Genomic DNA, 144,179 nt, shown 5'->3' with positions numbered 1-144,179 from the left:
CTCTCCACCCTGACACGCTGCTCTCTCCTCTCTCTCCACCCTGACACGCTGCTCTCTCCTCTCTCTCCACCCTGACATGCTGCTCTCTCCTCTCTCTCCACCCTGACACGCTGCTCTCTCCTCTCTCCCCACCCTGACACGCTGCTCTCTCCTCTCTCTCCACCCTGACATGCTGCTCTCTCCTCTCTCTCCACCCTGACATGCTGCTCTCTCCTCTCTCTCCACCCTGACACGCTGCTCTCTCCTCTCTCTCCACCCTGACACGCTGCTCTCTCCTCTCTCTCCACCCTGACACGCTGCTCTCTCCTCTCTCTCCACCCTGACACGCTGCTCTCTCCTCTCTCTCCACCCTGACACGCTGCTCTCTCCTCTCTCTCCACCCTGACACGCTGCTCTCTCCTCTCTCTCCACCCTGACACGCTGCTCTCTCCTCTCTCTCCACCCTGACACGCTGCTCTCTCTCCTCTCTCCCCACCCTGACACGCTGCTCTCTCCTCTCTCCCCACCCTGACACGCTGCTCTCTCCTCTCTCCCCACCCTGACACGCTGCTCTCTCCTCTCTCCCCACCCTGACACGCTGCTCTCTCTCTCCTCTCTCCCCACCCTGACACGCTGCTCTCTCTCCTCTCTCCCCACCCTGACACGCTGCTCTCTCTCCTCTCTCCACCCTGACACGCTGCTCTCTCTCCTCTCTCCCCACCCTGACACGCTGCTCTCTCTCCTCTCTCCCCACCCTGACACGCTGCTCTCTCTCCTCTCTCCCCACCCTGACACGCTGCTCTCTCTCCTCTCTCCCCACCCTGACACGCTGCTCTCTCTCCACCCTGACACGCTGCTCTCTCTCCACCCTGACACGCTGCTCTCTCTCCACCCTGACACGCTGCTCTCTCCTCACCCTAACACGCTGCTCTCTCTCCACCCTGACACGCTGCTCTCTCTCCACCCTGACACGCTGCTCTCTCTCCACCCTGACACGCTGCTCTCTCTCCTCCCTGACACGCTGCTCTCTCTCCTCTCTCCCCATGCTGACACGCTGCTCTCTCTCTCCCCACCCTGACACGCTGATCTCTCCTCTCTCCCCACCCTGACACGCTGCTCTCTCTCCCCACCCTGACACGCTGCTCTCTCTCTCCTCTCTCTCCCCACCCTGACACGCTGCTCTCTCCTCTCTCTCCACCCTGACACGCTGCTCTCTCTCCACCCTGACACGCTGCTCTCTCCACCCTGACACGCTGCTCTCTCCTCTCTCTCCACCCTGACACGCTGCTCTCTCCTCTCTCCCCACCCTGACACGCTGCTCTCTCCTCTCTCTCCACCCTGACACGCTGCTCTCTCTCCTCTCTCTCCACCCTGACACGCTGCTCTCTCTCCCCACCCTGACACGCTGCTCTCTCTCTCCTCTCTCTCCCCACCCTGACACGCTGCTCTCTCCTCTATCTCCACCCTGACACGCTGCTCTCTCTCCACCCTGACACGCTGCTCTCTACCCTCTCTCCACCCTGACACGCTGCTCTCTACCCTCTCTCCACCCTGACACGCTGCTCTCTCCTCTCTCTCCACCCTGACACGCTGCTCTCTCCTCTCTCCCCACCCTGACACGCTGCTCTCTCCTCTCTCTCCACCCTGACATGCTGCTCTCTCCTCTCTCTCCACCCTGACACGCTGCTCTCTCCTCTCTCTCCACCCTGACACGCTGCTCTCTCCTCTCTCTCCACCCTGACACGCTGCTCTCTCCTCTCTCTCCACCCTGACACGCTGCTCTCTCCTCTCTCCCCACCCTGACACGCTGCTCTCTCCTCTCTCCCCACCCTGACACGCTGCTCTCTCCTCTCTCCCCACCCTGACACGCTGCTCTCTCTCCTCTCTCCCCACCCTGACACGCTGCTCTCTCCTCTTTCCCCACCCTGACACGCTGCTCTCTCCTCTCTCTCCACCCTGACACGCTGCTCTCTCTCCTCTCTCCACCCTGACACGCTGCTCTCTCTCCTCTCTCCCCACCCTGACACGCTGCTCTCTCTCCTCTCTCCCCACCCTGACACGCTGCTCTCTCTCCTCTCTCCCCACCCTGACACGCTGCCCTCTCTCCTCTCTCTCCCCACCCTGACACGCTGCTCTCTCTCCTCTCTCCCCACCCTGACACGCTGCTCTCTCTCCTCTCTCCCCACCCTGACACGCTGCTCTCTCTCCTCTCTTCCCACCCTGACACGCTGCTCTCTCTCCACCCTGACACGCTGCTCTCTCTCCACCCTGACACGCTGCTCTCTCTCCACCCTGACACGCTGCTCTCTCTCCACCCTGACACGCTGCTCTCTCTCCACCCTGACACGCTGCTCTCTCTCCTCCCTGACACGCTGCTCTCTCTCCTCTCTCCCCATGCTGACACGCTGCTCTCTCTCTCCCCACCCTGACACGCTGATCTCTCCTCTCTCCCCACCCTGACACGCTGCTCTCTCTCCCCACCCTGACACGCTGCTCTCTCTCTCCTCTCTCTCCCCACCCTGACACGCTGCTCTCTCCTCTCTCTCCACCCTGACACGCTGCTCTCTCTCCACCCTGACACGCTGCTCTCTCTCCACCCTGACACGCTGCTCTCTCCACCCTGACACGCTGCTCTCTCCTCTCTCTCCACCCTGACACGCTGCTCTCTCCTCTCTCCCCACCCTGACACGCTGCTCTCTCCTCTCTCTCCACCCTGACACGCTGCTCTCTCTCCTCTCTCTCCACCCTGACACGCTGCTCTCTCTCCTCTCTCCCCACCCTGACAGGCTGCTCTCTCCTCTCTCCCCACCCTGACATGCTGCTCTCTCTCCTCTCTCCCCACCCTGACACACTGCTCTCTCCTCTTTCCCCACCCTGACACGCTGCTCTCTCTCCCCACCCTGACACGCTGCTCTCTCCTCTCTCTCCCCACCCTGACACGCTGCTCTCTCCTCTCTCTCCTCTCTCTCCACCCTGACACGCTGCTCTTTCTCCACCCTGACACGCTGATCTTTCTCCACCCTGACACGCTGCTCTCTCTCCACGCTGGCACGCTGCTCTCTCTCCACCCTGGCACGCTGCTCTCTCTCCTCTCTCTCCACCCTGACACGCTGCTCTTTCCTCTCTCCCCACCCTGACAAGCTGCTCTCTCCTCTCTCTCCACCCTTACACGCTGCTCTCTCCTCTCTCTCCACCCTGACACGCTGCTCTTTCTCCTCTCTCGCCACCCTGACACGCTGCTCTCTCTCCTCTCTCCCCACCCTGACACGCTGCTCTCTCCTCTCTCTCTCCACCCTGACACGCTGCTCTCTCTCCTCTCTCCCCACCCTGACATGCTGCTCTCTCCTCTCTCCCCACCCTGACACGCTGCTCTCTCTCCTCTCTCCCCACCCTGACACGCTGCTCTCTCCTCTTTCCCCACCCTGACACGCTGCTCTCTCTCCTCTCTCCACCCTGACACGCTGCTCTCTCCCCACCCTGACACGCTGCTCTCTCTCCTCTCTCCCCACCCTGACACGCTGCCCTCTCTCTCCCCACCGTGACACGCTGCTCTCTCTCCTCTCTCCCCACCCTGACACGCTGCTCTCTCTCCTCTCTCCCCACCCTGACACGCTGCTCTCTCTCCTCTCTCCCCACCCTGACACGCTGCCCTCTCTCCTCTCTCTCCCCACCCTGACACGCTGCTCTCACCTCTCTCTCCACCCTGACACGCTGCTCTCTCTCCTCTCTCCTCACCCTGACACGCTGCTCTCTCTCTCCTCACCCTGACACGCTGCTCTCTCTCTCCTCTCCCCACCCTGACACGCTGCTCTCTTCTCTCTCCCCACCCTGACACGCTTCTCTCTCTCCTCTCTCTCCCCACCCTGACACGCTGCTCTCTCCTCTCTTCCCACCCTGACACGCTGCTCTCTCTCCTCTCTCTCCCCACCCTGACACGCTGCTCTCTCTCCTCTCTCCCCACCCGGACACGATGATCTCTACTCTCTCCCCACCCTGACACGCTGCTCTCTACTCTCTCCCCAACCTGACACACTGCTCTCTCTCCTCTCCCCACCCTGGCACGCTACTCTCTCTCCACCCTGATACGCTGCTCTCACCTCTCTCTCCACCCTGACACGCTGCTCTCTCTCCTCACTCTGACACACTGCTCTCTCTCCTCTCTCCCCACCCTGACACGCTGCTCTCTTCTCTCTCCCCACCCTGACACGCTGCTCTCTTCTCTCTCCCCACCCTGACACGCTTCTCTCTCTCCTCTCTCCCCACCCTGACACGCTGCTCTCTTCTCTCTCCCCACCCTGACACGCTTCTCTCTCTCCTCTCTCCCCACCCTGACAGGCTGCTCTCTCCTCTCTCCCCACCCTGACACGCTGCTCTCTCCTCTCTCTCCCCACCCTGACACGCTGCTCTCTCCTCTCTCTCCCCACCCTGACACGCTGCTCTCTCCTCTCTCTCCACCCTGACACGCTGCTCTTTCTCCACCCTGACACGCTGCTCTTTCTCCACCCTGACACGCTGCTCTCTCTCCACCCTGGCACGCTGCTCTCTCTCCACCCTGGCACGCTGCTCTCTCTCCACCCTGGCACGCTGCTCTCTCTCCACCCTGGCACGCTGCTCTCTCTCCACCCTGGCACGCTGCTCTCTCTCCACCCTGGCACGCTGCTCTCTCTCCACCCTGACACGCTGCTCTCTCCTCTCTCCCCACCCTGACAAGCTGCTCTCTCCTCTCTCTCCACCCTTACACGCTGCTCTCTCCTCTCTCTCCACCCTTACACGCTGCTCTCTCCTCTCTCTCCACCCTGACATGCTGCTCTCTCCTCTCTCCCCACCCTGACACACTGCTCTCTCTCCTCTCTCCCCACCCTGACACACTGCTCTCTCCTCTTTCCCCACCCTGACACGCTGCTCTCTCTCCTCTCTCCACCCTGACACGCTGCTCTCTCTCCCCACCCTGACACGCTGCTCTCTCTCCCCACCCTGACACGCTGCTCTCTCTCTCCCCACCCTGACACGCTGCTCTCTCCTCTATCTCCACCCTGACACGCTGCTCTCTCTCCACCCTGACACGCTGCTCTCTACCCTCTCTCCACCCTGACACGCTGCTCTCTCCTCTCTCTCCACCCTGACACGCTGCTCTCTCTCCACCCTGACACGCTGCTCTCTCCTCTCTCTCCACCCTGACACGCTGCTCTCTCCTCTCTCTCCACCCTGACACGCTGCTCTCTCCTCTCTCTCCACCCTGACACGCTGCTCTCTCCTCTCTCCCCACCCTGACACGCTGCTTTCTCTCCTCTCTCCCCACCCTGACACGCTGCTCTCTTCTCTCTCCCCACCCTGACACGCTGCTCTCTCCTCTCTTCCCACCCTGACACGCTGCTCTCTCCCCACCCTGACACGCTGCTCTCTTCTCTCTCCCCACCCTGACACGCTTCACTCTCTCCTCTCTCTCCCCACCCTGACACGCTGCTCTCTCCTCTCTCCCCACCCTGACACGCTGCTCTCTCTCCTCTCTCTCCCCATCCTGCTCTCTCTCCTCACCCTGAAACGCTGCTCTCTCTCTCCACCCTGACACGCTGCTCTCTCTCCTCTCTCCCCCCACCCTGACACGCTGCTCTCTCCTCTCTCTCCACCCTGACACGCTGCTCTCTCCACCCTGACACGCTGCTCTCTCCTCTCTCCCCACCCTGGCACGCTGCTCTCTCTCCACCCTGGCACGCTGCTCTCTCTCCTCTCTCTCCACCCTGACACGCTGCTCTTTCCTTTCTCCCCACCCTGACAAGCTGCTCTCTCCTCTCTCTCCACCCTTACACGCTGCTCTCTCCTCTCTCTCCACCCTGACACGCTGCTTTCTCTCCTCTCTCTCCCCACCCTGACACGCTGCTCTCTCTCCTCTCTCCCCACCCTGACACGCTGCCCTCTCTCCTCTCTCTCCCCACCCTGACACGCTGCCCTCTCTCCTCTCTCTCCCCACCCTGACACGCTGCTCTCACCTCTCTCTCCACCCTGACACGCTGCTCTCTCTCCTCACCCTGACACGCTGCTCTCTCTCCCCACCCTGACACGCTTCTCTCTCTCCTCTCTCTCCCCACCCTGACACGCTGCTCTCTCCTCTCTCCCCACCCTGACACGCTGCTCTCCTCTCTCTCCCCATCCTGCTCTCTCTCCTCACCCTGAAACGCTGCTCTCTCTCCCCACCCTGACACGCTGCTCTCTCCACCCTGACACGCTGCTCTCTCCACCCTGACACGCTGCTCTCTCCACCCTGACACGCTGCTCTCTCCACCCTGACACGCTGCTCTCTCCTCTCTCTCCACCCTGACACGCTGCTCTCTCCTCTCTCTCCACCCTGACACGCTGCTCTCTCTCCTCTCTCGCCACCCTGACACGCTGCTCTCTCTCCTCTCTCCCCACCCTGACACGCTGCTCTCTCTCCTCTCTCCCCACCCTGACACGCTGCTCTCTCCTCTCTCTCCCCACCCTGACACGCTGCTCTCTCCTCTCTCTCCCCACCCTGACACGCTCCTCTCTCTCCCCACCCTGACACGCTGCTCTCTCCTCTCTCTCCCCACCCTGACACGCTGCTCTCTCCCCACCCTGACACGCTGCTCTCTCCTCTCTCTCCCCACCCTGACACGCTGCTCTCTCCTCTCTCTCCCCACCCTGACACGCTGCTCTCTCCTCTCTCTCCACCCTGACACGCTGCTCTCTACTCTCTCCCCACCCTGACACGCTGCTCTCTCTCCTCTCCCCACCCTGGCACGCTGCTCTCTCTCCACCCTGATACGCTGCTCTCACCTCTCTCTCCACCCTGACACGCTGCTCTCTCTCCTCACCCTGACACGCTGCTCTCTCTCCTCTCTCCCCACCCTGACACGCTGCTCTCTCCTCTCTTCCCACCCTGACACGCTGCTCTCTCCTCTCTTCCCACCCTGACACGCTGCTCTCTCCCCACCCTGACACGCTGCTCTCTTCTCTCTCCCCACCCTGACACGCTTCACTCTCTCCTCTCTCTCCCCACCCTGACACGCTGCTCTCTCCTCTCTCCCCACCCTGACACGCTGCTCTCTCTCCTCTCTCTCCCCATCCTGCTCTCTCTCCTCACCCTGAAACGCTGCTCTCTCTCTCCACCCTGACACGCTGCTCTCTCTCCTCTCTCCCCCCACCCTGACAGGCTGCGCTCTCCTCTCTCCCCACCCTGACACGCTGCTCTCTCCTCTCTCTCCCCACCCTGACACGCTGCTCTCTCCTCTCTCTCCCCACCCTGACACGCTGCTCTCTCCTCTCTCTCCACCCTGACACGCTGCTCTTTCTCCACCCTGGCACGCTGCTCTCTCTCCACCCTGGCACGCTGCTCTCTCTCCACCCTGGCACGCTGCTCTCTCTCCACCCTGGCACGCTGATCTCTCCTCTCTCTCCACCCTGACACGCTGCTCTTTCCTCTCTCCCCACCCTGACAAGCTGCTCTCTCCTCTCTCTCCACCCTTACACGCTGCTCTCTCCTCTCTCTCTACCCTGACACGCTGCTCTCTCTCCTCTCTCTCCACCCTGACACGCTGCTCTCTCTCCTCTCTCCCCACCCTGACATGCTGCTCTCTCCTCTCTCCCCACCCTGACACGCTGCTCTCTCTCCTCTCTCCCCACCCTGACACACTGCTCTCTCCTCTTTCCCCACCCTGACACGCTGCTCTCTCCTCTCTCTCCACCCTGACACGCTGCTCTCTCTCCTCTCTCCACCCTGACACGCTGCTCTCTCCCCACCCTGACACGCTGCTCTCTCTCCTCTCTCCCCACCCTGACACGCTGCCCTCTCTCTCCCCACCCTGACACGCTGCTCTCTCTCCTCTCTCCCCACCCTGACACGCTGCTCTCTCTCCTCTCTCCCCACCCTGACACGCTGCTCTCTCTCCTCTCTTCCCACCCTGACACGCTGCTCTCTCTCCACCCTGACACGCTGCTCTCTCCTCACCCTAACACGCTGCTCTCTCTCCACCCTGACACGCTGCTCTCTCTCCTCTCTCTCTCCCCACCCTGACACGCTGATCTCTCCTCTCTCCCCACCCTGACACGCTGCTCTCTCTCCACCCTGACACGCTGCTCTCTCCTCTCTCCCCACCCTGACACGCTGCTCTCTCTCCCCACCCTGACACGCTGCTCTCTCTCCCCACCCTGACACGCTGCTCTCTCTCCCCACCCTGACACGCTGCTCTCTCTCCCCACCCTGACACGCTGCTCTCTCTCTCCTCTCTCTCCCCACCCTGACACGCTGCTCTCTCCTCTATCTCCACCCTGACACGCTGCTCTCTCTCCACCCTGACACGCTGCTCTCTACCCTCTCTCCACCCTGACACGCTGCTCTCTCCTCTCTCTCCACCCTGACACGCTGCTCTCTCTCCACCCTGACACGCTGCTCTCTCCTCTCTCTCCACCCTGACACGCTGCTCTCTCCTCTCTCTCCACCCTGACACGCTGCTCTCTCCTCTCTCTCCACCCTGACACGCTGCTCTCTCCTCTCTCTCCACCCTGACACGCTGCTCTCTCCTCTCTCCCCACCCTGACACGCTGCTCTCTCTCCTCTCTCCCCACCCTGACACGCTGCTCTCTTCTCTCTCCCCACCCTGACACGCTGCTCTCTCCTCTCTTCCCACCCTGACACGCTGCTCTCTCCCCACCCTGACACGCTGCTCTCTTCTCTCTCCCCACCCTGACACGCTTCACTCTCTCCTCTCTCTCCCCACCCTGACACGCTGCTCTCTCCTCTCTCCCCACCCTGACACGCTGCTCTCTCTCCTCTCTCTCCCCATCCTGCTCTCTCTCCTCACCCTGAAACGCTGCTCTCTCTCTCCACCCTGACACGCTGCTCTCTCTCCTCTCTCCCCCCACCCTGACAGGCTGCTCTCTCCTCTCTCTCCACCCTGACACGCTGCTCTCTCCACCCTGACACGCTGCTCTCTCCTCTCTCCCCACCCTGGCACGCTGCTCTCTCTCCACCCTGGCACGCTGCTCTCTCTCCTCTCTCTCCACCCTGACACGCTGCTCTTTCCTTTCTCCCCACCCTGACAAGCTGCTCTCTCCTCTCTCTCCACCCTTACACGCTGCTCTCTCCTCTCTCTCCACCCTGACACGCTGCTCTCTCTCCTCTCTCTCCACCCTGACACGCTGCTCTCTCTCCTCTCTCCCCACCCTGACATGCTGCTCTCTCCTCTCTCCCCACCCTGACACGCTGCTCTCTCTCCTCTCTCCCCACCCTGACACACTGCTCTCTCCTCTTTCCCCACCCTGACACGCTGCTCTCTCTCCTCTCTCCACCCTGACACGCTGCTCTCTCCCCACCCTGACACGCTGCTCTCTCTCCTCTCTCCCCACCCTGACACGCTGCCCTCTCTCTCCCCACCCTGACACGCTGCTCTCTCTCCTCTCTCCCCACCCTGACACGCTGCTCTCTCTCCTCTCTCCCCACCCTGACACGCTGCCCTCTCTCCTCTCTCTCCCCACCCTGACACGCTGCCCTCTCTCCTCTCTCTCCCCACCCTGACACGCTGCTCTCACCTCTCTCCCCACCCTGACACGCTGCTCTCTCTCCTCTCTCCCCACCCTGACACGCTGCTCTCTCTCCTCTCTCCCCACCCTGACACGCTGCCCTCTCTCCTCTCTCTCCCCACCCTGACACGCTGCCCTCTCTCCTCTCTCTCCCCACCCTGACACGCTGCTCTCTCTCCTCTCTCCTCACCCTGACACGCTGCTCTCTCTCCCCACCCTGACACGCTTCTCTCTCTCCTCTCTCTCCCCACCCTGACACGCTGCTCTCTCCTCTCTCCCCACCCTGACACGCTGCTCTCCTCTCTCTCCCCACCCTGCTCTCTCTCCTCACCCTGAAACGCTGCTCTCTCTCCCCACCCTGACACGCTGCTCTCTCCACCCTAACACGCTGCTCTCTCCACCCTGACACGCTGCTCTCTTCTCTCTCCCCACCCTGACACGCTGCTCTCTCCTCTCTTCCCACCCTGACACGCTGCTCTCTCCCCACCCTTACACGCTGCTCTCTTCTCTCTCCCCACCCTGACACGCTTCACTCTCTCCTCTCTCTCCCCACCCTGACACGCTGCTCTCTCCTCTCTCCCCACCCTGACACGCTGCTCTCTCTCCTCTCTCTCCCCATCCTGCTCTCTCTCCTCACCCTGAAACGCTGCTCTCTCTCTCCACCCTGACACGCTGCTCTCTCTCCTCTCTCCCCCCACCCTGACAGGCTGCGCTCTCCTCTCTCCCCACCCTGACACGCTGCTCTCTCCTCTCTCTCCCCACCCTGACACGCTGCTCTCTCCTCTCTCTCCCCACCCTGACACGCTGCTCTCTCCTCTCTCTCCACCCTGACACGCTGCTCTCTCTCCACCCTGGCACGCTGCTCTCTCTCCAACCTGGCACGCTGCTCTCTCTCCACCCTGGCACGCTGCTCTCTCTCCTCTCTCTCCACCCTGACACGCTGCTCTTTCCTCTCTCCCCACCCTGACAAGCTGCTCTCTCCTCTCTCTCCACCCTTACACGCTGCTCTCTCCTCTCTCTCCACCCTGACACGCTGCTCTCTCTCCTCTCTCTCCACCCTGACACGCTGCTCTCTTTCCTCTCTCCCCACCCTGACATGCTGCTCTCTCCTCTCTCCCCACCCTGACACGCTGCTCTCTCTCCTCTCTCCCCACCCTGACACACTGCTCTCTCCTCTTTCCCCACCCTGACACGCTGCTCTCTCTCCTCTCTCCACCCTGACACGCTGCTCTCTCCCCACCCTGACACGCTGCTCTCTCTCCTCTCTCCCCACCCTGACACGCTGCCCTCTCTCTCCCCACCCTGACACGCTGCTCTCTCTCCTCTCTCCCCACCCTGACACGCTGCTCTCTCTCCCCACCCTGACACGCTGCCCTCTCTCCTCTCTCTCCCCACCCTGACACGCTGCCCTCTCTCCTCTCTCTCCCCACCCTGACACGCTGCCCTCTCTCCTCTCTCTCCCCACCCTGACACGCTGCCCTCTCTCCTCTCTCTCCCCACCCTGACACGCTGCTCTCACCTCTCTCTCCACCCTGACACGCTGCTCTCTCTCCTCTCTCCTCACCCTGACACGCTGCTCTCTCTCCCCACCCTGACACGCTTCTCTCTCTCCTCTCTCTCCCCACCCTGACACGCTGCTCTCTCCTCTCTCCCCACCCTGACACGCTGCTGTCCTCTCTCTCCCCACCCTGCTCTCTCTCCTCACCCTGAAACGCTGCTCTCTCTCCCCACCCTGACACGCTGCTCTCTCCACCCTAACACGCTGCTCTCTCCACCCTGACACGCTGCTCTCTTCTCTCTCCCCACCCTGACACGCTGCTCTCTCCTCTCTTCCCACCCTGACACGCTGCTCTCTCCCCACCCTGACACGCTGCTCTCTTCTCTCTCCCCACCCTGACACGCTTCACTCTCTCCTCTCTCTCCCCACCCTGACACGCTGCTCTCTCCTCTCTCCCCACCCTGACACGCTGCTCTCTCTCCTCTCTCTCCCCATCCTGCTCTCTCTCCTCACCCTGAAACGCTGCTCTCTCTCTCCACCCTGACACGCTGCTCTCTCTCCTCTCTCCCCCCACCCTGACAGGCTGCGCTCTCCTCTCTCCCCACCCTGACACGCTGCTCTCTCCTCTCTCTCCCCACCCTGACACGCTGCTCTCTCCTCTCTCTCCCCACCCTGACACGCTGCTCTCTCCTCTCTCTCCACCCTGACACGCTGCTCTTTCTCCACCCTGGCACGCTGCTCTCTCTCCACCCTGGCACGCTGCTCTCTCTCCACCCTGGCACGCTGCTCTCTCTCCTCTCTCTCCACCCTGACACGCTGCTCTTTCCTCTCTCCCCACCCTGACAAGCTGCTCTCTCCTCTCTCTCCACGCTTACACGCTGCTCTCTCCTCTCTCTCCACCCTGACACGCTGCTCTCTCTCCTCTCTCTCCACCCTGACACGCTGCTCTCTCTCCTCTCTCCCCACCCTGACATGCTGCTCTCTCCTCTCTCCCCACCCTGACACGCTGCTCTCTCTCCTCTCTCCCCACCCTGACACACTGCTCTCTCCTCTTTCCCCACCCTGACACGCTGCTCTCTCTTCTCTCTCCACCCTGACACGCTGCTCTCTCCCCACCCTGACACGCTGCTCTCTCTCCTCTCTCCCCACCCTGACACGCTGCCCTCTCTCTCCCCACCCTGACACGCTGCTCTCTCTCCTCTCTCCCCACCCTGACACGCTGCTCTCTCTCCTCTCTCCCCACCCTGACACGCTGCTCTCTCTCCTCTCTTCCCACCCTGACACGCTGCTCTCTCTCCACCCTGACACGCTGCTCTCTCCTCACCCTAACACGCTGCTCTCTCTCCACCCTGACACGCTGCTCTCTCTCCTCTCTCTCTCCCCACCCTGACACGCTGATCTCTCCTCTCTCCCCACCCTGACACGCTGCTCTCTCTCCACCCTGACACGCTGCTCTCTCCTCTCTCCCCACCCTGACACGCTGCTCTCTCTCCCCACCCTGACACGCTGCTCTCTCTCCCCACCCTGACACGCTGCTCTCTCTCCCCACCCTGACACGCTGCTCTCTCTCTCCTCTCTCTCCCCACCCTGACACGCTGCTCTCTCCTCTATCTCCACCCTGACACGCTGCTCTCTCTCCACCCTGACACGCTGCTCTCTACCCTCTCTCCACCCTGACACGCTGCTCTCTCCTCTCTCTCCACCCTGACACGCTGCTCTCTCTCCACCCTGACACGCTGCTCTCTCCTCTCTCTCCACCCTGACACGCTGCTCTCTCCTCTCTCTCCACCCTGACACGCTGCTCTCTCCTCTCTCTCCACCCTGACACGCTGCTCTCTCCTCTCTCTCCACCCTGACACGCTGCTCTCTCCTCTCTCCCCACCCTGACACGCTGCTCTCTCTCCTCTCTCCCCACCCTGACACGCTGCTCTCTTCTCTCTCCCCACCCTGACCCGCTGCTCTCTCCTCTCTTCCCACCCTGACACGCTGCTCTCTCCCCACCCTGACACGCTGCTCTCTTCTCTCTCCCCACCCTGACACGCTTCACTCTCTCCTCTCTCTCCCCACCCTGACACGCTGCTCTCTCCTCTCTCCCCACCCTGACACGCTGCTCTCTCTCCTCTCTCTCCCCATCCTGCTCTCTCTCCTCACCCTGAAACGCTGCTCTCTCTCTCCACCCTGACACGCTGCTCTCTCTCCTCTCTCCCCCCACCCTGACAGGCTGCTCTCTCCTCTCTCTCCACCCTGACACGCTGCTCTCTCCACCCTGACACGCTGCTCTCTCCTCTCTCCCCACCCTGGCACGCTGCTCTCTCTCCACCCTGGCACGCTGCTCTCTCTCCTCTCTCTCCACCCTGACACGCTGCTCTTTCCTTTCTCCCCACCCTGACAAGCTGCTCTCTCCTCTCTCTCCACCCTTACACGCTGCTCTCTCCTCTCTCTCCACCCTGACACGCTGCTCTCTCTCCTCTCTCTCCACCCTGACACGCTGCTCTCTCTCCTCTCTCCCCACCCTGACATGCTGCTCTCTCCTCTCTCCCCACCCTGACACGCTGCTCTCTCTCCTCTCTCCCCACCCTGACACACTGCTCTCTCCTCTTTCCCCACCCTGACACGCTGCTCTCTCTCCTCTCTCCACCCTGACACGCTGCTCTCTCCCCACCCTGACACGCTGCTCTCTCCCCACCCTGACACGCTGCTCTCTCTCCTCTCTCCCCACCCTGACACGCTGCCCTCTCTCTCCCCACCCTGACACGCTGCTCTCTCTCCTCTCTCCCCACCCTGACACGCTGCCCTCTCTCCTCTCTCTCCCCACCCTGACACGCTGCCCTCTCTCCTCTCTCTCCCCACCCTGACACGCTGCTCTCACCTCTCTCTCCACCCTGACACGCTGCTCTCTCTCCTCTCTCCTCACCCTGACACGCTGCTCTCTCTCCCCACCCTGACACGCTTCTCTCTCTCCTCTCTCTCCCCACCCTGACACGCTGCTCTCCTCTCTCTCCCCACCCTGCTCTCTCTCCTCACCCTGAAACGCTGCTCTCTCTCCCCACCCTGACACGCTGCTCTCTTCACCCTAACACGCTGCTCTCTCCACCCTGACACGCTGCTCTCTTCTCTCTCCCCACCCTGACACGCTGCTCTCTCCTCTCTTCCCACCCTGACACGCTGCTCTCTCCCCACCCTGACACGCTGCTCTCTTCTCTCTCCCCACCCTGACACGCTTCACTCTCTCCTCTCTCTCCCCACCCTGACACGCTGCTCTCTCCTCTCTCCCCACCCTGACACGCTGCTCTCTCTCCTCTCTCTCCCCATCCTGCTCTCTCTCCTCACCCTGAAACGCTGCTCTCTCTCTCCACCCTGACACGCTGCTCTCTCTCCTCTCTCCCCCCACCCTGACAGGCTGCGCTCTCCTCTCTCCCCACCCTGACACGCTGCTCTCTCCTCTCTCTCCCCACCCTGACACGCTGCTCTCTCCTCTCTCTCCCCACCCTGACACGCTGCTCTCTCCTCTCTCTCCACCCTGACACGCTGCTCTTTCTCCACCCTGGCACGCTGCTCTCTCTCCACCCTGGCACGCTGCTCTCTCTCCACCCTGGCACGCTGCTCTCTCTCCTCTCTCTCCACCCTGACACGCTGCTCTTTCCTCTCTCCCCACCCTGACAAGCTGCTCTCTCCTCTCTCTCCACCCTTACACGCTGCTCTCTCCTCTCTCTCCACCCTGACACGCTGCTCTCTCTCCTCTCTCTCCACCCTGACACGCTGCTCTCTCTCCTCTCTCCCCACCCTGACATGCTGCTCTCTCCTCTCTCCCCACCCTGACACGCTGCTCTCTCTCCTCTCTCCCCACCCTGACACACTGCTCTCTCCTCTTTCCCCACCCTGACACGCTGCTCTCTCTCCTCTCTCCACCCTGACACGCTGCTCTCTCCCCACCCTGACACGCTGCTCTCTCTCCTCTCTCCCCACCCTGACACGCTGCCCTCTCTCTCCCCACCCTGACACGCTGCTCTCTCTCCTCTCTCCCCACCCTGACACGCTGCTCTCTCTCCCCACCCTGACACGCTGCCCTCTCTCCTCTCTCTCCCCACCCTGACACGCTGCCCTCTCTCCTCTCTCTCCCCACCCTGACACGCTGCTCTCACCTCTCTCTCCACCTTGACACGCTGCTCTCTCTCCTCTCTCCTCACCCTGACACGCTGCTCTCTCTCCCCACCCTGACACGCTTCTCTCTCTCCTCTCTCTCCCCACCCTGACACGCTGCTCTCTCCTCTCTCCCCACCCTGACACGCTGCTCTCCTCTCTCTCCCCACCCTGCTCTCTCTCCTCACCCTGAAACGCTGCTCTCTCTCCCCACCCTGACACGCTGCTCTCTCCACCCTAACACGCTGCTCTCTCCACCCTGACACGCTGCTCTCTTCTCTCTCCCCACCCTGACACGCTGCTCTCTCCTCTCTTCCCACCCTGACACGCTGCTCTCTACCCACCCTGACACGCTGCTCTCTTCTCTCTCCCCACCCTGACACGCTTCACTCTCTCCTCTCTCTCCCCACCCTGACACGCTGCTCTCTCCTCTCTCCCCACCCTGACACGCTGCTCTCTCTCCTCTCTCTCCCCATCCTGCTCTCTCTCCTCACCCTGAAACGCCGCTCTCTCTCTCCACCCTGACACGCTGCTCTCTCTCCTCTCTCCCCCCACCCTGACAGGCTGCGCTCTCCTCTCTCCCCACCCTGACACGCTGCTCTCTCCTCTCTCTCCCCACTCTGACACGCTGCTCTCTCCTCTCTCTCCCCACCCTGACACGCTGCTCTCTCCTCTCTCTCCACCCTGGCACGCTGCTCTCTCTCCACCCTGGCACGCTGCTCTCTCTCCACCCTGGCACGCTGCTCTCTCTCCACCCTGGCACGCTGCTCTCTCTCCACCCTGGCACGCTGCTCTCTCTCCTCTCTCTCCACCCTGACACGCTGCTCTTTCCTCTCTCCCCACCCTGACAAGCTGCTCTCTCCTCTCTCTCCACCCTTACACGCTGCTCTCTCCTCTCTCTCCACCCTGACACGCTGCTCTCTCTCCCCACCCTGCTCTCTCTCCTCACCCTGAAACGCTGCTCTCTCTCCCCACCCTGACACGCTGCTCTCTCCACCCTAACACGCTGCTCTCTCTCCTCTCTCCCCACCCTGACACGCTGCCCTCTCTCTCCCCACCCTGACACGCTGCTCTCTCTCCTCTCTCCCCACCCTGACACGCTGCTCTCTCTCTTCTCTCCCCACCCTGACACGCTGCTCTCTCTCTTCTCTCCCCACCCTGACACGCTGCTCTCTCTCCTCTCTTCCCACCCTGACACGCTGCTCTCTCTCCACCCTGACACGCTGCTCTCTCTCCACCCTGACACGCTGCTCTCTCCTCACCCTAACACGCTGCTCTCTCTCCACCCTGACACACTGCTCTCTCTCCTCTCTCTCTCCCCACCCTGACACGCTGATCTCTCCTCTCTCCCCACCCTGACACGCTGCTCTCTCTCCACCCTGACACGCTGCTCTCTCCTCTCTCCCCACCCTGACACGCTGCTCTCTCTCCCCACCCTGACACGCTGCTCTCTCTCTCCTCTCTCTCCCCACCCTGACACGCTGCTCTCTCCTCTATCTCCACCCTGACACGCTGCTCTCTCTCCACCCTGACACGCTGCTCTCTACCCTCTCTCCACCCTGACACGCTGCTCTCTCCTCTCTCTCCACCCTGACACGCTGCTCTCTCTCCACCCTGACACGCTGCTCTCTCCTCTCTCTCCACCCTGACATGCTGCTCTCTCCTCTCTCTCCACCCTGACACGCTGCTCTCTCCTCTCTCTCCACCCTGACACGCTGCTCTCTCCTCTCTCTCCACCCTGACACGCTGCTCTCTCCTCTCTCTCCACCCTGACACGCTGCTCTCTCCTCTCTCCCCACCCTGACACGCTGCTCTCTCTCCTCTCTCCCCACCCTGACACGCTGCTCTCTCTCCTCTCTCCCCACCCTGACACGCTGCCCTCTCTCCTCTCTCTCCCCACCCTGACACGCTGCTCTCACCTCTCTCTCCACCCTGACACGCTGCTCTCTCTCCTCTCTCCTCACCCTGACACGCTGCTCTCTCTCCCCACCCTGACACGCTTCTCTCTCTCCTCTCTCTCCCCACCCTGACACGCTGCTCTCTCCTCTCTCCCCACCCTGACACGCTGCTCTCCTCTCTCTCCCCACCCTGCTCTCTCTCCTCACCCTGAAACGCTGCTCTCTCTCCCCACCCTGACACGCTGCTCTCTCCACCCTAACACGCTGCTCTCTCCACCCTGACACGCTGCTCTCTTCTCTCTCCCCACCCTGACACGCTGCTCTCTCCTCTCTTCCCACCCTGACACGCTGCTCTCTCCCCACCCTTACACGCTGCTCTCTTCTCTCTCCCCACCCTGACACGCTTCACTCTCTCCTCTCTCTCCCCACCCTGACACGCTGCTCTCTCCTCTCTCCCCACCCTGACACGCTGCTCTCTCTCCTCTCTCTCCCCATCCTGCTCTCTCTCCTCACCCTGAAACGCTGCTCTCTCTCTCCACCCTGACACGCTGCTCTCTCTCCTCTCTCCCCCCACCCTGACAGGCTGCGCTCTCCTCTCTCCCCACCCTGACACGCTGCTCTCTCCTCTCTCTCCCCACCCTGACACGCTGCTCTCTCCTCTCTCTCCCCACCCTGACACGCTGCTCTCTCCTCTCTCTCCACCCTGACACGCTGCTCTTTCTCCACCCTGGCACGCTGCTCTCTCTCCAACCTGGCACGCTGCTCTCTCTCCACCCTGGCACGCTGCTCTCTCTCCTCTCTCTCCACCCTGACACGCTGCTCTTTCCTCTCTCCCCACCCTGACAAGCTGCTCTCTCCTCTCTCTCCACCCTTACACGCTGCTCTCTCCTCTCTCTCCACCCTGACACGCTGCTCTCTCTCCTCTCTCTCCACCCTGACACGCTGCTCTCTTTCCTCTCTCCCCACCCTGACATGCTGCTCTCTCCTCTCTCCCCACCCTGACACGCTGCTCTCTCTCCTCTCTCCCCACCCTGACACACTGCTCTCTCCTCTTTCCCCACCCTGACACGCTGCTCTCTCTCCTCTCTCCACCCTGACACGCTGCTCTCTCCCCACCCTGACACGCTGCTCTCTCTCCTCTCTCCCCACCCTGACACGCTGCCCTCTCTCTCCCCACCCTGACACGCTGCTCTCTCTCCTCTCTCCCCACCCTGACACGCTGCTCTCTCTCCCCACCCTGACACGCTGCCCTCTCTCCTCTCTCTCCCCACCCTGACACGCTGCCCTCTCTCCTCTCTCTCCCCACCCTGACACGCTGCTCTCACCTCTCTCTCCACCCTGACACGCTGCTCTCTCTCCTCTCTCCTCACCCTGACACGCTGCTCTCTCTCCCCACCCTGACACGCTTCTCTCTCTCCTCTCTCTCCCCACCCTGACACGCTGCTCTCTCCTCTCTCCCCACCCTGACACGCTGCTCTCCTCTCTCTCCCCACCCTGCTCTCTCTCCTCACCCTGAAACGCTGCTCTCTCTCCCCACCCTGACACGCTGCTCTCTCCACCCTAACACGCTGCTCTCTCCACCCTGACACGCTGCTCTCTTCTCTCTCCCCACCCTGACACGCTGCTCTCTCCTCTCTTCCCACCCTGACACGCTGCTCTCTCCCCACCCTGACACGCTGCTCTCTTCTCTCTCCCCACCCTGACACGCTTCACTCTCTCCTCTCTCTCCCCACCCTGACACGCTGCTCTCTCCTCTCTCCCCACCCTGACACGCTGCTCTCTCTCCTCTCTCTCCCCATCCTGCTCTCTCTCCTCACCCTGAAACGCTGCTCTCTCTCTCCACCCTGACACGCTGCTCTCTCTCCTCTCTCCCCCCACCCTGACAGGCTGCGCTCTCCTCTCTCCCCACCCTGACACGCTGCTCTCTCCTCTCTCTCCCCACCCTGACACGCTGCTCTCTCCTCTCTCTCCCCACCCTGACACGCTGCTCTCTCCTCTCTCTCCACCCTGACACGCTGCTCTTTCTCCACCCTGGCACGCTGCTCTCTCTCCACCCTGGCACGCTGCTCTCTCTCCACCCTGGCACGCTGCTCTCTCTCCTCTCTCTCCACCCTGACACGCTGCTCTCTCTCCTCTCTCCCCACCCTGACACGCTGCTCTCTCTCCCCACCCTGACACGCTGCCCTCTCTCCTCTCTCTCCCCACCCTGACACGCTGCCCTCTCTCCTCTCTCTCCCCACCCTGACACGCTGCTCTCACCTCTCTCTCCACCCTGACACGCTGCTCTCTCTCCTCTCTCCTCACCCTGACACGCTGCTCTCTCTCCCCACCCTGACACGCTTCTCTCTCTCCTCTCTCTCCCCACCCTGACACGCTGCTCTCTCCTCTCTCCCCACCCTGACACGCTGCTCTCCTCTCTCTCCCCACCCTGCTCTCTCTCCTCACCCTGAAACGCTGCTCTCTCTCCCCACCCTGACACGCTGCTCTCTCCACCCTAACACGCTGCTCTCTCCACCCTGACACGCTGCTCTCTTCTCTCTCCCCACCCTGACACGCTGCTCTCTCCTCTCTTCCCACCCTGACACGCTGCTCTCTCCCCACCCTGACACGCTGCTCTCTTCTCTCTCCCCACCCTGACACGCTTCACTCTCTCCTCTCTCTCCCCACCCTGACACGCTGCTCTCTCCTCTCTCCCCACCCTGACACGCTGCTCTCTCTCCTCTCTCTCCCCATCCTGCTCTCTCTCCTCACCCTGAAACGCTGCTCTCTCTCTCCACCCTGACACGCTGCTCTCTCTCCTCTCTCCCCCCACCCTGACAGGCTGCGCTCTCCTCTCTCCCCACCCTGACACGCTGCTCTCTCCTCTCTCTCCCCACCCTGACACGCTGCTCTCTCCTCTCTCTCCCCACCCTGACACGCTGCTCTCTCCTCTCTCTCCACCCTGACACGCTGCTCTTTCTCCACCCTGGCACGCTGCTCTCTCTCCACCCTGGCACGCTGCTCTCTCTCCACCCTGGCACGCTGCTCTCTCTCCTCTCTCTCCACCCTGACACGCTGCTCTTTCCTCTCTCCCCACCCTGACAAGCTGCTCTCTCCTCTCTCTCCACGCTTACACGCTGCTCTCTCCTCTCTCTCCACCCTGACACGCTGCTCTCTCTCCTCTCTCTCCACCCTGACACGCTGCTCTCTCTCCTCTCTCCCCACCCTGACATGCTGCTCTCTCCTCTCTCCCCACCCTGACACGCTGCTCTCTCTCCTCTCTCCCCACCCTGACACACTGCTCTCTCCTCTTTCCCCACCCTGACACGCTGCTCTCTCTTCTCTCTCCACCCTGACACGCTGCTCTCTCCCCACCCTGACACGCTGCTCTCTCTCCTCTCTCCCCACCCTGACACGCTGCCCTCTCTCTCCCCACCCTGACACGCTGCTCTCTCTCCTCTCTCCCCACCCTGACACGCTGCTCTCTCTCCTCTCTCCCCACCCTGACACGCTGCTCTCTCTCCTCTCTTCCCACCCTGACACGCTGCTCTCTCTCCACCTTGACACGCTGCTCTCTCCTCACCCTAACACGCTGCTCTCTCTCCACCCTGACACGCTGCTCTCTCTCCTCTCTCTCTCCCCACCCTGACACGCTGATCTCTCCTCTCTCCCCACCCTGACACGCTGCTCTCTCTCCACCCTGACACGCTGCTCTCTCCTCTCTCCCCACCCTGACACGCTGCTCTCTCTCCCCACCCTGACACGCTGCTCTCTCTCCCCACCCTGACACGCTGCTCTCTCTCCCCACCCTGACACGCTGCTCTCTCTCTCCTCTCTCTCCCCACCCTGACACGCTGCTCTCTCCTCTATCTCCACCCTGACACGCTGCTCTCTCTCCACCCTGACACGCTGCTCTCTACCCTCTCTCCACCCTGACACGCTGCTCTCTCCTCTCTCTCCACCCTGACACGCTGCTCTCTCTCCACCCTGACACGCTGCTCTCTCCTCTCTCTCCACCCTGACACGCTGCTCTCTCCTCTCTCTCCACCCTGACACGCTGCTCTCTCCTCTCTCTCCACCCTGACACGCTGCTCTCTCCTCTCTCTCCACCCTGACACGCTGCTCTCTCCTCTCTCCCCACCCTGACACGCTGCTCTCTCTCCTCTCTCCCCACCCTGACACGCTGCTCTCTTCTCTCTCCCCACCCTGACACGCTGCTCTCTCCTCTCTTCCCACCCTGACACGCTGCTCTCTCCCCACCCTGACACGCTGCTCTCTTCTCTCTCCCCACCCTGACACGCTTCACTCTCTCCTCTCTCTCCCCACCCTGACACGCTGCTCTCTCCTCTCTCCCCACCCTGACACGCTGCTCTCTCTCCTCTCTCTCCCCATCCTGCTCTCTCTCCTCACCCTGAAACGCTGCTCTCTCTCTCCACCCTGACACGCTGCTCTCTCTCCTCTCTCCCCCCACCCTGACAGGCTGCTCTCTCCTCTCTCTCCACCCTGACACGCTGCTCTCTCCACCCTGACACGCTGCTCTCTCCTCTCTCCCCACCCTGGCACGCTGCTCTCTCTCCACCCTGGCACGCTGCTCTCTCTCCTCTCTCTCCACCCTGACACGCTGCTCTTTCCTTTCTCCCCACCCTGACAAGCTGCTCTCTCCTCTCTCTCCACCCTTACACGCTGCTCTCTCCTCTCTCTCCACCCTGACACGCTGCTCTCTCTCCTCTCTCTCCACCCTGACACGCTGCTCTCTCTCCTCTCTCCCCACCCTGACATGCTGCTCTCTCCTCTCTCCCCACCCTGACACGCTGCTCTCTCTCCTCTCTCCCCACCCTGACACACTGCTCTCTCCTCTTTCCCCACCCTGACACGCTGCTCTCTCTCCTCTCTCCACCCTGACACGCTGCTCTCTCCCCACCCTGACACGCTGCTCTCTCCCCACCCTGACACGCTGCTCTCTCTCCTCTCTCCCCACCCTGACACGCTGCCCTCTCTCTCCCCACCCTGACACGCTGCTCTCTCTCCTCTCTCCCCACCCTGACACGCTGCCCTCTCTCCTCTCTCTCCCCACCCTGACACGCTGCCCTCTCTCCTCTCTCTCCCCACCCTGACACGCTGCTCTCACCTCTCTCTCCACCCTGACACGCTGCTCTCTCTCCTCTCTCCTCACCCTGACACGCTGCTCTCTCTCCCCACCCTGACACGCTTCTCTCTCTCCTCTCTCTCCCCACCCTGACACGCTGCTCTCTCCTCTCTCCCCACCCTGACACGCTGCTCTCCTCTCTCTCCCCACCCTGCTCTCTCTCCTCACCCTGAAACGCTGCTCTCTCTCCCCACCCTGACACGCTGCTCTCTCCACCCTAACACGCTGCTCTCCCCACCCTGACACGCTGCTCTCTTCTCTCTCCCCACCCTGACACGCTGCTCTCTCCTCTCTTCCCACCCTGACACGCTGCTCTCTCCCCACCCTGACACGCTGCTCTCTTCTCTCTCCCCACCCTGACACGCTTCACTCTCTCCTCTCTCTCCCCACCCTGACACGCTGCTCTCTCCTCTCTCCCCACCCTGACACGCTGCTCTCTCTCCTCTCTCTCCCCATCCTGCTCTCTCTCCTCACCCTGAAACGCTGCTCTCTCTCTCCACCCTGACACGCTGCTCTCTCTCCTCTCTCCCCCCACCCTGACAGGCTGCGCTCTCCTCTCTCCCCACCCTGACACGCTGCTCTCTCCTCTCTCTCCCCACCCTGACACGCTGCTCTCTCCTCTCTCTCCCCACCCTGACACGCTGCTCTCTCCTCTCTCTCCACCCTGACACGCTGCTCTTTCTCCACCCTGGCACGCTGCTCTCTCTCCACCCTGGCACGCTGCTCTCTCTCCACCCTGGCACGCTGCTCTCTCTCCTCTCTCTCCACCCTGACACGCTGCTCTTTCCTCTCTCCCCACCCTGACAAGCTGCTCTCTCCTCTCTCTCCACCCTTACACGCTGCTCTCTCCTCTCTCTCCACCCTGACACGCTGCTCTCTCTCCTCTCTCTCCACCCTGACACGCTGCTCTCTCTCCTCTCTCCCCACCCTGACATGCTGCTCTCTCCTCTCTCCCCACCCTGACACGCTGCTCTCTCTCCTCTCTCCCCACCCTGACACACTGCTCTCTCCTCTTTCCCCACCCTGACACGCTGCTCTCTCTCCTCTCTCCACCCTGACACGCTGCTCTCTCCCCACCCTGACACGCTGCTCTCTCTCCTCTCTCCCCACCCTGACACGCTGCCCTCTCTCTCCCCACCCTGACACGCTGCTCTCTCTCCTCTCTCCCCACCCTGACACGCTGCTCTCTCTCCCCACCCTGACACGCTGCCCTCTCTCCTCTCTCTCCCCACCCTGACACGCTGCCCTCTCTCCTCTCTCTCCCCACCCTGACACGCTGCTCTCACCTCTCTCTCCACCCTGACACGCTGCTCTCTCTCCTCTCTCCTCACCCTGACACGCTGCTCTCTCTCCCCACCCTGACACGCTTCTCTCTCTCCTCTCTCTCCCCACCCTGACACGCTGCTCTCTCCTCTCTCCCCACCCTGACACGCTGCTCTCCTCTCTCTCCCCACCCTGCTCTCTCTCCTCACCCTGAAACGCTGCTCTCTCTCCCCACCCTGACACGCTGCTCTCTCCACCCTAACACGCTGCTCTCTCCACCCTGACACGCTGCTCTCTTCTCTCTCCCCACCCTGACACGCTGCTCTCTCCTCTCTTCCCACCCTGACACGCTGCTCTCTACCCACCCTGACACGCTGCTCTCTTCTCTCTCCCCACCCTGACACGCTTCACTCTCTCCTCTCTCTCCCCACCCTGACACGCTGCTCTCTCCTCTCTCCCCACCCTGACACGCTGCTCTCTCTCCTCTCTCTCCCCATCCTGCTCTCTCTCCTCACCCTGAAACGCCGCTCTCTCTCTCCACCCTGACACGCTGCTCTCTCTCCTCTCTCCCCCCACCCTGACAGGCTGCGCTCTCCTCTCTCCCCACCCTGACACGCTGCTCTCTCCTCTCTCTCCCCACCCTGACACGCTGCTCTCTCCTCTCTCTCCCCACCCTGACACGCTGCTCTCTCCTCTCTCTCCACCCTGACACGCTGCTCTTTCTCCACCCTGGCACGCTGCTCTCTCTCCACCCTGGCACGCTGCTCTCTCTCCACCCTGGCACGCTGCTCTCTCTCCACCCTGGCACGCTGCTCTCTCTCCTCTCTCTCCACCCTGACACGCTGCTCTTTCCTCTCTCCCCACCCTGACAAGCTGCTCTCTCCTCTCTCTCCACCCTTACACGTTGCTCTCTCCTCTCTCTCCACCCTGACACGCTGCTCTCTCTCCCCACCCTGCTCTCTCTCCTCACCCTGAAACGCTGCTCTCTCTCCCCACCCTGACACGCTGCTCTCTCCACCCTAACACGCTGCTCTCTCTCCTCTCTCCCCACCCTGACACGCTGCCCTCTCTCTCCCCACCCTGACACGCTGCTCTCTCTCCTCTCTCCCCACCCTGACACGCTGCTCTCTCTCTTCTCTCCCCACCCTGACACGCTGCTCTCTCTCTTCTCTCCCCACCCTGACACGCTGCTCTCTCTCCTCTCTTCCCACCCTGACACGCTGCTCTCTCTCCACCCTGACACGCTGCTCTCTCTCCACCCTGACACGCTGCTCTCTCCTCACCCTAACACGCTGCTCTCTCTCCACCCTGACACACTGCTCTCTCTCCTCTCTCTCTCCCCACCCTGACACGCTGATCTCTCCTCTCTCCCCACCCTGACACGCTGCTCTCTCTCCACCCTGACACGCTGCTCTCTCCTCTCTCCCCACCCTGACACGCTGCTCTCTCTCCCCACCCTGACACGCTGCTCTCTCTCTCCTCTCTCTCCCCACCCTGACACGCTGCTCTCTCCTCTATCTCCACCCTGACACGCTGCTCTCTCTCCACCCTGACACGCTGCTCTCTACCCTCTCTCCACCCTGACACGCTGCTCTCTCCTCTCTCTCCACCCTGACACGCTGCTCTCTCTCCACCCTGACACGCTGCTCTCTCCTCTCTCTCCACCCTGACATGCTGCTCTCTCCTCTCTCTCCACCCTGACACGCTGCTCTCTCCTCTCTCTCCACCCTGACACGCTGCTCTCTCCTCTCTCTCCACCCTGACACGCTGCTCTCTCCTCTCTCTCCACCCTGACACGCTGCTCTCTCCTCTCTCCCCACCCTGACACGCTGCTCTCTCTCCTCTCTCCCCACCCTGACACGCTGCTCTCTCCTCTCTTCCCACCCTGACACGCTGCTCTCTCCCCACCCTGACACGCTGCTCTCTCCCCACCCTGACACGCTGCTCTCTTCTCTCTCCCCACCCTGACACGCTGCTCTCTCCTCTCTCCCCACCCTGACACGCTGCTCTCTCTCCTCTCTCTCCCCATCCTGCTCTCTCTCCTCACCCTGAAACGCTGCTCTCTCTCTCCACCCTGACACGCTGCTCTCTCTCCTCTCTCCCCCCACCCTGACAGGCTGCTCTCTCCTCTCTCTCCCCACCCTGACACGCTGCTCTCTCCTCTCTCTCCACCCTGGCACGCTGCTCTCTCTCCACCCTGGCACGCTGCTCTCTCTCCACCCTGGCACGCTGCTCTCTCTCCACCCTGGCACGCTGCTCTCTCTCCTCTCTCTCCACCCTGACACGCTGCTCTTTCCTCTCTCCCCACCCTGACAAGCTGCTCTCTCCTCTCTCTCCACCCTTACACGCTGCTCTCTCCTCTCTCTCCACCCTGACACGCTGCTCTCTCTCCTCTCTCTCCACCCTGACACGCTGCTCTCTCTCCTCTCTCCCCACCCTGACATGCTGCTCTCTCCTCTCTCCCCACCCTGACACGCTGCTCTCTCTCCTCTCTCCCCACCCTGACACACTGCTCTCTCCTCTTTCCCCACCCTGACACGCTGCTCTCTCTCCTCTCTCCACCCTGACACGCTGCTCTCTCCCCACCCTGACACGCTGCTCTCTCTCCTCTCTCCCCACCCTGACACGCTGCCCTCTCTCTCCCCACCCTGACACACTGCCCTCTCTCCTCTCTCTCCCCACCCTGACACGCTGCTCTCACCTCTCTCTCCACCCTGACACGCTGCTCTCTCTCCTCTCTCCTCACCCTGACACGCTGCTCTCTCTCCCCACCCTGACACGCTTCTCTCTCTCCTCTCTCTCCCCACCCTGACACGCTGCTCTCTCCTCTCTCCCCACCCTGACACGCTGCTCTCTCCTCTCTCCCCACCCTGACACGCTGCTCTCCTCTCTCTCCCCACCCTGCTCTCTCTCCTCACCCTGAAACCCTGCTCTCTCTCCCCACCCTGACACGCTGCTCTCTCCACCCTGACACGCTGCTCTCTCCACCCTGACACGCTGCTCTCTCCACCCTGACACGCTGCTCTCTCCACCCTGACACGCTGCTCTCTCCACCCTGACACGCTTCTCTCTCCTCTCTCTCCACCCTGACACGCTGCTCTCTCCTCTCTCTCCACCCTGACACGCTGCTCTCTCCTCTCTCTCCACCCTGACACGCTGCTCTCTCTCCTCTCTCTCCACCCTGACACGCTGCTCTCTCTCCTCTCTCCCCACCCTGACACGCTGCTCTCTCTCCTCTCTCCCCACCCTGACACGCTGCTCTCTCCTCTCTCTCCCCACCCTGACACGCTGCTCTCTCCTCTCTCTCCCCACCCTGACACGCTGCTCTCTCCTCTCTCTCCCCACCCTGACACGCTGCTCTCTCCTCTCTCTCCCCACCCTGACACGCTGCTCTCTCCTCTCTCTCCCCACCCTGACACGCTGCTCTCTCCTCTCTCTCCCCACCCTGACACGCTGCTCTCTCCCCACCCTGACACGCTGCTCTCTCCTCTCTCTCCCCACCCTGACACGCTGCTCTCTCCTCTCTCTCCCCACCCTGACACGCTGCTCTCTCCTCTCTCTCCCCACCCTGACACGCTGCTCTCTCCTCTCTCTCCACCCTGACACGCTGCTCTCTACTCTCTCTCCACCCTGACACGCTGCTCTCTACTCTCTCTCCACCCTGACACGCTGCTCTCTACTCTCTCCCCACCCTGACACGCTGCTCTCTCTCCTCTCCCCACCCTGGCACGCTGCTCTCTCTCCACCCTGATACGCTGCTCTCACCTCTCTCCACCCTGACACGCTGCTCTCTCTCCTCACCCTGACACGCTGCTTTCTCTCCTCTCTCCCCACCCTGACACGCTGCTCTCTTCTCTCTCCCCACCCTGACACGCTGCTCTCTCCTCTCTTCCCACCCTGACACGCTGCTCTCTCCCCACCCTGACACGCTGCTCTCTTCTCTCTCCCCACCCTGACACGCTTCACTCTCTCCTCTCTCTCCCCACCCTGACACGCTGCTCTCTCCTCTCTCCCCACCCTGACACGCTGCTCTCTCTCCTCTCTCTCCCCATCCTGCTCTCTCTCCTCACCCTGAAACGCTGCTCTCTCTCTCCACCCTGACACGCTGCTCTCTCTCCTCTCTCCCCCCACCCTGACAGGCTGCTCTCTCCTCTCTCCCCACCCTGACACGCTGCTCTCTCCTCTCTCTCCCCACCCTGACACGCTGCTCTCTCCTCTCTCTCCCCACCCTGACACGCTGCTCTCTCCTCTCTCTCCACCCTGACACGCTGCTCTTTCTCCACCCTGGCACGCTGCTCTCTCTCCACCCTGGCACGCTGCTCTCTCTCCACCCTGGCACGCTGCTCTCTCTCCTCTCTCTCCACCCTGACACGCTGCTCTTTCCTCTCTCCCCACCCTGACAAGCTGCTCTCTCCTCTCTCTCCACCCTGACACGCTGCTCTCTCTCCTCTCTCTCCACCCTGACACGCTGCTCTCTCTCCTCTCTCTCCACCCTGACACGCTGCTCTCTCTCCTCTCTCCCCACCCTGACATGCTGCTCTCTCCTCTCTCCCCACCCTGACACGCTGCTCTCTCTCCTCTCTCCCCACCCTGACACACTGCTCTCTCCTCTTTCCCCACCCTGACACGCTGCTCTCTCCCCACCCTGACACGCTGCTCTCTCTCCTCTCTCCCCACCCTGACACGCTGCCCTCTCTCTCCCCACCCTGACACGCTGCTCTCTCTCCTCTCTCCCCACCCTGACACACTACTCTCTCTCCTCTCTCCCCACCCTGACACGCTGCTCTCTCCTCTCTCCCCACCCTGACACGCTGCTCTCTCTCCTCTCTTCCCACCCTGACACGCTGCTCTCTCTCCACCCTGACACGCTGCTCTCTCTCCACCCTGACACGCTGCTCTCTCCTCACCCTAACACGCTGCTCTCTCTCCACCCTGACACGCTGCTCTCTCTCCTCTCTCTCTCCCCACCCTGACACGCTGATCTCTCCTCTCTCCCCACCCTGACACGCTGCTCTCTCTCCACCCTGACACGCTGCTCTCTCCTCTCTCCCCACCCTGACACGCTGCTCTCTCTCCCCACCCTGACACGCTGCTCTCTCTCTCCCCACCCTGACACGCTGCTCTCTCTTCTCTCTCTCCCCCCCCCACCCTGACACGCTGCTCTCTCCTCTCTCTCCACCCTGACACGCTGCTCTCTCCTCTCTCTCTCCACCCTGACACCCTGCTCTCTCTCCTCTCTCCACCCTGACACGCTGCTCTCTCCTTTCTCTCCACCCTGACACGCTGCTCTCTCCTCTCTCTCCCCACCCTGACACTCTGCTCTCTCCTCTCTCTCTCCCCACCCTGACACGCTGCTCTCTCTCTTCTCTCCCCACCCTGACATGCTGCTTTCTCTCCTCTCTCCCCACCCTGACACGCTGCTTTCTCCTCTCTCCCCACCCTGACACGCTGCTCTCTCTCCTCTCTCCCCACCCTGACACGCTGCTCTCTCCTCTCTTCCCACCCTGACACGCTGCTCTCTCCCCACCCTGACACGCTGCTCTCTCCCCACCCTGACACGCTGCTCTCTTCTCTCTCCCCACCCTGACACGCTTCACTCTCTCCTCTCTCTCCCCACCCTGACATGCTGCTCTCTCCTCTCTCCCCACCCTGACACGCTGCTCTCTCTCCTCTCTCTCCCCATCCTGCTCTCTCTCCTCACCCTGAAACGCTGCTCTCTCTCTCCACCCTGACACGCTGCTCTCTCTCCTCTCTCCCCCCACCCTGACAGGCTGCTCTCTCCTCTCTCTCCCCACCCTGACACGCTGCTCTCTCCTCTCTCTCCACCCTGGCACGCTGCTCTCTCTCCACCCTGGCACGCTGCTCTCTCTCCACCCTGGCACGCTGCTCTCTCTCCACCCTGGCACGCTGCTCTCTCTCCACCCTGGCACGCTGCTCTCTCTCCTCTCTCTCCACCCTGACACGCTGCTCTTTCCTCTCTCCCCACCCTGACAAGCTGCTCTCTCCTCTCTCTCCACCCTTACACGCTGCTCTCTCCTCTCTCTCCACCCTGACACGCTGCTCTCTCTCCTCTCTCTCCACCCTGACACGCTGCTCTCTCTCCTCTCTCCCCACCCTGACATGCTGCTCTCTCCTCTCTCCCCACCCTGACACGCTGCTCTCTCTCCTCTCTCCCCACCCTGACACACTGCTCTCTCCTCTTTCCCCACCCTGACACGCTGCTCTCTCTCCTCTCTCCACCCTGACACGCTGCTCTCTCCCCACCCTGACACGCTGCTCTCTCTCCTCTCTCCCCACCCTGACACGCTGCCCTCTCTCTCCCCACCCTGACACACTGCCCTCTCTCCTCTCTCTCCCCACCCTGACACGCTGCTCTCACCTCTCTCTCCACCCTGACACGCTGCTCTCTCTCCTCTCTCCTCACCCTGACACGCTGCTCTCTCTCCCCACCCTGACACGCTTCTCTCTCTCCTCTCTCTCCCCACCCTGACACGCTGCTCTCTCCTCTCTCCCCACCCTGACACGCTGCTCTCTCCTCTCTCCCCACCCTGACACGCTGCTCTCCTCTCTCTCCCCACCCTGCTCTCTCTCCTCACCCTGAAACCCTGCTCTCTCTCCCCACCCTGACACGCTGCTCTCTCCACCCTGACACGCTGCTCTCTCCACCCTGACACGCTGCTCTCTCCACCCTGACACGCTGCTCTCTCCACCCTGACACGCTGCTCTCTCCACCCTGACACGCTTCTCTCTCCTCTCTCTCCACCCTGACACGCTGCTCTCTCCTCTCTCTCCACCCTGACACGCTGCTCTCTCCTCTCTCTCCACCCTGACACGCTGCTCTCTCTCCTCTCTCTCCACCCTGACACACTGCTCTCTCTCCTCTCTCCCCACCCTGACACGCTGCTCTCTCTCCTCTCTCCCCACCCTGACACGCTGCTCTCTCCTCTCTCTCCCCACCCTGACACGCTGCTCTCTCCTCTCTCTCCCCACCCTGACACGCTGCTCTCTCCTCTCTCTCCCCACCCTGACACGCTGCTCTCTCCTCTCTCTCCCCACCCTGACACGCTGCTCTCTCCTCTCTCTCCCCACCCTGACACGCTGCTCTCTCCTCTCTCTCCCCACCCTGACACGCTGCTCTCTCCCCACCCTGACACGCTGCTCTCTCCTCTCTCTCCCCACCCTGACACGCTGCTCTCTCCTCTCTCTCCCCACCCTGACACGCTGCTCTCTCCTCTCTCTCCCCACCCTGACACGCTGCTCTCTCCTCTCTCTCCCCACCCTGACACGCTGCTCTCTCCTCTCTCTCCACCCTGACACGCTGCTCTCTACTCTCTCTCCACCCTGACACGCTGCTCTCTACTCTCTCCCCACCCTGACACGCTGCTCTCTCTCCTCTCCCCACCCTGGCACGCTGCTCTCTCTCCACCCTGATACGCTGCTCTCACCTCTCTCCACCCTGACACGCTGCTCTCTCTCCTCACCCTGACACGCTGCTTTCTCTCCTCTCTCCCCACCCTGACACGCTGCTCTCTCCTCTCTCCCCACCCTGACACGCTGCTCTCTCCTCTCTTCCCACCCTGACACGCTGCTCTCTCCCCACCCTGACACGCTGCTCTCTTCTCTCTCCCCACCCTGACACGCTTCACTCTCTCCTCTCTCTCCCCACCCTGACACGCTGCTCTCTCCTCTCTCCCCACCCTGACACGCTGCTCTCTCTCCTCTCTCTCCCCATCCTGCTCTCTCTCCTCACCCTGAAACGCTGCTCTCTCTCTCCACCCTGACACGCTGCTCTCTCTCCTCTCTCCCCCCACCCTGACAGGCTGCTCTCTCCTCTCTCCCCACCCTGACACGCTGCTCTCTCCTCTCTCTCCCCACCCTGACACGCTGCTCTCTCCTCTCTCTCCCCACCCTGACACGCTGCTCTCTCCTCTCTCTCCACCCTGACACGCTGCTCTTTCTCCACCCTGGCACGCTGCTCTCTCTCCACCCTGGCACGCTGCTCTCTCTCCACCCTGGCACGCTGCTCTCTCTCCTCTCTCTCCACCCTGACACGCTGCTCTTTCCTCTCTCCCCACCCTGACAAGCTGCTCTCTCCTCTCTCTCCACCCTTACACGCTGCTCTCTCCTCTCTCTCCACCCTTACACGCTGCTCTCTCCTCTCTCTCCACCCTGACACGCTGCTCTCTCTCCTCTCTCTCCACCCTGACACGCTGCTCTCTCTCCTCTCTCTCCACCCTGACACGCTGCTCTCTCTCCTCTCTCCCCACCCTGACATGCTGCTCTCTCCTCTCTCCCCACCCTGACACGCTGCTCTCTCTCCTCTCTCCCCACCCTGACACACTGCTCTCTCCTCTTTCCCCACCCTGACACGCTGCTCTCTCCCCACCCTGACACGCTGCTCTCTCTCCTCTCTCCCCACCCTGACACGCTGCCCTCTCTCTCCCCACCCTGACACGCTGCTCTCTCTCCTCTCTCCCCACCCTGACACACTACTCTCTCTCCTCTCTCCCCACCCTGACACGCTGCTCTCTCCTCTCTCCCCACCCTGACACGCTGCTCTCTCTCCTCTCTTCCCACCCTGACACGCTGCTCTCTCTCCACCCTGACACGCTGCTCTCTCTCCACCCTGACACGCTGCTCTCTCCTCACCCTAACACGCTGCTCTCTCTCCACCCTGACACGCTGCTCTCTCTCCTCTCTCTCTCCCCACCCTGACACGCTGATCTCTCCTCTCTCCCCACCCTGACACGCTGCTCTCTCTCCACCCTGACACGCTGCTCTCTCCTCTCTCCCCACCCTGACACGCTGCTCTCTCTCCCCACCCTGACACGCTGCTCTCTCTCTCCCCACCCTGACACGCTGCTCTCTCTTCTCTCTCTCCCCCCCCACCCTGACACGCTGCTCTCTCCTCTCTCTCCACCCTGACACGCTGCTCTCTCCTCTCTCTCCACCCTGACACCCTGCTCTCTCTCCTCTCTCCACCCTGACACGCTGCTCTCTCCTTTCTCTCCACCCTGACACGCTGCTCTCTCCTCTCTCTCCCCACCCTGACACTCTGCTCTCTCCTCTCTCTCTCTCCCCACCCTGACACGCTGCTCTCTCTCTTCTCTCCCCACCCTGACATGCTGCTTTCTCTCCTCTCTCCCCACCCTGACACGCTGCTTTCTCCTCTCTCCCCACCCTGACACGCTGCTCTCTCTCTCCACCCTGATACGCTGCTCTCTCTCCTTTCTCTCCACCCTGACACGCTGCTCTCTCCTCTCTCTCCACCCTGACACACTGCTCTCTCTCCCCTCTCCACCCTGATACACTGCTCTCTCCTCTCCCCACCCTGACACACTGCTCTCTCCTCTCTCTCCCCACCCTGACACGCTGCTCTCTCCTCTCTCTCCCCACCCTGACACGCTGCTCTCTCTCCTCTCTCTTCCCACCCTGACACGCTGCTCTCTCTCCTCTCTCTCTCCACCCTGACACGCTGCTCTCTCTCCTTTCTCTCTCCTCCCCGACACGCTGCTCTCTCTCCTCTCTCCCCACCCCGACACGCTGCTCTCTCTCCACCCAACACGCTGCTCTCTCCTATCTCTCTACCCTGACATGCTGCTCTCTCTCCTCTCTCTCCACCCTGACACACTGCTCTCTCTCCCCACCCTGACACGCTGCTCTCTCTCCTCTCTCTCCACCCTGACACACTGCTCTCTCTCCACCCTGACACGCTGCTCTCTCTCCTCTCTCCCCACCCTGCTCTCTCTCCCCACCCTGACACGCTGCTCTCTCTCCTCTCTCCCCACCCTGACACGCTGCTCTCTCTCCTCTCTCTCCATCCTGACACGCAGCTCTCTCTCCTCTCTCCCCCCACCCTGACGCTGCTCTCTCCTCTCTCTCCACCCTGACACACTGCTCTCTCTCCACCCTGACACACTGCTCTCTCTCCTCTCTCCACCCTGACACGCTGCTCTCTCTCCTCTTTCTCCACCCTGACACGCTGCTCTCTCTCCACCCTGACACGCTGCTCTCTCTCCACCCTGACACGCTGCTCTCTCTCCTCTCTCTCCACCCTGACACGCTGCTCTCTCTCCTCTCTCTACCCACCCTGACACGCTGCACTCTCTCCTCTCTCTCCCCACCCTGAAACGCTGCTCTCTCTCCTCTCTCTCCACCCTGTCACGCTGCTCTCTCCTCTCCCTCTCCACCCTGACACGCTGCTCTCTCCTCTCTCCCCACCCTGATATGCTGCTCTCTCTCCTCTCTTCCCACCCTGACACGCTGCTCTCTCTCCACCCTGACACGCTGCTCTCTCCTCACCCTAACACGCTGCTCTCTCTCCACCCTGACACGCTGCTCTCTCTCTCCCCACCCTGACACGCTGATCTCTCCTCTCTCCCCACCCTGACACGCTGCTCTCTCTCCACCCTGACACGCTGCTCTCTCCTCTCTCCCCACCCTGACACGCTGCTCTCTCTCCCCACCCTGACACGCTGCTCTCTCCTCTCTCCCCACCCTGACACGCTGCTCTCTCTCCTCTCTCTCCCCATCCTGCTCTCTCTCCTCACCCTGAAACGCTGCTCTCTCTCCCCACCCTGACACGCTGCTCTCTCTCCTCTCTCTTCACCCTGACATGCTGCTCTCTCTCCCCACCCTGACACGCTGCTCTCTCCTCTCTCTCCCCACCCTGACACACTGCTCTCTCCTCTCTCCCCACCCTGACATGCTGCTCTCTCTCCTCTCTCTCCACCCTGACACGCTGCTCCTCAAGGGAATCTGAGTCCTCTTCCTCTGTTTCTCCACCCTCCTCTGGGGCTGAAACTAGAGGGGCTTCTGCTGGCTGTTTGGGGGTCTCTATGTTAGACAGCATGTATTTAATCGTGGGATAGTGAGGTACCTGGCGCTGCCCTAATATAATTACGGGTAATATATCATATATATGGGGTTAGTTCATATATATACATACATAAGGTGCAGTGTATAAACCAATAAATTATGCAAGTAATCAGTTAATCCAAAAACAATGTTATTAAAGTGACTTAGTGCAGGAAATCAGTGCGCATAATTTTCATAAAGTATACGTGAGCATGTGCAGCAGTGATAGGTTGCACCAAATAGTGCTAGCAGTGATATCTCAAAGCAATAGTAAAAAATTATAAAAATGGTATAAAATTCATAAACTGCTAGTTAATATCGGTTATAAGTGAAATATATCAGATAATAAATAATGGACGGTGTAAAAATTTGTAAAAGATTTAAAAAAAATAGAAGTGATAAAAATTAGCTGTGACAAGAAAAAAATGTATGACATATATGGTAGAAAATATATAGATCTCTGGCGGTAAAAAGTTCAATCGTTTGGGTGAATAAAAATTAAGTTCATATAAAGTCCATATGAAAGTGCAAATGAGGGTGGGCTATTGCGGTATTCGGCTCCGTGGGTGCTTTCCGTGGTGCTCCGGGTATAAGGGTGCCGAGTGTGGAAATAGTGCTCCCTTAGTCCCAACTCTGCCCGCACTCACCAGAAATTATCACCCCTACAGGGGTAATCAGCGTGTAAGACCTGAATCTGTTCCCTGGTCCAGGATGGTCCCATAGGCTGATCCCTTTTCAGTAGCCGTATAGACCGTATGTATTATATGCCCCTCATGCTCATAAACCGTGGGTCCAGGGTTATAAATTGGAGGCAGAGCACTGTCAGCAGCCAGGTCCAAAGGAGGAAGTTCCACACACTAGGAGCAGAGTCAGACAAACAACGTGGTTGGTTGCTAGCCGGGAGGTGTGGCAGCAACAAGCCCAGGACTGCAAGAGCTAGCTCTTCTCTCTATTATATTAGGGCAGCGCCAGGTACCTCACTATCCCCACATTTATCTAATATCGACCATTTGTCTATATTTTAGAGGTAGGCAGCAGCCATCTTCAGGAAATCTAGAAATAGATCGTTTTCTCCATAGCGCGGATATTACTGTGAACCATGGATTTAATCGCGTTCATTTCCTTCTGGACTCCTGCGATTAAATCCTTACATGCCCCTGTTGAATCCTTATAGACCAATTTGTCTATGCAGGGTTTACAGAAGGGTTTACTCCAAACCTCCTTAAATTGAGAGGCACAGGCCGGGCATCTTTTCCTCCCTGCCGGTTTCTCTGTGTCTTTGGGCTGAGCCTGAAGATGAGAAGAGGGGGAAAAGAAAAAGGTCAGACCCCAAACAGAAAAAAAGGAGGGGGGATACACCTACTTAACAGCCACCTCCTCCCCCTGCCAGAGAAGCTAAGCCAGAGTTCCTAGGCTCTTTAGCCTGGGCTCAGCTTGGGGGGGGGGGGGGGGGCGAGAAAAACAAGCAGGAAGATCCACAGCATTCTGAGGAGCCCCTAGACTCACTCCCCCCTCCCCCAGCCTAGTAGGTAGCCTACCCCTGTGACACCTACCAGAGCTGGGGTGGCGCCACCACCGTGTCCTGCAGTCTCCATGAGAGAGGCTTCTTCCTCCTGTAACATTACGCCGCTGCGTCTTGAACAGGGAAGCCCAGCAGTTGTTCAGAGCAGTTCAGCGGTTTAAATAAACCACCATGGTTCCGACGCCATCACCGCTGTGAGAGCCAGAACCGGAAGTGATGAGCCAGAAGCCCCGCCCTTCTCTGTGCGCTCCAAAGGCCGGAACTCAAGGCCTGCACATGCACCCGCTGCCCCTGTATCCGGAAGCCGGACCAGCGAGGAGGACTCCTCACCGTTGCGGGCAGCAGACCTAGCCCTCCACCGCCGATCGCCTCCATGGTCCTCTGACCAGGACAGGTATCAGCAGAGCTCCACACCTGCCTCCTCCTCCGGGAGGAAACACAAAAGACTGGGGAAGACGGTGGATGTTCGCCCCTTTATTCACCTGATCCTTTGTGTTTCCTGTCTCTGGAGGTGGAGCCTATATCTCCTGTGCTGTCCTGGACAGACGACTGGAGAAAGCTGACTGGTGGAGATGGAGGCAACGGTGACTCTGGAAAAACAGTGTCCATGAGTACAGAGGAACTTGCCCGGGGGCCTGCCCAGGAAGGGGACCACTCCAGAGGATAGAGTCAGTGGACAGGTGTCAGCACACACAGAGAAAGGGGGTGTCGAGTTTAGAACCCTGAGGAGAATTTCAAGCAGGAACAATTAAAATATCTTCACTTCAGTGGCAGAGTGAAGCAGCAGCCTTGCCGCATCCTAAAGTCAGTTGTCCTCAATACTGTGAATAGTTATTAGTTGGAGTATCCCACTCATCCCTTCTCCTATCCAAGTTCTAAATAAAACTACAAAACAACATCCCCTGGACTGATTATTGACTGAGCCAAGAAATTAGTGATACGTTTCTGCAACCAGTTGCTAAGGGTAACCCAGAAAGTGTTATATCCAGCAGTCCTGTAGGGGGCAGTGCTACAATATTATTTGTGGATCTATATCTCATTACAGATTATACAACCCCCTCGAGTCAAGTTCCTGGAGAAGCAGTGTATCTGCGAAACATGTACAGAACGATTGGATCTGGTCTGGGGATCCCCCCTTTTGGGGAGACTTCACAGCTGACACCCAATCCATAAGAGGAGGTGTTGTACGTTGTATTTTCCTAGTCCTTGTACTGGACCGTATCTGGATGTTTGTGATGTATTTTTATACAATAATTTTTTTTTGTGTGTTGCCCTTCAAGGGGATTTTTTTTTTTTACTCATGTATATATAATAAACTTTTGTATTTTTTTTTTTTATTGTTCAATGGTTTTTATTGAAAATTTTCAGTACAACATACAAAGAATGCAAAAAACATTGCAAAGAAATATTGTTCCAAGTAAAGAATGACATTGAACAGCCAACCGCAGCGAATCTGCGTCAATAACAACCAGACATAAATAGCAAAACATGGGGTCATCATAATAACAGCAGTAGGTGTCAATTAGTCATCAACTAGATCTAGGCTTAAATTCAGGGTAGAGCAGGCGTATGTAAATGGTGGTACCATTGTAACCAGGGTTGCCACAAGGAGAGGGACTTTTGATAGTTCCCTCCGCTCGAGGCAAACATCTGTTCATACATACTGTGGGTGTGCACCATGTCTAGGACTTCGTGGATTGAGGGGGGTTGCGTCCGTTTCCAATTCCTTGTAATGGACAATCTAGCTGCCAAAAGAACATGGGTGACGATGTGTCTAAGAGCAGGGGAAAATGTTTGTATGGTGATATTAAGCAAGGCGAGAGCCGCGGTGGGTGTTACCACGGATTTCGTGATTTCTGTGATCGTATGTAAGACATCTTGCCAGTATGTGTTCGGAGAGACGGGCAGTCCCATAGAATGTGGTAAATGTTGCCCAGGTGCCCGCAGTTCCTCCAACATAGTGGAGAATTTGGTAGGTGTTAGGTGCCAGCAAAGTGTGATTTTAATTGTTTGCTCCCATAAAGCCGAGCATTTGGCGTGTTTATATGCATGCCTCAGTGCTGTTTGCCATTGAGCTGTAGTAAACGATTGGTGGAGATCCGCCTCCCATTGAAGAAGAGGACGCGACTTGGTAAATGTGGATTTGTCTTGTAAGGCCTGGTATATCAGTGATATGCCTCTAGAGGCAGCAGACGGGTTGAGTAGGAAATGCCATACAGTGCTTGGTAGTCTGTAACATGGGGTCGGTAAGGTAGAGAGAAGATGCTTAAGTCTGATATAGGAAAAGAGTTCAGAGGCAGGAAGATGGTATGTGTGTTGAAGGGACGAAAAGGGTTTTAACTTCGTATTGTGGAACAAATGTTGTATTGTCAGTATGCCCCGTGTCTTCCAAGCTGTGAGGGAAAACTTTTGTATTTTTATAATACTTTCTCATTGTGAGTTCATACGGCACCATGACAGTCCTCAGTGCCTTCAGTTTGCACCCTGACACGCTGCTCTCTCTCCTCTCTCTCCACCCTGACACGCTGCTCTCTCTCCTCTCTCCCCACCCTGACATGCTGCTCTCTCCTCTCTCCCCACCCTGACACGCTGCTCTCTCTCCTCTCTCCCCACCCTGACACACTGCTCTCTCCTCTTTCCCCACCCTGACACGCTGCTCTCTCCCCACCCTGACACGCTGCTCTCTCTCCTCTCTCCCCACCCTGACACGCTGCCCTCTCTCTCCCCACCCTGACACGCTGCTCTCTCTCCTCTCTCCCCACCCTGACACACTACTCTCTCTCCTCTCTCCCCACCCTGACACGCTGCTCTCTCCTCTCTCCCCACCCTGACACGCTGCTCTCTCTCCTCTCTTCCCACCCTGACACGCTGCTCTCTCTCCACCCTGACACGCTGCTCTCTCTCCACCCTGACACGCTGCTCTCTCCTCACCCTAACACGCTGCTCTCTCTCCACCCTGACACGCTGCTCTCTCTCCTCTCTCTCTCCCCACCCTGACACGCTGATCTCTCCTCTCTCCCCACCCTGACACGCTGCTCTCTCTCCACCCTGACACGCTGCTCTCTCCTCTCTCCCCACCCTGACACGCTGCTCTCTCTCCCCACCCTGACACGCTGCTCTCTCTCTCCCCACCCTGACACGCTGCTCTCTCTTCTCTCTCTCCCCCCCCACCCTGACACGCTGCTCTCTCCTCTCTCTCCACCCTGACACGCTGCTCTCTCCTCTCTCTCCACCCTGACACCCTGCTCTCTCTCCTCTCTCCACCCTGACACGCTGCTCTCTCCTTTCTCTCCACCCTGACACGCTGCTCTCTCCTCTCTCTCCCCACCCTGACACTCTGCTCTCTCCTCTCTCTCTCTCCCCACCCTGACACGCTGCTCTCTCTCTTCTCTCCCCACCCTGACATGCTGCTTTCTCTCCTCTCTCCCCACCCTGACACGCTGCTTTCTCCTCTCTCCCCACCCTGACACGCTGCTCTCTCTCTCCACCCTGATACGCTGCTCTCTCTCCTTTCTCTCCACCCTGACACGCTGCTCTCTCCTCTCTCTCCACCCTGACACACTGCTCTCTCTCCCCTCTCCACCCTGATACACTGCTCTCTCCTCTCCCCACCCTGACACACTGCTCTCTCCTCTCTCTCCCCACCCTGACACGCTGCTCTCTCCTCTCTCTCCCCACCCTGACACGCTGCTCTCTCTCCTCTCTCTTCCCACCCTGACACGCTGCTCTCTCTCCTCTCTCTCTCCACCCTGACACGCTGCTCTCTCTCCTTTCTCTCTCCTCCCCGACACGCTGCTCTCTCTCCTCTCTCCCCACCCCGACACGCTGCTCTCTCTCCACCCAACACGCTGCTCTCTCCTATCTCTCTACCCTGACATGCTGCTCTCTCTCCTCTCTCTCCACCCTGACACACTGCTCTCTCTCCCCACCCTGACACGCTGCTCTCTCTCCTCTCTCTCCACCCTGACACACTGCTCTCTCTCCACCCTGACACGCTGCTCTCTCTCCTCTCTCCCCACCCTGCTCTCTCTCCCCACCCTGACACGCTGCTCTCTCTCCTCTCTCCCCACCCTGACACGCTGCTCTCTCTCCTCTCTCTCCATCCTGACACGCAGCTCTCTCTCCTCTCTCCCCCCACCCTGACGCTGCTCTCTCCTCTCTCTCCACCCTGACACACTGCTCTCTCTCCACCCTGACACACTGCTCTCTCTCCTCTCTCCACCCTGACACGCTGCTCTCTCTCCTCTTTCTCCACCCTGACACGCTGCTCTCTCTCCACCCTGACACGCTGCTCTCTCTCCACCCTGACACGCTGCTCTCTCTCCTCTCTCTCCACCCTGACACGCTGCTCTCTCTCCTCTCTCTACCCACCCTGACACGCTGCACTCTCTCCTCTCTCTCCCCACCCTGAAACGCTGCTCTCTCTCCTCTCTCTCCACCCTGTCACGCTGCTCTCTCCTCTCCCTCTCCACCCTGACACGCTGCTCTCTCCTCTCTCCCCACCCTGATATGCTGCTCTCTCTCCTCTCTTCCCACCCTGACACGCTGCTCTCTCTCCACCCTGACACGCTGCTCTCTCCTCACCCTAACACGCTGCTCTCTCTCCACCCTGACACGCTGCTCTCTCTCTCCCCACCCTGACACGCTGATCTCTCCTCTCTCCCCACCCTGACACGCTGCTCTCTCTCCACCCTGACACGCTGCTCTCTCCTCTCTCCCCACCCTGACACGCTGCTCTCTCTCCCCACCCTGACACGCTGCTCTCTCCTCTCTCCCCACCCTGACACGCTGCTCTCTCTCCTCTCTCTCCCCATCCTGCTCTCTCTCCTCACCCTGAAACGCTGCTCTCTCTCCCCACCCTGACACGCTGCTCTCTCTCCTCTCTCTTCACCCTGACATGCTGCTCTCTCTCCCCACCCTGACACGCTGCTCTCTCCTCTCTCTCCCCACCCTGACACACTGCTCTCTCCTCTCTCCCCACCCTGACATGCTGCTCTCTCTCCTCTCTCTCCACCCTGACACGCTGCTCCTCAAGGGAATCTGAGTCCTCTTCCTCTGTTTCTCCACCCTCCTCTGGGGCTGAAACTAGAGGGGCTTCTGCTGGCTGTTTGGGGGTCTCTATGTTAGACAGCATGTATTTAATCGTGGGATAGTGAGGTACCTGGCGCTGCCCTAATATAATTACGGGTAATATATCATATATATGGGGTTAGTTCATATATATACATACATAAGGTGCAGTGTATAAACCAATAAATTATGCAAGTAATCAGTTAATCCAAAAACAATGTTATTAAAGTGACTTAGTGCAGGAAATCAGTGCGCATAATTTTCATAAAGTATACGTGAGCATGTGCAGCAGTGATAGGTTGCACCAAATAGTGCTAGCAGTGATATCTCAAAGCAATAGTAAAAAATTATAAAAATGGTATAAAATTCATAAACTGCTAGTTAATATCGGTTATAAGTGAAATATATCAGATAATAAATAATGGACGGTGTAAAAATTTGTAAAAGATTTAAAAAAAATAGAAGTGATAAAAATTAGCTGTGACAAGAAAAAAATGTATGACATATATGGTAGAAAATATATAGATCTCTGGCGGTAAAAAGTTCAATCGTTTGGGTGAATAAAAATTAAGTTCATATAAAGTCCATATGAAAGTGCAAATGAGGGTGGGCTATTGCGGTATTCGGCTCCGTGGGTGCTTTCCGTGGTGCTCCGGGTATAAGGGTGCCGAGTGTGGAAATAGTGCTCCCTTAGTCCCAACTCTGCCCGCACTCACCAGAAATTATCACCCCTACAGGGGTAATCAGCGTGTAAGACCTGAATCTGTTCCCTGGTCCAGGATGGTCCCATAGGCTGATCCCTTTTCAGTAGCCGTATAGACCGTATGTATTATATGCCCCTCATGCTCATAAACCGTGGGTCCAGGGTTATAAATTGGAGGCAGAGCACTGTCAGCAGCCAGGTCCAAAGGAGGAAGTTCCACACACTAGGAGCAGAGTCAGACAAACAACGTGGTTGGTTGCTAGCCGGGAGGTGTGGCAGCAACAAGCCCAGGACTGCAAGAGCTAGCTCTTCTCTCTATTATATTAGGGCAGCGCCAGGTACCTCACTATCCCCACATTTATCTAATATCGACCATTTGTCTATATTTTAGAGGTAGGCAGCAGCCATCTTCAGGAAATCTAGAAATAGATCGTTTTCTCCATAGCGCGGATATTACTGTGAACCATGGATTTAATCGCGTTCATTTCCTTCTGGACTCCTGCGATTAAATCCTTACATGCCCCTGTTGAATCCTTATAGACCAATTTGTCTATGCAGGGTTTACAGAAGGGTTTACTCCAAACCTCCTTAAATTGAGAGGCACAGGCCGGGCATCTTTTCCTCCCTGCCGGTTTCTCTGTGTCTTTGGGCTGAGCCTGAAGATGAGAAGAGGGGGAAAAGAAAAAGGTCAGACCCCAAACAGAAAAAAAGGAGGGGGGATACACCTACTTAACAGCCACCTCCTCCCCCTGCCAGAGAAGCTAAGCCAGAGTTCCTAGGCTCTTTAGCCTGGGCTCAGCTTGGGGGGGGGGGGGGGGGCGAGAAAAACAAGCAGGAAGATCCACAGCATTCTGAGGAGCCCCTAGACTCACTCCCCCCTCCCCCAGCCTAGTAGGTAGCCTACCCCTGTGACACCTACCAGAGCTGGGGTGGCGCCACCACCGTGTCCTGCAGTCTCCATGAGAGAGGCTTCTTCCTCCTGTAACATTACGCCGCTGCGTCTTGAACAGGGAAGCCCAGCAGTTGTTCAGAGCAGTTCAGCGGTTTAAATAAACCACCATGGTTCCGACGCCATCACCGCTGTGAGAGCCAGAACCGGAAGTGATGAGCCAGAAGCCCCGCCCTTCTCTGTGCGCTCCAAAGGCCGGAACTCAAGGCCTGCACATGCACCCGCTGCCCCTGTATCCGGAAGCCGGACCAGCGAGGAGGACTCCTCACCGTTGCGGGCAGCAGACCTAGCCCTCCACCGCCGATCGCCTCCATGGTCCTCTGACCAGGACAGGTATCAGCAGAGCTCCACACCTGCCTCCTCCTCCGGGAGGAAACACAAAAGACTGGGGAAGACGGTGGATGTTCGCCCCTTTATTCACCTGATCCTTTGTGTTTCCTGTCTCTGGAGGTGGAGCCTATATCTCCTGTGCTGTCCTGGACAGACGACTGGAGAAAGCTGACTGGTGGAGATGGAGGCAACGGTGACTCTGGAAAAACAGTGTCCATGAGTACAGAGGAACTTGCCCGGGGGCCTGCCCAGGAAGGGGACCACTCCAGAGGATAGAGTCAGTGGACAGGTGTCAGCACACACAGAGAAAGGGGGTGTCGAGTTTAGAACCCTGAGGAGAATTTCAAGCAGGAACAATTAAAATATCTTCACTTCAGTGGCAGAGTGAAGCAGCAGCCTTGCCGCATCCTAAAGTCAGTTGTCCTCAATACTGTGAATAGTTATTAGTTGGAGTATCCCACTCATCCCTTCTCCTATCCAAGTTCTAAATAAAACTACAAAACAACATCCCCTGGACTGATTATTGACTGAGCCAAGAAATTAGTGATACGTTTCTGCAACCAGTTGCTAAGGGTAACCCAGAAAGTGTTATATCCAGCAGTCCTGTAGGGGGCAGTGCTACAATATTATTTGTGGATCTATATCTCATTACAGATTATACAACCCCCTCGAGTCAAGTTCCTGGAGAAGCAGTGTATCTGCGAAACATGTACAGAACGATTGGATCTGGTCTGGGGATCCCCCCTTTTGGGGAGACTTCACAGCTGACACCCAATCCATAAGAGGAGGTGTTGTACGTTGTATTTTCCTAGTCCTTGTACTGGACCGTATCTGGATGTTTGTGATGTATTTTTATACAATAATTTTTTTTTGTGTGTTGCCCTTCAAGGGGATTTTTTTTTTTTACTCATGTATATATAATAAACTTTTGTATTTTTTTTTTTTATTGTTCAATGGTTTTTATTGAAAATTTTCAGTACAACATACAAAGAATGCAAAAAACATTGCAAAGAAATATTGTTCCAAGTAAAGAATGACATTGAACAGCCAACCGCAGCGAATCTGCGTCAATAACAACCAGACATAAATAGCAAAACATGGGGTCATCATAATAACAGCAGTAGGTGTCAATTAGTCATCAACTAGATCTAGGCTTAAATTCAGGGTAGAGCAGGCGTATGTAAATGGTGGTACCATTGTAACCAGGGTTGCCACAAGGAGAGGGACTTTTGATAGTTCCCTCCGCTCGAGGCAAACATCTGTTCATACATACTGTGGGTGTGCACCATGTCTAGGACTTCGTGGATTGAGGGGGGTTGCGTCCGTTTCCAATTCCTTGTAATGGACAATCTAGCTGCCAAAAGAACATGGGTGACGATGTGTCTAAGAGCAGGGGAAAATGTTTGTATGGTGATATTAAGCAAGGCGAGAGCCGCGGTGGGTGTTACCACGGATTTCGTGATTTCTGTGATCGTATGTAAGACATCTTGCCAGTATGTGTTCGGAGAGACGGGCAGTCCCATAGAATGTGGTAAATGTTGCCCAGGTGCCCGCAGTTCCTCCAACATAGTGGAGAATTTGGTAGGTGTTAGGTGCCAGCAAAGTGTGATTTTAATTGTTTGCTCCCATAAAGCCGAGCATTTGGCGTGTTTATATGCATGCCTCAGTGCTGTTTGCCATTGAGCTGTAGTAAACGATTGGTGGAGATCCGCCTCCCATTGAAGAAGAGGACGCGACTTGGTAAATGTGGATTTGTCTTGTAAGGCCTGGTATATCAGTGATATGCCTCTAGAGGCAGCAGACGGGTTGAGTAGGAAATGCCATACAGTGCTTGGTAGTCTGTAACATGGGGTCGGTAAGGTAGAGAGAAGATGCTTAAGTCTGATATAGGAAAAGAGTTCAGAGGCAGGAAGATGGTATGTGTGTTGAAGGGACGAAAAGGGTTTTAACTTCGTATTGTGGAACAAATGTTGTATTGTCAGTATGCCCCGTGTCTTCCAAGCTGTGAGGGAAAACTTTTGTATTTTTATAATACTTTCTCATTGTGAGTTCATACGGCACCATGACAGTCCTCAGTGCCTTCAGTTTGCTAGTTTATTGTTAACCACTTGCCGACTGCCGCACGACTATTTACTGCGGCAGTCAGCCTCTCCTGGGCAAAGTGACGTAGTACTACGTTGCTCGCCCACGAGCCTGTAGGGTAGGCCCCACTCGTTCCCTGCCTAGCCAGTGTGTGTGACCGGCGGCTCCGATGGCCACCGGCCACTCGCGATCTCCCACAGGAGAGGGAGAAAGACAGACGGCTGATGTAAACACAACCGTCTGTCATTCTCCCTGAAGTAATGACAAAGGCTATGTGATCCTGCTATATAGGATCGTATGTCTCTGTGATGACTTCACAAGCCACGCCCCCTAACAGTTAGAATCACGCCCCTAGGGACACACTTAACCCCTTGATCACCAATAAAGTAAACCCCCCTCCCTGCCAGTGTCATTTTTACAGTAACAGTGCATATGTATAGCACTGATTACTGTAGTAATGTCACTGGTACCCCCAAAAGTGTCAAAAATGTCAGTCAGGGGTCCGATCTGTCCGCCGCAATGTCGCAGTCCCGCAAAAAAAAAAAAAAAATAGCAGATCGCCACCATTACTAGTTAAAAAAAAAAAACTATAAAAATGGCATAAATCTTTCCCGTAGTTAGTAAACGCAATAACTTTTGCGCAAACCAATCAAAATACGCTTATTGCGATTTTTTTTTTTTTCCAAAAATATGTAGCAGAAAACAAATTGCCTCAAAATGTTAAAAAAAATTGATTTTTAAATTTTTTTTGAGAATTTCATATAAAAAAATGTGAAAAATATTATTTTTTTCAAAATTGTCGCTCTTTTTTTTGTTTATAGAGCAAAAAATAAAAAAATCGCAGAGGTGAGCAAATACCACCAAAAAAAAGCTCTGTTCGTGGATAAAAAGGACGTCATTTTCATTTGGGTACAGCGTCGCACGACCGCGCAATTGCCCATTAAAGTCACGCAGTGCTGAATCGCAAAATAGGCCCTGGTCTTTGAGCAACCAAATCTTCCGGGGCTTAAGTGGTTAAAGCCCAAATGTGGTATTTTCAAATGAAATCAATGGTTGGTGTTATTGACTTGTGTTCTTCACAGTCTAATGTACCCATAAGAGTATGATCTCAGGTTAGGTATGAAGCCATACCTGATGAAGGACAATAGGTGACATTATGGCCACTAGATGGAGTCAATGTTCATAGGAAATAAAATATGGCCAAAACCCATCACAGCTGGGTAAATGCTGCTCATATTCATTCAACTATTTTTGTGTTTGTGAAAGGTTACACCACAAAATGTACTCAGCCAATGAGAGGTACGGACTCCATTTTTATTTTTCTCCTGCTATCAATGACCAACACGGGACATCCATGTCTCTGGTGATCTCCGATCTCCTTATGAAGTGTTTCTTACATGATGAAGATCGGCCATGGAGTATATCTGAGGTGTATATCAGGGTGTGCTTCTTCCCCACATGTCCACCAACATTCATATAGAAGACATTTCCCGCACACAAGGCACTAATACACCTCCAGGGTTGTGTGGGATCCCTGATGTACAGGAAGACAGGACTTCAGTGAGGAACAATTCCCTCACTCAGGACAGGGATATGGCTTCTCCCCCGAGTGAGATCTCTGATGTCTGTAAAGACTGGACTTCTGTGAAAAACATTTCCCACACTCAGGACAGGAATACAGCTTCTCCCCTGTGTGAGATCTCTGATGTGTGTAAAGATCGGACTTCTGTGAAAAACATTTCCCACACTCAGGACAGGAATACGGCTTCTCCCCCGTGTGAGATCTCTGATACGTGTGAAGTTCTGATTTTGACTAGAAAATTTTCCTGCATTCAGGACAGACATACAGTTTCCCCCCCCCTTGTGAGACTTTAATGTGTAAGAAGTACAGTTTTTAGTACAAAACATTTTCCGCACTTGAAAAAGGAGTATGACTTTTTCTCTGTGTGACACATCTGATGTGTGATAAGTTCTGATTTTCATAAAAAAAAACCTTTCCCACACCTAGGACCGGAATGCAACTTCTAACCTGTGTGCAATCTCTGATGAATATTACGTCTGGACTTTTCCGAAAAACACTTCCCGCACACAGGACAGGAAAATGGCTTCTCCCCTGTGTGAAATCTCTGATGCTTTTCAAGATTGGCCTTCTGTGAAAAACATTTCCCACACTCAGGACAGGAATGTGGCTTCTCACCTGTGTGAGATCTTTTATGCACCCTAAGTGTGGAGCGAACACGGAACCACTTCCCACACTCATCACAGGGATACGGCTTCTCCCCTGTGTGACACCTCTCATGGTCAGCAACTTCTGATTTTCTTCTAAAACATTTCCCACACTCAGAACAGGAATACGGCTTCTCTCCTGTGTGAGTCTTCTGATGTTTGAAAAGATCAGACTTTTGTGAAAAACATTTCCTGCACTCAGGGCAAGAATGTGGCTTCTCTCCTGTGTGAGTTCTTTTATGCACATTAAGACTGCATTTAAAACGGAAACACTTCCCGCACTCAGCACAGGAAAAGCTCTTATCTGTTGGAAGGACGGCACCGTCCCTCACGGTCTGAGGTTCCTCAGGATAAGAGGAATACGATGGTTTGGCACCATCCCTCACAGTCTGAGGTTCCTCAGGATAAGAGGAATACGATGGTCCGGCACTGTCCCTCACAGTCTGAGGTTCCTCAGGATAAGAGGAATACGATGGTCCGGCACCGTCCCTCACAGTCTGAGGTTCCTCAGGATAAGAGGAATACAATGGTCCGGCACCGTCCCTCACAGTCTGAGGTTCCTCAGGATAAGAGGAATACGATGATCTGGCACTGTCCCTCACAGTCTGAGGTTCCTCAGGATAAGAGGAATACGATGATCCGGCACCGTCCCTCACAGTCTGAGGTTCCTCAGGATAAGAGGAATACGATGGTCCCGCACTGTCCCTCACAGTCTGAGGTTCCTCGGGATAAGAGGAATATGATGGTCCGGCACTGTCCCTCACAGTCTGAGGTTCCTCAGGATAAGAGGAATACGATGATCTGGCACTGTCCCTCACAGTCTGAGGTTCCTCAGGATAAGAGGAATACGATGGTCCATCTACACTGTGTGGTGCCGGATGGACATTTGAGGTAGCCGGGTTTTCTCCTGGACTATACTGTGTGATGTCCTCATCTTCTACTTTACAGTGTGGAGACAAAATGAGAGAATCCTCTGAGGTTTTCCTCATCTCCCGTCCATCTACTAAAAAAGAAATACAAAGATTATTACTAGACATCAGCAGATTGGTTCCCCTAAGCCAGGACTCCGCCCACATCAGGCAGCTTTCTCTCTAAAGATCTTACAATTCCCCCCTCAAGGTAACTAGTAAATGGGTCCTCTGATCTCCTACCAGTTCATTTCTTTATTCATGGACCTTAGTCAGAGAGTGAGGAAACAACGAGAACTGTCTTTTATGGGAGTGACAGTGATGAGGGGATTATAGGACGAGTGTCCCCTCCCCCTCTATCACTCATTGCCATCTTCCCAACACAAGAAGTCCTGCACTTCCTTATTTAGTCCATGATTTAGTCATGAATAACAGCGGGGCTGAGTCCCACCAGAGGTCAGAGAGTGAGGATGGGGGGAGAACAACCAAGATGAAGACTGGACTGATCCTGAAGACCACCATTGGGTTACTGACTCCTCCCTCATTATCACTTTCTGTTTAAGGTTCCAAAGTTGGAGGATGTTATCACATTATTATCAACATGTAAAAGTCTGTCCTCCAATCAGATCATCAGATATAAAATGTCCAGCTGGTAGGAAATGGGAGTAACAAAAGAGAATCCATATTATGTGTATATATAGCAGTGGGTAGAGGGGAGAGAGCAGAAGTCAGGAGTATGTAATGTACAACATAGAGTATATAGTGCATGGATCAGGAGTAAGTAATGTACAACATAGAGTATATAGTGCAGGGGTTAGGAGTATATAATGTACAACATAGAGTATATAGCGCAGGGATCAGGAGTATGTAATGTACAGCATAGAGTATATAGTGCAGGGGTCGGGAGTGTATAATGTACAACAGAGTATATAGTGCAGGGGTCAGGAGTACGTAATGTACAACATAGAGTATATAGTGCAGGGGTCAGGACTCATAATATTGGTATTCAGTAGAAGCTTCAATGTTTACATGAGACAAGTTGCAGAGGTCCCACACCACTGCCTCCCATCTCCTGAGACTGCTCTCAGTGATTTGGATGTGAGACTATACAGACATATCCCTCCACCCGGCACAGCCAGCAAATAACAGAACAAGTAACCCTGGGAGGATTGTTCTGTCAGAGATCTTACTAGACCCGAGCATGAGGAAGACTCAAAGCACATACCCCAGGTGCCTAGGTCTGGTAACACCTATAGGGAAAGCCAAGATTTTGCTGCCAGCTGAACCCCAGAATCTCCATAAATCCAGTCTAGAGACATAAATTGTGTCTGCAGCACAGAGAAGGAAGATTATCCGAGAGAAATACAGGAATACAGGACGGGAAACAGAGTTCAGGAAAGTGACCAGGGGATTACAGGCTGATATCACCCAGTCTCCGTCATACTCTGGACCAATCAGTGAGCAGTATGGGTGGAGGAATGTATTTAGTGTTAATGACCCACCTGTGCTGATCTCTGTAGGAGTGTCCTCCTCTATAAATGTCCCCGTTATTCCATCCTCCTCCATAGACTGCTGATCATCCCTCACATACGTCTCTTCTTCTTCTGCTTTAACCTCAAATTCTATATCAATTGGATCTCCACTCTAAACCAAGAAAATGAGAGAGAATATAATCTGTAAAATATAAGCTTTATTATTGCGACTTCACATAAAAAATCCACACATTTTCTACACAAATCCATGTTCTGGATGCTCCGTCCCACCAACCTTGTAACAGTGAGGGATGGTGTGACCTTCCTGTGTGGAATCCCGGGAATACAGAGGACGGGGACATCTCTCTGGTGGGTTCCTGGTATTAGGTGGCTCCATCATATCCTTGTGTCCTTCTTTAAACTCCTCCATCACTCCATACTCCTCATCCTCCTCTTTATACTCTTCTATAACAACAATATTATAATCCCCGAGGATTCCACTCTGAATATATAATAAAACATTCATTGAAAAAAAAAAAAAGCTGTGTATAAATCAGAACTGACAATAAAGTCAATCCTCTACCTGATGATGGTGAGGGATGGTGTGACCTTCCTGTGTGGAATCCCGGGAATACAGAGGACGGGGACATCTCTCTGCTGGGTTCGCATTACTGGATCCATCTGTAGGAAACACACACACTGACTGAATACATTGTTTCTATGTGTTTATCAGATGATGGGGGATCTGGGTGGACCCTCCGTACTGCTCTCTCCTTTACAATAAAGTCTCCTCTTACCCGGTGATGTGAGGGGCGGCTGATTCTCCATCATGACGTCCTTGTAGAGATCCTTGTGTCCTTCTAAATACTCCCACTCCTCCATGGAGAAATAGACAGTGACATCCTGACACCTTATAGGAACCTGACACACACAATGATACAGTCACCATCCAGACACATCCCTTGTCTGTTACTGGATAATGTCCCAGAATTCCCAGCACCGCTCACCTCTCCTGTCAGCAGCTCCATCATCTTCTTGGTGACTTCTAGAATCTTCTGCATGTTGTGTCTCTCAGGTTTTTGGGAGTCACATGGAGGCACTGTGATGGTCATATGATCACCTGACTTCAGAAGAGGAAATCTCTGTATTGAGGAAGCAATAGGAATATCATGTTAGAATCCCAGTATCCTCCTCACCTCTTCGGTCAGGTCTGTGTTTTATTAATAGAGATACGAGTGATGTCATGTGACCTCCCAGAATCCTCCTCACCTCTCTGGTCAGGTCTGTGTTTTATTAATAGAGATAAGAGTGATGTCATGTGACCTCCCAGAATCCTCCTCACCTCTCCGGTCAGCAGGTAGATGATCTCCAGGGTGAGGTTTAGTATATTCTCAGTCATGTGACTCCGGTCCTCCTCCATCCTCATTTGATCTATACAGGTCTCCTTGTAGACGGATAACTTTGGGAAATGAAAGTAAGAATTATTTGGATGGTATTGGTCACACAATAATAGTATGTTGTACATTAAAGAACTATTGCCCCATGGGAAAACATTTGGTTTGGGCTGTTTAGTTTTTGGAGGTGAGCCCTGTGTGGGAGATCAGTGGAGGTGAGCCCTGTGTGTGTGTGAGATCGGTGGAGGTGAGCCCTGTGTGTGTGTGTGAGATCGGTGGAGGTGAGCCCTGTGTGTGTGTGGGAGATCGGTGGAGGTGAGCCCTGTGTGTGGGAGATCGGTGGAGATGAGCCCTCTGTGTCTGAGATCGGTGGAGGTGAGCCCTGTGTGTGTGAGATCGGTGAAGGTGAGCCCTGTGTGTGTGAGAGATCGGTGGAGGTGAACCCTGTGTGTGGGAGATTGGTGGAGGTGAGCCCAGGGTGTGAGATTGGTGGCGGTGAGCCCTGGGTGTGAGATCGGTGGAGGTGAGCCCTGTGTGTGTGAGATCGGTGGAGGTGAGCCCTGTGTGTGGGAGATCGGTGGAGGTGAGCCCTGTGTGTGCGAGATCGGTGGAGGTGAGCCCTGTGTGTGGGAGATTGGTGGAGGTGAGCCCAGGGTGTGAGATCGGTGGAGGTGAGCCCTGTGTGGGAGATCGGTGGAGGTGAGCCCTGTGTGGGAGATCGGTGGCGGTGAGCCCTGTGTGTGAGATCGGTGGAGGTGAACCCTGTGTGTGGGAGATCAGTGGAGGTGAGCCCTGTGTGTGGGAGATCGGTGGAGGTGAGCCCTGTTTTTGGGAGATATGTGGAGGTGAGCCCTGTGTGGGAGATCGGTGGAGGTGAGCCCTGTGTGTGGGAGATCGGTGGAGGTGAGCCCTGTGTGTGGGAGATCGGTGGAGGTGAGCCCTGTTTTTGGGAGATTGGTGGAGGTGAGCCCTGTGTGGGAGATCGGTGGAGGGGAGCCCTGTGTGTGTGAGATCGGTGGAGGGGAGCCCTGTGTGGGAGATCGGTGGAGGGGAGCCCTGTGTGTGTGGGAGATCGGTGGAGGTGAGCCCTGTGTGTGTGTGAGATCGGTGGAGGGGAGCCCTGTGTGTGTGGGAGATCGGTGGAGGGGAGCCCTGTGTGTGTGGGAGATCGGTGGAGGGGAGCCCTGTGTGGGAGATCGGTGGAAGGGAGCCCTGTGTGTGTGGGAGATCGGTGGAGGTGAGCCCTGTGTGTGTGGGAGATCGGTGGAGGGGAGCCCTGTGTGTGTGGGAGATCGGTGGAGGGGAGCCCTGTGTGTGAGATCTGTGGAGGTGAGCCCTATGTGGGAGATCGGTGGAGGTGAGCCCTGTGTGGGAGATCGGTGGAGGTGAGCCCTGTATGTGTGAGATCGGTGGAGATGAGCCCTGTGTGTGTGGGAGATCGGTGGAGGTGAGCCCTGTGAGGGAGATCGGTGGAGGTGAGCCCTATGTGTGAGATCGGTGGAGGTGAGCCCTGTGTGTGTGGGAGATCGGTGGAGGTGAGCCCTGTGTGGGAGATCGGTGGAGGTGAGCCCTGTGTGGGAGATCAGTGGAGGTGAGCCCTGTGTACGTGAGATCGGTGGAGGTGAGCCCTGTGTGTGTGGGAGATCGGTGGAGGTGAGCCCTGTGAGGGAGATCGGTGGAGGTGAGCCCTATGTGTGAGATCGGTGGAGGTGAGCCCTGTGTGTGGGAGATCGGTGGAGGTGAGCCCTGTTTTTGGGAGATCGGTGGAGGTGAGCCCTGTGTGGGAGATCGGTGGAGGTGAGCCCTGTGTGGGAGATTGGTGGAGGTGAGCCCTGTGTGTGGGAGATCGGTGGAGGTGAGCCCTGTGTGTGTGGGAGATCGGTGGAGGTGAGCCCTGTGTGGGAGATCGGTGGAGGGGAGCCCTGTGTGGGAGATCGGTGGCGGTGAGCCCTGTGTGTGAGATCCGTGGAGGTGAACCCTGTGTGTGGGAGATCGGTGGAGGTGAGCCCTGTGTGTGGGAGATCGGTGGAGGTGAGCCCTGTGTGTGTGGGAGATTGGTGGAGGGGAGCCCTGTGTGTGTGGGAGATCGGTGGAGGGGAGCCCTGTGTGTGTGGGAGATCGGTGGAGGTGAGCCCTGTGAGGGAGATCGGTGGAGGTGAGCCCTATGTGTGAGATCGGTGGAGGTGAGCCCTGTGTGTGTGGGAGATCGGTGGAGGTGAGCCCTGTGTGGGAGATCGGTGGAGGTGAGCCCTGTGTGGGAGATCAGTGGAGGTGAGCCCTGTGTGCGTGAGATCGGTGGAGGTGAGCCCTGTGTGTGTGGGAGATCGGTGGAGGTGAGCCCTGTGAGGGAGATCGGTGGAGGTGAGCCCTATGTGTGAGATCGGTGGAGGTGAGCCCTGTGTGTGGGAGATCGGTGGAGGTGAGCCCTGTTTTTGGGAGATCGGTGGAGGTGAGCCCTGTGTGGGAGATCGGTGGAGGTGAGCCCTGTGTGGGAGATTGGTGGAGGTGAGCCCTGTGTGTGGGAGATCGGTGGAGGTGAGCCCTGTGTGTGTGGGAGATCGGTGGAGGTGAGCCCTGTGTGGGAGATCGGTGGAGGGGAGCCCTGTGTGGGAGATCGGTGGCGGTGAGCCCTGTGTGTGAGATCCGTGGAGGTGAACCCTGTGTGTGGGAGATCGGTGGAGGTGAGCCCTGTGTGTGGGAGATCGGTGGAGGTGAGCCCTGTGTGTGTGGGAGATTGGTGGAGGGGAGCCCTGTGTGTGTGGGAGATCGGTGGAGGGGAGCCCTGTGTGTGTGGGAGATCGGTGGAGGGGAGCCCTGTGTGGGAGATTGGTGGAGGTGAGGCCTTTGTGGGAGATCGGTGGAGGTGAGACAGTGGTGGAACTATCAGGTCACAAAGGTCATACTTGCAACAGGGTAAATGCTCTGACCCTGAAGGGGTTATTCTACAAATAATAAATGTTGGGACAGCGCTTGCACTATGGATAAAATATCTGAACCCACAACACGATAATTCCAATAAAACTTTCTGATAACAAAGTGTCAGACAACTCCTGGGGTAATCTGGCAGCACTTACTCAGAAGACCCCCGGCTGTAGATGAATAGGTGTGCTGGGCTCTGTAGTCCCCCAGAGTTTGTGGTGCCTGTGAAGCAATATACCCCTATATAGCAGTAAATGGGGAATATTGGCATAAAGAGCAGAAGCTCTAATCCACTGCCAGGGTCTCGGTCACAGATACTCCGGTGGATGGCGGGCCCGGATACGGCTTAGATGTAACCAGAGAGGGCGCTCTCCTAACCTGGAGACATCTGACGTGTTTGGATTGGAAAACACAAATCTTTGTCCAGGAGGGCTATTGGCAGGCAAAGGGGTCCTAAAAAACATCCTACCCTAAAGGGGGTGTGGTTAAATAGAGTCTGAGGTGAAAGAGGGATGACGGGAGAAGAAAGAAAGAAAAAGAGAGAGATAGGGAGGGAAGGAGAGAGAAGGAAAGAAAGAGGGATGGAGGGAGAGCAGGCACAGATCCTACACCACAATAGCAATATGTGTATGGCAGAACGTTTAACAATCAGCAGATAAAGATACTCCAAATACCATCCCCCCAGGCAGATCCCATCAAACAAATACAAGAGATGGGTTCAGAGATTGCAGACATCATACAAGAGATCGTCAGAGACTGTGCGGACATCATACAAGAGATGGTCAGAGACTGAGGACATGATACAAGAGATGGTCAGAGACTGTGCGGACATGAGACAAGAGATTATCAGAGACTGCAGACATGATACAAGAGATGGTCAGAGACTGCAGACATGATACAAGAGATGGTCAGAGACTGTGCGGACATGATACAAGAGATGGTCAGAGACTGTGCGGCTATGATACAAGAGATGATCAGAGACTGCGGACATGATACAAGAGATGGTCAGAGACTGCAGACATGATACAAGAGATTGTCAGAGACTGCGGACATGATACAGGAGATGATCAGAGACTGCGGACATGATACAAGAGATGGTCAGAGACTGCAGACATGATACAAGAGATTGTCAGAGACTGCAGACATGATACCAGAGATGGGTTCAGAGACTGCAGACATGATACCAGAGATGGGTTCAGAGATTGCGGACATGATAGAGAAGGTCAGAAGCGAAGGACACAGCTGACAGCAGAGGCTTCTCACACAGCCATGAATATATACAATGTTCTGTGTATGGGGGAGGGATGTCAGTGAGTACACCGGTCAGTGCAGTTTCCTCACTACATACAAAAAAAAAGAGACAAAAAGCCGAGCTATCATGATTTTCCCCCAGAGACTGAACTGCAGGGTAGAAATACCCCTCTGGCTGCTTGGATGGCATCAGGTCGGGCTGCCATATTCATCTTCACCTTGCTGAGGCTAGCCACACCCCCTCTCTGAGTCCCACCCAATCATTGAGAGGCAAACGCCACCTGACCTCCTTGCATGGTAAATCCGGTGGAGAGGATGAGGCAGGGGGAGGATCTGAGAAAGCTCTCATATTAACCTGTGTGTTACCCCAGCACTGGGGGGGGGGGGGGGTTACGATGCAGAGTCTCTACTAGGCTGGCTGCTGCCCGGGACATTGATACATTTTTGGGATTCTCCTTGGGACAGCAGTCAATTTCCTGTGAATGTCCCAGTAAATCTGTGAGCGTTGGCAACTATGCATTCCCCCAAAATCCAGTCCCTCTCAGACTCCTATTGTGTGACTCATCATAGTGTCTCTGGAGGGGGCGCTGATCATTCCCGTGTAAAATCTTACAGAAATCTTCCCTAATCCCGACCTTTAATTATCATTTCATCCCCCACATACAATGTCTGGAACCGCAATTTACTGACACCAATAACTCCCCTCGTGGTACAGACCATAAATTCACTCATTGTAATATACGGGGTTATTCTACATTTCCACACTATACAGTATCTCACAAAAGTGAGTACACCCCTCTTAAAATGTCCAAATTGGGCCCAATCAGCCATTTTCCCTCCCCGGTGTCATGTGACTCGTTAGTGTTACAAGGTCTCAGGTGTGAATGGGAGCAGGTGTGTTAAATTTGGTGTTATCGCTCTCACTCTCTCATACTGGTCACTGGAAGTTCAGCATGGCACCTCATGGCAAAGAACTCTATAAGGATCTGAAAAAAAGAATTGTTGCTCTACATAAAGATGGCCTAGGCTATAAGAAGATTGCCAAGATCCTGAAACTGAGCTGCAGCACGGTGGCCAAGACCATACAGTGGTTTACCAGGACTGGTTCCACTCAGAACAGGCCTCCCCATGGTCCACCAAAGAAGTTGAGTGGCATGCTCAGCATCATTACCAAAGGTTGTCTTTGGGAAATAGACGTATGAGTGCTGCCAGCATTGCTGCAGAGGTTGAAGGGGTAGGGGAGGGGTCAGCCTGTCAGTGCTCAGACCATATGCCGCACACTGCATCAAATTGGTCTGCATGGCTGTCATCCCAGAAGGAAGCCTCTTCTAAAGATGATGGACAAGAAAGCCCGCAAACAGTTTGCTGAAGACAAGCAGAATAAGGACATGGATTACTGGAACCATCTCCTGTGCTCTGATGAGACCAAGATAAACTTATTTGGTGTCAGGCGTGTGTGGGGGCAACCAGGTGAGGAGTACAAAGACAAGTGTGTCTTCCTACAGTCAAGCATGATGGTGGGAGTGTCATGGTCTGGGGCTGCATGAGTGCTGCCGGCACTGGGGATCTACAGATCATTGAGGGAACCATGAATGCCAACATGTACTGTGACATACTGAAGCAGAGCATGATCCCCTCCCTTCAGAGACTGGGCCGCAGGGCAATATTCCAACATAACGACCCCAAACACCTCCAAGATGACCACTGCCTTGATAAAGAAGCTGAGGGTAAAGGTGATGGACTGGCCAAGCATGTCTCCAGACCTAAACCCTATTGAGCATCTTTGGGGAATCCTCAGACAGAAGGGGGAGGAGCGCAAGGTCTCTAACATCCACCAGCTCTGTGATGTCATCATGGAGGAGGGGAAGAGGACTCCAGTGACAACCTGTGAAGCTCTGGTGACCTCCATGCCCAAGAGGGTTCAGGCAGTGTTGGAAAATAATGGCGGCCACACAAAGTATTGACACTTTCGGCCCAATTTGGACATTGTCACTTAGGGGTGTACTGACTTATGTTGCCAGCAGTTTAGACATTAATGGCTGTGTGTTGAGTTATTTTGAGGGGACAGCAAATTTACACTGTTATACCCCATTCAGACAGGGGCGACACGACTTGCTGGGGCGACCTGTGAAGTCGCGGTGCACAGCGTGCACCGCGACCTCGGCGCGACTTGCACGGACTTCATATAATTGAAGCCAATGCAAGTCGCCTCCAGGTCGCCCCAAATTAGTACAGGACCCTTTTTCTAAGTCGGAGCGACTTGTGTCGCTCCTATTAGAACGGGTCCTGTACTATTCAATGGCGGGCGATCGACCGCGACTTGTCAGGCAACCAAGTCGCCTGACAAGTCGCGCTAGTGTGAATGGAGTCTTATACAAGCTGTACACTCACTACTTTACATTGTAGCAAAGTGTCATTTCTTCAGTGTTGTCACATGAAAAGATAGAATAAAATATTTACAAAAATGTGAGGGGTGTACTTACTTTTGTCAGATATTATGTGTATATGTCATCATCTGCTGGAGATAAAAGAGGTCACAGTGGAGGGGGGCGTGGCCGGCTGTGAAGGCAAATGGAAGCTGCTGCATAGAGCTCTCTGATAATGGGCTCCCTGCAGTAAAGGAAAGCGACTTTCAGCACTCCTGAGGGATTGAAAAAACACCCAAAAGATGCAGCAATCTAGCGGAAGGATGGGGAAGAGGAAAGAAAGAGGAATTCCCCTCAAATTAGGGGACTTTAGGAGCCCGGCCGGGACTCCAGGAAAATACCAAAATGGCGCTGACTCCTCCCCCTCTCATGGCAATGCTAGAGAGCAAGAAATGAATGCTGAAGAAGGAGAAGGATCACAGAATGCCCCAAATGAATGCAGTCTGCAGATGCAAGATGACACCAGCAGCCCTCTAAAGCAGAAGAGGAAAATCACTCCTTCCAATGGAAATGTAAGTGATATTGATCATGATCATGACTATGATTTCACACGTGGTAACAATCCATATGATGCAAAATTAAATGCAATACCCACCACAGGCCAACCTATATCAGATTCCACAATTAAAGACATAATAATGTCATTAAGAGGAGCCCTACAATATGATGTGATGAGCTTTATGCACCAATCTAAAAAAGAAATAGACAACCTTGGAGAGAGAGTGGACTATGTAGAAAATAAAATGTGTGATTTCACCAATGCACATAATGATCTAGTTGATGCACATTTCGAGCTGGAGGATGAGATTAAAAATCTTAAACTAAAAGTAGCAGATTTGGAAGACAGATCAAGAAGGAATAATGTAAAATTCCGAGGCATTCCTGAGAACATAAAGCCTGCTGATCTGAAAAGCTTCCTAAAAGAAATGATTTCCACACTGCTACCTACGATTCCCCATCAGGAACTGATGATAGACCGTGCAGACCGGTTACCTAAACCCGCACATATACCACAAAGGCTGCCTAGGGATGTTATTGCCAAAATCCACTTTTTTCAAGTAAAAGACCAGTTGATGCAATTTGCACAGCATAACTCACCTCTACCAGATCCCTATGCAGGAATAATATTATACTCAGATCTTTCACAGGCAACTATACAGGCACGCAAGAATTTAAACACGATTACTAAAATTCTAAAGAATCATAAAATAATTTACAAATGGGGATTTCCTATGAAAATTATGATAGACCGAGATGGAATGACGTATAATATCACCAACATGGAAGAAGGCCTGAAAATTCTAAAATCGTGGGGCTTATTACCAAAAGATGACGAGAATGCGCTTGGCAAAGGTCCACCTGAGAAAATCCCACAGCAATGGCAAACAAGTAACAAATAAAATATTTCACCTATAAAGGAGAATCTTTCCCATTCACCATATATTTTTATGGTCACACACAGGAAAAATAGGATATTATCCGCCCTCAGGTATTGAATAACTCAGGGAACCCCATGTCGGGGAGTTTTCTTTTTCCTTGTTCTCAGTTTGTTTCTAACTTTTCATTAACCCCAATAACCAGTACAGTCCTAATGTACACAGGAGTTAAATTACATCTCCCTTTTTACCTTTCTACACCTATGGTTTATGGTTTTAGTTCTACACTACTTTCAGAAAATTACAGGGTACAACACTGCCACCTACTGGATGGAACAGGATCCAACAATGAAGATCTCAATATATCACTTTTCTCTTCAAAACATCTACTAATGTTAGTCTCCATCAAAAAAACCTTACCAATCTAATGGGTCTTACATTTTTGTCAATTAATGCAAGAGGTCTCAACAGCCCGTATAAGTGTAAAGCTCTATGGAATGACATTTTAAAACATGACAGTGACATTGTCTGCATACAAGAATCTCACTTTGCAGCAAACAAAGCACCAAAATTCTCTCATCACAAGTTTCCGCATATCTTTGTCTCCAACAACACCAAGAAAAAGAAAGGAGTTATCTTAGCAATAAAAGACTCTGTGTCCTTTCAACAGACTTGTATAAAGTACTCGAAATTTCTACTTGAGTAAAAGTACAAGTGCTCGATCAAAAAATTACTTGAGTAGAAGTGGAAGTGCTCGCAGAAAAAGTTACTTAAGTAGAAGTACTAAAGTATTCAACATTTTTTTTACTTAAGTATTGCAAGTAGTTTTTTCAAAAAATTTGCTACTTAAGTACTAAAAGTAAAAAGTACCAGTAGTTTTGAAAAAAAATTTCTACTCAAGTACTGAAAAAAGAAGTAGAAGTACTGTGTTATGTAGTTATTAAAGAAATAAGTCAAAAGTTTGAACATCATATTGTTTTTATTATTTCAAATGATTTATTCAAATGATTAACCTGTGTTTGTTAGTAGTTTCTTGATGCACTTTAAGCGCTGTAGCACCATTTATTTGTTTGTTTCATATTTTCTTTTTATTGGAAAGATTTGGTATAGCAGCTTTTATTATACACAGCCTTTATTTTCGTATGCGCTGATTTACAAATGACATTATACACATTTTTTTGAGCTTTATGCAACCTGCCATCTACTGTTCTGGCAGTGGTAATTTTTTTAAAAGTAACGAGTAACTATGCAGCACAAAAAAAAAAATACTTGAGTAGAAGTATCGAAATCATCGAAAAAATGTAGTGAAGTAAAAGTAGAAGTAGGAGAAAAAAATTCTACTCTAGGAAAGTACAGATACCGCATTTCGGTACTTAAGTACAGTACTTAAGTAGTTCTACTTCGTTACTATACATCTCTGCCTTTCAACCTCTGAATATTAAAGCTGACTCTCAAGGAAGATTCATCATACCAGTAGGAACTATTGAAAACACAGAATATACCATAGTTAATATCTATGCCCCCAACAAAAACCCTCATCAGTTCATAAAGAAAGTAATATCGAAGGCACGGAAAATACAAAAAGGAAACCTTATTATATGTGGAGATCTTAATGCACCATTGGACCCCCTTATGGACACCTCCAAGCAAGGACACACTAAAAGAATTGGCCTAAACAGTATTTTCTCTAATGAGGATATGTATGATCCCTGGAGGTGCCTTCATTCCACCGAAAGGGATTACACATATTACTCCCATGTTCACAAATCTTATTCCAGAATAGACTATTTTATTACAGACAAATTATTATTGCAGAATATAATCAATGCTCAGATACACAATATCTCTTGGTCTGATCATGCCCCTATAACAATGGAAATCAAAATAGGACAACCCTGTGCCAATAACAGAGTATGGAGAAACAACACTTATATCCTTTCCCAAGAAAAACATTTGTCCATGCTAAAAGAAAAACTTAAAGAATTCTTTGTAATTAACGATAATGACTCGGTGGAAAACACCACCTTATGGTGTTCTCATAAAGCCTATATTAGAGGTCTACTAATCCAAGTAGCGGCTAGGGAAAAAAAAAAGAAAAACGACACAATAAATAAAATATTAAAGGATATCTCGGGACTAGAAGAAAAACACAAAAATACCCCTAATGATATAAAACTAGAACAACAACTCAATAACCTCAGAACAGATTTAAGAATAATTTTGATAGAAGATCACGATAAATACTTAAAAAGACTGAAACTAAACTACTACTCCCAAGGCAACAAAGCTAGCAAACTATTGGCTAACCAACTACGCCAACGACAAATTAAAAATAAAATTAGCAAAATAATTCATCCCAAATCAGGTAAAGTAAGTTATAACCCCCAGGAAATAGCTGATACCTTCTCAGAGTATTATGAATCCCTGTATAATCTTAAAGAGGACCTAAACACCCATCAACCCACATGTGAAATATCTGACTTCCTAAAAACAATAAACCTACCTGAAATATACCCCAAAGATCTAGAATCACTCAATGCCCCAATATCAGAGTCAGAAACCCTCACAGTTATTAAATCTTTACCCAAACATAAAACCCCCGGGATTGATGGATTGTCTGGAGAATATTATCAAGCCTTCAGCAACATCTTATCTCCATACCTGACCAAATTATTTAACCAAGTAGCCAAATCTGGAAAATACCCAAAAGAGATGTTAGAAGCACTAATAATTACCCTTCCCAAACCAAGAAAAGACCCAACCTCACCCATCAATTATAGACCTATATCCTTACTCAACGCGGATATAAAAATCTATGCAAAAATATTAGCGAACCGACTAAATAATATAACATCATATCTCATTAGTCCAGACCAAGTAGGTTTCGTTAAAGGAAGACAAGCCCCTGATGGTACTAGACGAATGATAAATCTAATTAATCATATAGAAAATAGTCAAACTCCCGCGATTCTCTTAGCATTAGATGCAGAGAAAGCTTTTGATAGAATGCATTGGAAGTTTATTTCTAAAACTCTAGAAAAATTTGGAATCAAGGGATTTATACACTCGGCCATTATGACTTTATACTCACAACCCTCAGCTAAAGTGTTCTCCTCAGGTTTAATATCCAAAAGCTTTAATTTGACCAATGGAACCAGACAAGGTTGTCCACTATCACCAATAATATTCTCATTAGCAATAGAGCCTTTAGCGGAATATATACGCAATAACCCCGATATTAATGGCAATAAAATAGGGCAATATGAACATAAACTGGGGCTATTCGCAGACGATATTATTCTAACAATGACAACCCCTGACATATCTTTACCCACTGTTCAAAAAATACTAGATCAATATAGTAAAGTCTCCTACTACAAAGTCAATCAAAACAAATGCTATGTCCTACCTATGAATATTGAGAAAGATCACATTAAAAACCTGCGTGAGAAATATGGCTACAATTGGGATGATGTATCTATATCATATCTAGGTATACAATTGACGTACCCAACCTCCAAATTATACCAAATTAATTTTCCCAAACTCATAGAACAAACTAACAAAGACCTACAACATATCCAAAACGTTCAATTATCATGGGTTGGTAAAATAGCAGCCTTTAAAATGCAAATACTACCTAAAATCTTATACTATTTCCGGTCCCTCCCCATCCTGATAACCCCCAAACTTTTCACGCAGATGAATATTACATTAAAACATTTTATATGGAATAAGAAAAAACCCAGAGTAGCATTCTCAATATTAACAACTCCCAAAGCCTTAGGAGGAATGGGATTGCCAGATATAAAAAATTACTACTATGCATCACTATTAGACCAAATGAAATTCTGGTTCTCCTATCATGAGGACAAACTATGGACAAACATTGAAAAAGAGATCACTAAAGGACACGATCTATTTGCCCTTTCTATGGCCAAAATTATAATACCCAAAAAAATAGTCATACCCAACCTTCTTTCTATCAAATCAATACTATTAGCATGGAAGCATATCCTATCCAAAACTAAAACTGGAAACATATACTCGAAAGTAGCATTACCTACAAGAATAATAGACTACTATAAAATAAGATTATCGGCCGAAGAGTGGATAAATCAAGGTTACCATTATTATAATAACCTTCCGTTGCATCTCAGGAGTGTTGTGGAGGATAAACTAAGGAAATGCACCCGACTAAAAGATCTGAAACTCAATGATAATATTGATATTCCCACGGAAATATGGCAATTTTTTACAGGCCAAAACTCACAAAAAAAGAAAGGAATAAAACTATTCTTTAATCTACTTTCCTTTTCCAGTAATAAAAATCCTAATATGACGAAATGGGAAAAGGATCTCTCACAAAATTTTACGCGGGAACAATGGCAAAAAGCATTATTGATTAATAATAAAGCATCCTCATGCATTGAGCATTGGGATAATTCACAAAAAATTCTAAACAGATGGTACTTGACACCATATAGATTATCGAAAATATTTCCTTCTGCCTCCCCGATATGCTGGAGATGCAATGAAGTAACAGGAAATCTTCACCACACTCTCTGGGCCTGCAAGAATTTAATACGTTTCTGGAAATCTATTTCTTCACTTATAGCCAAAATAACCGGTAACCTGACAGAACTGACACCTGCGATGGCACTATTGGGAATAGACCTAGATTTATACCCAATATGTTATAGAACTATAGTAGCACACATTCTAATAGCTGCAAGACTTACTATTGCTAGTATGTGGAAATCTACCGAATCTCCCAACCAGTCCAACGTAATTACCAGACTGAATATACAAGCACAGTACGAACTGCTTTTAGCATACAAAAATTCATCTACTAATAAATTTAAAAAGAAATGGCAAATTTGGTTAAACAACCCAAGAGCCTCTACTTACCTAAAGAAAAGTGATATCTAAATCTCCATTATAGTTCAGATCAATTGGTTCCAAGGTCCCATCCCTAATAAACCTTAGTACACGGCAACCAATCCACTTACAGATAGTTCCCATTAGGGGTAGGCAGTTTGGGTGTGCTGTGTTTTATTTAATCATAATAGTTTTTTTCTCATCTAACTGTTACCTGGTACTCATAATTTCCTTCATTTTCTTAACTGTTGTTACATGTACCAAGCAATGAGTCAGAAGTAACAAATAATTGTAAATGTTATTGTTGAAATTGTTAAATTAAAATTCCAATAAAAATTACTTAAAAAAAAAAAAAATACACCTACAATCACCGTAAGTACGCTAAGTATAAAAATCCCAATATGGTCCACAAGGTGGTGACCTGACTTCTCTCAGATGGAACGCACAGACAGGAAGTGATGCAAGATACAGACAGGAAGTGAGGAGATAAAGACAGGAAGTAATTTAAGACACTGACAGGAAGTGATGTAGGTCCACAGAGGAAGTGATGTCAGATATAAATAGGAATTTCAGAGGCAAGTCGGGAGGAAGAAGAGAGGAGATGTAGCTGGAAGTGGCAGCAGAGTAGAGCTGCACGATTCTGGCCAAAATGAGAATCACGATTTTTTAGCTTGGAATAAAGATCACGATTCTCTCACGATTCAATGTGTAACATCTTTTACATTATAAAAAAAATTGGGATAACTTTACTGTTACGTTTTTTTTTTTATTCATTAAAGTCTATTAATTGCGTTTGAAAGACTGCTGCGCAAATACAGTGTGACATAAAATATTACAACAATCGCCATTTTATTCTGTAGGGTCTCTGCTAAAAAATATATAAAATGTTTGGGGGTTCTAAGTACTTTTCTAGCAAAAAAAACGGATTTTAACTTGCATACAAGTATCAGAAAAAGGTCCAGTCTTTAAGAGGTTAAACTTCCTTTCTCCCTGGCAGAGGGAAGGAAAAGATACAATGTAATCATTTTGTTCATAGTTACTGGGAGACTGATGCTGATAGGCGTTTGCCGGTGTAACGTGAGAATTACCTACCCCGTGAGAAAAACCTACCCTCGTCACTTCCAGCCAGGAACAGCTGAGCAGCGCAGCAGTGCGCATGCTCACAACCCCGGCAACCTAATGTAACAGCTGAGGAGCTGAGTAGTGCGCATGCGCACTAGAATGAAATTATCACTGATCCGTGAAAAAAACCTACCCACGCCGTGCTTACATTAAAACATCTCGGCTGCAATATGAGTCAACTCCGCTCCTGTCCCTGTGACTTCCCTCATCTCGGCTAGTAAATATAAAAGCGGCTGGCGGCTCTGTGATTTATCTTTTCATACACCCGCCGCCGCTTTTATATTTACTAGCCGAGATGAGGGAAGTGACAGGGATAGGAGTGGAGATCACTCGTATTGCAGCCCAGCTGTTTTAATGTAAACGCCGCATTACCAACAGTGCCGTGCAACCGGAAGTGACGAGGGTAGGTTTTTCTCACGGGTAGGTAATTCTCACGGAACACCGGGAGGCTTTTTTTTTTTTTTTTCCACAGCTGTTCTCTCTGCTATGCAAAGAATCGTGCATATGTCAGGTTTAGATCGTCAGGGGGGGTGAATCGAGATCGCGATTTTCATACGATTAATCGTGCAGCTCTACAGCAGAGGAGGTAATAAGATATTATTTTCTATATATAGTCTTTAATTACATAAATAAAATGTTGTCCTTCCATTTTTATGCCAGGGAAACAGAGAAACAAATAACACTGAGAATCAGATTGCAGTCCCCTGGTGAAATCACATAAGTAGGATGAGCAGGTAAACTCCCTCCCTTATCTCTATTATTAAAACACATGTCTGACCGTAGAGGTGAGGAGGATTCTGGGAGGTCACATGACATCACTTCCTATCCCTAATAATAAAACACAGACCTGACCGGAGAGGTGAGCAAGATTCTGTGAGGTCACATGACATCACTCTTATCTCTATTAATAAAAAAACAGACCTAACCGGAGAGGTGAGGAGGATTCTCAGAAGATTCTTAGAAGGATACAAGAATCTCTACAAGCAAGTCATGATGGAGAATCAGCTGCCCCTCACATCACCGGGTAAGAGGAGACTTTATTGTAAAGGAGAGAGCAGTACGGAGGGTCCATCTAGATCCCCCATCATCTGATAAACACATAGAAACAATGTATTCAGTCAGTGTGTGTGTTTCCTACAGATGCATCCAGTAATGGGAACCCACCAGACAGATGTCTCCATCCTCTGTATTCCCAAGATTCCACAGAGGTCAACATTAAAGAAGAGATAAAAATGGAAGATGATGAAGATTTTGTAATGGAGGAGGCAGAGTTTTCGAAAGGACATAGGAAGCAGTACAAGGACACCATGATGGAGTCATCCAGCTACAGAAACCCACCAGAGAGATGTCTCCATCCTCCGTATTCCCGGGATCCCACACAGGAAGATCACACCATACCCCACCATCATCAGGTAGGTGAAGATGGATGTTGAGATCGTAAAAGTGATCTGACTGTATGAAAATATATTCAACTAAACGTAAAAGGTTATTTGTGCTCACATTTTAAAGAAACCATTCCCTGCTATTTTGTTTGTTTAGAATGAAAATCTGATAGATATAAAAGATGAGGTTAAAGAGGAAGAAGTGATGAATGTGATGGGTGATCAGCATTTCGGCGAAGAGGTTGGGACGATGGACAAAGTTAAGAAGGAGGAATCTTCTCCAGACATCAGCACAGGTGAGTGATGGCCACTAAATACAAAAACTGTTTGGGTATATGGATTGATGTTTGAGGATCTGTAGACCCATTTCTACCAAGACTTCATGATGGAGAATCAGCCGCCCCTCACATCACCGGGTAAGAGGAGACTTTATTGTAAAGGAGAGAGCAGTACGGAGGATCCACCTAGATCCCCCATCATCTGATAAACACATAGAAACAATGTATTCAGTCAGTGTGTGTGTTTCCTACAGATGGATCCAGTAATGGGAACCCACCAGAGAGATGTCCCCATCCTCTGTATTCCCAGGATTACACACAGGTCATCATTAAAGAAGAGATAAAAGAGGAGGATGATGAGGATTTTGTAGTGGAGGAGGCAGAGTTTCCAAAAGGACACAGGAAGCAGTACCAGGACACCATGGTGGAGTCATCCAGTTACAGAAATCCACCAGAGAGATGTCTCCATCCTCTGTATTCCCAGGATTCCACACAGGAAGATCACACCATCCCCCACCATCATCAGGTTGATGAGAATGAGAATCCCAGGCCCTAAAAGATATAATTTTTCTATTATTATTATTTTTTTGTATTTAATATTATTTCTGCCATTTTGTTGGTTTAGGATGAAGATCTGATAAATGTACAAATTGGGGTTATAAAGGAAAAGACGTATGTGAGGGGTGATCAGCATTTTACAGAGGAGGTTGGGATGATGGACGCAGTTAAAGAGGAAGAAACTTCTCCAGATATCAGCTCGGGTTATTATGGAAGAATGGTTAAAGCTTACTTAGTGATGTTTGGTTGGGTGGTATCATTGATCGGGTTAGTTGTCATAGTTTGGTGTTGTGATTGCACCCAGTTCCAATAATGAAGTCCTCTTTAAGCTCCCTTAAGCACTCCTTGCTGAGGTAGCTACTTGTATGAACTGCTGCACTGCTGAACACTTCAGGGCCCGCACTGGTGCCCCCTTTCTCTCATTTATCTTCAGGGCTTAGACACTGGCACCCCCTTTCTAAGCCTTCTCTACTGGTTAGCTGGCTCCCCGATCCCTCTGACCTTCTGGAGTGGTCCCCTCTCCTAGGCAGACCCTTGAGCAGTTTTGAGTACTCACAACGCTGTTTTTCCTGAAAACTTCTGCCCAGCAGCTCCACTCGGTCCACAGCACTCTGGATCCTTTCCTGCAGCCCAGCTCAACCTCCGGTCCTCTAGGCCGACAGCCCAGGACACACTTGCTTCCTCTGACAGGAGGAGTGACAGCCGGCAGCCTCCTCCTGGGACTTTGCTTCCCGCCAAAGACACTCTGTCATGTGCTCCCCTCAGACTTATACCCCATCCCAGGGTGCATTGCTGCAGGTCCCGCCCACTGAGACAGATATAAGCCCTGTTGCACTATTGGTCAGGTTTCCTCCACTGTCCAACAAGACCCATCATTGAACACAGTGGGGAGACTCCCCAAACTCAACAGGCACACCTGGAAACGCATGACAGCCTAGCTGAATGATCAACGCCCCCCCCCCCCCCCCCGATAAGCAGACAGGGCCATATAAACTTTTTCCTTGCACCTACCTAGTAGGAGGGAGCTACGAACTTTAAAATGCTCGACCGACATATATTACTCCTGAAAAATACCTATACCAGAAGTGACACTGACCCCAGCCAAATGCAAAAGTAGTGACAAACACTCAGAAAAGATGAGTAGGAAAAATGTCAGTGGCCTCCACCTGTAAAACCATTCCTGTTTTGGAGGTCGTCTCATTGTTGCCCATCTAGTGCACCTGTTGGTAACAACCCCCTCTGCTACTTCACTGACCAGATAAATATCCCAGCAGGAGTTTCCCTGACTTGATGCTATACTCTGATTTTAAAGTGTTGAGCAGTGTATATGAGTGTGGAAAACTCTTGGTAATTTTTCTTGTCTTCTGACAGACGGACTCTGTGGTGGGAATAGAAGGACATCGGAGGAAGATGTGACTACAGAAGATAATGACATGGCATCTTCTCCAGAAGTAAATCCCGTTCCTCATAATATACATGACAGACCTCACCATTGGAGGAGATCATTGGAATCTCCTGATATTTCACATAGTCCTCTAAAATCTGACAGTGCCGACGGGTGCGGGAAACCATCTCATCTCAGGGAATCTTCTTTATACCATAAAGGGGTTCATACAGGAGAGAATTCATTGTCATGTTCAGAGTGCGGCAAATGTTATAAATACAAAAAAAGCCTTCTTAGCCATCAGAGAATACACACAGGTGACCTACCCTATTCATGTTTACAGTGCGGGAAATATTTTAAACAGAAAAGATACCTTCTTCAGCACCAGAGAATTCACACAGGGGAGCAACCTTTTTCATGTTCAGAGTGCGGGAAATGTTTTAATCAAAAAGGACACCTTCTTCGCCATCTGAGAATTCACACAGGGGAGCGTCCCTATTCATGTTCAGAGTGCAGGAAATGTTTTAATAATAAAATAAGCTTTCTTAGCCATCAGAGACTACACACAGGTGAGTGTCCCTATTCATGTTCAGTGTGCGGGAAGTGTTTTATTTCGAAAGGAAACCTTCTTAGCCATCAGAGAATACACACAGGGGAGCGTCCCTATTCATGTTCAGAGTGCGGGAAATGTTTTAGTCGAAAAGAACACCTTCTTAGCCATCAGAGAATACACACGGGTGAGCGTCCCTATTCATGTTCAGAGTGCGGGAAATCTTTTAATCACAAAGCACACTTTCTTCAGCATCAGAGAATACACACAGGAGAGCGTCCCTATTCATGTTCAGAGTGTGGGAAATGTTTTAATCATAAAAGAGACCTTCTTAGCCATCAGAGAATACACACAGGGGAACATCCCTATTCATGTTCAGAGTGCGGGAAAGGTTTTAGTCGAAAAGAAGACCTTCTTAGCTATCAGAGAATACACACAGGTGAGCGTCCTTATTCATGTTCTGAGTGCGGGAAATGTTTTAATCATAAAAGAAACCTTCTTAGCCATCAGAGAATACACACGGGTGAGCTTCCCTATTCATGTTCAGAGTGCGGGAAATGTTTTAGTCACAAAGCACACTTTCTTAAGCATCAGAGAATTCACACAGGGGAGCGTCCCTATTCATGTTCAGAGTGCGGAAAATGTTTTAATGAAAAAGGAACCCTTCTTATCCATCAGAGAATACACACAGGTGAGCGTCCCTTTTCATGTTCAGAGTGCGGGAAATGTTTCAATCGTAAAGAAAACCTTCTTAGCCATCAGAGAATACATACAGGTGAGCGTCCCTATTCATGTTCAGAGTGTGGGAAATGTTTTGCGCACAAATGTTTACTTATTAGACACCAGAAAGTTCATACAGGCGAGCGTCTCTAATCTTGTGCAGAGTGTGGGAAATGTTTAACTAAGAAAGAACACCTACTTACACACAGGTGAGCGCCCTTTTTATTGTTATGAGTGCGGGAAATGTTTCCAAACAAAGGTTTATATCTTAGAAACCAGAAAGTTCATACAGGCAAGCGTCCTATTTCGTGTTCAGAGTGCGGGAAATGTTTAAAAATAAAGGAAATATAATGAAACATCAGAGTGCACCCCCTGCTGGTACTACGGGAAATGGACGCTGGATTGTAACGGGTGGAACTGTTTAGTCCATAAACAAATGTGAAACACCCACAGTCCACTCAGGGTTGGTTTACACCCGCATCGCCCTCTGACCCGCTGTGGGGTTGGCAGGCAGCTGGGAGCCCTTATGTTAACCCTGTAAAGCCCACGCCAGTACGCCGCAACCGTATGCATCGGGGCTGTTGCGGCACAACCCCATTCAGTTAAATAGCATTGCCCAATGTGACCGGGGGGTGCGAGGTTTGCAGCAGCCGCAAATTGCAGTGCCATGTGTACCGCCCCATCCGGCTGCCATTTAAGCTTAAGGGGGGTGGTAAAATAATGACTCAACTGTCTACCTTTACCGATCCATCCCCACATGAGACAACAGGCGGGAAACCATGACAATACATGGGGCAACAAGTGAGCAATTAAGACAAAACATGGGGCAACAGGTGGGCAATCCGCACAATACATGGGGTAATAAGTGGGCAATCCTGACAATATATGGGGCATAAAACCAATGAAAATGGTGGCACTCCAACAGGTAATAGCGATGATATTTATTGCAGACAGTCAATACGGGATACAGAAAGGTGGACGCGTTTCACACGTAATATCGTGCTTCTTCACCACGGTGTGCGTACCTGTTGGTAATACATGGGGGCAACAAGTGGGCATTCATGACAATACATGGGGCAGCAGACAAACAATTCTGACAATACATTCTTTTTGTGTTCTACTTATAAATATGTATATAGATCTAACCTACTGGATGGAAAAAGATCCCTGTAACATGCATTAACCCACAGCAGCCAATCAGGATTAACTTTCACTGGTGAACCTTCTTAGAAGGCGGGGAGTTGAGATCTTGCATTGATTATAGATTCCTCAATCGCATCACGGTCAAGAATGCATACCTGATGATTGCTTGCTTAAATTTTTTGCTTCTTTTAATTTATTGAATTAGCCGGATTATTATTGGTCCAACCAATGTATGATTATTAATATATTTGACACATTTGTTAATTCTGTTATAAAAGATTTAAGCTTTATTTTATTCATATCATTACTGTGTGGTAATCGCTTATTCTGATCTTGTACAATAAAAACTCTTCGTACAATATTCTGTGCCGAGTCTTCTTTTTTACCAATGATTAGATGATCGGTGATTGGAATGTGATCAGTTCATAGAGAGTCATCCATTGGGGTTTTATTAGTGAGATGGAGAGTGGAGAAGGCACCACATTGACAGCCATTGGAGGCCCTTTCTAAAGCCCTAAACTTTTTGGCAACCTGTCTATGACATTAGTCTTCCAAACTCTATCTCACTGAGCTAAGGCCAGAAGAGTTCCAGGAGTTCTTCTCTGTCCACAGTTCCCAAACCAAAAGGAGACATCCACCACATCTTCAATCTTAATGCCCCATACACACGTGCAGATTATCTGAAGACTTTTGTCTGCAGACTTACCAAAACCATATAATATGAGGTCAAACCTAAACACTTTCAATTTGTATGCAATCCGGCAGGCCCTTGCACTACATAGAAAAGTTAAATCTGAAGACAAAAGTCTTCAGATAATCTGCACGTGTGTACGGGGCATACGGCTATAAATGTCCTCAGCTGGGCCCAGGAGTTCTGCATGTAATCCACCAAATCATAGCATCTCTCTTTATCAGGGAGACTTTTTTCTTTGACTGCCCCACATACATGTACTTTGTAGGGCAGCCGTTCTGCGCAAAATCACGTACCTGTCCATCATCTGCTTTTCCGGGTCTGGGGCGTGCACACGCGCCGCCGGTGGTCAATCAGCGGATCCGGCGGACACGGTGTCCGTCGGTACCCAGTAATCGTTCCTGAGAGAGGCGGAACAGTTGTCTGCCAATATAAACAAGGCAGATCGCCGTTCTCGTAGTAGGGAAGATGGAGATCCTGTGTTTCTGCTAATGAAGGAAGGAGAAACTGGCGCACAGAGATTATATATATGTAGCGTGCCCCCCACAGGGGCTGCTGAATATGTTCATTTCCTCCACACTCCCTTGACCCTGAGGCACCTCCAACCCGCTTGATACTATGGGTTCTGACATGGTAGTTCAGAGAAACAACAATGACACTTGAATAGCAATATATCAGTTTACTGACTTAAGAAGGAAATGAACAGATATAGTTTCAACACTACAGGAAGTATGAGTGCAAAGAACCAAAGTGAGATTCTGAATCTTAAAGTCCCAGAATCACTGAGTGGCCCAAGACTCAGAATCTCATACACCAATAATGTCAGCTACAACTAGATTTAACAATATCTAACTGAAGAAGTATATGAATATAATAATGATTCAATTCCTCTTATAAATGTGTGAGAGTGACAAATCAGATGTTTGACTCTATATTAACTGTAGATAAAACAGTTGGATCTGACTAACTCAGCTGCATGGATATATCTCAAGAGAATCTATATCAATCTTAAAAATAACCTGAAAGAGTGCACTCTATCACCTATAGGGGGCCCCCTTTCCTATGAATTAAATGAGTCTCTTCTTGGGCATGACCTTGCTAATCTTCGTCAGCAGTTGGAGCTCTAATCATTCCATGAATAATATTTGTAATCTAAAGGGAAAAAGGGGTATTTGTAATCCAGGCTCTGTCTACAATGAAGTCAGTATAAACCACTGTATGTGTACAGATGAGGCCTCCCGGTTCGCCAAGCAATATGAAAGATCAGGAGTGTCCCATGGCAACCCCTCCACTACATTAAAGCCCTCTCTGTGTCTCTGCTGCGTCACAGACCCTTTCACTTTGTCTGTGAGCTGCTGTGCTCACTACAATTAGGTATCTCTCACCCAATCCTCTTACACTGCTCTCTGACAGTCCTCCGCACCAGGCTGGTCACCTCTCTGTAACTTCTGCCACCTCTCCAAGGTGTCTCCGCTCTAAATCAGTCACTCCTCTGTGACATCCGCCACCTCTCCAAGGTGTCTCCGCACTAGGCCACAGCCTCTACTCGCTCTGCTCTCCACAGCGGTTCTCCGGCACATCCACACCGCACGCGGTCCCTGAGGCAAGAGAGCGAACATCCGACTCCTCCCCTTATTTATAGACTCTCCCATAATCCCCCACGGAACCCGCATCTCCCTAGGAGGATAGTTCCATTTGGCCCACATTGCACAGTCTTCATCCTCCACTGGACTATATATTCCACAATCCAACACGCCACTCTTCAGGAGAAACTCAAAATAAGAAACAAACTAAAAGGAACAGTATATAAGCCTTAACTATGCTGGTAGCGATTTCTTCACTTGGCTACATCCTCCCCCCACTTGAATGTCTTTGGTCCCCAAAGATGATGGGACTCCTAAGTGGGAGACTCCATTGAGATATAAAGTACCACATAATTAAAACTAACAGCAGTGTTGTGTGGAACTAATAACAGCTGACAACTGGCCAATAAATGCACCTTCGAACAGCTGACTATACAAATTACTAGAAAGGTCTGAGTCACTCTCACAATAGGCCAATAAGAAATCAGTGGGCAACCGAATAGTGTCAGCGGGTGGAATAAGATCATCTTCCTTGGGAATCCCAACAAAAGAGGCAGTTACTTGTGTGGGGCGTTGGGGGCGTTACAATTTGTTCTTCAGAACTCTCTCCTAGGGTACAATCCTCCTGCACCCTGCATGTAGCACCAGCATACAGGGGGCACACTGACCTCCAGCATACAGGGGGCACACTGACCTCCAGCATACAGGGGGCACACTGACCTCCAGCATACAGGGGGCTCACTGACCACCAGCATACAGGGGGCACACTGACCACCAGCATACAGGGGGCACACTGACCACTAGCATACAGGGGGCACACTGACCTCCAGCATACAGGGGGCACACTGACCACCAGCATACAGGGGGCACACTGACCACCAGCATACAGGGGCACACTGGTCACCAGCATACAGGGGGCACACTGACCACCAGCATAAAGGGGACACACTGGTCACCAGCATACAGGGGGCACACTGACCACCAGCATAAAGGGGACACACTGATTACCAGCATAAAGGGGGCACACTGACCACCAGCATACAGGGGGCACACTGACCACCAGCATACAGGGGGCACACTGACCACCAGCATACAGGGGGCACACTGACCACCAGCATACAGGGGGCACACTGACCATCAATATGCAGGGCCACTGGTTACCAGTCCACAGGGGGACATAACAAATCAAGTAAAACTACCATGCAACTAAAAAAATCTCAAAAGCAATAAGAGAATCTTGTTAGCTGATTTCCTCATCTAACGTGCAACAATAAAAAACAAAATATGCAGCACTGCCCTACACTTCATCTATAAAATTCTACAAATGGACTTATAATGGTAAAACCTATAAATGAATATCCTGTGCAAATCCACCAATGTATTACAATATAGTAGTGATGATGTCACCCTCTCTGCAAAAGGTAAGAAATATTGCAGTGCTGCAATGTGCAAATAGTGGTGAACCCCCTCCCCCATAATAATAAATAGTACAATTAATGTGCATATTTTACATTTTATTATGCTTATATATCGGGTGTTTCACCACTATTTGCACATTGCCGCTCTGCAGTATTTCTTACCTTTTGCAGAGGGTGACACCATCACTTCTGCCCGGATTAGATTTGAATTTAGCCGCCCCATCCCCCCCTCCAAGTTTTTCCTCTATCTTATCTTCCTAACATTTGGTAGCCCTATCCCAAAAAATTCTAAAAAGTATCTTTATCTTTTTTTTTTCTATGTCATGGAGGAAATGTGAGAAATAACATATATATCATACAATCATTCCATAAACACATCCCACATACACCGCATAGATTATTTTAAGGAAATATGCTCATAAAATAGTTTACCATTTGCAAAAAAAAGTAATATGTCCCTGGATTTCATTTTAAAAATCTGGTCACCTTACAATATGGTCCACAAGGTGGTGAACTGACTTCTCTCAGATGGAACGCACAGACAGGAAGTGATATGAGGTATAGACAGGAAGTAATGTAAGATACTGACAGGAAGTGATGTAAGATACTGACAGGAAGTGATGTGAGATACTGACAGGAAGTGATGTAGGTCCACAGAGGAAGTGATGTCAGCTATAAATAGGAATTTCAGTGGCAAGGCTGAAGGAAGTAGAGAGGAGACGTAGCTGGAAGTGGCAGCAGAGGAGGTAATAAGATATTATTTTCTATATATAATCTTTAATTACAAAAAGAAAATGTTCTCCTTCCATGTTTATGTCGGGGGAGCAGAAACAGAGGAACGCATAACACTGAGAATCAGATTGCAGTCCCCCGGCGAAATCACATAAGTAGGATGAGCAGCAAAACTTTCTCAAGCTCTCCTAGCGCCCTCACCAGGCAGAGCCGAGGTACTCATAATCTATCTGGGGAAGAGGCAGAGCTCGGGGTGACCCCGACACTCACCTCTGGAAATATTCAGCAGCTTTCCTCCCTCGTCACTACTAACATTAATCCCGTCCTCTGCCCCAACACCAACTGGGCCCCCACTCCTCACTCCCATCTAACACCGCTGTCCCCCATTCCTCACCCCCATCTATCACCCCTGTTCCCTACTTTTCATTCCTCATCCAACACTGTTGTTCCCCTTTCCTCACCCCCTTTCCCACACTGCTCACCTATATTCCACTACCCCCACTGACACTGTTGTCCCCCACTCCTCATTCCCTTATTCAACATTGCATATCTCCACTCCTCACACCCCATATTTGACGCTTCTGTCCCCCACTCTTCACCCAGACCCAATGCTGAACCTTGCTTTCTCTCGCGTCTCTCATGATATCGCTCTTATCTCAATTAATAAAGAACAGACCTGACCGGAGAGGTGAGGAGGATTCTGGGAGGTCACATGACATCACTCTTATTTCTATTAGTAAAACACAGACCTGACCAGAGAGGTGAGGAGAATTCTCAGAAGATTCTTAGAAGGACACAAGGATCTCTACAAGGACGTCATGATGGAGAATCAGCCGCCCCTCACATCACCAGGTAAGAGGAGACTTTATTGTAAAGGATAGAGCAGTACGGAGGGTCCACCTAGATCCCCCATCATCTGATAAACACATAGAAACAATGTATTCAGTCAGTGTGTGTGTTTCCTACAGATGGATCCAGTAATGGGAACCCACCAGAGAGATGTCCCCCTCCTCTGTATTCCTGGGATTCCACACAGGAAGGTCACACCATCCCTCACCATCATCAGGTAGGTGAAGATGGATGTCGAGATCGTAAAAGTGATCTGACTGTATGAAAATATATTCCACTTTTCGGTATAAGGTTATTTGTGCTCATATTTTAAAGAAACCATTCCCTGCTATTTTGTTTGTTTAGAATGAAAATCTGATAGATATAAAAGATGAGGTTAAAGAGGAAGAAGAGACGTATGTGAGGGGTGATCAGCAGTTCAGGGAAGAGGTTGGGATGATGGACAAAGTTAAAGAGGAGGAATCTTCTCCAGACATCAGCACAGGTGAGTGATGGCCACTAAATACAAAAACTGTTTGGGTATATGGATTGATGTTTGAGGATCTGTAGATCCACTTCTACAAAGACATCATGATGGAGAATCAGCCGCCCCTCACATCACCGGGTAAGAGGAGACTTTATTGTAAAGGAGAGAGCAGTACGGAGGATCCACCTAGATCCCCCATCATCTGATAAACACATAGAAACAATGTATTCAGTCAGTGTGTGTGTTTCCTACAGATGGATCCAGTAATGGGAACCCACCAGAGAGATGTCCCCCTCCTCTGTATTCCCGGGATTCCACACAGGAAGGTCACACCATCCCCCACCATCATCAGGTAGCTGACTGACAATTATTGGTGGTTCTGATTTATACACAGTATATTTGTTACAAGAAATGTTTTATTATTTATTTAGAGTGGAAATCTTGGGGATGATAATATTGATGTTAAAGAAGAGTATAAAGAGGAGGATGAGGAGTATGGAGTGATGGAGGAGTTTTCAGAAGGACACAAGGATATGATGGAGCCACCTAATACCAGGAACCCACCAGAGAGATGTCCCTGTCCTCTGTATTCCCGGGATTCCACACAGGAAGGTCACACCATCCCTCACTGTTACAAGGTTGGTGAGACAGAGATTATAAAACACAGACTCATGGAGACAATGTGTGTATTTTTATGCGATGTCACATTAATAAATCTTATATTTTACAGATGATATTCTTTCATTTTCTTGATCTAGAGTGGAGATCCAATCGATATAGAATTTGAGGTTAAAGCAGAAGAAGAAGAGAGGTATGAGAGGGATGATCAGCAGTCTATGGAGGAGGATGGAATAACGGGGACATTTATAGAGGAGGACACTCCTACAGAGATCAGCACAGGTGGGTCATTAACACTAAATACATTCCTCCACCCATACTGCTCACTGATTGGTCCAGAGTAGGGCGGGAACTGTGTGATATCAGCCTGTAATACCCTGGTCACTTTCCTGAGCTGTGTTCCCCATCCTGTATTCCTGTATTTCTCTCGGATAATCTTCCTTCTCTGTGCTGCAGACACAATTTATGTCTATAGACTGGATTTATGGAGATTCTGGGATTCGGCTGGCAAATAAAATGTGCATGATATAGGCACCTAGGTTATGAGTTTTGGGTCTTCTGCCCCATGCCTGAGTCTAATGTCTTGTTCCAAACAAACGAGGAGGAGATACAGTACACCATATGAAAGGTCCATCGCCATTCCTCAATATAATACCATGTTCCCAACAAATGAGGAGATACTGTACACCACATGAAAGATCCATCTCCAATCCTTAATATAACATCATATTCCAAACAATAAAATTGTCATCATTTCGATAGCATTATTACTTAGTGATGTTTGGTTGGGTAAGGTTGTATCATTGATCCATGTCAGATATCTTTTTTTTTTTTTTCAATTCTTTTATTTATATAAAAGACAACTTCCAGGCATAATAAACAGTAACATTCCTTATAGAACATATGCTGAGACAGTGCATTACAACATTGAAGACAAATAATTTATACATTTGAGATCTACATCAGTAGTAGAATAAGAGGTGTTCTACAATTCCTCTAATGGGAGGAGTTATGCAGGACTAGAAAGTACCCGGAGTTGTCTGTTCCAGTTTCGCATAACGTATAGAAGAAGAAGGAAGGAGTAAAGCGAATAAGTAGTGGAAAGAGAGAGGGAAGTAAAAGAAACCTAGAGAAAGGCAGCAGAGGATAAGTAGGTGGGATGAGGGGGGAAGGGGTAAGGAGGTGTGGAAGGGGGGGGGGGGTGTAGGAAGGTTAGCATTGGTAAAGCTATGGCCCTACATCAGCAATACTTTCCACCAATATTTTAGAGCTCCCCCAAACTCAACATGAGGTCTCTTTAGTAGTGCCTCCCTCAATTAAAGAGCAGCCTTCATCAGAGAGGACAAATATATTCCATTGACCCCAGGTTTTGGTATATCGTTCGTTCCACCTAGTCGTTTAGGAAGTAAGAGTAGTCTCCTACATAGCCTAGGTCGCTTATGTGCCCAGATAAAATCCACTAGTAGGGTGTCATCTTGTTTAAAGTATTGTGAAGAGATGAATATCGGAAGTGCTTGAAAGAGGTATAGGAACTTAGGGAGTATGCATATTTTAACCACTTACCGCATACTAACGTAGGGCTACGTCAGTAAACTTTGCGGTAGTGTACCGGGATGATGCCTCTAGCTAGAGGCACCATCCCGGTACCGTGGTTTAGAGCCGACGGTTGGCTTTCCGTCGGTACCGACCGATGCGGCTCGGGAGCTGCTCGATCGGTACCCGTGGCTTTGCTCGGGGCTCCCGTCCCACCAGGAGCCCCGAGCACCCAGCCGGCACGTCCGCCGGCTGGATGGAGTCCCGATGAATGCCGGAAACGGCATCGATCGGGTCTCCGATGACGTAACCCGGAGGCGGCGTCCATGACGTCACGTCCGGGTTACTGTGCTGCAAAAGGCGGCAAATTTGAAAAACGGCTGTATGCAAAAACGCCGTTTTCGGCGTTTTGCATACAGGGAAGTGTAGTGGAGGGGTTTGGGGTCTTTTAGACCCTCGATCCCTCCATAAAGTGTACCTGTCACACATATTGCTGTCACAAGGGATGTTTACATTGCTTGTGACAGCAATAAAAGTGATCAGATTTTTTTTTTTTTTAAAACTTTAATAAAGTTAAAAAAATAAATAAAATAAATGGGGGAAAAAAAAAAAAAAAAAAATTTAGCCGCCCCCGTCACCGTTAGCTCGCGCACAAATAAACGTATACGGAAGTCGAGCCGCAAATGAAATCGCTGTTCAAACCACACATGTGAGGTATCGCCGCGATCGCCAGAGCGTGAGCAATAATTTAAAAAAAAGAGCTACACTCTAACTCAAAACTGGTAACCGTTAAATAAATTAAAAGCATCGCAGATTGAGATCTCTATTGACCGTAGTTTGTCGCGATCCCACGGGGGGGGGCGCAATTTTAAACCGTGACATGTTGGGTATCTATTTACTCGGCATGACATGTTCTTTCACAATATACAAAAAAAATGGGCTAACTTTACTGTTTAGTATTTTTTAAAATTAGTGAAATGTGATTTTTCAAAAATTTTCCAAAAAAATGGCGCTTTAAAGACCGCTGCGCAAATACCGCGTGATAAAAAATATTACAATGACCGACATTTTATTCTCCAGAGTCTTTGCTAAAAAAATATATATAATGTTTGGGGGTTCTATGTAGTTTTCTAGGAAAAAATACTGGTTTTAACGCGTGAACAAAAAGTGTCCGAAATAGGGCTGGGGCTTAAGTGGTTAATAACGTTGCATCTTCCAAACCATGAATGGAGGCCAGAATTCAATTTATCTTATAGAATGTGGACTTTGTTTAGGAGGGGGAGATAGTTGAGCGTGAAGATGGGTGAAAATTTGGGTGGTATGAGAGTGCCCAGGTATTTCAGTGCTGAGTTCATCCATTTTAGCCTAAAAATCAATCACAGATGGTGGAGGAGGGGGTTTGATAAGCCTACTCCCATAGCTTCAGATTTAGTAAAGTTGATATTTAGATTGGACAGAGTGCCATATACCTCAAACTCGTGAAGAAGATTCGGTAGAGAAATTATGGGATTTATGAGGGAAAATAACATTTCGTCTGGATACGCTGATATTTTCTGCTAGGTCATGCCTGAGATATCCGGGTGGAGGCGTATTCTACATAAAAAGGTTTCTAGTGATAATGCGAAGAGTAAGGGTGACAGGGGGCACCCCTGTCTTGTCCCACTCGTAATAGTGAAGTAGTCCGATAAGATACCGTTCACCTTAACCTGGGCGACAGGGGCAGAATAGATCTGGGAGATCCAATTTAGCATGGTGTTGCCCTAAGTAGTAGGGGGCAGGGGGGGGGGTATGAAGAGAATGGAGATAAAGAGGAGAGGCAAAGATGGTATGAGAGAGGAAGGAAGGAAAGTCAGGCAAGCAAAGAATATGAGAGAGGGAAAGAGAAGGGGGCAATCCCACAGAGAGAGGCCTCAATTTACTAAGAGATGGCAAAAAAAATGCTAAGACGCTCACCAGCAAGGAGCCGGATGAATGAGCGTGTGCCTATGTGGGGTTGTGGTTGGAAAGAGCCAAGGGACGGGCCCCCGATTTCCCTCCCCCCCCCCCCCCCCCCCCCAGCCCGGCAGACTTCTTGAATAAATGAAGAATTGTATATAAGGTGTAGCACTGCCCCCTAGAGGACTGCTGAATTTTCACACTTCAAGGATTCCCTTGGGTTACCCATAGCAACTGCTTGCAGAATGTGCAGAAATCGTAACACTTTATGTTCTTGGCTCAGTCAATGATCAGTCTAGGGGTAGTTACATAGTTACATAGTAGGTGAGGTTGAATAAAGACAATAGTCCATCCAGTTCAACCTGTGTATGTGTGTGTGGCTGTAATCATCTCACATAGCCCTTAATGTCCTGATCCTGGAGATGTAAGTCTAAGAGACTTTTGAAAGCCACCATACTACCCGCAGAAACCACCTCTTGTGGTAGAGAATTCCACAATCTTGTAGCACTAACAGTAAAGAGCCCCCCACGTTGCCTGAGGTTAAAACGCTTCTCATCTAATTTGTATGCCCTCGAGTCCTCATGCAATCCCTTCGAATGAACAGCTTTTTTTCTAAGCTGAGATCCCCATTGAGATATTTATAAATTGCTATCATGTCCCCCCTAAGGCGTCTCTTCTCCAGGGAGAATAAATCGAGCGATTGCAGCCGCTCTTCAAAGTTAAGGTCCTCCAATCCCCTAATCAGGTTAGTTGCCCTTTTCTGGACTCTCTCCAGCTCCAACACATCCCTCCTGAGGACTGGCGGCCAGAACTGGACAGAATACTCCAGATGCGGTCGGACCAGAGTTTTATAAAGTGGAAGGATTATAGACTTATCTCTGGAATACATCCCTTTCTTTACGCATGCTAATATTCTGCTGGCCTGGGCAGCTGCCGCTTGACATTGCATGCTATTGCCTAATCTATCATCAACCAAGACTCCCAGATCTTTCTCCATTTTTTATTCCCCCAAGGGTTCCCCTCCTAATGTGTATTGTGTTTTTATGTTTTTTGTCCCCAAGTGCAAAACCTTACACTTCTCCACATTAAACCTCATTTGCCATGTCGTTGCCCACTCCGTTATTTTGTCCAGGTCATTCTGTAGGATATCTGCTTCATGCTGTGCAGTTATTGCCCTGGCCAATTTTGTGTCATCTGCAAAAACTGATATAGAACTACTGATCCCGTCCTCAATGCTGTTTATGAATAAATTGAACAAGGTTGGTCCCAGAACTGAGCCCTGGGGCACCCCGCTTACTACCTCAGACCAGTCTGAGTATGCGCTGTTTATTACCGCCCTTTGGACACGCCTTTTTAGCCAGTTCTGTATCAAAGAGCAAACCCTGCTGTTGATACTACCTGCAGACCTTATTTTATAAATTAAGCGCTTGTGGGGAACTGTATCAAACGCCTTAGCGAAATCCAAGTACACCACATCCACTGGTCTGCCCCTATCCAGCTCACAGCTCACCTCCTCGTAGAATGTTAGCAGATTGGTTTGACAAGAACGCCCATTTGTAAACCCGTGCTGATTACTGCTGATGATGTTGTCTTTAGCATACTCTACAATATAGTCCCTTACCATCCCCTCCAGAAGTTTACATACTACTGATGTCAGACTGACAGGCCTATAATTTCCCGGTATATGCCTCTGGCCCTTTTTGAATATCGGAATCACGTTTGCCTTCCTCCAATCCCCTGGTACATCTCCTGTCATAATACTGTCAGCAAAGATCAGGAACAGTGGTCTGGATATAACCTTACTGAGTTCCTTGAGTACTCTCGAATGTACGCCATCCGGACCTGGTGATTTGTTTGTGTTAAGTTTGTCCAGCCTTTCCCTGATTTCACCCTCTATTAGCCATAGTGGCAAGTCCTGTGTATTACTACTAACCATACAGTCATGGTCAGTGTACCCCATACAGTCATGGTCAGTGCACCCCATACAGTCATGGTCAGTGTACCCCTCCTTTTCCTGTGTAAAGACTGACGAGAAAAAAGCATTCAACACGGTTGCTTTTTCAGTGTCCTCTGTAACCATCCTCCCATCATCGTTAATTATGTGTGCAATGTGCTCTGCCCAAGTTTTTTTGCTGTTGATATATTTAAAGAATTTCTTTGGGTTTTTTTTACTATCCTCCGCTATTTGTCTCTCAAAGTTGATTTTAGCCATCCTGATTTCTTGTTTACTTTTCTTATTTGCCTCCTTGTATTGCTCGAAAGCCGATACTGTGCCTTCTGATTTATATTTCCTGAAGGCCAATTTTTTTCCCCTAATAAGTTTTTTAACGCTACGGTTTAGCCAGCCAGGTTTGGCTTTGTCTCTTCTAAATTTATTTCCCATAGGAATGCACTGCAAGATGCCTTTGCTTAATATGTTCCTAAAGCATTCCCATTTTTCCTCTGTGGTCAGGGATCCCAGGGTTCGGTCCCAGTTTACCCTTTCCATCAATGAGCACAATTTTGGAAAGTTTGCCCTTCTGAAATTTAGGGTTCTTATGTTCCCCTCTTGCCTTGTTATATTGTTATTTATACTAAATGGGATCATCCTGTGATCGCTAGAGCCCAGGTAGTCCTTAGTCCTGGACTCCTACCTCCGAGATTAGGTCTGGGTCATTAGTGATCAATAGATCCAAGATTGCGTTTTCTCTAGTAGGAGAATCCACCAACTGTGACATGTAATTATCCTGTAAGGTTTCCGTGAATAGACGGGCCTTCTGTGAGTGTGCAGTCCCCTCATCCCAGTCAATGTCAGGATAATTGAAGTCCCCCAATATAATGACTGATCCCAATTTTGCCATTTTACCCATTAGTGCTAAAAATTCTAGCTCTACCTCCTCCTCTTGGTTAGGTGGCCTATAGCAAACCCCCACAATTACTTTTCCCTTTTCTCCTTCCCTATGGAGTTCTACCCACACAGATTCTAAATCCATGCTCATCCCATCCGTAATGTCACTCCTCTCTATCACCTTTACATTGTTCTTGACATAGAGACATACCCCTCCCCCTCTTTTTCCTACCCTGTCCTTCCGGTACACCGAATACCCTTGAATATTGGCCAGCCAGTCATGTGAGGGGTCGAACCAAGTCTCTGTTATTCCCACAAGGTCTATGTCATTCTCATGTACTAACATTTCCAACTCATCCATTTTATTAGCTAGGCTCCTGGTATTAGCATATACCCCTCTTAGTTTTACGGAAGTTAAACGTGATTGGCGGTTATGTTTATTCCTGTTTGGTCTGAGATTTTCCCGCACAGACCTGCCAATTGACGTTGTGGACCTACTGTCGCTGCTGACCCTACAATAGCCTTCAGTCCTTTGCTCCCTCCTCACTGACTTCTACTTCTGAGCCCTCCCCCCCCCCGTCTCCTAGTTTAAAAGCCCCTCCAACTTGGTGGCCATCTTTCTCCCCAAAAGAGCTGTACCGTCCCCATTAAGGTGCAGCCCATCCTTATTAAAGAGCCGGTAGCTGACTGAGAAGTCAGCCCAGTTCTCCAGGAACCCAAACCCCTCCTTCCTACACCAATTCCTCAGCCACTTGTTAAGTTCCCTAATCTCCTTCTGCCTCTCCTGTGTGGCTCGAGGTACAGGCAGTATTTCAGAGAAAACCACCTTGGAGGTCCTATTCCTCAGTCTATTACCTAAGTCCCTGAAATCGTTCTTTAGGATCCTCCACCTACCTTTTAACTTTGTCATTAGTGCCCACATGCACCATGACCGCTGGGTCATCCCCAGCCCCGCACATCAATCTGTCTGCCAGATCTGCGATATGCCGAACTCGGACGCCCGGTAAACAACAAACTGTTGGGCTACCGAGATCTTTTTTACAGATTGCCCTCTCTGTCCTCTTGATAATTGAGTCCCCAACTACCACAACCTGTCTAACCTTTCCTGAGTCACGGCCCCCCTTCTTACTGGAGCCGCCCCTCCCCTGGCAGCTGGGGGAGGGCCCCTGCTCCAGCACTGCCACACCTGAGCTGATATTCCCCTCAACCTGCAACGTGGCAAATTTGTTAGGGTCTATCAACTCAGGACTGGCCTCCCTGACACTCATCCCTCTACCCTTCCTAACGGTAACCCAACTGCCTACCACTGATGCCTGCGTCACCTCTTCTCCTCCCTCCTCTATGCTGGCCCCTGCCAGCGCCTGATGGGTAATGTCCAAGCTCCTTTCCAGGTTGTTGATGCTACGCAGTGTTGCCACTGTGTTCTCTAGATCCAGGATCTGGGCTTCCAGAGCAACAAGTCGCTTACATCTTGCACAGCAGTATTCGCCCTCGATTGGTTCATCAAGGGACGCATATATGGCGCAAGAAGTGCACTGAGTGGCATCCCCAATCCTGTCGGACATTATTACCCTCTACTCTATGGGGATAATATTAACGACCTGCTATTCCTTACCTACTCTACCTCTAACTCCCCTGGTACTGAACCTGGGGTACTCACCAGTCGCTAATATACTAACCAGTCACTAAGATACTCACCAGTCGCAAAGATACTCACCTGTCGCAAAGATACTCACCTAAGGTTTGTGGTTTTATTTCACATTGGGATGGGAGAAGGGATGAGTGGGATACTCCAATTGTCTAACTATTCACAATTCATAGGACTTCTAGTTTGATAATGCTGCAAGGCCTGCCACTTGAATGAAGCTGAGGTAAGTGTTCCTAGTGATGTTTCTCTTCAAGGTAATCCCCCAGCACCCCCTTTCTCTGTACTAGCTGACACCCGTCCACTGACTATACACTCCAGATGGGTCCCCTTCCTGGGCAGACCCCTGGGCAAGATCCTCTGCACTCATGATACAGTTTTTCCAGATTCTCGTAGTGACTCCTCCAGTCAGCTCTCCTGGACCTCTGGGTTCAGCTCCTCTCCACTGGTTCACCAGGCTGACTGCCTGTGACCATCACCAACTGCTGCAGAAGAGGAGGCAGCCGCCACCCTCCTTCTGGGACTTTGCTTCCCGCCAAAAGACCTCTACCTCATGTGCCGTTGGCTTTTTATACCCTGCCCCACAATTCACCGAGACAACCCATCTGTGCCAATCCCTGGGGCTGTATCAAAAGCCTGTGTGTTATTGACCAGGTTTCCTCCAGCATCCATTGTGCCTCCCAATTGGATCAGCTGGGGACACTCCCTTAGACCAGATGAATCACACACTGGGCACACTGAGCAGACCTAACTCACAGATCCTGCTCCCTGATAAGCAGAGTGCAATATAGAATTTACCTGATGCTTCTCTGATAGGCAGACAGAGCCAAAAACTATACTCAATCTGTAGCACCTGACTAGGAGGGTGCTACATCCACCCCCCCCCACCAAATGAGCCAAGTCCTCTCTGGCTCTGGGGCAGCCTCCCCCCTACAAAAATTTCCTACAAAAATAAATGGAGTATCACACAAACCTGGAAAAGGGGGGGGGGATAACAAATGTACATACAATAAATTATGTAGAAAAATATAGATATTCTGCACAAATATTCACAAAACAACTTAATGCACCCCCCATCAAACAAAACTCTGCTTGAGTGGGTAACATGTCAACCTAGCTAACTATAACATTCACTTTTCAAAAATGGAGGGCCTTGCCAGACCCGGACATCCCGTGCAAGCCTTTAAAGGAAGAATTAAAGGTTAGCACTTCCAACATTTGCATAGTAAAAACATTCTACCTAATGTAGTGAGAATGCCCTCTCTTCAGAGGCGACCTTCTCACCCAAGATCCCTAGCTACACATCCTTGCAGATATCACTTCCAGTAGGCTTGACTAGGCGTTCAGCTCCACTCCTGTACAGGTCTAGCCATAATGAGTGACTGAAACAGACACAGTTCCTTTAGCATCCGGGCACTGACTCTTCTTCCATTTCAGCCACGCCCACAAGTTCTCAAAGACATGTGGAGTCCATCCGACTGATGGTCATAGTGTCCCTCACACCTGTAGCACTGAGGCTACATGTCTTCTTAAGGACAAGGTATTTGCTGGAGCCTGAGCAACCTGTCTGACTTGTGGGTGTTAACAGTCTCTTCAGGGGCCTCTGACACTAGGATACCCCCCACCAAAGAGACCTCAGGCCACTACCCATTCTCCCTGGGTAGCAACCCAACACAGTTCCATTACTGGCCCATTGGCCCAATAGTATCTTCACAAGGCATCTTTGTAAAAAGAGTCTCTTTGCAAAGAATTTTCCTCTTCAGCCCGATGGCCTAACTACTCCACAGAGTGTCCTTTTAACTTGAGGTGGCACATGATCCTGGCCCGATGGCCCAAAGGATCTCCTTTTTAGCACAGTTATAGTATCACTAGAGTCCTCCTTTAGCAAGGGTCTCTTCTTCTTTAAAGTTGGAGGGTTGGCCCTCTTTAGTGGAACCACTCAGCAGTGGTAATTGTATTTCCCTATTCCTTTTGCTAGGATAGAAGGGAAAGGGGTATTGGAAATAGGGCTTGGTCCCTAGCAACAAAGATGAAACTTGAAACATCACTGTACACTTTACATTCGGGCTCTCCTGCCATTCTTCTTCTGTAAGCAAGTAAGCAAACTCGGGCTAGCCAGCCTCACTAAACTCAGCATCCTGTGTCCTTAGCAACAGTAGTCAGGATTAGGGATAATCAAACATTTCCGGTCGACCATCGGTTTGACCCGAACATTGGCTGTTCGAAATTTGGCCGAATTCCGAACTTTTTGCGGTAAAAGTTTGGAATTCGGCCACCAGAACCGCCCAAAATGCAATGGGACAGGAACTGGGCTTTAAAAGCAAGTGATTGGCCCAGAAACATCAGTAAAAGCAGATTGGAGTGATTAGGGGGGTCCAGAGGCCAATCAGGAGTGAATACGCCCCCCAGTATATAACATAGCCTGCCAAACCTCTAGCACTGTAATACAGATGCTGTGGAATAAAGTGGAAGCATTTCTGTAATTCCTGCTGCTTGTAAAGCTCCAGTGTCATTTTGCAATTATTAGTGTGAGGAAAGGGATATGCAGTGTAGTTGGGGTACTATATACCACTATAGTTAGATTCAAAAATCTAGTTTTTGTAGGGATAGTAAAAGTGTCAGGGTGACCGTAGTGTAGTTTAGGGTAACATGACTCTGCCATGTCAGGCTGACCGTAGTGTAGTTTAATGTGATCTGACTCTGCCATGTCAGGCTGACCGTAGTGTAGTTTAATGTGATCTGACTCTGCCATGTCAGGGTGACCGAACTCTGCCATGTCAGGGTGACCATAGTGTAGTTTAACCACTTAAGCCCCGGAAGATTTTACCCCCTTCCTGACCAGGGGGTATTTTGCGATTCGGCACTGCGTGACTTTAACGGACAATTGCGCGGTCGTGCAACGCTGTACCTAAACAAATTTGACATCCTTTTTTTCCCACAAATGGAGCTTTCTTTTGGTGGTGTTTGATCACCTGTGCGATTTTTTTTTTTTTTTTTTTTTTTTTGATCATGCGCTATAAACAAAAAAAGAGTGTCAATTTTGCAAAAATAACAATATTTTTCACATTTTTTTATATGAAATTCCCCAAAAAAATGTCAAAATCAAAATTTTTTAACATTTTCGGCCAATTTGTTTTATGCTACATATGTTTGGTAAAAAAAAATCACAAAAAGCGTATTTTGATTGGTTTGCGCAAAAGTTATCGCGTTTACTAACAAAGGGAAAGATTTTTGTCATTTTTGTTGTGTTTTTTTTTAACGCGTAATGGCGGCGATCTGCGATTTTTTTTTTTTTTTTTTTTTTTTTGCGGGACTGCGACATTGCGGCGGACAGATCGGACCCTTGACTGACATTTTTGACACTTTTTGGGTTACCAGTGACATTACTACAGTAATCAGTGCTATACATATGCTCTATTACTGTAAAATGACACTGGTAGTGAAGGGGTTAACTTTTTTTGAGAGGGAGGCGTGGTGTGTGTCCCTAGGGGCGTGATCAACGGTCCTACATAGTAGAACTGTATGATCACTGTTCCTACACAGGGGAGAATGACAGGTGGCTTGTTTACATCAGCCGCCTGCCTTTCTCCCGCTGTCACGGACAATCGTGAGTGCCCGGCGGACATCGGGTCCGCCGGGCACATGCGTGGGGGGGTCCGTGACCGCACGGGAGCACGCCTCTGGCGGCGCGCGTGCGTGCTCGCTCCCCAGAGCCTCACAGGCTAGTGACGTACTGGTACGTCACTTTGCCTGTGAGGGGCTGACCGCCGCAGTATATGTAGGTCCCCTGATACTTAGGGAGGTAACAAATGAAGTCTATGCCTAGCAGACAACAAGCAGTGGTGAGAGGGTGGGGGAGGTTGGGGTATGGACCTGGGTGAGAGTCGGTGTGGGGGAGACACTGCCGTGTTGAGGTTCTCCTGGGAGGTTCTCCTTTTGCATTTTCCTATAAGTATTGTAGTACATGAGCATTGCACTGGGGTTGGGGGGATGGGGAGTTGTTTTGGTTGCCTTGTTTGTTTCTTGTCTGTTATTTTTGTGTTATTTTTACTTCTATGTTTAAAAATCAATAAAAATGATTTAAAAAAAAAAAGCTGAGTCCTAGGAATGAATAAACAGGAGGGAATGGGATAAGGCGCAGGCCAAGGAGATGTTGGGGGAGTGGGTGGAGTCAGTGAGATGTTGGGGGAGTGGGTGGAGTCAGTGAGATGTTGGGGGAGTGGGTGGAGTCAGTGGAGGTGGGGAATGGAAACATGCAGGAGTGACTATATATGAAGGTTACGATCGCTGTGTCTATGACTGTACAAAGCGGAAATATTGTGTACCGAATGGAATGGACTTTTCTTTCTTTATAATAAAACTTTTTCTGATTTAAAAGAAAAAACACTCAGAAAAGATGAGTAGGGAAAATGTCAGTGGCCTCCACCTGTAAAACCATTCCTGTTTTGGAGGTCGTCTCATTGTTGCCCATCTAGTGCACCTGTTGGTAGCAACCCCCTCTGCTACTTGACTGAGCAGATGAATATCCCAGGAGTTTCCCTGACTTGATGCTATACTCTGATTATAAAGTGTTGAGCAGTGTATATGAGTGTGGAAAACTCTTGGTAATTTTTCTTGTCTTCTGACAGACGGACTCTGTGGTGGGAATAGAAGGACATCGGAGGAAGATGTGACTACAGAAGATAATGACATGGCATCTTCTCCAGAAGTAAATCCCGTTCCTCATAATATACATGACAGACCTCACCATTGGAGGAGATCATTGGAATCTCCTGATACTTCACATAGTCCTCTAATATCTGACAGTGCCGATGGGTGCGGGAAACCATCTCATCTCAGGGAATCTTCTTTATACCATAAAGGGGTTCATACTGGAGAGAATCCATTGTCATGTTCAGAGTGCGGGAAATGTTTTAGTAAAAAAAGATACCTTCTTCAGCACCAGAGAATAAACACAGGGGAGCGTCCCTATTCATGTTCAGAGTTTGGGAAATGTTTTAATGAGAAAGGAAGCCTTCTTATCCATCAGAGAATACACACAGGTGAGCTTCCCTATTCATGTTCAGAGTGCGGGAAATGTTTTAGTAAAAAAAGAAGCCTTCTTAGCCATCAGAAAATACACACAGGGGAGGTTCCCTATTCATGTTCGGAGTGTGGGAAATGTTTTAGGCACAAAGGAAACCTTCTTAGGCACCAGAAAATTCACACAGGGGAGCGACCTTTTTTATGTTCAGAGTGCGGGAAATGTTTTAGCCAAAAAGGTAACCTTCTTCATCACCAGAGAATACACACAGGTGAGCATCCCTATTCATGTTCAGAGTGCGGGAAATGTTTTAATGATAAAGGAAACCTTCTTTGCCATCAGAGAATACACATAGGTGAGCGTCCCTATTCATGTTCAGAGTGCGGGAAATGTTTTAATCGTAAAGAAAAGCTTCTTAGCCATCAGAGAATACACACAGGTGAGCATCCCTATTCATGTTCAGAGTGCGGGAAATGTTTTAAGGATAAAGGAAACCTTCTTAGCCATCAGAGAATACACACAGGTGAGCGTCCCTATTCATGTTCGGAGTGTGGGAAACATTTTAATGAGAAAGGAAATCTTCTTAGGCATCAGAGAATACACACAGGGGAGCTTCCATATTCATGTTCAGAATGTGGGAAAGGTTTTAATCATAAAGGAAACCTTCTTAGCCATCAGAAAATGCACAGGGGTGAGCTTCCCTGTTAATTTTCAGAGTGTGGGAAATGTTTTAATCATAAAGGAAACCTTCTTAACCAGCAGAGAATACACACAGTTAAGCCTCCATATTCATGTTCAGAGTGCGGGAAATGTTTTAATAATAAAGGAAACCTTCTTAGCCTTTAGGGAATACACACAGGTGAGCTTCCCTATTTATGTTCAGAGTGCGGGAAATGTTTTGCGTTCAAATGTTTACTTGTTAGACACCGGAAAGTTCATACAGGCGAGCGTCTCTAATCTTGTGCAGAGTGCTGGAAATGTTTAAGTAAGAAAGAGCACCTACTTACACACAGGTGAGTGCCCTTTTTATTGTTACGAGTGCGGGAAATGTTTTCCAAACAAAGGTTTATTTCTTAGAAACCAGAAAGTTCATATGGGGGCGAGCGTCCTATTTCATGTTCAGAGTGCGGGAAATATTTAGGGGTACATATTACTGCCCAGGTTGAGGATCTAGCACGGGCCAATTATATCTCCTTACTTAACACAATTAGAGTTAACTTTGCAAATTGGCATCATTTAGCCACCTCTTGGATAGGGAGGGTGAACGTTGTCAAGATGAATGTGCTGCCCAGGGTGCTCTTCATGTTTCAAATGCTTCCGTTTAATACGCCTGTCAATTTTGTTAAGATCTTAAATTCTCTGGTTAGAGCATATGTCTGGCGCCGCTCACAGCCCCGGCTGGCGCTCTCGCGGGGCAAAAACCGAGGGGGGTTGGCGGTGCCTGATTTTGGGAGATATTTGACCGCCGTCTCCTTGGTGCGGATAGCCGACTGGAAATTTTATACAGATGAAAAGCTCTGGGTCCAGCTGGAGCAGAAGTTGGCAAACACCTCGTTATACACCCAACTTTGGATACCGCCGGTGGCTAGAAGTCTTGCTGACACTATTTCGCCTTTAACCAGTTCGGTGCTCCGTGTCTGGGACAGGCTTCATAAGCTCCATAAAATTTCATATAATTCACCGCTTATGCCGATTTTAGGTCATAGTCTCTTTCCGGCTGGTCATAAAGATCATTCATATTCCCGGTGGCTCCCACAGGCCAACGCCACGCTCTTGCATCACATAACAGGGAGGGAAGGAATACTTCCACTATCTAAGATATGCCAAGCTTCACCAAAGACATTTATGGATTGCTGGAAATATCACCAACTTCAGCAATTTGTGAAAGCACTCCCTCATCCCTTACGTCATATGCACTCCCTGAACCAGATCGAACAAATTCTAGCACGCTCTGAACCAGGTAAAGGCTTACTATCACAGTTCTATAAAGCTTTAGACGCATTAAGCCCCAGCTCCACCCCATATTTTTTGAAAGAGTGGGAATTAGATCTTAACTGTACTCTTTCGCCGACACAGGAGGAGGTTATTCTTCAATTGTCTCATAGTTCAGGAATCTCATCGCGGACGGCAGAAGCCAACTATAAGTTTCTTACTAGATGGCATTATTCCCCTGCCGGGCTGCAGAGGATGATGCCATCTCTCTCGGCTGATTGTTGGAGAGGTTGCGGGCTTAGAGCTACGCACGCACATATTTGGTGGTTCTGCCCTGCGATCCGGCCTTTCTGGACTATCGTACTATCTTTAATTGAAGAGATTCAGGGTTTACCTATCGCTAAGGATCCGCTGTCGGTTTTATTTCATGACACCAAACTTCACCCGGCACAGTATCGTAAATCTATTACCCCCCACCTTTTAAATGCGGCTAAAGCATTAATTCCAAAATATTGGAAACTGTCAGCGGTTCCCTCGATATCGCAATGGCTGCGCGCGGTTGACCGTATTTACTATTTGGAGGACATGACTTTGGACCTTCGTGGTCAGGCATCCCTGGCACGTAAGATTTGGTCTTGTTGGTTAACATTTACCCACTCTAAAATATACGCTTCGTATATGGTCGATGCCTCTCCAGGTTAGAATGCCAAGGCTGGTGTAACACTAAGGGAGCCCTTCCCCCCCCCCTTTTTCCTTTCCCTCTTGTTTTTTCTCTGCTCTTCCATTCCTCCATTTCATTTTTTTTCAGTTCTTTCCTCTTTGTTCTCTTTGAGAGTCCCCGTTCAAACAACTGGATTAATATGCTTAACAATCCCTGAAGTATTGAATTTTTATGTACACCAAGCCGTTAGGCCTTTACCTTCGTGTCACTATATGTTTAAAGATGTATAGGGATTGTCTAACTGAACCTCTTTTTCGGAGACCCTCTTTTTCCTGCCTGTATAACATGTATAAAACTTAATAAAAATATATTAAACAGAGTGCGGGAAATGTTTAAAAATAAATGAAATATAATGAAACATCAGAGTATCCCTCCCTGCTAGTACTACGGGAAATGGACGCTGGATTGTAACGGGTGGAACTGTTTAGTCCATAAACAAATGTGAAACCAGCACAGTCCACTCGGGGTTGGTTTACACCCGCATTGCCCTCTGACCCGCTGTGGGGTTGGCAGGCAGCTGGGAGCCCTTATGTTAACCCTGTAAAGCCCACGCCAGTACACCGCAACTGTATGCATCGGGGCTGTTGCGGCACAACCCCATTCAGTTGAATAGCATTGCCCAATGTGACCGAGGGGTGTGAGGTTTGCAGCAGCCACAAATTGCAGTGCCATGTGTACCGCCCCATCCGGCTGCCATTTAAGCTTAGGGGGTGGTAAAATCATGAGTCAACTGTCTACCTTTACTGATCCCTCCCCACATGAGGCAACAGGCGGGAAACCATGACAATACATGGGGCAACAAGTGGGCAATTAAGACAAAACATGGGGCAACAGGTGGGCAATCCGCACAATACATGGGATAATAAGTGGGCAATCCTGACAATATATGGGGCATAAAACCAATGAAAATGGTGGCACTCCAACAGGTTATAGCGATGATATTTATTGCAGACAGTCAATACGGGATACAGAAAGGTGAACGCGTTTCACACGTAATATTGTGCTTCTTCACCACGGTGTGCGCACCTGTTGGTAATACATGGGGGCAACAAGTGGGCATTCATGACAATACATGGGGCAGCAGACAAACAATTCTGACAATACATTCTTTTTGTGTTCTACTTATAAATATGTACAGTGGGTACGGAAAGTATTCAGACCCCCTTAAATTTTTCACTCTTTGTTATATTGCAGCCATTTGCTAAAATCATTTAGGTTCATTCTTCTTCCTCATGAATGTACACATAGCACCCCATACTGACAGAAAAACACAGAATTGTTGACATTGTTGCAGATTTATTAAAAAAGAAAAACTGAAATATCACATGGTCCTAAGTATTCAGACCCTTTGCTCAGTATTTAGTAGAAGCCCCCTTTTGATCTAATACAGCCAGGAGTCTTTTTGGGAAAGATGCAACAAGTCTTTCACACCTGGATTTGGGGATCCTCTGCCATTCCTCCTTGCAGATCCTCTCCAGTTCTGTCAGGTTGGATGGTAAACGTTGGTGGACAGCCATTTTTAGGTCTCTCCAGAGATGCTCAATTGGGTTTAAGTCAGGGCTCTGGCTGGGCTATTCAAGAACAGTCACGGAGTTGTTGTGAAGCCACGTTATTTTAGCTGTGTGCTTAGGGTCATTGTCTTGTTGGAAGGTAAACCTTCGGCCCAGTCTGAGGTCCAGAGCACTCTGGAGAAGGTTTTTGTCCAGGATATCCCTGTACTTGGCCGCATTAATCTTTCCCTCGATTGCAACCAGTCGTCCTGTCCCTGCAGCTGAAAAACACCCCCACAGCATGATGCTGCCACCACCATGCTTCACTGTTGGGACTGTATTGGAAAGGTGATGAGCAGTGCCTGGTTTTCTCCACACATACCGCTTAGAATTAAGGCCAAAAAGTTCTATTTTGGTCTCATCAGACCAGAGAATCTTATTTCTCACCATCTTGGAGTCCTTCAGGTGTTTTTTAGCAAACTCCATGCGGGCTTTCATGTGTCTTACACTGAGGAGAGGCTTCCGTCGGGCCACTCTGCCATAAAGCCCCGACTGGTGGAGGGCTGCAGTGATGGTTGACTTTCTACAACTTTCTCCCATCTCCTGACTGCATCTCTGGAGCTCAGCCACAGTGATCTTTGGGTTCTTCTTTACCTCTCTCACCAAGGCTCTTCTCCCCCGATAGCTCAGTTTGGCCGAACGGCCAGCTCTAGGAAGGGTTCTGGTCGTCCCAAACGTCTTCCATTTGAGGATTATGGAGGCCACTGTGCTCTTAGGAACCTTAAGTGCAGCAGAAATCTTTTTGTAACCTTGGCCAGATCTGTGCCTTGCCACAATTCTGTCTCTGAGCTCTTCAGGCAGTTCCTTTGACCTCATGATTCTCATTTGCTCTGACGTGCATTGTGATCTGGAAGGTCTTATATAGACAGGTGTGTGGCTTTCCTAATCAAGTCCAATCAGTATAATCAAACACGGCTGGACTCAAATGAAGGTGTAGAACCATCTCAAGGATGATCAGAAGAAATGGAAAGCACCTGAGTTAAATATATGAGTGTCACAGCAAAGGGTCTGAATACTTAGGACCATGTGATATTTCAGTTTTTCTTTTTTAATAAATCTGCAACAATTCTGTGTTTTTCTGTCAGTATGGGGTGCTATGTGTACATTCATGAGGAAGAAGAATGAACCTAAATGATTTTAGCAAATGGCTGCTATATAACAAAGAGTGAAAAATTTTTTTTTTTTTTTTTAAAGGTATTTTATTGGTATTTGCATAAAATAAAAAAATAAAAACACACAAACAGTAATTCCAGACCAATGACAACGAATAACAGGCACATCAAATAATAAATGATAGCAGATACAAATCAGGAGTACATACCATCCAAACAACCATCATACTAAAACAGCAAGGAATGGAATCAACAGAAAAATAACCAACCCAAACCCGCCCCCCCCCTCCCTCCCTACCCAACCCTCCGACCATATAGCACCAGAATCTAACAGTAGTACCAGCATAATAGCACATCACACAGGACTAGGCCAATGTCTGACCAACCCCCGTAACATAGGTTCTCCATGGGGACCGCCCAACTACACCTCCGAGGAGCCTGAGACCGAGTTCACCCATACCAACCAAAGCTTGTTAAATTTTTTGGGGCAACCCCTAGCTAGATAGGTAAGTTTATAAAGAGGTAGAGCGCCATTGACAATAGAGACCCAAGCCTCCACAGAGGGAGGGTCAGGACTCTTCCACCGTAGCGCAATCAATTTTTTGGCATAAAAGAACAAAATTCTAGTCAGTACCCTCTGAGACTGGCCAAGGCTCTCCTCTGACAAGTTGCCCAGGAGGCACCTATCCGGAGAACAAATATTCGGAAGAGCCAATTTCTCCTCCATTAGACGACAGACCCCTTTCCAAAAGACCTGAATCATAGGGCAGGTCCACACCATATGAAAAAAGTCCCCCCTAGGGGCCTGGCATCTGGAACATGCAGCAGACGGGAGCCTACCCATACAGTGTAGTCTATGCGGAGTGTAATAAATCCTGTGCAAATAATTAAGCTGAATCACCCTATCACCTGCCGCAATAATCCCTTCAAACTGGGATTCCAGTAGTTCATCCCACGCCTCCTCCTCCAACTGTGGCAAGTCCCTGCCCCACCTTTCCCTAATTTTGGCCATCCTACCGTCTCTATCCAGACTGATCAGAGCATAATATCTGGAAATAAGCTTACAGTGATCGTCAGCCAAGAGCTCCTTCTCCAGGCGGGCCACGGCCAGGTGCACCCCTCTAAGACCAAATTGTACCGCCACTGCATGCCTAAGTTGCTGGTACAGGAACCAGCAAGAAGAGGGAACCCCCAGCTCCAGCCTCAAGATTGGGAACGACTTGAACTCATGGCCTTCGAACAGTTGATGAGCATACTTCAGATCAAAGGACGCCCACCTTCGAGGATCAGATAGCTTGTACAGTTCAGGGAGACCAGGGTTATACCACAGCGGAGCATTAGGCGAATTATTAAAGGAGGAACCCCCAATACGTTTGTTGCAGATCATTGTAATTTTATATGAAAGCTTCAGAATCTCCGCACCCCCCGACGGATAGGGACCCCTCCGGTATAAGGAGTTGAGAAGGGCCTCATAGGAACCCATCACCGCTGCCGCGGTCGTAACCGCAGCATTGGGGAGGTCCGGGAAGAACCAGGCATGCACATGGGTCAATTGGGCCGCCAGATAGTACGCCTGAAGGTCAGGGACCGCCAGCCCGCCAGCAGTAGCAGGGAGCTGCAGAGTCCGGAGTGATATCCTCGCCGGCTTCCCCCCCCAAATAAACGTTAGTAATAGAGACTCTATAACCCTAAAAAGAGACTTGGGTAGGTACACCGGAGCCTGCCAAAATAGATACAGAAAGCGGGGTAAGTATACCATTTTAAAAATATTGACCCTCCCCATCAAATTCAGGGGCAACTTGGTCCACGTGGACAGCGTCAGCTTAAGTCTTTGAATCAGCGGAGTAATATTATGGTCCACGTAGGAGCTGACCGGCTGTCGAACCGTCACCCCCAGATATTTAAATGAGGAGACTACCGTAAGCGGATGCGGAGTATGGATCGTAGGGACAATGGTAGGATCAAATGGAAAAATCACTGATTTGGTCCAGTTGACCCTGAACCCGGAGTATCGGCCAAAATCATTTATCACCTGTAACGCAGCTGTCAGTGAATCAGTACAATCTGCCAGATAGAGCAGCATATCATCAGCATAAAGGGAAGTTTTTTCAACCAGATCCCCTATCCTACAACCCTTTATCCTCCCATCCCCCCTTAGTAGGGATGCCAAAGGTTCAATGGCCATGGCAAACAGCAGGGGAGACAAAGGGCACCCCTGCCTAGTGCCACGGCCCACGGAAAACGAGTCAGAAACAACATTATTAACCCGAATCCGCGCCACTGGTGAGCCATATAATATCTTAACCCATCCTATAAATGTAGGGCCAAAGCCCATCCGAGCAAGGACCGCAAACAGGTAAGGCCATTCCACTGAATCAAACGCCTTATGAGTATCCAAGGACACCACCACCCTAGTGTCCACGGCCCCCGAAGGCATCTGGAGATTCGTGAAGAGTCTGCGCAAATTTATCGCCGTAGAGCGCCCGGGAATGAAGCCGGTTTGGTCCGGGTGGATAAGTTTAGAAATAACCGAGTTCACTCTACGGGACAGCACCTTGGCTAGGATCTTAACATCCACATTAATCAATGAAATAGGACGATATGACTCACAGTGTGTGGGATCCTTGCCCGGCTTTGGAATCAAGACAACAAGGGCCTCCCGGAGAGAGGGAGGGAGCTCACCCGCCTCGAAAGCCTCCCTATACATGTTCAACAGACGCGGAGTGAGGAGTTCCGAATAAGCGCGGTACCACTCAACCGGAAATCCATCAAGGCCCGGAGTTTTATTGGCAGCAAAAGAGGCAACCGCGGCCCCAATCTCTTCAGCAGAAATCGGAGCATCCAGTGCCAACCTGTCCTCCGCTTCCAATTCAGGCAGTTGTACCTGCAGCAAGTATTCGTCCAGCTCCGCCGTGGTATAGGAAACCTGAGAGGTATACAAGGCCTCGAAGAAGGCCACAAAAGCCGTCTTGATATCCTCCCTAGATGTGCACAAGTGAGACTCCGCATCATACACAGCAGATATGGCCGTAACAGGGTGTTCAGAGCGGGAAAGATAAGCCAAAATTTTACTATTTTTATCCCCATATTCAAATACACGTTGTTTTTGATAGAGAAGTTTTTTCTGAGTTTTTTCAAGGAGTACCAGGTCTAGTTGCCTCGCACTGTCTCGCCAGAGGGAGTAATTAGAGGAGGAAGGGTTCCGAACATATTCTAGTTCCGCAGCCGTCACCTCCCCCTGCAGAGACTCCACCCGCCAGGCCCTATCCTCTCTCAACTGATGGATAATCCCTGCCACCGTACCCCTCATAGAAGCCTTGAAGGCATCCCAGACAATGTCCCCAGCAGCCGTCCCCGGATTAACCCGCCAGAAGTGGGCAATCTCCTTAGCCGTAGCATTAAAAAAGACCTCCTCCGTTAGCCACAAGGGGCTGAGCCGCCATGTTTGGAGGCCACGTGTCACAGAAAGACCAAATCGCAGCAACACAGGAGAATGGTCCGAAATGGCCCTAGGCAGATAGGAGACAGCCACGAGTCTGGGGAGCAAATCCGGAGACAGCAAACACATATCAATCCTAGACAGAGTTTTATGGGTGGCAGAGTAACAGGAATATTCTTTCCCAAGTGGATTCTTCCAACGCCAGCAGTCCACCAGGTTATACCTGGCTAGAGAAGCTGCTAACGATGAAGGAGGACCATCGTCTCCAGGACACCTGTCTAACCCAGGAGACAGTACAGAGTTGAGGTCCCCAGCCACTATCACTGGCCCCTCCGCCACCTGGAGGAGCTGGGACATCAAGGCGTCCCAGAAACCCATGGTAAACGGAGGGGGGACATAGACAGATACAAAGGTATACACCACCCCATTAATGAGTAACAACAAAATTACATATCGACCATAAACATCAGTGACCACATGTTGAACCGAGCAACCCAAGGAGCGAGCAACCAAGACAGACACTCCCCTAGCATGAGTAGAAAACGTAGCATGAAAGGTGTACGCCACAAAGGCCCGTTTAAGAGCCATAGTCTTGGAGCCAGTCAAATGAGTCTCTTGCAAAAAATTATATGCGGTTTGTATTTCTGAATATAAGTAAACACCAAAGCCCTCTTAACACGGTCATTCAGTCCCCTGACGTTCCAGGACAGGAGTGTCAGCGTCTCCTCAGCCATCCGAGCAGATGAGACAACAACAACCCCCGCCAGGGAAGGCAGCGCCCCCACGGGGACCACAGTAGGAGCTTTCCCTAAAGGCCTCCGGGAAGTCAGCCAGACAGAGAAGAAGAAAAAAAAAAAGCATACTGGTATAGCACAAAAGTACATAGGTCGGATAACAGTCCCCAAAAAAGAAAAAGAACAAACCCCTCCCTCCCCCCACCCTGTTCATGACCCCAACTGTCACAAACCTACACCCCAAACCAAACCAAAGGTAGAACCGTAGGAAAAGTACATGAATACTCATAGTTCAAGTGGACCTCCGGGGCCACAACAAAGTTCACGGATATGTAGCATCCAGCTTGCAGGAGTATAGAAGCCTCAAACACAGGAGTCCATTGGTTCCAGCAGCCGAGAAGAAAAAAAAAAAAATTAATAATAATACAAAGATCAGTGCGCATTAATGTCCCAAAAACAACAAGACTGTGGAAAAGGAACCTGGGCAACAAATCTCCCGAAGCAGTAAAGCCTCCCGGCAAGGGAGGAAGCACAGCACAGTAGGTATCGCATGACATTCAGCAAGGGATTAGGCTCTACCCAACGAATCCATCCATTGGTCAGCATCAGCAGGATCCAGGAAAAAATGCACTTTGCCTCCGTGCACCACTCTTAGTTTCGCAGGATAAAGCATACTATAGGGGAGATGACGGTCCCGGAGCCTTTTCTTCACTCCCATAAAGGCCGCACGCTGTTTTTGCGTAGAAGCAGAGAAGTCAGGGAATATGGTAATAATACTGTTGTTGAATCTCAGATCAGGAAGGTCCCTGGCTCTGCGCAGGGCCGCGTCTCTATCCCTGAAGTGCAGGATACGTGCCAGTAACGGTCTGGGCCTAGCCCCGGGGACAGGGGCCCTGGATGGGACCCGGTGCGCCCTTTCGATTGCAAAGAGCGGGGAGAAAGTGTCAGGACCCAGGGACCTACGCAGCCAGTCCATCAGGAAATCCACTGCCTGACCCCCCTCAGCCCCCTCAGGGAATCCCAAAAAGCGGAGGTTGTTACGGCGCAGGCGGTCCTCCATGTCGCCCAGCTTTGCAGCCTGCGCCCTCTGCTCATGCTGTAGGTCCCGGATGGCAGCGGGGAGGGGGAAGACATCATCCTCCACAGCGCTAATCCTCTGCTCCGCAGTCGTCACCCTCTGCCTAATTTTACTCACGTCTTCCTTCAGGAGTGAGAAGTCCACACGGAGGGTGTCTATCTGAGACGTCAGGGAGGCCTGGCACCCCTTAATAGCGTCCATGATCTGGCGCAACGTGGGCTCTACCGACCGTCCAGATGACTTGCCATTCGCCCCCCCCGGAAGGCCAGGGGAGGGCGACAGTGTCGGCCACTCACCCCCCTCATCCGACCACGGCAGGAGTGGGCTATTAGAGGCCTCCAGGCCCGGCGACCGCGGGTGGCCGCCATCTTGGGCCTGCTCCGGATGGTCCGAGCTGCAGCCTGCCGGGGACGGGGGTACATCCCTGCCGTATTTTACCATCTCTGCACAGGTCCGGGTGGTTCCAGGAGTAGAAGAGAGGCCGATCCAGGTAAGTATATCGGCGGATGGAGCAGGATTGCTGAAAGGATTAGTCAGTGGCAGCGGAGCTCTCTAGAAACGCTCCTCACATCCCGGAAGTCGGACACGCCCTCCCAAGAGTGAAAAATTTAAGGGGGTCTGAATACTTTCCGTACCCACTGTATATAGATCTAACCTACTGGATGGAAAAAGTTCACTGTAACATGCATTAACCCACAGCAGCCAATCAGGATTTATCTTTCACTGGTGAACCTTCTTAGAAGGGGGGGGGGGAGTTGAGACCTTGCATTGATTATAGGGTCCTCAATCGCATCACGGTCAAGAATGCATACCTGATGATTGGTTGCTTAATTTTTTTGCTCCTTTAGATTTATTGAAGTAGCCGGCTTTTTATTGGTCCAACCAATGTATGATTACTAATACATTTGACACATTTGTTAATTACATTATAAAAGATTTAAGCTTTATTTTATTCATATCATTACTGTGTGGTAATCGCTTATTCTGATCTTGTACAATAAAAACTCTTCGTACAATATTCTGTGCCGAGTCTTCTTTTTTACCAATGATTAGATGATCGGTGATTGGAATGTGATCAGTTCATAGAGAGTCATCCATTGGGGTTTTATTAGTGAGATGGAGAGTGGAGAAGGCACCACATTGACAGCCATTGGAGGCCCTTTCTAAAGCCCTAAACTTTTTGGCAACCTGTCTATGACATTAGTCTTCCAAACTCTATCTCACTGAGCTAAGGCCAGAAGAGTTCCAGGAGTTCTTCTCTGTCCACAGTTCCCAAACCAAAAGGAGACATCCACCACATCTTCAATCTTAAGGTCCTAAATGTCCTCAGCTGGGCCCAGGAGTTCTGCATGTAATCCACCAGGTCATAGCCTCTCTCTTTATCAGGGAGCCTTTTTTTTTGGGCCACCCACATACATGTACTGCAGCAGGGTGGCCATTCGGCCAGAATCACGTACCTCTACATCATCTGCATTTCCGGGTCTTGGGTGTCAACTCATGCTGCTGGCACTCAGCTCCGCTGGACACAGCTAGAGCCAATCAGCGGGTCCAGCGCCAATCGTTCCCGAGAGAGGCAGAACAGTGGTTTGCTGATGTAAACAAGGCAGATCTCCATTCTGTTAGTAGGGAAGATGGAGATCCTGTGTTTCTGCTAATGGAGGAAGGAGATACTGGCGCACAGAGTTTATATATAGTCCAGCCAGCAATAAATATCTAAAACTACCAATCATCAGGGTAGAGGGTAATTCATAAAATGTCACTGGTCTTTGGTTATGGGGGTACAATAAAGGATAGCATGGGACCACCTATGGCTGCTGTCCTTTTGACTGGCTCTATATAGACCAAGAGGAAAGCCTTGCTTCTATTCTCGTCTGGTACCTCCTATCCCTCCGGTGACGGCACATTCCCTGTGCCTTCCACACTGGTTAGCGTGGCTTCTTGGAGGTCCTCCAGGCTCCCAAGCCAGCCATCTCTCTGCCCAGCAGCCGGAACAGATGACAGCGGTCCTGCAGGGTGGTTCTAGGAGGATCCACAGACTCTGACACCAGATGAGCACTTGTATATTTTACCTCTTGTGAGTGTTTTTAATCCATTGCTATTAAAACCCTTTAAACAGGATACTACACTTTGCTGGCGCTTCCTAGGGTTGCCACCTTTCTAGGATTCACCTGGACAGTTCAGGTTTTGATTTATGTGATTGGGTTTCAGGCCACCTGAAATCCAGACACAATATTCAGAATGGACTGTGGCTCCCCAAGTTCCACAACCCCTGAGTGCATAAATGTGCACACCGGCCCCACCCCCATACACAGACAGGAGAGAAGAAAGGGCTTTATGTACTCCTCTTTCTCCCACCCCTACCTCTCTGTCTGCCCACCCACACTCCCCTCCCTGAATGGGGTGCTTCAGCCTAGCGCTTTATGTGTGCCACATCCCTAGTATTAGGACAAAGAAAATGAGGTTCCCCTTGTGGGACTTTAAAGGCACATAAAATATATGCTTATATTTTATGTGCCTTTAAAGTCCCACAAGGGGAACCTCATTTTCTTTGTCCACACTCCCCTCCCTGGTGTTCTGTGCCTCAGGAAAGGGATGTGCGGGCTGGAAGTTTGAAGCTCAGCAACCGGCAGATACACAGTGGATGAAAGGCTTTGATGCCTGAGCCTCCATCCTTGGTAGAGTGAGCTCACCATCCAATGTCTGTGACTGAATTCCCTGCCCTCTCTCCCTTCTCTCTCGTGCCTCCGAGTGAGTGAGTACACTAAGGTAAGGTTTAAGGGGTGCTCTGTGGACTCTGATGTAAGGGGGGGGGGGCTTTGGGAACCCAAATTAAAGGGGAAATGCTGGAAACTCTGATGTAAGTGGGAGGTTTGGTGAGCAGAAACCCCCTTACGTTAGAGTTCCCCTTTACATCAGTGTGCACAGGGTTCCTCCTTAAAAATAAAATGTTGCTGTGCGCGGCTAAAGTGCTCGGGTTTGGCTTGAAGAAAAGGTGGCAACCCGAGCTTCCTGTGTGTTTCTGCTAGGCAGGAACACGGATCTCTGCCTTCCCACAGTAAAAGCACCTCCCCCATAATGAGTAAGCACTCCCTAGGAACACACTTAACCCTTTGATCGCCCCCTGATGTTAACCCTTTCCCTGTCAGTGTCATTAGTACAGTGACAGTGCATATTTCTTTTACATATTTTTCACTGTATTGGTGTCACTGGTCCCCAAAAAAGTATCAGTTAGCGGTGTGATTTGTCCACCGCAATGTCACAGTCCAGCTATAAGTCGCTGATCGCGAAATTGAGAAAAAGTGAAAAAAATAAAAATTCCATAAAAATATCCCACCGTTTTTAGACGCTATAACTTCTGGCAAACTGATCAATATACACGTATTGGGATATTTTGTATCAAAAATATGTAGCAGAATACATATTGGCCTAAACTGATGAAGAAATTTGATTTTTTTACATTTTTTTATTAGATGTTTATAGCAGAAAGTAAAAAAAATAATTTTTTTTCAAAATCATCCGTCTTTCTTTTGTTTATAGCACAAAAAAATGAAAACCGCAGAGGTGATCAAATACCACCAAAAGAACATTCTATTTGTGGGGAAAAGGGACATCAATTTTATTTCGGTACAGCGTCGCGCCACCATGCAATTCTCAGTTAATGTAACGTAGTGCCCCATCGATGGTGTCAGTGGGAAGGATTGTGCCCCATTTTTAGAGTCAGTGGGTCTCATTGTTGGTGCCAATGGGAGGAATTGTGCCCCATCACTGGTGTCATCGGGAGAAATTCCGCTCCATCATTGATGTCAGTGGGAGAAATCGTCCTCCCAAGGGCCAGATAAAAGCAAGCAAAGGGAATCTGGCCCCTGGGCCGCAGTTTGGAGACCACTGTTCTAGACAGCTTCTTTTGCCCAGTTCCATTCCAGTCCCCAACAACACAACATTGTGTCATTGTGGGACAATTCGGTCCATTCTGTGGAAAGTCCAGGTCACCTGGCACTGAAAACCAGGCTGTCCCTGATCTGTCCCTCTCCAACAATAAGAGAGAACATACCCAACCTTTATTATAAATTAGAGTTAGGACTAAAATTTAAATTGGAACGTGATGCATCCTTCCATTTCTTCAACTCTTTTTTAAAATTACGGGAGGCGTTACATTGAGCATGAGTATATGCCTCAAACATTAGTTTATCTATTTCCCAGATCCAGTCTCCGAGGGTAGGAGGACTAAGTGAAACCTAACTTGGGGCTATCAAGCTTACTGGCTATAATGAGGGAAAAAAGTATTTAACCCCCTGCTGATTTTGTACATTTTCCCACTGACAAAGAAATGACCAGTCTATAATTTTAATGGTCGGTTTATTTTAACACGAGAGACCGAAAAACAACAAACATATCCAGAAAAACACATTTCAAAAAAGTTATAAATTAAGTTACATTTTATTGAGTGAAATAAGTATTTGATCCCCTATGAATCAGCAAGATTTTCAGCTCCCAGGTGTCTTCTATACAGGTAACGAGGTAAGATTAAGAGCACTCTCTTAAAGGGAGTGCTCCTAATCTCAGCTTGTTACCTGTATAAAAGACCCCTGTCCACAGAAGCAATCAGAGTCCAATCTCTCCACCATGGCCAAAAAAAGAGCTGTCCAAGGATGTCAGGAACAAGATTCTAGACCTACACCAGGCTGGGGTGGACTGCAAGACCATCGCCAAGCAGCTTGGTGAGAGGATGACAACAGTTGGTGCGATTATTCACAAATAGAAGAAACACAAAATAACTGTCAGTCTCCCTCGGTCTGGGGCTCCATGCATGATCTCACCTCGTGAAGTTTCAATGATCCTGAGAACCGTGAGGAATCAGCCTAGAACTACACAGGAGAATCTTGTCAATGATCTCAAGGCAGCTGGGACCATAGTCACCAAGAAAACAATTGGTAAAACACTAAGTGGTGAAAGCCTGAAATCCTGCAGCGTCCCCCTGCTCAAGAAAGCACATGTACAGGCCCGTCTGAAGTTTGTTCATGAACATCTGAATGATTCAGAGGAGAACTGGGTGAAAGTGTTGTGGTCAGATGAGACCAAAATCAAACTCTTTGGCATCAACTCAACTCACCATGTTTGGAGGAGGAGTAATGCTGCCTATGACCCCAAGAACACCATCCCCACCGTCAAACATGGGGGTGAAAACATTATGCTTTGGGGGTGTTTTTCTGCAAAGGGGACAGGACACATCATCGCCTCAAAAGGGACAATGGACGGGGCCATGTACCGTCAAATCTTGAATGAGAACCTCCTTCCCTCAGCCAAGGCATAGAAAATGGGTCATGGATGATGGGATTTCTAGCATGACAATGACCCAAAACACACGGCCAAGGCAACAAAGAAGTGGCTCAAGAAGCACATTAAGGTCCTGGAGTGGCCTAGCCAGTCTCCAGATCTTAATCCCATAGAAAATATATGGAGGGAGCTGAAGGTTTGAGTTATCAAACCTCAGCCTTGGAACCTTAATGACTTGGATAGAATCTGCAAAGACGAGTGGGACAAAATCCCTCCTGAGATGTGTGCAAACAAGGCTTTTGCCACCAAGTACCAAGTCATGTTTTCACTCATTAAAATGCAAATCAATTTATAACTTTTTGAAATGCGTTTTTCTGGACATTTTTGTTGTTTTTTTGTCTCTCACTGGTAAAATAAACCGACTATTAAAATATAGACTGATAATTTTTTTGTCAGTGGGCAAATGTACAAAATCAGCAGGGGATCAAATACTTTATACCCTCACTGTAAAAAAAGTGATCTCATAATAGCCACTACCTGGTCATGACTAATTGTGGAGAATCTACGCACCCCAGAAGAAATAGAACTGGATCCAAAGTCAGCACAATATCATATACAGAATTTCGCTTATCTAACACTTCCTGCCAATACCTGTATAATCAATGAGACTTTCTAAACACTTTGGACATCAAGGATGGATACTTGAATGTTCCTTTTTTTTTCTGGCCCACAAGCAATTCTTCCACTTTGCTGTGAGTCTTCAGCTTCTCTGCTTCATCTTTTCTGCTTCATCTTCTCTTTTGCACTTTGAGTGTTCACCAAGGCACTGGCCCCCGGGGCTAGCCTTGCTGTGCTCCCAGGGCATCCCCATTGTGGGACATCTGGAACACCTCCATTAGCTTAGATTCTGGCTGACAGCATAGCTAGAACTGTCCTGGCATTGCGAAGGTTTAACTGGTCCTGAACCTTCAGATCTCAGTACTGGAACCAACTCATCACTTGGAATATCTGAGTCTCATCCTAAACACGGCTCAAGCCAGAGTTTTTCTTCCCCAAGAGAAACTTTAAACTCTCTGTTCCCAGGCTCGGACTCTTCAGTCCAAGGGTCACCCAATTTTTTGCCTTTGCATTAGAGTTCTGGAGCTCATTGTAGAGTTCTTCTAGATCAAGGGGTCTCCAAACTTTCTAAACAAAGAGCCAGTTTACTGTCCTTCAGTGCTTTGCTCCATAATATTTTTCAGGTCACTTTGAAAGGCGCTTTTATGCAAACCTATACCAGACCTATCCCGTAGGCAATGCCAGTTGGCCCAGCATTTGTTTACTGCTACGAAATTGACAATAGCCCGCTCCTGGAAGACCCCGTTGCTTCGTTTTGAGGTGGTCAAAAATTGTATGAATGATATCCTAATCAATGAAAAACTGACCGCTATAGCCTCTGATTCTCATGACAAATTTCTTAAGGTGTGGGATCCCTGGATTTTGAATGTTGCCCCTTCTAGATTTCAGACCACTCTCCTCTCCATTTAATGCCCCCCGAGTGCTCGCCCCGCAGGACCTGCTCTCCCCTCCCCACTCTTCTCTTTGTCTCTTTCTATTGTCTTCTCCCTCTTTGTTTGTCTTCCTTTTTCATTTCTTCTTTCCTTTCTTTTCCCTTTATCTATTCTGTGTTACTCCTTCTTTTTGCTTGGTACTCTACGACCATGACTATATCTGATTGATGGAACTCGGATTGCTCCACCTGTTGTTGTTTGCACTATTCGCTTTACTAATTTTTGCTGACAAATTCTATCTAGTTTACAGCATTGAATGTTACCTCACGCCCTATGTTTGCATTTTGTTTTGCTGCTATCTGTTTTATATGTTCCATTTTTCCCATTGTATGTACATACCTTGCTCTGATGTATGTTTATGCTTTTCCTTTAATAAAAACTTTTGTACAAGAAAATCAGGTTGTCCCTGAACTTGAGGCTCAGGAATCCTACTCAGAAGTAGGGAATAGGCACTTTGAGTGTTCACCCAGGCACTGGCCCTGCCTGCCTGCCTGGCCTAGCCTTGCTGTTCACCCAGGGCATTCCTATTGTGGGAAGTCTGGAAGACCTCCATTCACTCATGTTCTGGCTGACAGCATAACTAGAACTGTCCTGCCATTGCAAAGGTTCAACTGGATCCCGAACCTTCAGATCTCAGCACTGGAACCAACTCATGGCTTGGAATATCTGGGTCTCATCCTAAACAGAGCTCAGGCCAGAGTTTTTGTTCCCCAAGAGAAATTTCAAACTCTCTTTTCCCAGGCTCGGACTCTTCAGTCCAAGGGTCACCCAATTTTTTGCTTCTGCATGAGAAGTCTGGAGCTAGTAGTAGCGGTTTTCTAGAACGGGGGGGGGGGGGGGTGGTCGCCAAACTTTCTAAACAAAAGAGCCAGTTTACTGTCCTTCAGATTTTAGGGAGGGGCTAGACTGTGGCCATTGGGAGCAGAAAGGGTCCTATCAGTGGGAAAAAAAACAATGCCCCATCTTTGGTTTCATTGAGAGGAATCATGCCCCATCATTGGTGTTAGTGGGAGGAATTGTGCCCCATCATTGGTGTTAGTGGGATGAATTGTGCCTCATCATTGGTGTTAGTGGGAGGAATTGTGCCCCATCATTGGTGTTAGTGGGAGGAATTGTGCCCTATCATTGGTGTTAGTGGGATGAATTGTGCCCCATCATTGGTGTTAGTGGGAGGAATTGTGCCCCATCATTTGTGTCAGTGGACCCCATTGTTGGTGTTCTCATTGTATACATTGTGGTTTACCAGGGTTATGGCTGAAGCTATCATTGTATTGGTTTTTCCAGCTGGCGGCTGGCTTTCTCATGAAACCATTCCGAGCAGTTCATGAGCTTTCCGAAGCAGCGGGAAGGGATGTTCCTCCCCCTTCTGGTGCTTGCCGGTGTTTTTGGGCTTACCGTTTTTGCCTGGAAAACAATCCGATGGTCCGGCTGGCTGCTCTCGTAGACGATCAAAGAGTGGATACTCTTTGATCGCCTCTATGACCTTGGAGGACCGGAGCAACGTCATAACATGAGTTCTGGTCAAGGCTGGAAGTAAATCTTTTTTTTTATCTTTTGCTTTTAAAGTTAAGGAAGAAATTTGGGGTCTTTTTGACCCCAGATGTCTCCATAAAGAGGACCTGTCATCCTTATTTCTATTACAAGGGATGTTTACATTATTTGTAATAGGAGTAGAAGTGATAAAAAAAATTAAAGGGACAGTGTAAAAATAAAAAGTAATATAGAAAAAAAAAATTTGAAGAGACCCCATCCCTGCGCGGTGCTTGTGCACAGGAGCGAACGCATACGTAAGTCATGCAACGGTAATCGCACCCCACATGTGAGGTATCACAGAGAACGTTAGAGCGAAAGCAATAATACTAGCACTAGAACTCCTCTGTACCTCTAAACAGGTAACCTGTGAAGGCTTTTTAAGCGTCGCCTATGGAGATTTTTTTTTTTTCAAATTCTTTTTTATTATGAAACGTAAAAGAGAAAACATGAGTACAAGTGATACATCATTATGCAGATACAGATGTGTTGTAGCATACAGAGTCAATACACAAAACAGTATGGGTGAGAAAGGTGAATGTAAAATGTCAACAAACCCGAGTCACTCAAAACAGGGTAAATAGACAGCAGGTCCGTTCATAACATATAAGAACATGTAGAGATCTACCAGAAAAAAACGGCCAACATGTAGCGTAGTCCCAACAGGTTCGCAAACAGTGGAGAGCAGCTTGCCTCAAAGTAATGTCAGAAAAGGTGAGCATACAACACATTAGGAAAGGGTACAAGGATACAAGGGGAGGGGGGGGGGGGCAATGATGCCTATGGAGATTTTTAAGTATCGTAGTTTGCGTAATTTTAACCGCTTCCGTACCTGGTCTCTTCTGGCACTGTTTCAACAATTAAAAAAAAAAGAAACACTGAAGTTAGCCAAATTTTTTATTACAATGTAAAAGATGATGTTACGCTGAGGAAATAGATACCTAACATGTCACACTTTCAAATTGCGCACACTTGTGAAATGGCGCCAAACTTCTGTACTTAAAAATCTCCATAGGTGACACTTTAAACATTCTTACGGTTACTAGTTTAGAGTTACAGAGGAGGTCTTGAGCTAGAATTATTACTCTAGCTCTAACGTTCGTGGTGATACCTCACATGTGAGGTTTGAACGCCGTTTACATAAATGGACGCGATGTACATAAGCGTTCACTGCTGCGTGCAAGTACACGGGGACGGGGGCGCTTTCAATTTTTTTCTTTTATTGTTTATTTTATTACATTTTTTCTATTTATTTCCTTTTTTTCACACTTTCCTTTTAAATTTTTTTTATCACGGTTATTCCTATTAAAAGGAATGTAAACATCCCTTGTAATAGGAATAGGGCATGACAGGTCCTCTTAATGGGGAGATCGGGGGTCTATTAGAGCTCCAAATCTCTCCTCTGGTCCCCCCTGCAGCCGATCAGGCCGGGATTAGATGTCCAGGTAAACAAAGGGGCAGAACCGGAAGTGGGGAATACTCGCCGCTCCTGGTCTCCAGGGTTACAGAGCGAGGGGAATGATGTCAGTTCCTATCTCTGTGTACAGGGCAGCCATCACTACTGGCCACATCGCTCCCGACCTCCACGATGGGACCGGAGAGCCCGGGAGAGGCGGTGGGAAGGGGGTGGAACCTCCTTCCATCATCCGCAGAAGTGATCGAGTTGCTAATTATCCACTCAGATCACTTCTGCGTTGTACAGAATCGCCGGCTGAACAAAATGATACCGGGATGATGCCCTTAGGTGCACCCACCACCCCACTATTACCACTGAACCCCAAAAACATATGGGTACGTCCATTTGGTGGAATGGTTAAAGTGTATTTTCCCCCAAAAAATTGCATTTGCAAAACCGCTTCGCAAATACTGTGTGACATAAAAAATTACAATGACCGCCATTTTGTTCTCTTTGGCCTCTGCTAAAATAAAAAAAATTTATAATGTTTGGGGTTCTAAGTAGTTTTCTAGCAAGAAATGCTGATACTGTTCGGAGGAAGATGAAGGGAGAACACCCTGAAGGCCAGTCCTAAAAGTTACCTGTTAGAGCAAATAACCAAAACATCTCCGAGAGTACCTTAACTGTTTTGCTGCGAGGAACAAATGCAATCACCGTAAGAACGCTAAGTACAAAAATCCCAATATGGTCCACAAGGTGGTGACCTGACTTCTCTCAGATGGAACGCACAGACAGGAAGTGATGTAAGATACTGACAGGAAGTGATGTAGGTCCACAGAGGAAGCGATGTCAGATATAAATAGGAATTTCAGAGGCCAGTTGGGAGGAAGAAGAGAGGAGACGTAGCTGGATGTGGCAGAGGTAATAAGATATTATTTTCTATATATAATCTTTAATTACATAAAGAAAAATTTCTCCTTCCTTTTTATGCCGGAGGAACAGAAACAGAGGAACGCATAACACTGAGAATCAGATTGCAGTCCCCCGGTGAAATCACATAAGTAGGATGAGCAGCAAAACTTCCTCCAGCTCTCCTGTAGCGCCCTCACCAGGCAGAGCCGAGGTACTCATAATCTATCTGGGGAAGAGGCAGAGCTCGGGGTGACCCTGACACTCACCTCTGGAAATATTCAGCAGCATTCCTCCCTCGTCACTACTAACATTAATCCTGTCCTCTGCCCCAACACCAACTGGGCCCACACGCCTCACCCCCCATCTAACACCACTGTCCCCCATTCCTCACCCCCCATCTAACACCGCTGTCCCCCGCTCCTCAACCCCCATCTAACACCGCTGTCCCCCACTCCTCACCCCCCATCTAACACCGCTGTCCCCCGCTCCTCAACCCCCATCTAATACCTCTGTCCCCCATTCCTCACCCCATCTAACACTGTTGTTCCCTCACTCCCCCCATCTACTACCACTGTCCACCATTCCTCTCTCCCTATCTATCACCGCTGTCTCCCGCTCCTCACCCCCCATCTATCTCTGCTGTCCCTCACTCCTCACCCCCATCTACCACCACTGTCAACCACTCCTCACCCCCCATCTAACACCGCTGTCCCCCGCTCCTCACCCCCCATCTAACACCACAGTCCCCACTTCTCACCCCCCCATCTAACACCGCTGTCCCCCATTCCTTACCTCTCATCTAACACCGCTGTCCCCACTCCTCACCTCTCATCTAACACCGCTGTCCCCCCGCACCTCACCCCCTATCTAACACCGCCATCCACCATTCCTTACCCCCATCTATCACCCCTCTTCCCTACTTCTCGTTCCTCATCCAACACTGTTGTTCCCCTCTCCTCACCCCCCTTCCCACACTGCTCACCTATATTCCACAACCCTCACAGACACTGTTGTCCCCCACTCCTCATTCCCTCATTCTTTTTTTTTTTTTCTTTATTTAAGAAGAGGTTGCAGTATAAACAGAGTTAAGGCACATCAGGAAAAAATGAGATGCAATCTGACAACAACATCATAAACATTGTTTCGTCAAAAAGGTTAAATTGGTTGGAGAATGAACATGGTCAACTGGACCAGAAAGGTGGGGTCAAACCCCTCCCGGACGTGCATAGTAACTGACATTGAAATGAAACAAGGGCTGATGGATTTGGGGATAAGTCCTCATTCCCTTATTCAACATTGCAGATCTCCACTCCTCACACCCCATATTTCACGCTTCTGTCCCCCACTCTTCACCCAGACCCAACGCTGCCACCTTGCTTTCTCTCGCTACTCTCATGATATCGCTCTTATCTCTATTAATAAAGCACAGACCTGACCAGAGAGGTGAGGAGGATTCTGGGAGGTCACATGATATCACTCTTATCTCTATTAGTAAAACACAGACCTGACCGGAGAGGTGAGGAGGATTCTCAGAAGATTCTTAGAAGGACACAAGGATCTCTACAAGGACGTCATGATGGAGAATCAGCCGCCCCTCACATCACCGGGTAAGAGGAGACTTTATTGTAAAGGAGAGAGCAGTACGGAGGCTCCACCTAGATCCCCCATCATCTGATAAACACATAGAAACAATGTATTCAGTCAGTGTGTGTGTTTCCTACAGATGGATCCAGTAATGGGAACCCACCAGATAGATGTCCCTGTCCTCTGTATTCCCAGGATTCCACACAGGAAGGTCACACCATCCCTCACCATCATCAGGTAGGTGAAGATGGATGTCAAGATCGTAAAAGTGATCTGACTGTATGAAGATATATTCCACTTTTCGGTATAAGGTTATTTGTGCTCACATTTTAAAGCAACCATTCCCTGCTATTTTGTTTGTTTTAGAATGAAAATCTGATAGATATAAAAGATGAGGTTAAAGAGGAAGAAGAGACGTATGTGAGGGGGGATCAGCAGTTCAGGGAAGAGGTTGGGATGATGGACAAAGTTAAAGAGGAGGAATCTTCTCCAGACATCAGCATAGGTGAGTGATGGCCACTAAATACAAAAACTGTTTGGGTATATGGATTTATGTTTGAGGATCTGTAGATCCACTTCTACAATGACGTCATGATGGAGAATCAGCCGCTCCTCAAATCACCGGGTAAGAGGAGACTTTATTGTAAAGGAGAGAGCAGTACGGAGGATCCACCTAGATCTCCCATCATCGGATAAACACATAGAAACAATGTATTCAGTCAGTGTGTGTGTTTCCTACAGATGGATCCAGTAATGGGAACCCACCAGAGAGATGTCCCCGTCCTCTGTATTCCCGGGATTCCACACAGGAAGGTCACACCATCCCCCACCATCATCAGGTAGATGATTGACAATGATTGGTAGTTCTGATTTATATACGGTATATTTGTTACAAGAAATGTTTTATTATATATTCAGAGTGAAAACCTCGGGGATGATAATATTGATGTTAAAGAAGAGTATAAAGAGGAGGATGAGGAGTATGGAGTGATGGAGGAGTTTTCAGAAGGACACAAGGATATGATGGAGCCACCTAATACCAGGAACCCACCAGAGAGATGTCACCGTCCTCTGTATTCCCGGGATTCCACACAGGAAGGTCACACCATCCCTCAATGTTACAAGGTCGGTGAGACAGAGATTATAAAACACAGACTCATGGAGACAATGTGTGGATTTTTATGTCACAATAATAAATCTTATATTTTATAGATGATATTCTTTCATTTTCTTGATTTAGAGTGGAGATCCAATCGATATAGAATTTGAAGTTAAAGCAGAAGAAGAAGAGAGGTATGTGAGGGATGATCAGCAGTCTATGGAGGAGGATGGAATAACGGGGACATTTATAGAGGGGAACACTCCTACAAAGATCAGCACAGGTGGGTCATTAACACTAAATACATTCCTCCACCCATACTGCTCACTGATTGGTCCAGAGTAGGGCGGGGACTGGGTGATATCAGCCTGTAATCCCCTGGTCACTTTCCTGAGCTGTGTTCCCCGTCCTGTATTTCTCTCGGATAATCTTCCTTCTCTGTGCTGCAGACACAATTTATGTCTCTAGACTGGATTTATGGAGATTCTGGGAATCGGCTGGCAAAAAAATGTGCATGATATAGGCACCTAGGTTATGAGTTTTGGGTCTTCTGCCCCATGCCTGAGTCTAACGTCCTATCCCAAACAAATGAGGAAAAGATACTGTACACCATATGAAAGGTCCATCTCCAATCCTCAATATAACGTCATGTTCCAAACAATAAAATTGTTATCATTTCAATAGCATTATTACTTAGTGATGTTTGGTTGGGTAAGGTTGTATCATTGATCCATGTCAGATCTCTTTTTTTTTTTTTTTTCAATTCTTTTATTTATATAAAAGACAACTTCCAGGCATAATAAACAGTAACATTCCTTATAGAACATATGCTGAGACAGTGTATTACAACATTGAAGACAATTCAGTCATAAGGTTGAGATCTACATCGGTGGTAGAATAAGAGGTGTTCTACAATTCCTCTAATGGGAGGAGTTATGCAGGACTAGAAAGTTCCCGGAGTTGTCTGTTCCAGTTTGGCATAACGTATAGAAGAAGAAGGAAGGAGTAAAGTGAATAAGTAGTGGAAAGAGAGAGGGAAGTAAAAGAAACCTAGAGAGAGGCAGAAGAGGATAAGTAGGTGGGATGAGGGGGGAAGGGGTAAGGAGGTGTGAAAGGGGGGGGATTGGGGGTTAGGAGGGTTAGCATTGGTAAAGCTATGGCCCTACATCAGCAATACTTTCCACCAATATTTTAGAGCTCCCCCAAACTCAACATGAGGTCTCTTTAGTATTGCCTCCCTTAATTAAAGAGCAGCCTTCATTAGAGAGGACAAATATATTCCATTGACCCCAGGTTTTGGTTTATCGTTCGTGTTGGGGACGTGTCGAGAGAACAAGGTTTTCCATTCTATTTATTTCTTCGACCTTTTTGAGCCACATGTCAACAGTCAGGACCTGTGGGTTTTTCCATTTAAGAGGGATGCACATTTTAGCAGCATTTAGAAGGTGACAAATGACAGAATTTTTATAGGTCTGGGCCGGGATGTTAGAGGCATGGAGAAGGAAGAGAGCAGGGTCATTGGGGAGCGGTCGGTTTATAAACCTCTGAGACATTTCACGTACTGTCTTCCAGAACTCCTCTAGTTTAGGACACAACCAAAAATCATGTAGGAGTGTCCCCCGGTCCTTCCTGGCATCTCCAGCACTGATCAGTGAGTGTGGGGAAGAATCTGCTCAACCTTGACGGCGTGCGGTACCACCTTGTTAGGAGTTTGAAGTTGGTTTCTTGTATTTACATGCAGATGGATGATGTAAATGTAAACAGAATGATGTGATTTTGTTGGTCTGGATTAAAGTTACAGTCTAAATCCCGTTCCCTCTTAGCTAAGAATGGGGGTTGGTAAGTCCCCTGGGGTGTGATCAGTAATGCATAGGTCGTGGATAATACCTGTGTTAGTATTCTGTCTTGAGAGCAATGTTCATCGAAGGGTGTAAGTTGTGTGTTGCGTTCACTGGGAGGTGGAAATGAGTTTAAGAAATTATGGAGTTGCAATGCCCTCCAGAAATCTAGACGGTAGGGTCCCGAGGAGTCCATGAGGTCTTTGAGTGCAGGCCAACTAGATGATGTTGAAAAATTGGGAGGCTTGGAAATAGCCTGACTCCATCAAGGTCCTGAATGTTTTATCTTGGTAGCCGGGGGTAAACTGGGGATTCCCCAGTATGGGTGTCAGTGGCGAATGCGTCGGGGAAAGTGAAAGTTGTGTGAATAATTTAGAGCAGGTTCTTACTGTGTGACCTATGAGGGGATGGCGTCTTATGGAGTCTGGTAGTGAATGGTGGCACGATGAAGCTCTATGGAGGGGTATGTCACATTGGGCCTGTTCTAGTCTGGGCCAAAGCTTTGCTTCACCATGATGACACCAGTCTGAGTCTCCCCAATTGTGTAGTCTGACAGTACTTGCATAAGTCCGGAACTGCCAGTCCACCTAGTCGTTTAAGCAAGAGTAGTCTCCTACATAGCCTAGGTCGCTTATGTGCCCAGATAAAACCACTAGTAGAGTGTCATCTTGTTTAAAGTATTGTGAAGAGATGAATATCGGAAGTGCTTGAAAGAGGTATAGAGAGTATGCAGATTTTAATAATGTTTCATCTTTCAGATTTAGTAAAGTTTATATTTAGATTGGACAGAGTGCCATATGCCTCAAACTTGTGAAGAAGATTCGGTAGGGAAATTATGGGATTTATGAGGGAAAATAACATGTCGTCGTATTTTCTGCTGGGTCACCCCAACAGTCATGCCTGAGATATCCAGGTGGATGCGTATTCTACATAAAAAGGTTTCTAGTAGGGTTGAGCGGACACCTAGATGTCCGTGTTCGACGGGTTCGGCCGAACTTTAAAAAAAAGTCCGGGTCCGTGTCCCGGACTTTTACCGAACTTTTCCCGGACACCGAACCCCATTGAAGTCAATGGGGACCCGAACTTTAAGGCACTAAAATGGCTCTAAAACACCAAAGGAAAGGGCTAGAGTGCTGCAAATGGCAGCAAAACGTAATTAAGAGCATGGCAAGTGCTCTGCAAACAAATGTGGATAGGGAAATAACTTAAAACAACAAAAAAAAACAGAAAAATAAAACAATGTTCTTCTTCATCTCTGAAGGACGAGGCCCATATGGAGTAGGAGGGAGGTTGAGGTGGTGGTGGATGTGGCGGTGACATAGGCGTGCGCACAGGGTGTGCTGGGTGTGCCTGGGCACACCCTAATCACCTAGGGCACATAGCATTGCCAGTGAGGAGATGGGAAAGATCTCCCTGGGACCTGCTCTGCTCTATTTCTCCTTGCCTACAGGTACATGGCCCCGATACATTACTCTCCCTGCTGGCAAACACATGCATGTGTATTTCAACTTTGGGGTGCACACCTTAATGCAATAGGCTGCGCACACCTATGGGCGGTGTAGGTGGAAGCGGCGGTGGAGGAGGACCAGGGCCGGATTAACAGCATCATGGGCTTGGTGCTGAGGATTTTGAAGGGCCTTAGGGCCGTGCCTTGCCATGCACCCAGAGGAGGAAGGGTGCAGCCATGCATGCCTAATTCAACATGGGATGCTGTCTCTGAAGCCCATAAACACATCCATGCATCGCCAACTGTCCCTCCTTGTCCGGCCTTCACGCTGTGTGGGGAGGTTCTGAGGGTGCTGCCTGGGGAAGCGAGCATAGAAGCCAGACTTCTGTGTTTACAAGTGACAGAAGAGCAGTAACAGTGAATATGGCCAACCCGGGGCCTATATAAAAGGTAGGGGCCTGGAGCTGCAGCTCCAATAGACCCTACATTAATCTGGCCCTGAGGAGGAGGACGAGGTAGCCAACACTGCTTCTTTTCACAAATTTTAAATGAGGGTACACCCCAAAAGAGTGAGAAAGAGCAAAAATGGAACAATGGGTGGGTAAGGTCGGTATCCATTGCTATTCTGCATAAGGTACGGAAAAGTCCCGTGGGATCCATGCCTGGTTCATTTTAATGAACGTGAGCTTGTCCACATTGTCTCTGGACAGGCGGCTGCGCTTGTCTGTTATAACGCCCCCAGCCGTGCTAAATACCCGTTCAGATAATACACTGGCTGCAGGGCACGCCAGCACCTCCAAGGCGTAAAGGGCAAGCTCAGGCCATGTGCCCAATTTGGAGACCCAGAAGTTGAAGGGGGCAGACCCGTCATTCACTACATGTAGGCGTGTGCACACATACTGCTCCACCATGTTGGTAAAATGCTGCCTCCTGCTAAGACGTTCCATCTGAGCTGCTGGTGCTGCTGTTTGTTGTGGCGTGCTGACAAAGCTTTTCCACATTTCGGCCATGCTAACCCTGCCTTCTGAGGTGCTGGCGGTGCCCTGGTTGCGTTGGCGACCTCCTCCTCCTCTGCCTTGTGCTTCCACTGTGGCCCCGCTGTCAGATGGGAATGCCAGCAGCATGGCGTCTACCAGCGTGCGCTTGTACTCGCGCATCTTGCGATCGCGCTCCAGTGAGTGAATTAAGGACGGTACGTTGTCCTTGTAACGGGGATCCAGCAGCGTGGCCACCCAGTAATCAGCACAAGTTAGAATGTGGGCAACTCGGCGGTCGTTGTGGAGACACTGCAGCATGTAATCGCTCATGTGTGCCAGGCTGCCCAGAGGCAACGAAAGGCTGTCCTCTGTGGGAGGTGTATGGTCCGTGTCCTCTGTATCCCCCCAGCCACGCACCAGTGATGGCCATGAGCTGGCCTGGGTGCCACCCTGCTGTGAACATGGTTCCATCTCCTCCTCCAGCTCCTCCTCCTCCTCATCCTCCTCATCCTCCAGAACTGTGCCCCTGCTGGACAATTGCGTCCCTGGCGTTTGCGTGTGCAGGAACCCACCCTCGGAGCCCCTTGCGAATGACTGCCCTGAAAGCCTTGGAAATGTTACCTCTTCATCCTCCTCCTCCTCCTCATCCTGTGCCACATCCTCTTCCATCATCGCCCGAATTGTTTTTTCAAGGAGGCATAGAAGTGGGATAGTTAAGCTGAGAACGGCGTCATTGCCACTGGCCATGTTGGTGGAGTACTCAAAACAGCGCAACAAGGCACACAGGTCTCGCATGGAGGCCCAGTTATTGGTGGTGAAGTGGTGCTGTTCCGCAGAGCGACTCACGCGTGCGTGCTGCAGCTGAAACTCCACTATGGCCTGCTGCTGCTCGCACAGTCTTTCCAGCATGTGCAAGGTGGAGTTCCACCTTGTGGGCACGTCACATATGAGGCGGTGAGCGGGAAGGCCGAAGTTACGCTGCAGCGCTGCCAGGCGAGCAGCAGCAGGGTGAGAACGCCGAAAGTGCGCACAAACGGCCCGCACTTTCTGCAGCAGCTCTGACATATCGGGGTAGTTTTTAAGGAACCTCTGCACCACCAAATTCAGCACATGCGCCAGGCAAGGGATGTGCGTCAAACCGGCTAGGCCCAGAGCTGCTATGAGATTTCGCCCGTTATCGCACACCACCAGGCCGGGCTTGAGGCTCGCTGGCAGCAACCACTCATTTGTCTGCTGTTCCATGCTCCTCCACAACTCCTGCGCGGTGTGTGGTTTGTCCCCCAAACAGGCAAGTTGTAAAACTGCCTGCTGTCGTTTACCCCTGGCCGTGCTGAAGTTGGTGGTGAAGGTGTTACGCTGTCCGGATGAGGAGGCGGTAGAGGATGAGGAAGCGGAGTAGGAGGAGTTAGGAACAGGAGGCAAACTGAAGCGCCCTGCAATCCTCGGTGGTGGAAGGACATGCGCCAAATTGCTATCCGCCTCAGGCCCATCCGCCACTGCATTTACCCAGTGTGCCGTTAGGGAGATATAACGCCCCTGACCGTGCTTACTGGTCCACGTATCCGTAGTTAGGTGGACCTTGGCACAGATGGCGTTGCGCAGTGCACACCTGATTTTTTCCCCCACTTGGTTGTGCAGGGAAGGGATGGCTTGCCTGGAAAAGTAGTGGCGGCTGGGCACGACGTACTGTGGGACAGCCACCGACATAAGGTTTTTAAAACTGTGCGTCTCCACCAGACGGAATGACAGCATTTCAAAGGCCAATAATTTTGAAATGCTGGCATTCAGGGCCAGGGATCGCGGGTGGGTAGGGGGGTACTTCCTCTTCCTCTCAAGTGTTTGGGAGATGGAAAGCTGAACGCTTCCACGGGACATTGTGGAGATGGTTGTTGGTGACCCAGGTGGTGGTGTTGCTGACAGATCGTCTGTTTGCGGGGTGGCAGGTGCCGGTATCACTACAGATGTGGCTGGAGCGGCCGAGACTGCAGCAGAAGAGGAAGCAGGATGAGCCAGAGACGTTTCTTGGTTTTGAAGGTGTGTACTCCACTGCAGCTCGTGCTTTGCACTTAGATGCCTGATCATGCAGGTTGTGCTCAGGTTGAGAAGGTTCATGCCTCGCTTCAAGCTCTGATTGCACAGGGTGCAAACCACTCGTGTCCTGTCATCAGCACATTTTCTAAAGAACTTCCACGCTAGAGAACTCCTTTGAGCTGACTTTGGTGCGCTCGTTCCCTTGCTGCGTTGGGCAGTAGCGGGCGTAGTGTCTAGGGCACGGCCGCTCCGCTTCTGCACCCTGCTCCCTCTTCTGCTGTGCTGGTGGCTCTGTGCGACCACCGCCTCTTCCTCCAAACTACTCAGTTCACCTGCATGACGTTCATTCCATGTGGGGTCGAGGACCTCATCGTCCTCCACATCATCTTCCACCCAGTCTTCACCCCTGCCCTCCTTGTCGGTCTCCACAATGCTGAACGCCGCAGCAGTTGGCACCTGCGTTTCGTCATCATCGGAGACGTGCTGCGATGATCCTTGCATGTACTCATCTTGAGGAATAAGTGGTTGGGCATCGCTGCACTCAATCTCTTCCACTTCTGGGGCAGGGCTAGGTGGATGGCCCTGGGAAACCCTGCTGACAGAGTCCTCAAAAAGAATAAGAGACTGCTGTATGGCTTGGGGCTCAGACTGCTGGCCTGATTTGCAAGGGGGTGAGGTGAAAGACGGTTGGACATTGGCTGCAGGTGCCAACTCTGACCTTTCTGCAGTAGACTGGGTGGGAGACAATGTGAAGGAACTGGAGGCACTGTCAGCAGCAAACCAATCTACTATCGCCTCAACTTGTTCTGGCCTCATCACTTCTAGGGGCGTTTGATGCCCTACCAAATACTGATGCAGGTTCTGTCGCCTACTCACACTTGAGGAAGGTGTTTCACTTGTGCGTGTAGCTGGCACAGATCGACCATGTCCTCTCCTTGCAACAGGAGCTCTACCAGCAGCACCACGACCCAGGCCACGGCCCTTATTTGACGGTCTCCTCATATTTCTGTAATTTAAGATCTTGCCCTAGAAAGGTTTTTATTGAATAGCGGAATAGAAAATATGATCCAAAAAAAGTGTATGTATATCACACGTACACAACCACACTAGGCCCCAATTACTATTGTTTGTACCCCTAAAAGGCTAGATGAGGAGTAGGGGGAGTATGGAACAGGCAGCACCCTCAAACCTTCAGAAGTATGAGATGAACCCCAACAACTTGGAAAGGTGGATCTCTCTCACACGTACCGACACAGACTATCCCGCAATTCAATTGATCCTCAAAGGTTTTTATTGAATAGCGGAATAGGAAATATGATCAAAAAAAGTGTATGTATCTCGCACGTACACAACCACACTAGGCCCCAATTACTATTGTTTGTACCCCTAAAAGGCTAGATGAGGAGTAGGGGGGGTATGGAACAGGCAGCACCCTCAAACCTTCAGAAGTATGAGATGAACCCCAACAACTTGGAAAGGTGGATCTCTCTCACACGTACCGACACAGACTATCCCGCAATTCAATTGATCCTCAAAGGTTTTTATTGAATAGCGGAATAGGAAATATGATCAAAAAAAGTGTATGTATCTCGCACGTACACAACCACACTAGGCCCCAATTACTATTGTTTGTACCCCTAAAAGGCTAGATGAGGAGTAGGGGGGGTATGGAACAGGCAGCACCCTCAAACCTTCAGAAGTATGAGATGAACCCCAACAACTTGGAAAGGTGGATCTCTCTCACACGTACCGACACAGACTATCCCGCAATTCAATTGATCCTCAAAGGTTTTTATTGAATAGCGGAATAGGAAATATGATCAAAAAAAGTGTATGTATCTCGCACGTACACAACCACACTAGGCCCCAATTACTATTGTTTGTACCCCTAAAAGGCTAGATGAGGAGTAGGGGGAGTATGGAACAGGCAGCACCCTCAAACCTTCAGAAGTATGAGATGAACCCCAACAACTTGGAAAGGTGGATCTCTCTCACACGTACCGACACAGACTATCCCGCAATTCAATTGATCCTCAAAGGTTTTTATTGAATAGCGGAATAGGAAATATGATCAAAAAAAGTGTATGTATCTCGCACGTACACAACCACACTAGGCCCCAATTACTATTGTTTGTACCCCTAAAAGGCTAGATGAGGAGTAGGGGGGGTATGGAACAGGCAGCACCCTCAAACCTTCAGAAGTATGAGATGAACCCCAACAACTTGGAAAGGTGGATCTCTCTCACACGTACCGACACAGACTATCCCGCAATTCAATTGATCCTCAAAGGTTTTTATTGAATAGCGGAATAGGAAATATGATCAAAAAAAGTGTATGTATCTCGCACGTACACAACCACACTAGGCCCCAATTACTATTGTTTGTACCCCTAAAAGGCTAGATGAGGAGTAGGGGGGGTATGGAACAGGCAGCACCCTCAAACCTTCAGAAGTATGAGATGAACCCCAACAACTTGGAAAGGTGGATCTCTCTCACACGTACCGACACAGACTATCCCGCAATTCAATTGATCCTCAAAGGTTTTTATTGAATAGCGGAATAGGAAATATGATCAAAAAAAGTGTATGTATCTCGCACGTACACAACCACACTAGGCCCCAATTACTATTGTTTGTACCCCTAAAAGGCTAGATGAGGAGTAGGGGGAGTATGGAACAGGCAGCACCCTCAAACCTTCAGAAGTATGAGATGAACCCCAACAACTTGGAAAGGTGGATCTCTCTCACACGTACCGACACAGACTATCCCGCAATTCAATTGATCCTCAAAGGTTTTTATTGAATAGCGGAATAGGAAATATGATCAAAAAAAGTGTATGTATCTCGCACGTACACAACCACACTAGGCCCCAATTACTATTGTTTGTACCCCTAAAAGGCTAGATGAGGAGTAGGGGGGGTATGGAACAGGCAGCACCCTCAAACCTTCAGAAGTATGAGATGAACCCCAACAACTTGGAAAGGTGGATCTCTCTCACACGTACCGACACAGACTATCCCGCAATTCAATTGATCCTCAAAGTTTTTTATTGAATAGCGGAATAGGAAATATGATCAAAAAAAGTGTATGTATCTCGCACGTACACAACCACACTAGGCCCCAATTACTATTGTTTGTACCCCTAAAAGGCTAGATGAGGAGTAGGGGGGGTATGGAACAGGCAGCACCCTCAAACCTTCAGAAGTATGAGATGAACCCCAACAACTTGGAAAGGTGGATCTCTCTCACACGTACCGACACAGACTATCCCGCAATTCAATTGATCCTCAAAGGTTTTTATTGAATAGCGGAATAGGAAATATGATCAAAAAAAGTGTATGTATCTCGCACGTACACAACCACACTAGGCCCCAATTACTATTGTTTGTACCCCTAAAAGGCTAGATGAGGAGTAGGGGGGGTATGGAACAGGCAGCACCCTCAAACCTTCAGAAGTATGAGATGAACCCCAACAACTTGGAAAGGTGGATCTCTCTCACACGTACCGACACAGACTATCCCGCAATTCAATTGATCCTCAAAGGTTTTTATTGAATAGCGGAATAGGAAATATGATCAAAAAAAGTGTATGTATCTCGCACGTACACAACCACACTAGGCCCCAATTACTATTGTTTGTACCCCTAAAAGGCTAGATGAGGAGTAGGGGGAGTATGGAACAGGCAGCACCCTCAAACCTTCAGAAGTATGAGATGAACCCCAACAACTTGGAAAGGTGGATCTCTCTCACACGTACCGACACAGACTATCCCGCAATTCAATTGATCCTCAAAGGTTTTTATTGAATAGCGGAATAGGAAATATGATCAAAAAAAGTGTATGTATCTCGCACGTACACAACCACACTAGGCCCCAATTACTATTGTTTGTACCCCTAAAAGGCTAGATGAGGAGTAGGGGGGGTATGGAACAGGCAGCACCCTCAAACCTTCAGAAGTATGAGATGAACCCCAACAACTTGGAAAGGTGGATCTCTCTCACACGTACCAACACAGACTATCCCCCAATTTAACTGATCCCCAGAGGTTTTTGATTAAATAGCGGAATAGAAAATATGATCCCAAAAAAGTGTATGTATATCACACGTACACAACCACACTAGGCCCCAATTACTATTGTTTGTACCCCTAAAAGGCTAGGAGTAGGGGGAGTATGGAACAGGCAGCACCCTCAAACCTTCAGAAGTATGAGATGAACCCCAACAACTTGGAAAGGTGGATCTCTCTCACACGTACCAACACAGACTATCCCCCAATTTAACTGATCCCCAAAGGTTTTTGATTAAATAGCGGAATAGAAAATATGATCCCAAAAAAGTGTATGTATATCACACGTACACAACCACACTAGGCCCCAATTACTATTGTTTGTACCCCTAAAAGGCTAGGAGTAGGGGGGAGTATGGAACAGGCAGCACCCTCAAACCTTCAGAAGTATGAGATGAACCCCAACAACTTGGAAAGGTGGATCTCTCTCACACGTACCAACACAGACTATCCCCCAATTTAACTGATCCCCAGAGGTTTTTGATTAAATAGCGGAATAGAAAATATGATCCCAAAAAAGTGTATGTATATCACACGTACACAACCACACTAGGCCCCAATTACTATTGTTTGTACCCCTAAAAGGCTAGGAGTAGGGGGAGTATGGAACAGGCAGCACCCTCAAACCTTCAGAAGTATGAGATGAACCCCAACAACTTGGAAAGGTGGATCTCTCTCACACGTACCAACACAGACTATCCCCCAATTTAACTGATCCCCAGAGGTTTTTGATTAAATAGCGGAATAGAAAATATGATCCCAAAAAAGTGTATGTATATCACACGTACACAACCACACTAGGCCCCAATTACTATTGTTTGTACCCCTAAAAGGCTAGGAGTAGGGGGAGTATGGAACAGGCAGCACCCTCAAACCTTCAGAAGTATGAGATGAACCCCAACAACTTGGAAAGGTGGATCTCTCTCACACGTACCAACACAGACTATCCCCCAATTTAACTGATCCCCAGAGGTTTTTGATTAAATAGCGGAATAGAAAATATGATCCCAAAAAAGTGTATGTATATCACACGTACACAACCACACTAGGCCCCAGTTACTATTGTTTGTACCCCTAAAAGGCTAGGAGTAGGGGGAGTATGGAACAGGCAGCACCCTCAAACCTTCAGAAGTATGATATGAACCCCAACAACTTGGAAAGGTGGATCTCTCTCACACGTACCAACACAGACTATCCCCCAATTTAACTGATCCCCAAAGGTTTTTGATTAAATAGCGGAATAGAAAATATGATCCCAAAAAAGTGTATGTATATCACACGTACACAACCACACTAGGCCCCAATTACTATTGTTTGTACCCCTAAAAGGCTAGGAGTAGGGGGAGTATGGAACAGGCAGCACCCTCAAACCTTCAGAAGTATGAGATGAACCCCAACAACTTGGAAAGGTGGATCTCTCTCACACGTACCAACACAGACTATCCCCCAATTTAACTGATCCCCAAAGGTTTTTGATTAAATAGCGGAATAGAAAATATGATCCCAAAAAAGTGTATGTATATCACACGTACACAACCACACTAGGCCCCAATTACTATTGTTTGTACCCCTAAAAGGCTAGGAGTAGGGGGAGTATGGAACAGGCAGCACCCTCAAACCTTCAGAAGTATGAGATGAACCCCAACAACTTGGAAAGGTGGATCTCTCTCACACGTACCAACACAGACTATCCCCCAATTTAACTGATCCCCAGAGGTTTTTGATTAAATAGCGGAATAGAAAATATGATCCCAAAAAAGTGTATGTATATCACACGTACACAACCACACTAGGCCCCAATTACTATTGTTTGTACCCCTAAAAGGCTAGGAGTAGGGGGAGTATGGAACAGGCAGCACCCTCAAACCTTCAGAAGTATGAGATGAACCCCAACAACTTGGAAAGGTGGATCTCTCTCACACGTACCAACACAGACTATCCCCCAATTTAACTGATCCCCAAAGGTTTTTGATTAAATAGCGGAATAGAAAATATGATCCCAAAAAAGTGTATGTATATCACACGTACACAACCACACTAGGCCCCAATTACTATTGTTTGTACCCCTAAAAGGCTAGGAGTAGGGGGAGTATGGAACAGGCAGCACCCTCAAACCTTCAGAAGTATGAGATGAACCCCAACAACTTGGAAAGGTGGATCTCTCTCACACGTACCAACACAGACTATCCCCCAATTTAACTGATCCCCAAAGGTTTTTGATTAAATAGCGGAATAGAAAATATGATCCCAAAAAAGTGTATGTATATCACACGTACACAACCACACTAGGCCCCAATTACTATTGTTTGTACCCCTAAAAGGCTAGGAGTAGGGGGAGTATGGAACAGGCAGCACCCTCAAACCTTCAGAAGTATGAGATGAACCCCAACAACTTGGAAAGGTGGATCTCTCTCACACGTACCAACACAGACTATCCCCCAATTTAACTGATCCCCAAAGGTTTTTGATTAAATAGCGGAATAGAAAATATGATCCCAAAAAAGTGTATGTATATCACACGTACACAACCACACTAGGCCCCAATTACTATTGTTTGTACCCCTAAAAGGCTAGGAGTAGGGGGAGTATGGAACAGGCAGCACCCTCAAACCTTCAGAAGTATGAGATGAACCCCAACAACTTGGAAAGGTGGATCTCTCTCACACGTACCAACACAGACTATCCCCCAATTTAACTGATCCCCAAAGGTTTTTGATTAAATAGCGGAATAGAAAATATGATCCCAAAAAAGTGTATGTATATCACACGTACACAACCACACTAGGCCCCAATTACTATTGTTTGTACCCCTAAAAGGCTAGATGAGGAGTAGGGGGAGTATGGAACAGGCAGCACCCTCAAACCTTCAGTATGAGATTGTGTTCACTGTACCCCACAAAGATTGAGTTCACTGTACCCCACAATGATTGTGTTCACTGCACCCCACAAAGATTGTGTTCACTGCACCTCACAAAGATTGTGTTCACTGTACCCCCCAAAGATTGTGTTCACTGCACCCCACAAAGATTCTGTTCACTGTACCCCACAAAGATTGTGTTCACTGCACCCCAAAAAGATTGTGTTCACTGCACCCCAAAAAGGATGTTGTTCACTGCACCCCAAAAAGGATGTTGTTCACTCCACCCCAAAAAGATTGTGTTCACTGCACCCCACAAAGATTGTGTTCACTGCACCCCAAAAAGATTGTGTTCACTGCACCCCAAAAATGATTTTGTTCACTGCACCCCAAAAAGGATTTTGTTCACTGCACCCCAAAAAGGATGTTGTTCACTCCACCCCAAAAAGATTGTGTTCACTGCACCCCAAAAAGATTGTGTTCACTGCACCCCACAAAGGATTTTGTTCACTGCACCCCAAAAAGATTGTGTTCACTGCACCCCAAAAAGGATGTTGTTCACTGCACCCCAAAAAGGATTTTGTTCACTGCACCCCAAAAAGATTGTGTTCACTGCACCCCACAAAGGATTTTGTTCACTGCACCCCACAAAGATTGTGTTCACTGCACACCAAAAAGGATTGTGTTCACTGCACCCCAAAAAGATTTTGTTCACTGCACCCCAAAAAGATTGTGTTCACTGCAGCCCAAAAAGATTGTGTTCACTGCAGCCCAAAAAGATTGTGTTCACTGCAGCCCAAAAAGATTGTGTTCACTGCAGCCCAAAAAGATTGTGTTCACTGCAGCCCAAAAAGATTGTGTTCACTGCAGCTCACACACAGAAAAATGGATGTGGATCACTGACACCTGCCTATCTCCAATCCCACACCACACAGCAATATCGATTGTAGTTTGTAGAACACAGTTTCCCTAAAATTCAGCAGACTCTGTCCCTAACAGGATTGAGAAGAGATCGTAGATCAGGATTGAGTGCAGATTCACCCCACCCCCCACACAGCAATATCGATTGTAGTTTGTAGAACACAGTTTCCCTAAAATTCAGCAGACTCTGTCCCTAACAGGATTGAGAAGAGATCGTAGATCAGGATTGAGTGCAGATTCACCCCACCCCCCACACAGCAATATCGATTGTAGTTTGTAGAAGACACTGACCCTATATAATTCAGCAGACTCTATCCCTAAAATGCCTACAACTCGCCCTGCCTAAACACTCCGACCTGTCCCTCAATTCTATCCGGACACAAATGGTTTTTTCCTGCCTATCTTTCCCTAATCAGCAGCCAGCACGTTGATGTGTGCTCTGTCCCTGAATCTAAGCAGCATAATGACGCCGCTGCGGCTGCCTCGAACTTATAAAGACTTGGTCACATGCTTCAGACGGCCAATCACAGCTACTGAGACATTTGCAGGCATGGCTGGGATGGCTTAAGGCACACCAGTTAAACGATTGTTGATTGGCTGTTGAAAGCCCGCCATGAAAAGAGCGCCAAAGCATGCAAAACCCGGAAATAAAACGACCGAACACGGATTTTTACCCGAACATACAGTAAAGTGTCCGTGTCCGTGTTCGGGTACAAAAAATCCAATTATTCGGTACGAACACGAATAATACAGTCCGTGTTCGCTCAACACTAGTTTCTAGTGATAATGCAAAGAGTAAGGGTGACAGAGGGCACTCCTGTCTTGTCCCACTTGTAATTCTGAAATAGTCCAATAAGATACCGTTCACCTTAACCTGGGTGGCAGGGCAGAATAGATCTGGGAGATCCAGTTTAGCATGGTGTTGCCCTAAGTAGTAGGGGGCGGGGGGGGTATGAAGAGAATGGAGATAAAGAGGGGAGGCAAAGATGGTATGAGAGAGGAAGAAAGGAAAGTCAGGCAAGCAAAGAATATGAGAGAGTGAAAGAGAAGGGGGGAATCCCACAGAGAGAGGCCTCAAATTACTAAGAGATTGCAAAAAAAATGCTAAGACGCTCACCAGTAAGGAGCCGGATGAATTAGCGTGTGCCTATGTGGGGTTGTAGCTGGAAAGAGCCAAGGGACGGGCCCGACCCCCCCCCCCCCCCCCCCGGCAGCCTTCTTGAATAAATGAAAGGTATATAAGGTGTATCACTGCTCCCTATAGGACTGCTGAATTTTCACACTTTAAGGATTCCCTTGGGTTACCTGTAGCAACTGCTTGCAGAACTTGCAGAAATCTTAACACTTTATGTTCTTGGCTCAGTCAATGATCAGTCTAGGGGTAGTTGTTTTTGTGGTTTTATTTCATATTGGGATAGGAGAAGGGATGAGTGGGATACTCCAACTGTTGAACTATTCACAATTAAGAGGACTTCTAGCTTGAGAATGCGGCAAGGCCGCTACTTCATCCTGCCACTTGAATGAAGCTGAGGTAAGTGTTCCTATTTGTGTTTCTCCTCAGGGTACTCCCCCAGCACCCCCTTCCTCTGTACTAGCTGACACCTGTCCACTGACTATAAACTTCACAGTGGTCCCCTTCCTGGGCAGACCCCTGGGCAAGATCCTCTGTACTCACGATACAGTTTTTCCAGATTGTTGCAGTGCCCTGACTCCTCCAGTCAGCTCTCCTGGACCTCTGGGTTCAGCTCCTTTCCACTGGTTCAGGCCAACTGCCTGTGACCATCACCAACTGCTGCAGAAGAGGAGGCAGCCACCATCCTCCTTCTGGGACTTTGCTTCCCGCCAAAAGACCTCTACCTCATGTGCCCCTGGCTTTTTATACCCTGCCCCACAATTCACCAAGACAACCCATCTGTGCCAATCCTTGGGACTGTATCAAAAGCCTGTGTGTCATTGGCCAGGTTTCCTCCAGCATCCAATGTGCCTCCCCATTGGATCAGCTGGGGACACTCCCTTAGACCAGATGAATCACACACTGGGCACACTGAGCAGACCTAACTCACAGATCCTGCTCCCTGATAAGCAGAGTGCAATATAGAATTTACCTGCTGCTTCTCTGATAGGCAGACAGAGACAAAACTATACTCAATCTCTAGCACCTGACTAGGAGGGTGCTACATCCACCCCCCACCAAACGAGCCATGTCCTCACTGGCTCTGGGGCAGCCTCCCCCCTACAAAAATTTCCTACAAAAATAAACGGAGTATCCCACAAACCTGGAAAAGGGGGGGGGGAGGGAAATAACAAATGTACATATAATAAATTATGTAGAAAAATATAGATATTCTGAACAAATATTCACAAAACAACTTAATGCACCCCCCACCACACAAAACTCTGCTTGAGTGGGTAACATGTCAACATTAACTAACTAGGTAACTAACATTCACTTTTCAAAAATGGAGGGCCTTGCCAGACCCGGACATCCCGTGCAAGCCTGCAAAGGAAGAATTAAAGGTTAGCACTTCCAACATTTGCATATTAATAACATTCTACCTAATGTAGTGAGAATGCCCTCTCCTCAGAGGCGACCTTCTCACCCAAGATCCCTAGCTACACATCCTGACAGATGTCACTTCCAGTAGGCTTGACTAGGCGTTCAGCTCCACTCCTGTACAGGTGACAACCAAACCCTGTCAAGCTAACTATCTACCTTCTAGCCACAATGAGTGACTGAAACAGACACAGTCCCTTTAGCACCCGGGCACTGACTCTTCTTCCATTTCAGCCAAGCCCACAAGTTCTCGAAGACATGTGGAGTCCATCCGACTGATGGTCACAGTGTCCCTCACACCTGTAGCACCGAGGCTACATGTCTTCTTAAGGACAAGGTATTTGCTGGAGCCTGAGCAACCTGTCAGACTTGTGGGTGTAAACAGTCTCTTCAGGGGCCCCTGGCACTAGGGCACCCCCCACCAAAGATACCTCAGGCCACTACCCATTCTCCCTAGGTAGAAACCCAACAAAGTTCCATTACTGGGCCGTTGGCCCAATAGAATCTTCACAAGGCATCTTTGTAAAAGAGTCTCTTTGCAAAGAATTCTCCTCTTCAGCCCGATGACCTAACTACTCCACAGAGTGTCCTTTTAACTTGCGGTGGTACATGATCCTGGCCCGATGGCCCAAAGGATCTCCTTTTTAGCACAGTTATAGTATCACTAGAGTCCTCCTTTAGTAAGGGTCTCTTCTTCTTTAAAGTTGGAGGGTTGGCCCTCTTTACTGGAACCACTTAGCAGTGGTAATTGTAGATTTCCCAATCCCTTTTGCAAGGATAGAAGGGAAAGGGGTATTGGAAATAGGGCTTGGGCCCTAGCAACAAAGGTGAAACTTGAAACATCACTGTACACTTCACATTCGGGCTCTCCAGCCCATCTTCTTCTGTAAGCAAACTCAGGCTAGCCAGCCTCACTAAACTCAGCATCCTGTGTCCTTAGCAATAGTAGTCAGGATGTGGGATTCACACACCTTTCCCCTCTGAGTCTTTTACAAGGATGGACCATGCCTGGCCAGATCCATCTGGGCGGTGGACCTCCACTCTGTCTATATCGATGGCCCGCCCAAAGTTCCAGTTAGCCTTTACAGATTGGAAGGTTTTCCATAACTCCGGCTTTGACTGGTTGCAGTGGGGTTTTGGGATATAAAGGAAGTCCCACACAGCCTCGTCACACCAAGCCTCTCTCCTGGCCTCAATCTCCAACATGATCTCCCTTGGAGCATAAGGAAAGTCATATCCATATTCTAAGGCCACCTTCCTCTGTATCAGATGTTGTAGTCTGGAGAACCTGGGGAATGTTTGTCTGTTGCCTCTCCCAGGTGGGGAATACAGGGTCTCCTCCTTAATGATGAGAGACGCATAGGCCTCATTTTGTTCCTGAGCCCGGGCATAGGTCCGAGGAGGGAATAGATCTGGGACCCGGTTAGAGTAGGCCTCACAGAACCCCAGATTCTTAGCACACTGTCCATGTATCACAGAATCTCTAGTCTCCTCATCAGGAACACTTGGACTGGCCGAACTGCTCCGTTCATTCGACCCCCAGTCCCACTCGGTTTCTTCCTCTGATTTCCAGACATCGATCCCCTCCTCCAAGGATCTGTAGCGATGCTGGAAACTAGGAGACCCCACATAAATGACCCCGGCCTCTTCCTCGCTGCTCAAACTCACAGCCCTGGTCACCGCAGGCCATTGACTCCCCTTTGCCTTTGTTGGAGCAGACCTGGTGTCTGCCACTGCAGTCTTCTGTACATCAGGTGGCCGCTCCCCAGCCCTCACTACCTGCATGCACACAGCCTCGGAAGTACAGGTTTCTCTCATGTGGCACTCTGTAGCACTGGCAGATGTTACTGAGCCCAGTTCCATCAGCACCCTGAACACTCCTCTTCCTCTGCCCAGAGTCCTGATTAAGAGGCCAACCGAGCACGAGTGACCCCGGTCTCCCATGTCACATTCAGTCTCCTGGGCTGTTTTTCACTCTTCCCCGCCCGCAGCAGCAGATTGCCACAGTGCCCGCACTGGCCCCACCCTTGCATCCATATGGTAACATTCAGGCATTGACTACATACCAGGCCCAAGTGTTCCACGCCTGCTCTGGTACACAACGCCAGTCTTCTATCGGGCACCAATCACACCCCGGTGTCCCACAGGGCCGATGTCGGCATTCCGGTCTGCTCCACAGGATCTCCGCCAACATGTGGAATAGCCTCCGCGCTCGGGCTTACTCCGCCACTCGCCATCTTGCTTCTCCACACACGTGTCTCCCTCTCAGCTACACCCGAAGGCAGAAGTAATTTATAGACCCCCCTTCCTCTTTCCAGATTGGCTGTGCGTGGGCGGTGTCTCCGCCCACAACTCCAGATTAGCTGATTCTTTGGCGGTGGCTCCTCCTGATAGGCAGATCTCTCCAGCGCCCGCTTTCCAGCGCGGTACAGTAACCTTTTCATTGCCACTCCAACTCAGCTCAGCCAGCATGAAAATCACTGTAAAGCAGATCGTGGTCTTCAATCCACACGCATCCGCCATCCTTGTCTGTACCTGGGCCTCAGTTGTACCTCCATCTCTCCAGGCCAACTGACCCCCTTTGCTATTTAGGAGAATTGTCCTGCTGTCAGACATTGCATGGCCGACATTCTTCTTCATAGCATTTGTACCGACAACTCTCGCCATACTGTCTTGGAAAAGTGTCCCGCTGTCATTAATTGCACGGTCAACATTTTTCTCTATAGCACTGGCACAAACATGGCCCCCGACACACCGATCCACGTGCCCTGGGCCGTCATTTTCTCCGTCCACACTTGCACCATTCACTGTTAAGCATTTGTATAGCGTGATGCAACTCTCCTTCTCTAACTCTCCTGCACATTTCTTGAGAGCAGATTACAGTCCCAACAAAAGTCCATCCGTTGCCGCTGGCAACCACCACTTTGAACTTCACTCTTCATCCCACTCTCCCAAACTCCTGTAGGATTAGTCCTAGGAATGAATAAACAGGAGGGAACGGGATAAGGCGCAGGCCAATGAGATGTTGGGGGAGTGGGTGGAGTCAGTGAGATGTTGGGGGAGTGGGTGGAGTCAGTGAGATGTTGGGGGAGTGGGTGGAGTCAGTGAGATGTTGGGGGAGTGGGTGGAGTCAGTGAGATGTTGGGGGAGTGGGTGGAGTCAGTGGAGGTGGCGAATGGAAACATGCAGGAGTGACTATATATGAAGGTTACAATCGCTGTGTCTATGACTGTACAAAGCGGAAATATTGTGTACCGAATGGAATGGACTTTTCTTTCTTTATAATAAAACTTTTTCTGATTTAAAATAAAAAAAACACTCAGAAAAGATGAGTAGGGAAAATGTCAGTGGCCTCCACCTGTAAAACCATTCCTGTTTTGGAGGTCGTCTCATTGTTGCCCATCTAGTGCACCTGTTGGTAACAACCCCCTCTGCTACTTGACTGAGCAGATGAATATCCCAGGAGTTTCCCTGACTTGATGCTATATTCTGATTATAAAGTGTTGAGCAGTGTATATGAGTGTGGAAAACTCTTGGTAATTTTTCTTGTCTTCTGACAGACGGACTCTGTAGTGGGAATAGAAGGACATCGGAGGAAGATGTGACTACAGAAGATGACATGGCATCTTCTCCAGAAGTAAATCCCGTTCCTCATAATATACATGACAGACCTCACCATTGGAGGAGATCATTGGAATCTCCTGATACTTCACATAGTTCTCTAATATCTGACAGTGCCGACGGGTGCGGGAAACCATCTCATCTCAGGGAATCTTCTTTATACCATACAGGAGAGAATTCATTCTCATGTTCAGAGTGCGGGAAATGTTTTAAACAGAAAGGAACCTTTCTTAGGCACCAGAGAATACACACAGGGGAGCTTCCCTTTTCATGTTCAGAGTGCGGGAAAGGTTTTATTCGTAAAGAAAGCCTTCTTAGTCACCGGAGAATACACACAGTAGAGCGTCCCTATTCATGTTCAGAGTGCGGGAAATATTTTAATGATAAAAGAAACCTTCTTAGCCATCAGAGAATACACACAGGTGAGCGTCCCTATTCTTGTTCAGAGTGCGGGAAATCTTTTATTCGTAAAGGACACCTTCTTACCCATCAGAGAATACACACAGGTGTGCATCCCTATTCATGTTCAGAGTGCGGGAAAAGTTTTAATGATAAAGGAAACCTTCTTAGGCATCAGAGAATACACACAGTAGAGCATCCCTATTCATGTTCAGAGTGCGGGAAATGTTTTAATCAAAAAGTAAGCCTTCTTATACATCAGAGAAAACACACGGGTGAGCGTCCCTATTCATGTTCAGAGTGCGGGAAATGTTTTAATCGTAAAGTAAGCCTTCTTAGACATCAGAGAAAACACACGGGTGAGCGTCCCTATTTATGTTTAGAGTGCGGGAAATGTTTTATTCATAAAGGACACCTTCTTAGCCACCAGAGAATACACACAGGTGAGCATCCCTATTCATGTTCAGAGTGCGGGAAATGTTTCAATGAGAAAGGAACTCTTCTTTTGCATCAGAGAATACACACAGGTGAGCGTCCCTATTTATGTTTAGAGTGTGGGAAATATTTTATTCATAAAGGACACCTTCTTATCCATCAGAGAATACACACAGGTGAGCATCCCTATTCATGTTCAGAGTGCGGGAAATGTTTTAATCATAAAAAAAACCTTCTTAGGCATCAGAGAATACACACAGGTGAGCGTCCCTATTCATGTTCAGAGTGCGGGAAATGTTTCAATGATAAAGGAACTCTTCTTTTGCATCAGAGAATACACACAGGTGAGCGTCCTTATTCATGTTCAGAGTGCGGGAAATGTTTTAATCGTAAAGGAAACCTTCTTCGCCATCAGAGAATCCACAGGGGAGAGCTTCTCTGTTAATGTTTAAAGTGCGGGAAATTTTTTAATAATAAAGGAAACCTTCTTAGCCTTTAGAGAATACACACAGGTGAGCCTTCCTATTCATGTTCAGAGTGTGGGAAATGTTTTAATTGTAAAGGAAACTTTCCTAGCCTTTAGAGAATACACATAGGTGAGCCTCCCTATTCATGTTCAGAGTGCGGGAATTGTTTTGCGCTCAAACGTTTACCTGTTAGACACCAGAAAGTTCATAAAAGCGAGTGTCTTTATTCATGTGCAGAGTGTGGAAAATGTTTCACTAAGAAAGAACACCTACTTACACACAGGTGAGCGCCTTTTTAATGTTATGAGTGTGGGAAATGTTTTCCAAGCAAAGGTTTATTTCGCAGAAACCAGAAAGTTCATACGGGCGAGCGTCCTATTTCATGTTCAGAGTGCGGGAAATGTTTCACTCCTTATGTACGTTTCAAACGTAAAAGAATTAACACTTATATTAGAGGCTCCGTTTTCATGTTCATGTACATGCACTGCAGCAGGGTGGCCGTTCGGCGCAGAATCACGTACCTGTACGTCATCTGCATTTCCAGGTCTGGGGCCAGAAGAGTTCCAGGAGTTCTACTCTTATCACAGTTCCCAAACCAAAAGGAGACATCCACCACATCTTCAATCCTAGGGCCCTAAATGTCCTCAGCTGGGCACAGGAGGCCCTAAATGTCCTCAGCTGGGCACAGGAGGCCCTAAATGTCCTCATCTGGGCACAGGAGGCCCAGGAGGCCCTAAATGTCCTCAGCTGGGCCCAGGAGTTCCGCATGTAATCCACCAGGTCATGGTCTATTTAACAGGGAGACTTTTTTCTCTGACCACCCCACATACATGTACTGCGGTAGGGCAGCCGTTGAGCACAGAATCACATACCTGTAAGTCATCTGCTTTTCCGGGTCTGGGGTGTGCACACGCACCACCGGCACCCAGCTTCCGCTGGACACAGCAGGAGCCAATCAGTGGGCCCGGCGGATGCCGTGTCTGTTGGTACCCGGCAATCATTCCCGAGAGCGGCAGAACAGTTGTCCACCAATGTAAACAAGGCAGATCACCGTTCTATTAGTAGGGAAGATGGAGATCCCTTGTATCTGATAATGGAGGAAGGAGATAGTGGCGCACAGAGATTATATATAGTCCACCCAGCAATAAATATCTAAAAATACCAATGATCAGGGTAGGGGGTTGTCAGGACTATGGTAAGAAATAGGCATATTTTTCATATTGCATGTGAACAATTATGAACTGAATGACCCCAGAGACAAAGTTCAATTTATGGCCTTCACTAGAAACTCAATAAAAGACTCCGGTTTGTAGTTTCCATTGTTTGTTGTTAAAAAGTGGTAAGCCGTTGTTGACTAACCCAGGAGATAACGACTATATTCTATGGTCTTGAAAAGAGAATATATTTGAAGAAGCCATAAAACATTGTGTCCTGGCCATGAGTTATTTTCCATACAGTAGCAGATCCTAACAGGTTCCCCAAGGACAGCTGTATCATGGATTACCTAACTAACACACCATTGTTTCACCTATGGAAAAATAAACAACAGAGGAGCCATGGAAAGAAATTTTTTGGTTAATTTTCTGGTAATTAACTTAGACTTATTCCATCTGTATTTTTAAATGAATTTAATATAATCATAAGCATCTACAACCCCCTTGTTCCATCATATACCAAGAGGGGATGTGGAAAGATGGTTATATGGACAATCCTCCATTGAAGATTATATTATATCAGTTAAATAGTAGCTGATGATTAAATTAGATTATTTCATATTGTAGATCCCAGACCATGTCATGATTATATTATTTACTAGCATAATAATTCTCTAGTAGATAACCTTCTGATTAAATACATCACATGTGTCAAACAATTATAATCCCAGGTTATTGCGTATTAATTTAGATAATCTATAAGTAAGTCACTTATTCTTAATTATATATATATATATATATATATGGTATTAGTATGTATGCTCATTAAACGGCGTTACCAGAACTGAACCTTTCAAAGAGATATTACAGAAATATCAGATGGCCATGCCGACACCATGAGAATATGGACAGAATCTCATTTTTTTTTATTACTATAAATTAATGTAGTAACTTCTATCAAAGATTTTTGCTCCCTGACATACATGGTGGTTAGTAGAGGTATTGCATAATTACTCAACCAGTTAATGGTTATTTACCCCAACCAATGGAAAGAAGTTCCACCTTCTGGGTTCCGCTCATTGTAATTTTTATGGCCTTTTTGTCCTATACAATATATAAAGGAACCCAGACGAGACATAGAGACACACACATCCACCCATACACACTCATCATACTCCATCTTACTTCACCTTCATTCTATACCTGAAACTCTGAAAAACCTTAAGGACGCAAGCTCCTCCCTAACCAGCCACCATTTTGGGAAAGGCAGCCATTTTAGGACTCTGGTAAATGACCATTTTTAGCCATCAGCCATTTTGGAGTGGTAATTATGCATTATTGATTCTTTGATTTTTGTTTCCTTGTATGCTATAATCGTATGCTCAGGATATTTAGATTACCTTCCCAGTTGTAACAACCATTGTAGATTTTTCTCTAAACATTATTTTAGTTTTTATTAAATTTTTTCCATTCTTGGTTTAGCGACATATTAGCGAATTAGTCTCACGTTTTGCATAGTCTGTTCTCACTCCAACTGCAGCAGAGTGACTGTTGGCTACACAATTCACAGACAACTTTGTCTGATATATAGAACTCTTGATATATGGTTTTTGCTCCTTCTGGGGAAAAAGTAATCCTGTCCTTTGATTTGTATTGCTGAGCCAAACCGATTCAACTAGTGTTATCATTAAGTTTTTGTATTTTATGTGAGATTTTATTTTTGTGTCACCCATATCTATTTATTGTGAATACATGTCTTATGAATAAATATATATATATATATTCTCTACTGTAGTCTGTGTTCACTAAGATTGGTATATGCTGTTAAAAAGAAATTAATCGATTAAAAAGAACTCGTACTTCATTCAGAATAATATTCTCGAATGTATAACGCACAACAGGGGTACAGTAAGAAAAGTCTGAACCCAGGGTGTCAGAGGGGTCGGGAGACTTGTAGGGTCAGGACAACTAGGGGGTACAGTAAGAAATGTCTGAACCCAGAATGTCAGAGGGGTCACGAGACTTGCAGGGTCAGGGCAATCATTGGGGCACTGTAAGAAATGTATGAACCCAGTGTGTCAGAGGGGTTGGGAAACTTGCAGAGTCAGGGCAAACTTTGAGGTATAGTAAGAAATGTCTGAACCCAGGGTGGCAGAGAGGTCTGGAGACTTGCAGGGTCAGGGCCACCATTGGGGTACAGTAAGAAATGTCTGAACCCAGGGTGACAAGAGGGTCAGGAGACTTGCAGGGTCAGGGCAACCATTGGGGTACTGTAAGAAATGTCTGAACCCAGGGTGTCAGGTCGGGAAACCTGCAGGGTCAGGGCCACCATTGGAATACAGTAAGAAATGTCTGAACCCATGGTTTCAGAGGGGTTGGGAGACTTGCAGGGTCAGGGCAGCCATTGGGGTACAGAAAGAAATGTCTGAACCCAGGGTTTTAGAGAAGTTGGAAGACGTGCAGGGTCAGGGCAACCATTGGGCTACAGTAAGAAATGTCTGAACCCAGGGTTTTAGAGCAGTTGGAAGACGTGCAGGGTCAGGGCAACCATTGGGCTACAGTAAGAAATGTCTGAACCCAGGGTGTCAGAGGGGTTGGGAGACTTGCAGGGTCAGGGCAGCCATTGGGGTACAGTAAGAAATGTCCAAACCCAGAGTGTCAGAAAGGTTGAGAGACTTGCAGGGTCAGGGCCACCATTGGAATACAGTAAGAAATGTCTGAACCCAGAGTGTCAGAGAGGTCAGGGGACTTGCAGGGTCAGGGCAACCATTGGGTTACAGTAAGAAATGTCTGAACCCAGTGTATCAGAGGGATCAGGGGACTTGCAGAGTCAGGGCAACCATTGGGGTACAGTAAGAAATGTCTGAACCCAGGGTGTCAGAGGGGTCAGGAAACTTGCAGGGTTAGGACAACTATTGGGGTACAGTAAGAAATGTCTAAACCCAGGGTATCAGAGGGGTCGGGAGACTTGCAGGGTCAGGGCCACCATTGGGGTACAGTAAGAAATGTGTGAACCCAGTGTGTCAGAGGGTCGGGAGACTTGCAGGGTTAGGGCCATCATTGGGGTACAGTAAGAAATGTCTGAACCCAGTGTGTCAGAGGGGCAGGAAGATTTGCAGGGTCAGGGCAACCATAGGGGTACACTATCTTTAAGTTGCCTTCACTGGGGTAGCTTTACATGGGCAATGATGTCACTCTGACAGACCTAGCTGGGACATGCTTTTTGGAAGGTGTATGCCTGGGGGATTGGTGGAGTGGTCTTGTTTCTGATTCATGTTCATGTCTCCCCAAAACACACAGACTCTGGGAACTGGAGGTTCCATATTTGAGGCCTCTATGCCTCAAACTAGCAATTACTTTAGATGGTAATGTAATCCACTCAAACCACTGGGGTACCCTGCCATAATGTAATGTGGGGGGAAGAAGTTGGAAACGGCGCTACCTGGAGTATGTGCAGAATGTGAATGGGATAGAGGAAAAAGTGCTTAGTGCATAATATATAGTGCAGATATAAAAATGTGCAGATCTTATACCTGTGAAAGATTCCAAATCACTGGCTGAATATAGGTGATAGCAAACTTCAGCCACAAATCGAGTAAAAATAAGTATAAATATAAATGTATAAGTGGCAAGGTATGGTATAAATAAATAGTGTAGTAAAATAATTCCCAATAGATAGATAGTGGAAATCGATAATTGATATGGTGGTCAGTAGTAGTAAAAGCAGTGAAAATACTATTGCATACCTTTTGTATCATGTTCCTCCAATATGACCACTAGAGGTCGCACTTACCCTGTAGCCAGATAATATTCATGGAAAACATATAGGGTATGAAAAAAACTCTCAGACCTGTCCCCAATCCGTCCTTACGGACCGATGGATCCCATCTGAGTGCAAAGGAGAAAAACGAACCTCTTAGTGTGGCATACAATAGGGAGTTTGCAAAAGGCTAGTAGTAACTCACGCTTTAGCAACGGATGCAGCAGATCGTGTCAGACAGGTGCAGACAGCGCCGGAGAAGCTTCCGCGTTCCACCCTCGGCGAGCTGCGGACCGGAAGTGACGTTGACGTTAGGTTCCGCCCTACGCACGTTTCGTCGCTGGACGTCTACGGGAGCTGCCATAATGTGTTTATTGTAAGTAGGTCTCCTGTTATAGTCTGTTGCCTACTAGTCTGAGGAGGAGGGACATCACTGTTTGTATTGTTAATTGTGCTAATTAACACACCTATTGTCTGCTAGCAAACTATTGGGGGTGTGTTTACACTTGTAATAATGTGTATTGTACTTCGTGAGCTCGATGCCGGCAAGTCTGACCTGGAATAAGATCCCCGATTTATCCAGGTTGCTAATTAACTTAATTGTTATAGTGTTAGTTATATTTCTGTATACAGTTGTGTTTGCATATGATAATGTGCGTGTGTAGTGTATAAAAAGCCTGTATTCTTGTTCAATAAACAGTTCCAGTTTTGCAGCTAAACGAGTCCCATCTAAATCTTGGTTGCAATATGCGGCTGTAATATCTGATATCTATATCAGATATTGATATTACACATGGTGTAATATATGATGGGGGGGGGGTGGTAGAAGGATACACAGGCTAGTTGCTACCTCTTCTTCCTTATCCGATGCCAACAATGGCTGCGCATCGCAAACGTCTTGTGATGGATCGGAAAATAATTCCAGTGACTCAATCAGAGGGTATGTGGTGGTGGTGGTGTTTGTGGTGGTGTATTTGGGGGTGCACACAGCAGAGAGTGAAGAGGGTGCAGATAGAGAGGATGAGGAGGGTGCAGAAGAGGAAGGCTGAGTGAGCCACTCAACCAAGTCTGGTGCGTCCTTTGACGTAATTGCACGCGGCAGTTGAAACTTCACACTTTGGTTCCGGCCTACTGCTCCTGCCCTACCCCTACCACCCCTGCGTAAGTGTCTGCCTCTTCCTCTGCCTGTCATGTTTTTTAATTACCCTGTGACAAAAGTCTCTAGAGAATCGCAGTATATCTGGAAAAAGGTATATAACACCCCGCTTCAATCTGTGGTATTGGGTGGCCACGGGTTTATCACACCAGTTCTACAAATAATTGGTCAATAACTGTTGTCACTGTGTGTAGCACAGTTAACACAGCAAAAGAGGCCACATTTTTGCAGGACTAAAATACACTCTCATAAAAGTACCCTGTTAAATAACACCCCAAATCAATATGTGGTATTGGGGGGCCACTGGTCTATCACACCAGTTGTTCAAAAAATTGGCCAGGGAGTTTGGCACTGTGTATATCAGAGTTAACACAGCAAAAGAGGCAATATTGTTGCAGGACACAAATACACTTATGAAAGTATACTCAGATAACACCCCACTTCAATATGTGGTATTGGGGGGCCACTGGTTTATCACACCAGTTGTTCAAAAAATTGGCCAGTGAGTTTGGCACTGTTTGTAGTATTGCTGCAGCAACGCTCAGTCACCACACCTGTCACAATGCTGCACAGTGCACAATAATACTACTAATCCACTATAATATGCTTTCTACAAAGTATATTATACTGTGGATTAGCCCCTTCCCCCCACCCCCTATATCAGGGGTACTCAAATGTAAACTTGAAAGGTCCACTCACAAATTTTCCATTCAGTCCGAGGTCCGGAAAAGTGACCGTCAAATTCCAAATACAGAACGCCAACAACAAAAAAAAGGCATTCCCCAAAACTTACCCCCATCCAATGCAGCAGAGCGACCATTGTGGGTGCCCCCATTAATGCAGATTGACCAGTGTGCGTGCCCCCATTAATGCAGATTGACCAGTGTGCGTGCCCCCATTAATGCAGAGCGACCAGTGTGCGTGCCCCCAATACTGCAGAGCGACCAGTGTGCATGCCCCCATTAATGCAGAGCGACCAGTGTGCGTGCCCCCATTAATGCAGATTGACCAGTGTGCGTGCCCCCATTAATGCAGAGCGACCAGTGTGCGTGCCCCCATTAATGCAGATTGACCAGTGTGCGTGCCCCAATTAATGCAGAGCGACCAGTGTGCGTGCCCCCATTAATGCAGAGCGACCAGTGTGCGTGCCCTCATTAATGCAGATTGACCAGTGTGCGTGCCCCCATTAATGCAGAGCGAACCAGTGTGCGTGCCCCCATTAATGCAGAGCGACCAGTGTGTGTGCCCCCATTAATGCAGAGCGACCAGTGTGTGTGCCCCCATTAATGCAGAGCGATCAGTGTGCGTACCCCCATTAATGCAGAGCGACCAGAGTACGTGCCCCCATTAATGCAGATTGACCAGTGTGCGTGCCCCCATTAATGCAGAGCGACCAGTGTGCGTGCCCCATTAATGCAGATTGACCAGTGTGCATGCCCCCATTAATGCAGAGTGACCAGTGTGCGTGCCCCCATTAATGCAGAGCGACCAGTGTGCGTGCCCCCATTAATGCAGAGCAACCAGTGGCCCATGCCCCCATTAATGCAGAGTGACCAGTGTGCCCCCATTAATGAAGAGTGACCAGTGTGCCTCCATTAATGAAGAGTGACCAGTGCGGATTAGAGTACCGCATGATTTTAAAAAGTCAAGTCAGCGGGGGGGGGCAGAATGGAGAGGATCGGAGTGGCTGTGTCTTACACTGGCAGCGCTGCATGATTACAAAAAGCCAAGTTCTTCTGCTTACCCGGCGGAGAGGATGTCCTACAAAGTCCCGCCTTCTGGACACCGGCTCCTATGATAGACGTCACCAGTGTTATGTCTATCATAGGTAAGAGCCGGCCCAGGAGGCGGGACATTGTAGGACATCCTCTCCGCCGAGTAAGCAGAAGAACTCGGCTTTTTGTAATCATGCAGCGCTGCCAGTGTAAGACAAAGCCACTCCGATCCTCCCTATCCTCTCCATTCTGCCCCCCCGCTGATGACAGAAGGAAGCAGACCGCTTCGGCGGTCCAGATTTAAGTCCGAGTGGGTCCGGAGGCGGCCCGGAGTCTGCCTATTGAGGACCCCGGCCCTATATAGTGCACTGCACAGCAATACCAAAAAAATTGCAGCCCTTTAAATTACTTTTGTGGACATTAACAGAGCGATTTGTGTGACTGCTGCCAATCTCTAACTGCCCCTAAAGCACTGACTGGATACCTGCCCCTAACCTGAAAAGATACTAGTACCATCAGGGTATCAGTACCAATAGAGCGCCTTCCATATAGGATCGCAGGTCTCTATGGTCATTTCACAAGCCACGCCCCCTCACAGTTAGAATCAC

General features: G+C 49.8%; 3 protein-coding genes and 1 pseudogene across 4 annotated transcripts; 3 read left to right on the top strand and 1 right to left on the bottom strand.

The window, feature by feature from the left end:
- Positions 1-46,374: 46,374 nt before the first annotated feature.
- On the bottom strand, positions 46,375-55,332 carry LOC309543742 (gastrula zinc finger protein XlCGF66.1-like; the record flags this gene model as incomplete). Its single annotated transcript, XM_082276185.1, has 9 exons — positions 46,375-46,734; positions 47,243-47,535; positions 49,600-49,728; positions 49,852-50,058; positions 50,140-50,237; positions 50,354-50,477; positions 50,564-50,698; positions 50,899-51,015; positions 55,288-55,332. The coding sequence occupies 9 exons, from the start codon at positions 55,330-55,332 to the stop codon at positions 46,527-46,529; spliced, it is 1,356 nt and encodes a 451-aa protein (XP_082132311.1). The 3' UTR covers positions 46,375-46,526.
- A 13,538-nt stretch (positions 55,333-68,870) lies between these two features.
- Positions 68,871-135,764, top strand: LOC309543741 (uncharacterized protein; the record flags this gene model as incomplete). Its single annotated transcript, XM_082276184.1, has 2 exons — positions 68,871-69,768; positions 134,824-135,764. Coding segments are annotated over 2 exons (1,839 nt in total), but the record flags the coding sequence as incomplete, so codon positions are not given.
- Positions 75,337-116,823, top strand: LOC309543738 (uncharacterized protein; the record flags this gene model as incomplete). The annotated part of the gene is made up of 10 exons (XM_082276183.1): positions 75,337-75,378; positions 76,112-76,216; positions 76,333-76,430; positions 76,559-76,697; positions 76,934-77,031; positions 77,111-77,291; positions 113,886-113,911; positions 113,991-114,197; positions 114,313-114,454; positions 116,768-116,823. The coding sequence occupies exons 2-10, from the start codon at positions 76,183-76,185 to the stop codon at positions 116,821-116,823; spliced, it is 981 nt and encodes a 326-aa protein (XP_082132309.1). The 5' UTR covers positions 75,337-75,378; positions 76,112-76,182.
- On the top strand, positions 85,480-90,910 carry LOC309543739 (annotated as a pseudogene). The gene is made up of 2 exons: positions 85,480-85,494; positions 90,183-90,910. The product of its transcript is annotated as an uncharacterized misc_RNA (transcript).
- Positions 135,765-144,179: the final 8,415 nt, after the last annotated feature.

The sequence above is a fragment of the Pelophylax lessonae genome (assembly GCF_965119305.1).
Source record: "Pelophylax lessonae genome assembly, contig: HAP1_SCAFFOLD_336, whole genome shotgun sequence".
Lineage (NCBI taxonomy): Eukaryota > Metazoa > Chordata > Amphibia > Anura > Ranidae > Pelophylax > Pelophylax lessonae.
The sequence above is the reverse complement of the archived record's forward strand: the minus strand, read 5'-3'. Positions and strand labels throughout refer to the sequence as shown.